The sequence below is a fragment of the Akebia trifoliata genome, chromosome 7, assembly GCF_017979445.1.
Source record: "Akebia trifoliata isolate Shusen 1 chromosome 7, ASM1797944v1, whole genome shotgun sequence".
NCBI lineage: Eukaryota > Viridiplantae > Streptophyta > Magnoliopsida > Ranunculales > Lardizabalaceae > Akebia > Akebia trifoliata.
The window spans coordinates 24,811,432-24,937,547 of record NC_141381.1 but is presented as its reverse complement, the minus strand read 5'-3'; the positions used below and the strand labels follow the sequence as shown (position 1 = coordinate 24,937,547).

At 35.0% G+C, this 126,116-nt stretch overlaps 6 protein-coding genes and 1 long non-coding RNA gene across 7 annotated transcripts; 3 read left to right on the top strand and 4 right to left on the bottom strand.

The window, feature by feature from the left end:
• Window positions 1–5,654: 5,654 nt before the first annotated feature.
• On the top strand, window positions 5,655–13,817 carry KING1 (SNF1-related protein kinase regulatory subunit gamma 1). Its single transcript, XM_086447752.1, has 6 exons — window positions 5,655–5,886; window positions 9,332–9,504; window positions 10,290–10,391; window positions 11,505–11,780; window positions 12,060–12,223; window positions 13,284–13,817. The coding sequence occupies exons 1-6, from the start codon at window positions 5,721–5,723 to the stop codon at window positions 13,579–13,581; spliced, it is 1,179 nt and encodes a 392-aa protein (XP_086303878.1). The 5' UTR covers window positions 5,655–5,720; the 3' UTR covers window positions 13,582–13,817.
• A 1,004-nt stretch (window positions 13,818–14,821) lies between these two features.
• LOC147398519 (Pentatricopeptide repeat (PPR) superfamily protein) lies at window positions 14,822–17,928 on the bottom strand. Its single transcript, XM_086447751.1, has one exon. It carries the CDS (start codon window positions 17,617–17,619, stop codon window positions 15,256–15,258), a length of 2,364 nt encoding a protein of 787 aa, XP_086303877.1. The 5' UTR covers window positions 17,620–17,928; the 3' UTR covers window positions 14,822–15,255.
• A 1,755-nt stretch (window positions 17,929–19,683) lies between these two features.
• Window positions 19,684–27,797, bottom strand: LOC147398518 (putative inactive purple acid phosphatase 27). The gene is given in 13 exon segments (XM_086447748.1): window positions 19,684–20,136; window positions 20,561–20,870; window positions 21,420–21,459; window positions 21,462–21,544; window positions 21,652–21,857; window positions 22,108–22,240; window positions 22,334–22,415; window positions 23,637–23,766; window positions 24,882–24,974; window positions 25,156–25,278; window positions 25,394–25,466; window positions 25,679–25,770; window positions 27,326–27,797. Coding segments are annotated over 13 exon segments (1,869 nt in total). The 5' UTR covers window positions 27,524–27,797; the 3' UTR covers window positions 19,684–19,830.
• Window positions 27,798–38,245: 10,448 nt separating this feature from the next.
• On the bottom strand, window positions 38,246–46,812 carry LOC147398517 (putative inactive purple acid phosphatase 27). Its single transcript, XM_086447750.1, has 12 exons — window positions 46,046–46,812; window positions 44,311–44,402; window positions 44,017–44,089; window positions 43,781–43,903; window positions 43,492–43,584; window positions 42,368–42,497; window positions 41,738–41,819; window positions 41,514–41,646; window positions 40,665–40,870; window positions 40,423–40,548; window positions 39,542–39,851; window positions 38,246–38,750 (listed from the first exon to the last, which is right to left on the bottom strand). The coding sequence occupies exons 1-12, from the start codon at window positions 46,241–46,243 to the stop codon at window positions 38,445–38,447; spliced, it is 1,872 nt and encodes a 623-aa protein (XP_086303876.1). The 5' UTR covers window positions 46,244–46,812; the 3' UTR covers window positions 38,246–38,444.
• Window positions 46,813–63,564: 16,752 nt separating this feature from the next.
• MAP65-8 (microtubule-associated protein 65-8) lies at window positions 63,565–69,011 on the top strand. The gene is made up of 11 exons (XM_086447747.1): window positions 63,565–63,700; window positions 63,803–64,006; window positions 64,839–65,096; window positions 65,198–65,413; window positions 65,635–65,790; window positions 66,587–66,746; window positions 66,833–66,984; window positions 67,061–67,148; window positions 67,591–67,664; window positions 68,518–68,592; window positions 68,691–69,011. The coding sequence occupies exons 1-11, from the start codon at window positions 63,617–63,619 to the stop codon at window positions 69,009–69,011; spliced, it is 1,788 nt and encodes a 595-aa protein (XP_086303873.1). The 5' UTR covers window positions 63,565–63,616.
• On the bottom strand, window positions 64,116–74,905 carry LOC147398515 (uncharacterized). Its single transcript, XR_015179926.1, has 2 exons — window positions 74,282–74,905; window positions 64,116–70,074 (listed from the first exon to the last, which is right to left on the bottom strand). It is a non-coding gene; the product is annotated as an uncharacterized LOC147398515 (long non-coding RNA).
• Window positions 74,906–80,521: 5,616 nt separating this feature from the next.
• On the top strand, window positions 80,522–115,727 carry ARP4 (actin-related protein 4). The gene is made up of 20 exons (XM_086447746.1): window positions 80,522–80,802; window positions 80,891–80,982; window positions 89,451–89,627; window positions 89,737–89,810; window positions 90,302–90,382; window positions 90,567–90,627; window positions 90,789–90,838; window positions 97,710–97,764; window positions 99,834–99,911; window positions 99,999–100,052; window positions 107,439–107,492; window positions 107,580–107,640; window positions 110,440–110,491; window positions 111,195–111,261; window positions 112,429–112,491; window positions 112,605–112,667; window positions 113,691–113,753; window positions 114,201–114,265; window positions 115,155–115,223; window positions 115,430–115,727. The coding sequence occupies exons 1-20, from the start codon at window positions 80,790–80,792 to the stop codon at window positions 115,473–115,475; spliced, it is 1,338 nt and encodes a 445-aa protein (XP_086303872.1). The 5' UTR covers window positions 80,522–80,789; the 3' UTR covers window positions 115,476–115,727.
• Window positions 115,728–126,116: the final 10,389 nt, after the last annotated feature.

Sequence of the window (126,116 nt, the reverse complement as noted above, 5' to 3'; positions counted from 1 at the left end):
CAACTGATAGTCTTATAAATGATTCAAATAATTAGAACTTAGGCTCAGATGAAGATGTTCTAGCTCACGAGTCTCCACAACAATCAGACTCTATTACAGTTATAGACCTAGAAAAGATATTCGAAAACCTATAGGTTTACTGACTTGGTAGCTTATGCACTCCCGATAATTGATGATGATGTTCCACTTACAAAGAAGTTTTGAAAATTTCAGAAAATGCAGAGTGGAAGAAGGGAATGGATGAGGAGATGAAGTTACTTTACAAAAATCAAACTTGGAAGTTAGTGTTGCTTCTAGAAGGAAAGAAAGCAATCGGTTGTAAGTGGGTATATAGCAAGAAGGAAGGTTCTATGAAAAATGATAATGTGATATTCAATGTTAGATTGGTGGCTAAAGACTATGTGCAAAAGGAAGGGATATATTACTATGAAGTCTTTCTCATGCTGTCAAGCACTCTTTTATTCAAATTTTATTAGCTTTGACTATTCAATTTGATCTCGAGTTAGCATAACTCGATGTCAAAATTGCCTTCTTGCATAGTGATTTAGAGGAGAAAATATACATGTCACAACCAGATGGGTATAAGGTTGATGGAAAAAAATTTGAGTTTACAAACTGAGAAAGTCATTGTATGATTTAAAATAGTCTCCAAGGTAGTGGTACAATCGATTTATGATGGGGGAAAAGCACATAAAAAATAATTTTGATCATTGTGTGTATTTTCGTAAGCTTCGTGATGATTCCTTAATATATTTACTCTTATATATAGATGACATGCTCATTGCATCTAAGAGTAAGCTAGAGATTGATAGGTTGAAGACTCGGTTGCAAAATGAATTTGAAATGAAAGATCTTGGGAAAGTTAAGAAGATACTCGGTATGAAAATTAAAAATGATAGAATGAAGGGAACAATTTTGTAGTCATAAGATTTTTGAGTCCAAAGATTACTCCTACTTGGGTTTGGAGTAGTTACCATTTTAATATAAAAAAAATTGTGTGAATGGTCACCCAGAAAGTTAGTTTTGAATTATTTTTTGTTAGTGACTCTCATACGAATAAGGTTCATTGGTCTATCTTAGATCTAGGCAATGAGGTCTATATTAGGGGGCATGGAAGGTGTTAGGCACCCTACTCCTTCCACCATTGGTGGTAACATCATATTTGATATATTTTTAGAAAATGCAAAAAAGTTGAAAAAATCGATTTTGTGCCCTCGAGTATGAGTGACTTTGATTTCGATTTAAATCAAATATGACTTCTTTATTGAGGAAGGGACCCTATTATTATTCATACCTTTAAACAAGTTCGAAGAATGTAGATTCTTCGATTAACACTTTTATAAAAAAGGGGTCCAATGCCTTAGTCCAAAAGGTTTTTGTGGTGTATGTATTAGTGTAGGAATTTTAGAAATACTTTTTTTAAAAAGTTTTTCAACCTCTACTATTTCGATCAAGCCGGAGCCCGACCTACTGGAGGTTGAGGAGGGTTTTTATCCCATCTTAATGTTAAAAGAAAAAAAAAAGAAGTAGAAAAGGGAAATATGAAGGGGAGAGATAGGGGATTATTTCTTTTTTTTTAATCCTTACTCTACATTTCTTGACTTGATTTTCTTCGAGTTTTCCTCTTGATCTTCAAAAATGGACTTCTTGGTCTTAGTCTTGTTGTGTTTGTATAATAGAAATGAGAAAGTTAGGAGTTGGGAGTTGGGAGTTGAGAGTGAAACTTGAAAGATATTTTCAAGACTTGGGGGGGTATTATGTTAAGAATGAAGGGATTTTATAAGATTTTGGGAATAACTTTTAGGGGTAAAATGGGATAAAAATGTGAAAAATGATAGAATGATGTAGGGTTTATGAAAGGGGGTATGTGTGTAAATTGAAGGTAATGAATTGACATTTGTGAAAGGGGTGTAAATAGGTTATTTGTGACCTAAATGAGTTGAATCCTTCAACCCATTTGAATTGAGTGTTAGGCAAATTGAATGGAGTGGGTTTTAATTAGACGAATAGGATATGTAAGAGAGTGATTGTTGATTTTTTGGAAGGATGGATGATATGGTGACATGTGTGCAAAAGGTGTTGGGGTGTGTGTTAGGTGAGTTGATTAGGGAGAAGGGGTGTGGGGGTGGTTTATGATGAGGGATTTGAAGAGATTAGTGGGGTAGGTTGTAACATAGGTATGAGCAAGATGTGGGCAAGTTAACTCTTTAGAGAAATTTGATGGGGTTGGTAGATGAATTAGGGAAGTAGTTGTGATGGTGACATGTGTCCCATTTTGATGGTCATTGGTGATTGGTTGTGATCATTGGATTGAGACTCAGGCTTGGGATAATGATTGGGCTTTAAGTCTAATGGGCTTAGGTGGTAGGTTGAGTATGCATAAAATTGGATTTTAAGTCTAATGGGCTTAAGTGGTGGGTTGAATATGCATTTGGGTTGGGTTTGGGTTGAGTAATGAAGTGGTGATGATTTAGAGGATAGGTAGATCCCTAGCACATGGGTCATGCAAAAAGGGCCCTAAGTTATTTATTGAAAATGTATGTGAATTTTTACGAGTTTGGGCCTTGGGGTCCATTCTAATTTTTTGTGAAATTTTAGGCACTTTGGCCGGAAGGCCCGTCCAAATTTGGGTGTCTACAAGTTTGTTTGACACAAACACAGTATTTAATAAAGTACTATGACAATTTAATATGGGTGACAAAATAAAGTCAGTGAGTATACCTTTGGCTCTTCAGTTCAAGCTTAGTGCATTGTGGTCCCTGTACATAAGTGAGGAACGTGAGCATATGCCTCAGATTCCGTATGCAAATGCAATTGGTGTACTAATGTATGCTATGGTGTGTACCAGGACATACATTTTTTATGCGGTGAACATGTATATGCATAACCTATGTAAATGAAATTAATTGGCAGTTAAATAAATCTTATGATACATTCACGGTACAGTCTATAGTTGTTTCGTCTGCCACTGAGGCATAATATATGGCAGTAACAGAGGTCATTAAGGAAGCCATTTGACTTATGTGGGTTGATTGAGGACTTGAGAATTGCTTAAGAACACGTTAAGGTCTACTACGATAGTCAGAGTGCAATTTGTTTAGCAAAGAACTTGATTCATCGTTATCGAACAAAGCATATCGATGTTCAATTCCATTTTATTCGAGAAGTTGTGAATGAATGTGATTTTTTTCCAGAAGATTGGGACTGCAAATAACCTTGTAGATATGCTTACTAAGGTGATGACCGAGGTCAAGTTCAAGCATTATTTGGACTTGATCAACATTTGTCAGATTTGAGCATCCTCGGGTGCACATCGCCAAGGGCACATTTGGAGGCAATTTTGAGTTATTCATTTTTTTTGTATTTGGATAGTTTGGTCGAATTCAAGCTAAGGGGGAGATTTGTAAGAGAATTGTCATGAATTCAACCAGGATTCTTGATGGTCCGTTAACGACACGAATGACCCGATTAATTTGCACTCCACTAAATTTTTTGACCCATTTGATTTGGGTTTTGATCCGACCTGTTTTATCATCTTTGTAACCCTAAGTATATAAAAGGTATTTTTAGGATTCATTCTTTGTGTGAGAAAAATGATAGCTACAAGAGAGAATATAAAATGGGTGTAACATGGGACTAGGATTTTCTGATGAACTTTGTCGAAATCTCATTATAGATCATAGATTGATTATCATTGCTCGTGGACGTAGGCATCTTGTCGAACCACGTAAATTATGTCTCCTGTTTTTATTTTCTCTATTTCATTTTGCTTTTAATCTCTTGCTCGTAGTTCATTTTGTTTGTTGCACGCTTTTGCACAACATTGTTGAAGCTAGAGAAGTCCTTTTAACATACATTATGAATTGTTCTAAACCAACTTCCTTGGACACTAGGTTCAACACTACACTGATGTAGCAATGTGCAAAGAATTGTAGATTTATGAATTGTGCTAGAGTGATTGCATTTCACACTATGCTAACGTGGATGTGTGTATATAACCATAAACATTTTCCACTCGTATCTTAGGAAAAATCATCTATGGTTTCCTGCACACATCCACATTAGCGCAATGTGAAACACAATCACTTAAGTATTTTCCTAAATTTATTTTCTCGAGATACAAATGAAAAAAATTAGTTCAACTAATTTTACTAAGGGTCCTTGAACTTATCTTGTGGCATCCAAAAACACAATGCTTCAAGGTTGCATAGGATAAAATTCTATGACTTTTGAAAAATAAATAAATAAAAGTTAATTTTCACTAATAAATTTTAATTTTAAGTTTGGGAGTTAAGTGGAAGTTTGGTAACTGTCCATTTTAAAAACCTTAGATCAAACTCAAAAGAAATAATTTTTTGATTTTTTTATAATCTAATTTTTTTGATGAAATCTAGAGGATTGTGGTTAGGGTTGCGACTTGGGCGGGTTGGGCCAAATTCAACTCGATTGTTGGGTGAGCCTGGACTAAGTTATGTAGAAGATAAGTTGAGCCCGAGTTAGAATATCTCAACCCGAATCCAATGCTATATACTAATATATAAATATTTTCATATTAATTATATATATATATATTATTTTTAGAATATTATTATTTTAATTATTTTTTTATATATATTATAGTAACTAAAGAATTTTTTTTTTTTTTGTGACTTTTTTTCTATTTGAATCCATTGTTATTTATGTTACATATAATATGCATAGATTTCTTGAAGATGAATAATCATTTTATTAATGATGATATTGATATTAAATATTAAGGAGTGAAGGGAAGCATTATCGAGATTTTATTTATTTTATTTTTTTATTTTATCTTATTATTATGGATTGTAGACAATTCAATATTATCAATGTGGATGTTGGTATAATTTTATTATTAACTCTCAAATATTTTTTAATGATGAATTTGAAAGTTGTACGTAATTTTATTTATCATTTATGATGATGAGGAAATCCATTTGGGTAAAATCTTATAACGTTAGTAGTGAAAGTCTATCATAAACTCCACGCTGCCACATCAGCGCAAGGATGTCGAGTCAGTATTTTCCATACATGTCTAAGAGTCCGGATCCTATGCACCCGGGATGAAGGAGGACCCATGATGGAGGATTGAAATCCTCCTCCCACACCTCAACACATGCCACGCAGTTACAATCCTAGGGATTGGTGTATAAAATATCTCGTTTTTAAAATTTTTCATGATTGAGACTTACGTGGTATGTGGTGAGGTGTGGGACGAGGGTTACAATTGTCCACGTTGGGTGCATACGATCTGCACTCATTGTCTAAACTTGTACGTGGCCAGAAAAGACAAAAAATGTGCCAAGTCACACTTTTGGATAAAGGCAACTGAGCTTTCAATAAGATCGATGTCTTTAGTGAGAATCGGTCAGAAGTTCACACAGTGCGGTGATCCGATAATGTATACTAGAAACTCGCTGGCCCTTTTATTGTGTTTCACGGGGCTAAATTAGTAATATCAATACAGGACAGATGGCTGCCTATCCTTAAATTCTTAGAGACAAGAGATCCACTTTTAACGGTATAGATTTAAGTCTGAGAGTAAAGGTTCGGATGGGAATGAAAGGTGTATCATCATTGATGTTATAAAAGGTATCAAATTGTAATCTTTTGCTTATTCTAGGTTTGTCAACTCGAAGTGGCTTGAAGAGTTGCAGAAGAGAGAGAGAGAGAGAGAGAGAGAGAGAGAGATCGGGTGATCGATGGAGAGTCCACGAAGTGGTTTGTCGAGCCCAGAAGCGAAATTAGGGATGGAAGTAGAAGATCTATGGGACATACAGGAGCCTCAGCTTAGTCCTTCAGAGAAGCTTAACTCTTGCTTCGAAAGCATCCTTGTTTCTTCCTTCCCTCCCGCCCCTTTATCACAAGGTCTCCTCTTCTAAACCCTAATTCTGTGTGTATGTGTGTGATTTCGATTCCTGTTTTATATATATATATATTGTGTGCCTATTATAACTTATGATCTCTGCTTGCTTTTAATGTTCTAAGATTTGAAATTTCAATATTTAATCCCTAAATTAGTTATCTCAAGTTATGAAATTTTAGTTTAATTTCTCATTAAGTTATAACCAATCTTTATGTTTTAGCTTTTGATGTGGATGGTTGAGATTTTCTTGATTCGATCAGTGGTTAGATATGCGATGTGGGAGTGGGACCAAAGTTACAGAATTTTCGTCTCACCTGAACACAAAACAAAACTGTAAGCCTTGAGTTTACTGGACCCTCTATGTCACACGCTTAATAAAGTAATTTTTTTTCTTTTACTTTTGAAAATTGAAAAGTTTAAAAAAGCTTGATTGGGTTAATTTCAAAAAATTATTTTAAAAAGTAATTTTTTTTTTACTTTTCAAAAAGTAAAGGAAAATTACTTTCTACTATCTAGAAGCTACTTTCTTCCACAATTACTTTCTACTTTGAATCTGAACAAGGCTGTTCGGTGCATATTATCAATAAAAATATAAAAGAACAAAATAAGTGAAACCTTGGCAAGAAAGGGTTGATCCACAGAGACAACGTTAATCCAACATTTTTTGACTTAAAAATAATTACGGTTCTAAATATTAAAGAAAATTGAAATAAAACTTTCTTAAGATAAACAAGAGTATAAATCACAATGTAAAGAATTAGATTAGTCAAATCCACCAAAACAAGTCATTTTATTAATTTATTTGTTTACTTATTATCTCAATCCAATAAACAAAGTTAATGTTATTGGATCGGAAAATGAAATCTGTTAATCCAAATATTGAATCTAAATTCTGTGATGATATTTAATATGACGAAATCAAAAGGTTAACTATCAAATCTCTTACAAAACATAGTTTAACTTGAACTTATTTAAGATTAAACTATCAAAATCATGAGAATAAATATTCTTTCTAATGATCACTACTTAATAAATTGGTATCACAATAGAGTATTGTAGCATGATTAGAAATAAATGGTTATCTAAGATGATCTTGCTTAGGTTTTATCGACCTCTCTAACGGAGGTCTAGCCACAAATCATAGCAAGAATAATAAAAGCAAAATAAAAATAAAAATAAAAAGAGAAGAGATAGGGAAGAAAGTGATGCTCCTTTTATTAAACTTGACCTGAAACTGACAGAGTACTCCTTCTGTTTACAAAGTTTGAATAGAAAGTAAAAAACTAGAAAAGATAGGAGATAATAACAGAAGAGATGATCTCTAAGCTTTTGTCTGGTCTCTTATTTATAGAGGCCAGATTAGGGTTCCTTCACAATTCGGAACACTATCATGTTTTACAAGGACTCTGAAACCTAACTTGCTACGTTACAAATCACGCCGCCTCAACATTTCATGAATCTCAAGTTGAAGTTCGCTGATGTCACCGTGCCGCAGTGTTTGTGGGTCCGTTGACTTTGGTCTTTGGTCTGTGGTTGTGAATCTCGCTACTTTAACCTAATAGAAATAAATAACTATAATTAGTCTGAAAATTTACAATTTATTCAAAAATAATAATAAACATGGACTATCAACATATTATGTCTATTTAGATGATCTTACGTATTATTCAACCTTAAAGTCTCTGTAAATAGGGCCTTATAAACAACTTTCTATGCCATGATCAAGGGCCTTAGTTTGTTGTCTATGAGAGTTACTCTTACATTTTTTTGAATACATTCATTTCTAATTTTATCTTTCCTAATATTTCCATCGATCCATCTAAAGATCCTCATCTTTGATATGCTCAATTTATTAACTTGATACTTCCCGATGACCCAACATGTTGCTCCATAACGCTTAATTGGTCTTATTGTTGTATTATACAAATTTTCTTTTAATTGATTCATATGTTTCATTCTCATATTACTTTAGGAGCACACCTCCACTTTAACCATCCAACTCTAATCCCATGAGCACCATCTTCCTCGATCTTCCCATCCTTATTTATAATAGATCCAAGACAACAGAAATGGTTGCGTTAGGGTATTTCTAAACTATCAATTTTTACAGGACATTTCTATTCCTGGGTGTCGTCTTAAATTTATACTCCAAGTACTCGGTCTTGGTTCTACTTGTTCTAAAGCTCTTTGGATCCAACACTTTTCTTCATAATTCTAGTTTTTTGTCGATTTTCTCTCTAGTCTCATCAACCAATACACCATCATCTGTAAATAACATATACCAAGATACGTGTGATTGAATATGAGCAACTACATCACCTATAATTAGAGCAAAAAAATATTGACTCAAAGCTAATCATTTATGTGAACCAACTAGAGTTTGCCTGTGTGTACAACACAGGCATCCTCTTTGGGGTTAAAGGGGTAAAAGAGGAAAGATAATAATTTAGACGGGTATTATTGAAAAAGGTGGTAAAAGAGGAAAGATTGTAAAATTGGAGGGCTATTATTGAGAAAGAAGAGGGGGGGGGGGGGGGACAATAAAATTGAAGGGGATGAAGAGGAAAGGCAAGAAAATGGGGTAGTGTGGACCAGGCTCCATTGTAGCTGGATTGGGACTCACTGTTGTGTTTTATTATATAGATTGTAATTAGGATTTCATTCATTACCTCTTCATATGCTCTCACACTAGTCACATTCCTCTGACACATTTCCTTAATCATGTCAATATGTCCATTTGATACTCCTTTCTGCTCCAATACTCACCAATTAACGCTCTAGGCAAGTTTTTTCTAATTCATCTGTCTCATCAAATAAAAATAGACCAGCATCGGGTGACTCATGAAAAAAACACGAAATTCAATGGTCAAGATTTATAATTGTCCTAATAATATACATCCCATTGATACATATCTAGAGGATAAATCTTGATCATTGGAGCTATATGTTTTTTCACGAGTCATTTTTCATTAGTCACCTCACCGGATTGTGACCTTATAAAGAGACTGCTTTGAAAAAATATTGTTGAGTCAATAAAGCTTATTTTTCTTTGTTTTCCAGATCTGACACCCCACGCCCATGTCAGATGCCGACACCTATAGATTAGTGGTGGATGAGAACCTATGTTGTTGTTTGCAAGATACCTCGTTTTCCTCTCTTTCTTCATGTATTTGGTTGCATGTATCTAAATATTTATATTATGTCTTGCAAGGCTTCTGCTTTTAACAACCACATATTGGGCAATATCTATCTATCTTATCAACACATAGTTATCCATTACCATCTCAGACGTGCTATTGATTTTGAATTTTGTTGTTCTTCTTCCAAATTTATAGTGCCTCTTTCTAGTTTTCTTGATCTGCCCAAATTTTTGCAAATTCAAAGCTGCTGTTTCAAGGGTGAACGATGACAATAGCGTTCTGTTTTCTTTGCTTAACTTCCATCCAGTAATAGAGATAAGCTCGGATTCCAGTCTTGCTGACGCTGTCCAAATACTTTCCAAGAACAAAATATTGAGTGCACCCGTACGGAGTGTTGACGCACCCGAAGATGCTAGTTGGATTGACAGATACGTTGGCATTGTAGAGTTTGCAGGAATTGTTGTATGGCTTCTTCATCAGGTTTGCATGCTAACCTTCACAATTTACACCAATTACTTCTTTAAAAGATGTGCTCTTCTAGAAATGTCAACCGCATAAACCTCTTTATTTTCTTCTGTACTCTTTTTTCTCCCCTAAACTTGATATCTGTTCTTCACTTATGATACATGGAAGTATTTGGTCATCCACTCCCTAAGTGTTAGCACTCTTTACATGAAACTGACATTTTTTTTTATAGTGCCAATAGGGGGGAAAAATCCTAAATTTTTGGGTTAATTTTTGAAAAGAGAAAAAAAAGGTATTGGCTCTTGATTCTTTTGTTATAGTTGTTTTAAATATTTCTTAGTCATCTATAAAGAATGGAACTGGGGAAATCATAGCAGAGAAGTCGAGACATAACAAAAGAAGTAAACCTGAAGTGTCCCGAATGATTGGGATGGGAAACGAAACGGAATGTACCGGATTTCCAGCTTGGACTCTTCTCACGAATTGGATTTGAACCAATCAAGCTACTTGCCCTTCTAGTAGATCGTGACCGGGTCTGTCGTCCTCCTCATTATCCCAAACATTTTTCCGTCTCTTCCAGAGACTATGTTTTTCACATAATGCCTTTTAGATGAAGTAAACATAGCACCAAAATAACAAAACTTCCTAAAAGAGGTAAAAGTCTCTCGGGGAAAATCAATCCATTCTATTCTGCTTTCTATGTTCAATTCGAAAGTTATTTGGCCAAGTTTTTTACTGGGTTGCTTCTTTTCCCTGCTTGAATACTGAAGAATGAATATATTTTTGTTGATCTTTGGCAGTCCGAAGTTGCACCTCTTGGCATGATGGGTGCATCTGATGCTTCAATGGGTGGAAGTTTTTTCGAGACTCTGACGTCTTCCGACTTCTACAAGAATACAAAGGTGGTTCTTCATTTATGGTAGATAAAATGAGTTTCCATCCAATCTAATTCCTTATATGATGCATTGGTAAGGGTACGGGTGTTGGAATTTGAGGAATACTAAAAATTAGGGTTTGTGGACTCTGCAACATATCTAAAATCATATGAAAATGAGGAACTATCTTATGAATGTGAAATCTTATCAATTGTATTATGTTGTGCTTGTGCCTTGTGTTTTTTTTGTTTTTGTTGATAAGTATAATATATTGATGAAAAGAGGGAAAACACAGTACAAGGAGGCCAAGGAAGCCTCTTAAAAGCAAAAAACAAAGGAAAGCTAAAACATCAATGATTACATAAAGAGTTCCATCTAAAAACAAAGTCAGTCTCCGTGAACTCTATATTCTGTTTCGACCAAAGATACATCAGGCCCAAGATCTCCATAAAACTGACATGAGAGCTTCTCATCTTATTATTGAACACCCTGTTATTTCTTTCGTTCCACACCCCCAAAGCAATAGCCGAGGGAAGAATAGCCCAAAGATATTTTTCTCTTGAAGAAAAATCATTACTAGCCCACCCCTCTAACAACGAGGAGAACTTACGAGGAAAGACCCATTGAATACGGAATAGATCAAGGAAAGTTGACCAAATATTATGAGAGAAGGGGCAATGAATGCCGACCTGTGGGGCGGAGCCCCCAGACCAAAAATTTTAGTGTTACGGAAAGGGCAAATACTTAATGTTTTTCTTAAGGGTACTTACGTAATTTGTTCACACACACACACACATATATATATATATATATATATATACTTACTTTAAATCCCTAATTAGGGTTAGAATGTGTGGCTCAACTTTCTAATCCGTTTTTCACAATTAATAAAGATCTCCAACCGGTGACGTAGGCAATCTTGTTGAACCATGTAAATGTTGTGTTTGTTTTTCTGTTTATTTCTTTGGTAATTGCCATTGTCGTTTTTCAACATATTAAATTTATATACATATGGGCAATAGACTATGCACATATTATGCTATATTTGCCTCATAGTTCAATCCACTTGTCATTTTAATTTATTGTGAACTCTAACCCTTAGAAATTACCTTTTTTTTTTTTTTTTTTTTATTCTCTCAGGTTCAAGACATATCTGGGTCATTCAGGTGGGCTCCGTTTCTTGCTCTGCAGAAATCTGACTCCTTTTTGACTATGCTCTTGCTGCTATCCAAATACAAAATGAAGAGCCTTCCTGTGGTTGATCTGGGTGAAGTAAAGATTGACAACATCATCACGCAGTCTTCTGTTGTTCACATGCTTGCAGAATGTGTTGGACTTCATTGGTTCGAAAACTGGGGCACAAAGAAACTCTCTGAGCTTGGTCTTCCTATTATGAGCCCAAAACGATTGATCAAGGTGCTTCATTGCTTTTTATTTCCTATATTTTTAGTGAAGCTGTTTATTATCTTAGCCTTGTAAGTGCATTTGGTAGGATATTCGTGAGGGCAAGGTTTAAAATGTGGTATTGATTGAATGTTTTGGTTAATGAAAAACCGATACGGTATCAGCCGATACATTCATGAATGTTTCGGAGTCAAATGTTTCGTATTGGCCGCAGCCGATACCGATATTTAAACATGTGCACTTATGAATTAGTAACTACTCTTGAAATACCTTATTATTCTTCTTTTATAGGTGCATGAGGAGGAACCAGTTCTCCAAGCATTTAAACTGATGAGAAAAAGAGGGATTGGCGGTGTCCCAGTAGTTGACAGTGACGGTAGAAAAGCAATTGGCAACATAAGTGTCATAGATGTTCGATTTCTTCTAACTGCACCAGAAATATACAAAGATTACAGGTTGGCTGCTGAACTTCTTTTATTTCAGTATTTTGTTCTTGTTTGTTGTGTGTCAATCAGCAGAAGTTTTGGGAGGAATTTATAATCTGTCCAACAAAACTAATTACGTTATGGATTGGATTTTTTATGTTGTAGTGTTTGACACTGTAATGTACACTCTTAACAACATTGTTTTGGAAAATATCATTCCATGGTTGAGGATAGAACATGTTCGGTGCCTCGCCCTTGTCTCCTTCGCCGGAGACTGCAAATGATGGGAATCCTATCGATGAAGAAGAGGCATAGGCATCGCCTCTCGATCCAATCCGTCTTTCCCTGGCCTCCCCAACACACTCTTGATACGAAAGAAACCTCCCGCCATAGAGAAGGGATCTAAAGTGTAGGTCCCCTCAATCACCCTGGACTTGAACCTGAGCAAGTCGAGCCTGCCCTTTCCGATACGGTAGGCATCGAACCTACTAAACCGTACATCAACCCAATCACTTATCTCATTCATAAGCAAATAACCATTTGGATATTTAAATCTAGAGAACTGCTATTGGCACCCCAACTTTACTTATTACACCCCAATTTCTTAAATTATTTATCACACCCCAATTAAAGATTAAAACACACCATTTAAACATAACAAAGGTTTGGCTCAAATTATTATCTTAACATTGTAAAATATTATAACACATTCAAACAATTTTTGTAGTTTAGAATTATGATTAGGTTCATATAAAATCCTAAACCCAAAAAATAGTTATCTAGCAAAAAAAAAAAAAAGTACAAAAATGAGAACGCTTCTATTGGCTCCCCAACTTTTATTTTTTCTCAACCGCTTACTTATTTTCTTTATTTTTAATTGGGGTGTAGTAAGTAAAAGTTTGGTGCCAAAAGCAGCTCTCTAAATTTATAGGCTTTTCAGGATTATTCCACCAATCTATTGGTATTAGTCTGTATAGCCATGTATATGGAACGTAGCATTGGCATTTGTTGCTTTTATAGGGAAAAAAAAAGGTGAAAATTGGCTTAAAGGAATTCCGGGGAACTCATTTTCATGTGTAAATATATGCAGATCCATCACAGCTAAGAACTTCCTGACTGCAGTTAGAAGCTATCTAACAGAGCATCATGAGCTCTCGCCCATGTTGCTTGGCATTATTACATGTAAAAGAGATGACACAATCAAAGAAGTAATTCTGAAGCTTGATTCCAATAAGATACATCGAATTTATGTTGTGGACGACGACGGCAATCTCGAGGGAGTGATCTCACTTAGAGACATCATCTCCAAATTGGTGCACGAACCCCATGGTTACTTCGGAGATTTCTTTGACGGTGTTGTGCCTCTACCCCGAAACTGCAGGGTTTGAGAGATGTTAAGCTTATCAGTCTCTTTTTCCATTAGCCATGAATGGTGGATGTTCAGTCTCACTGACTGCTTTATATGTTGTGAAAAAGCTTTGTTCTAACCCAAGATAGGCTGTAAAGGAGTGTGTAATCTCAGAATAAGTTTCATGTATGTAAACTCTTAACTCCTGTTTTGGGGTGTTTTCTTTGTTTGCTAAAACTTTTGCTGATAATTATGATTGTTACAGGTGTGTGAGCATCATTTCTTTGTTATTATCTCTGGTCGAGAACCATACATCGAAAAATAATAAAAAGATACACAAGTAATAAGTAAAACCAACTGCAGTATGATGTCGTTACCTAAGACTTGCCCACGCATAATCACTCGGATAATGTCACAACTGTAATCAAATAGTGGCGAGCAAGGTCACAGAAAATAAAAATAAAAAATCCAATTTATAATTTCACACAAAACCGTCTGTAGAGAGCTAAAATTGTAGAAATATTGCAATGCAACCTGATCCAGTAAAGCAGAAAGAGACCTTATATACTTCTCAAAGCTCAGTTTCTCAACACCAAGAGATGATAAACATTCCACCAGAATGTCTTGTAGAACACTACTGTATATCTGACTGCATTCCTTCTCAGCCGACCCCACCCCTGATCATCCATCTTGTTGACAATCTCCTTAAGGCCCACATGGATCGATCAAATCCACACAATCAACCCCAAATTCCCCCCCCCCCCCCCTCCAGTCTCCACATAGAAACTCTCATGCTCGAGCTCTTAAGAGTCCTTGCCCACAGCATTCCGTGAAGATCAATCTGTAATTTGACCCAAAGACGCTGATATGCTCTTCGTATTTTTGAGAAAGATGCAGACTTGGGCATTGAACAAATATATCAAAACTTCTATCCAGCTAGAGCGTCAAGCATAGCTTCCATGGAGTACATAAAGAACAAAAACTGAACGACGGAAACAATTTACACCCAAACTGAATTTAAACATCAAAATTAGACACTAGTAAGTAGTAAACCAACACACCAGGTGTGTTATACAATTAAAATTTACAATTCAAACTCAATTCAAGAACGCTGCAGAAATGAATAAAGAATATATCTCAAATGGAGGCCATTATCAACTTCATTCAAGGCTATAAACAAAGGAAGACCCATCATCCGAAAAAATGAGATAATTGGAACCATTCAAGAATTAAATTTTGAACCATCTCAAATAAAACATGGAGAAAATTACACTTGAAGCTACCCCAAAAAGAGACATTACCATCTAATTGAGATTGGATGGCCAAGAAACTATATAGAATCAAAACCACAACATACCAAAAATCCTAATGTCTCATCCCATATTAGGTTGCAGATTCTCTATGATGAGCAATAGCATGAAAGGCGCTAACATTTGATGATCCTAAAAGAACAATTATTTTAAGTGAATTGACCTCTAAAATGAAAAAGAAAAAAAAAAAAGGGTCTGTAAAAATTAATCCACAGAAAACCTTAATCAATGGGCAAGGTGAAAAACAGGTGTAAGAAACCAATAGGGGTGCATCTAGTTATACAACATTTCTGTGCTAAGTACACTTCCTGATTCAGAAAACAGGAAGCTTGTTTGTGAGGGTGATTAAGCTCTACCAACAACAACTATGCCCGTTGAGTTCCATGGCCATTACGTTGGTGACACTATTTACATCTCTCCCTCTCCTTATGTAACAAAGCCTTCAAAGAATGGTCAAGGTAGATGTCCAAATTATAACCCACAGACTTCATTCGGGTTACAAGATCAAACATGTGTTCCTTTTTATCTTGAGAATAAAGAGATATAATCAACTGATTGCACACCGGTGGCATCAATGTGAAACCTCTCTCTAATGTGTAAAGAAAAATATCTACAGCTACGTCTGCCTTCCCTTCTTGGCAGAGACCGTTGATCAGCATCACACAACTTGCAGGAGTGATGTCAACTTTATATTCTTCAAGGACATAAAAGATCTTTAAAGCTTCTTCCACCCTACCAGCCTGACACAACCCGATGAGCCAAAATGTATAAGGTGAAGGATCAACTATGTTGCACTTCATGTCCATTACAAGAAGGCCATGCACTGCCGCTTTCACGTCCGATCGCTCAAAATTTTCCTCCACTACTTTAATTTTTCCTTCCTCACGATCTGGACAACTCTTCAGATACTCCAACCAAAGACCAAAAGCTGGTGTAACATTACCCTTTCGACATAACCCAAGCGTCAGTGTCGTGTAAACTCTTAAAGTAGGAGTAAACCCATTCTTTACCATCAGATCGAAGATACCAAGGGCATCCTCCTCTCTATTAACCCTTAAAAGCCCATATATAAGTGTCCTATATGTTACGGCATCGGGGGTGCACCCCTTAAGTTGGAGCTCATTGAAGAGCTTGAAAGCTCCATTAATATTCCCTGATTTGCACAAACCGTTGATTAGGATGTTGTAAGTAAAGATGTTAGGTACAACCCCACTATCAACGAGTTGTCTGAGAAGATTATAGGCCTTAAGTATCAACCCGGACTCAACCCATCTCTCCACCAATTTTTGTAGGCTTTCACTATCAAGGACTTGTTCAGCACCTTGAGAGAGCCGAAGAAACAATGATGGATTTCTTCCGATCTCCATTTTGTAGAATAGAATTTGAGCTTCCTCCAACTTCCCGGCCTTAAAAAGTCCATTAATGAGAGCATTGAAGGTCATTACGGTGGGAAGGCATCCAAGCCCCTCCATCTCATTGAATATCTGTTGTGCCTCCTTGAGAAGGCCCTCCTTGCACAAACCGCAAACAAGAATGGTGTACGTGGCAGAGTCAGGGAACCAATCACCCTTCGAGATCTCTAATTTGAGAGATCGTGCACTGTCGATAAGGCCCACGTCACAGAAACCCTTTATCAAAGTATTGTAACAGAAGGTATCCGGGATAATACCCCTCCGAGTCATCTCATTCAACAGCTCCAACGCATCATCAACCTTTCCAGCTTCACAAAACCCCTTAACCATGATTGTGTACAACACACAATCAGGAACAATGTTTTCCTCAATCATCGCTCTATACCACTCACAAGCCTCATCAAACCTCCCAACTCTAAACAACCCATCGATTAAACAGCTATGCCCATTCAATCCGAGAACAAAACCTTCCTTTCTGAGTGACCCAAGAAGGTCGAGAGTTTCATCGATCCTACCCAATTTACAAAACCCATTAAACAAAGCATTGTAAGTAATTGAATCAGGACAACAATTGTTTGATCTCATGGTGTGTATGAGTTTGTATGCATCATCAGTTCTCTCTGCTTGGCAAAGACCAGAAATTATTATTGTATAAATCATTCTGTTGGGAGAAATACCTCTAAGAGACATTTCATCAAACAGTTGGAGTGCATCTTGGATCTTCCCTGCTTTGCACAACCCATCGATGAGGATACCAAAAGTGGATCGATCAAGATAACAATCTGACTTCAACATCTTATTATAAACGGCCAAAGCGAGTATATAAACTTCTTTTTCTACTAATAAATGTAAGATTGTGTTATAAGTAAAGGTGTTTGGTCTGCAATTGAAGTCCACCATTCTACCAAACGATTCAACAGCCTTATCAGCCATGCCCAACTTCGAATAAGCTGTAATTAACACAGTAAAAGCTTGGGGAACGATTGGAATCCCAAAATTCTTGAGCTCTTCGAGCGATTTCCAAGCTAATTCAAACCCATTTTCACCACAAAGCATATCGATCATCAAGTTATGGGATACCCAACTTCGAAATCGCTTCCGTTTCATTGCCCAGATAAAGAATCGGAAACCCAATTGAACATTTTGTTGTTGTTCTCGAAGAATTGAAGTTACTGCATTGGGTGACAACCAAGGGACGAGGGTTTCAAGCGGATCTTCGATTGGTTCGAAGGTGTCAAGAATGGTTTGGATTTGGAATTCGATGTCGGAGCGGAATGTGGAAAATTTGGAGAAGAAAAAACGGGGTTTTGGGTTGAATTGGAAGATGGGTTTCAGAATTGAAGATGTGATTTTCATTCTGGAAAGAAAAAGATTGGATTTTTAAGTGGTTGTGGAGATGGGTTTTGGGTTGAATTGGAAGATGGGTTTCAGAATTGAAGATGTGATTTTCATTCTGGAAAGAAAAAGATTGGATTTTTAAGTGGTTGTGGAGATGGGTTGGCGTCCATCTCATCAACTTAGAAGAGAAGTAGAAACTTTAAGAGAGTGATTCTGTGTTGGAGAGGCGACATCTCTGTGCCAAATGAAGAAAGTTATTAGTTTGTACTTTCTACAGCTGCTTGCTAAGATAATGAAAGCTTAGGGAAGTATTCAGCCATTTGAGTTTTGTAAAAGGTTGGGTTCTACTTGCACCTTCCTTTTATGCTAAATGCACCCACTTACTTTTTCTACCACTTTAAAATTTAGAAATTCTCTTTGTACCCATCATTTTTCAGTTACTCTTCGCAACCATCTTCTTCTTCTCAAAGCATATTTTCTTTTACTTCTACGTATCTATGAAAGTTTCAACGAGGATTTCATAATTTTAATTGTAGAATGATTAATCGAAGTGGGTATAAGAAACAATATCCTTAAAGCATGCACGGCTATAAATGACTATGGAAACTCAACTCTTGGCCTAGAAGTCGTTATGAAATCCCAAAAACTAAAAAATAAAAAACAAAAATCATATGGAGTTTTCATTTGTTAAATCAATACCAAATTCTCCAGTAAAGATTCGATAGGTTCCTATAGAATCTAGTTAGGTAGATTCAATAATATCCTAACGAGTCACAGTGAAAATTTTCAATAGCTTCCTATCGGACAAAAAGTAAGGAGCTGTTTGGATATCAGGAGTAGAACTACTCTTCCAAAGAACAGGAGCTGAAGTATTCTATGGAGGAGCTGGAAAAGTAATTCTGTGCAGAAAGGGCATTTGACAAGCAACTCTGTGAAGTACTGGCAGAAGTACTTTTATGCTGGAAATCTGTTTAGGAACCATACTGACTTCTCATGACTTCTAGAAAAAAGATCAGAATACCCTTATATTATACCAATTACTGTTTTTTATCTTTTAGTGTCATAATATGCCTTCAAACTATACTGTTTTTGACATTTTAACTATAAATATTAATATAATATAATATAATAAATATGAATATAATATAATATTTTAAATATTAAATATTATATAATGTGTTTAACTATAAATATTAATATAATATAATAAATAGAATATTTTAAATATTAAATATTAATATAATGTGTTTAAATCCATTATACTCAAAATTAAAAAAAAAAATTAATATTAATAAATGTTTCTTTCGTTTGATTAAAGGGAAAATGAATTAGGAATATTTTCATAGAAAATTAATAAAGTTAAGGGTATTTTGGTAAAACGAACCGTTAGATTTTAACTCCCCGCAAGATGAGTTTTGAGAAACAGGTTTTCTCGACTTCTTCACAAAGAGTAATTTCTTGCTCTTGCGCGGAGTAACTCTTCAAAGGAGTTGTTCATCCAAACGACTTCTAACTCCCCGCAAGAGTCAGAAGTAGCCAAGGAGTCCTATCCAAACGCCTACTTAACTTTTAAAATAGGTGTGGAGAGTTTTTTGTTAGGATCAATTTCATCATTTCACTATTTTTTAAATTTGCCTACTTAAGGTGGTGCAATGAACTAAATATGGTGGGCACAATGAGAATTTCTCTTCTTAAAGTTTTGAACCACCTTCTTTGTATGACACATGGCCCTACAAAGTTTTAGTGAATATTTGAGATACTCTTAAAATTTAAAACTGATGACATGCGGCTTATCTCGGCCTTCTCTTACGGAGTTATTATGAAAAAATGACCTAATTTTTTCTTCCCAAAATCGGTCATCTTCAACGTCTTGGATAATGATGATGACAATAACGATGATCATTTTTCATTAGTCTATAAGAGAAGATAGAGGTCAAGGGGCATGTCATAAATATCTCAAATATTCACCAAAACGTGGAGGGCCACGTAGTAATTTTGAAACCATTTATTCCCATTTTTGTACTTTCCTACATATTGGGAGAAAATGCAAGAATAAACTGAAGTATAGAACCCAGAGAAGAATGGAGATTGAACTTTCTAAATGTTTATTATAAATGATAATATACACTACATAGTTCAAAATGAAATGCATCAACCGAGGACCGTCCATCCATATGGATTGAAGTAAAAAAAAATCTTTTCGTCTTAAACGATTGAGAGAGATTTAAATCAATAAGCCAAGGTTGTTGGTTCACAACCATCTGGTACACAGGCCAATACGTCCTTGTAGTCCCTGTCGATGGTGAAAGAATCATAAACTTTTCCATCACTGCTCTTCTTGTACTCAAACAGCAGAGATGATTGGTTAAATGCAGTCATTTTGATAAACCCATAGTCATAATCTTTGACGAGACTCCAACTGGTCTGTATATCGCCAAACTTCACCAAGTGACTGCCTCCACCACCAACAACAACGTGGATGGTGCCATTCACGATGCCCGAGTAGTGAGATTTTTCAGTGTTCACACATTGGTTCTGCATCACCACCATAATTTAAAAAAAATAAAGCTCCAAATTGCTAAGGTAAAGCGATATCATAAAGAAACATATTGTGTCCTAAAAAATGTGTAACATTCCTCTAAACAAGGGGTCGGCCTAACATCACCACCATAATATATATAGTTAAGCCCTGTGACCTCTTATATTGATAGTTCTCCCCTTCTCCATCAGATTGGTCTTTTGGAGTAGTTGGTTAGTTAACATGGTATCAGAGGGTTAGGTTCGTAAAGGTCACGGATTCAAATCTTTCCACCTTAATGGGTGAGGTGAAGTGTTGAGTGTGTGTAGGCAATGAATATGAAGATATGTGCATGCATGCATAGAGCATGTAATTCATCTTCAATGGGTTGGACACAAACTTAAAAGACCGAAAACATCATAGATTACCATCAATTCATACCTGATAAATGGGGCACGTCCTTTCATAGTTATGGACATGACCATAAAATGCAATATCGACTTTGTACTTCTGCCAAAGCTTCTGCATGCTTTCCCTTCCCATGGGCTCCGAAAATGAGCCCGCCAAGGAGTACCAATAGTCAGATGAGTAGCCAAGGACACGATGAGAGGTAAAGATTAACCAAGGCTGTTTCTTCCTGTCCACTGATGCAAGGCAATGTTCGATGAACTTGTACTGTTCAGAACCCTCTCTCCAATCATGTTCGGTGTCTGCTACACAGAAGTGAAACATACCATAATCTGTTGAATACCTGGGAAAATAAGTAAATGTCATTTTCTGTCGAACACTTACCTATGAAATACATCATGAGTGTCATTGATTGAAAAAATATTGCTAGTACTCATGTAAGTTACCCTTACTAGTTTGCAACATTACAAGCTGCTATTCGCATCCCAACTTTTATTTATTACATCAATTTCTTAAATTATTTATCATACCTCAATTAAAGATTAAAACACACCATTCAAACATTACAAAGGTTTGGCTCAAATTATTGTTTCAACAATTACAAAACATTATAACACTTAGTTCAAAAAATTTCAGTAGTAGTTTACAATTATGATTAGGCACACGTAAAATCTTAAACCCAAAAAATAGAAATCTAGCAAAAAACGAGAGATATCTACTATTGCCCCCCCCCCCCCCCCCAACTTTTACTTATTTTCAAATATTTACTTATTTTCTTTATTTTTAATTGGGGAGTAATAAGTAAAAGTTGGGGTGCCAATATTCAGCTCTATTTTTTCCCCTTAAATTCTTAACCTTGAAACTGCTTAGAGAAGAAAAATTATGTGGTTACCAAAACTTGGCCCTGTTATCAGCAGGAACATAGAACATGTCTCAGCCGGCACACCACATTCTCCACCAGAATCCTCGGAGTCATAGAAGGATCCTGAATCTGGCCAATCACGTTCATGATTACCGCTGCACGGAAATAAAATAAAATAAGTTCAAGGAAGTATCATGAGTAAGATATTTATACCCCATATCACGTTATCTAATTTTTTTCAAAAAAAAAAAAGTCAGCAAACCTTGCGATCATATATGGCACAGTTGATGCAATAGGTTCCACTTGTGAGGTAAACTGATCCCACTGTGAGATATATCCATTTGCATATGTGATATCTCCAATATGAAAAACTATGTCAATGTTGTCCAAATCCTTGATGACTTGATCGGTGGTATTAAGAGAGCCTGGCTGATAATTATTGTACTCATTAGAACCATCACGCTCTGCCTGAAAAAAGTAGGATGGATATCATTCTCTATGTCGATACATTGTGCCCTGAAAAAACATATACTGACTGGAGAAATCTAACTAAAGCCCCCTAATTTTATAAAATAATTTCATAGATTGGATTAGCACATGTGCCATGTGTTACCACTATGTTGTTAGTAGACGGTTCTTACGCCGAATCTAACAGGTACTCAAGTTTCCTCATTGTGAAGACTTTATTGTTTTTTTTACAATTTTTTCTTGATATTACCTTTCCCATGTCACCAAATATGATCACACGCTGCAAAGATTCCTGCCCGGGGAAAGGGGATGATTTGAAAGAATAAGGCTTGCCCCAAATATATGAACCGTTGAACAACCGATGACCAATCGTGTAAGTGTACCTGAATGAACCATCAGCACACCCTCAATAACATAATCTTTAATGCTTCTCAACCTATTTAATGCAAAAAAATATGGATTGTGAAGGTCTATACACTGAATTTGGCCACAAATCTTTTAAGAAGCTTGTATGTATGAAACCAGGATCACGCCAACCAACGGTTCGTGCTGGTGCACCTGCAGAAAGTAATGGAGCTTCATTATGTCATAGGCCCACCAAAGTCATTGAGAAAAATATTGTAGTGTTAGAAATAAAGGTTTTCAGCAGCCAAAGCCAGCATTCTAATCCACAACTCATCTCATGCATGTAGGTGTTGCGTGTATATATTCCTCCACTCTTGGGTGTGTCATACCCCAGTTAATCCCTGTGACCATCTTCTATTCATAGTTCTCCCCCTCTCCTACAGATCGGTCTTTTGAAGTATTTGGTTGGTTAACATGGTATCAGCACTAGGTTCGTATAGGTCACGGATTCTCTTTCCACCCTTATGAGTGAGGAGTGCTGAGTGTATATTTTCCTCCACTCTCGGGTGTGCCATACCCTAGTTAAGTCCCGTGACCCTCTTATATTCATGGTTCTCCCCCTCTCATAACTGATTGGTCTTTTGGAATAGTTGGTTGGTTAACATGGTATCAGAGCACTAAGTTCGTATAGGTCACGGATTCAATTCTTCCACCCTTATGGGTGAGGGGGAGGGTTGAGTGTATATTTTCCTCCACTCTCAGATGTGACATAGCCCAGTTAAGCCCTGTGACCCTCTTATATTTATAGTTCTCCTCCCCCACTCCCACAGATCAGTCTTTTGGAGTATTTGGTTGGTTTACAATAGGAACAAGTCAAACTATTGTGGTTCTTTCATTTAAAGCAGAAGACCATCACACCCTGATTTTAAAGGCATGAACTCCTCACCCACAACTCATCTCACAGTATACTCTCCCAAAATCAACCTAGACAGTTACTCAAGCAGAAAATTGAATCAATCTGGTACCATGTTCTTGAGATATTAGAGTAGGAAAGACTTTTGATTACAATCAATGAAGTAGCTGATTTATGGCTTAAAGAGGTCACCCCAAAGTTGGTATTTGAATTTTGTTGGTACATTTTAAAAATATTTGTAACTTGTACAAAATAGGAAATAAGGAAAATACAAAACTAGATTGAAGATTGTGAATTGCCAGTAGATTCATTTCGAAGATGAGAATGCTCAAGGAAAACACGTCGGGAAATTAACTAAGCTGTGCTTTCCAAAAGAATGATGAATTTTAGTGTTCAAGTCAAAATGAATTTTAGTTTTCAAGTAAAAAATCCTTCATTAATATGCCAAACTTCAATCTAAAATTCTTGAAATGTCTATTAAAATACATAAAAGCACACTAGCAAATTAAAATGGGACATACCACACATGCTCTTTTGATGAAATGTCAATGTTCCAGCTGGTGAGCGCGTTTGAGATTCACCCTTCAGGCCCCACTCAACAAAAGGAACAGCCTCACTTACATCGTAGCCACTTGTCCAGGTTACTGTCATCTACAGAAAAACGAAGGACATGTCTAATAACTTAGGCATTAGGCATGTAGAAAATTTACAACTCCAAAAAACGAGCATGTAAGACAGAAACAATACTTTGATCAGCAATTCTATAATTGTTAATAAAATAGCCATCCTCAGGCATCCAAGGTAGTTCTGAACTTCACTTGGAGAAGCCTTGTCAATAAATGTTGCAGGTGATGGAGTCAGTACATACAATATATGCAATATTAAACTCAAAGAAATCTTTAGTATTATCCTCAGTACGATAAATCCATAAAGGGGGTGTTTGAGTTCAAGAGACAAAGGGATAACATTGATAATTGTGGAATGCAAATATCTTTGACCTTGATCTAAGCCATACACGTCATCTCAAGATATAAGAGGCTAATCTAAATGCTGGACTTATGATGTGGCATCTACTCTAAATGCTCAAAAAGTTGGCAACCCTTGAAGGTGCACTTATTGAGCAAGGCGCACCAGAGCTCAACTTGGAGAAGTCAGATTTGAGAAGTCTGCTGCAATGCATAGAGTTCATTTTGGAAAGGCTATCAAATCCTGTAGCTTAAGGATTGATTGTCTCTGTTTTATCTTAGTAGTTGTCTATAAGCAAGGCCGGCTCAGACCTGGAATGGTGTTGGAGTCCACTAAAACTAAGGAGATAGTGAAATTGGCCCGAAGAAATCAAGATTTCGCTGGAGTTCCATTGAGCCTCTTCAAAAAAAAGTAGGGTATTGTTTTGTCTCTCTTTGTCTTCTCCAACTCATGATTATGAATGTGCTGTGCATCTCAAACCAAGGATAAGAAAAAAAATCAAATACATGTTGGTAGCAGGAAACTAAAAATAAGATACTCCAAACACCAGAGGCATAACAACATGGTTCATGGTTAGCATAATGAGAACATGAGATAGACTTCTAATAGTGAATTTGATGAAGAAAACAAACGAGCTATGTCACCCAGACACAACAGAGACAGTACAACATCCATTTTGAGTGCCGAGGTAAATAACATGGTAGAATGCTTGCTCTCGCTGGCAACATAAACATCCCAATTGTACAAGAATGGATAATAAAGAAACAAAATACGAATAACATCAATTTGAATAAACTTACTTCGTTCCAAGACTTCCCTTGAGCAAGACGTGGATAAACAGGTGCCTTCGGATTTGCAAAAGATATAAAATTTGAAACTGCCACCAGTTTTGGCTGCAGAACCCAAATATAATAAAATTAGTGATAAGTTTATGAATCATCTACATTCCTTTTGGTAAACCATCTTGAGTACAGTAAGGGAGGAATCATGCATAAATTTTAACAAATTCCATTCTCACTCAAAACTATAAAATGTACAGAAGGATGAAAAGAGTCAATAGAGTTGGGAACATACATTTGACAATCCCCCTGAAAATAGAGCAAAGGAGAAGTCCGCCCGCTGATTGATCAATAGAAACTTCAGAGAACCTTTTCCAGTCTTTGTATAATCTGGATTTGAGTAATTTGCATAGTGGTACTGAAAAAATAGATGCCCATGTTGATCTTTTATATTAGAGAAAGTTAAAACCAAAAAAGATGGCTAAAGTTAATTATAGTTCCAATATAGCTAGTAAAATATCAGTACAGCACACCTTTATGGGAGCAGAGCATATATATGGTGCTTTAACAGTCGAATTAACAATTTCTGGGGTACAAATTGAAGAGCTGCAAGATTAAATTGAATATTACTTTTTTATTATAAAACAATAAAAGGAAATTTGGTGCACATATTTGGTGCAACTGGTGTGAAATTTAAGCAAATTACAGGTCAAGAGAATTAGTTCTGGCAAATATTTGGTCAATAACTCATGCTCTACACAATCATAGTTACTTCAAGAATACTAACAAAAAAATTTATTTGTAGAAATTGGCATTACTTGAAGTTTGCAGGAGAAAAGACTCCAACCCAATCATCTCCAGATGGATCAGGAATTTCAAGCTCCACAGTTACCCATTGAGTATCTTCCCCCTGCAAAAATAAACAAAAACATACTCCATTACCTCCATAACTTCCCATCATTCAGAACATAAAATTTGCAAATATGGGTAAAATTCTTGCTCTGTTACATAGATAATTACATGCAAATGCGTCACAGACACAGTGTACGTTGACAGCCACTGAATCATTCATGGTTTAAAGTCCCTTTTTTTTAATCAGTATGGTTTGAAGTTTTGATTTTGAGGTGAGATGAAATAAAGTCGAAACTTCTAGACCAAAGGAGTATGAAATAAACTTCCAATGTCTAATTAGGTCACACTCGAGATTGAGAACACAGGGTAAATCTATTGAAAGACGAAACAAATTCCCAGGCTCTCATTTACTTCCCATAGTACCTAACAGTGATACTAACCATGTTGTACTTGCTTTATTTTGGGTTTTCAATTAGATTAAAGGCAGCAGTCCACAACAAAATTCGTTAGTTGGGTAGGTTACGATCATTTGACATTTTCAACCTTGAGACTATATGGGCCATCATTTGGATGATCCAAATTAATGAAGTATACCTAGTAGACAAATAATAGTTGACTTTTCCATTTGGTAAATAGTATAATATTCTCACTTGATTCATCTGCTTATGTCAACTAATCCATTAATTATTTGCTTCAGAGGAAAATTGCCCCATCAATTATATTTATATTATAAAAAATAAAACTCTAAAACCAATCAACAGGTCAACATAGATGACTTTTTTGAAAAATCGGACGAGTTGAATTGGTTTTTGGTAGAGTCACTGAGGAGGCATATTCACAGTGGAAAAATTGCTCAGAGGCCTCCGAGTCCAATTTCTTAAACCATGAACCGAATCAATTCATCAGGTAGAAAGAAACAATAACAGAAACATCATTCAATTCTTCAAAATCATTTATATTTATACATATAAAAAAAAAAAAACACTAAAACCAATCTGTGGGAGCATGAAATCTTTCCGAATCCGAATCTTATATAAGTCAGAAATACCCTGACAAGGCTAGACTAATCTCTCGTTGTAGACTCGAGAAGTCGTGCACCAGGATCCAGAGCTAAAAATGGCGGCACAAGCTTATATAAGAGGAAAAAATGAAGGCAAAGCTATCAAATTATATTAATAAAAAGCCACGTTACTTTGCAAAATTTCTACTGACTTAATTGTCGAAGTGTAATTGCAGGTACAACAGAACTGAAATTAGGAGCATGGATGATTTCAGGAATGAGAACAACAGAATTGAGTAAAGTTTTGCACCCACACAATCCACAGTTCAATACAGCCGAGCTTTTAAAAAAAAAAAATCGACCCGCTCGAATTTGCTTTCGGATGAGTCGTTAAGTTGGCATATTCACATTGGAACAATCACTCAGATTTCTCATGATCTGAATCAATCCACCAAGCAGAAAGAAACAATAATAACAGCAACAAAAAATTGTTAAAAAAAATAAAAATGCACAATCAAATAAGTGATAATTCGAAGTTCAATCACTTGAAATCCACAAAAACAATCATCCAAAACTATGAACTCCAATTAATCAAACCAAAACCAACTGTTACCTTCAATCCAAGAACAACTGGAGATGCTTTAACAGATGCCGAATCACGAAGCGCAAAAACGGCTTTATGGATCATGATCTTCGAAAGAGGCTGATCACCTAAATTCAGATGAGCAGCTGAAGAACTCAACCTTAAAGAATCCAAAACCAACAATATCAACGGAAACAACAAAATCTTCAGAGACGAAAACCTCTCCATCTCTGAAAATTCTTCCCGAATTTCTTTAACCAAATCTCTAGAATTTAAAACAAAAAGGTACTAAATGTTGAATCAAACAAATAAACCCTAACTCCCTAACACGAGAAGATGGAGAGTTTCGCCAATTGGCACAAAATTGGTTATAGAGACAAGACGGCCAAAGCCGGCTTTATATACGAAGTCTTATTGTAGATTTCGAAGAAAAAAAATTAAAATTATTAGTTGTTCTTCTTCATCATGCTTTATCGTTAGAAGTCATGATTCTCCGTGTCAAGCACTGTCCAATGTGGCTTTCCCATTAAGCAATTTAATAACGCGGGAAAGACACTATCGACGTCGCTATTGAATTTACAAGAATACCTTTGTTGTTAAGTGTTCGATATAATTACAAACACTTGAGTAATTTACAAGAATACCCTTGTATTAAGCCGTGTGTTTCATGTCTTAATCATGGAATTCTTGGTGGAAAAAAAAATAATCAAAAAGTGTTCATCGAACAGTTGAGTTAGGACTTAGGAAGGAAAATGGATCCTTCTTGTAGACATTTTTAAGTCAAACATCCTCGAAATTTATAATTGATGGTGATCTTTTGATCAACTTTTTAGTTGCTTCGTCGTCTGACTTCCCCGCATGCCATACTCAATCGACTCCCTGACGTGACATTTGCTTGACTTGTAGATATGTACTCCTTAGGATACACAACTTCACATCTCAATGGGGGAGTAGATTTGCATGGTGTCTCAACATTCACATCATCTCGCAAGATAAATTAGATATCTCAGACGACAATTGGGATTCTGTAGATTTTGATTAAAATAATTTAAAAAAATTATATTTTAAATATTTATTATATAAATAAATATATTATTTTATGATTAAATATTTGATAATATATGTTATTTTATTATAAAATTATAATTATTTTAATTTAAATATATGTAAATTAATCAAGGTAAACCGAGTTTAATGAATTGTCTCGTCCGAGATGTATGAATAATCAAAATACTACATCACTTGGGATCTTTTGTGTTTTACTTGTTTTATAATAGAGTAGGGTTAATTAAATGTGTTTTTAGCACTTGAACTTCACCTTTTAAACATTTGTTAAAACGATTGGGTCTTGTATTATTTAAAGAGATGAGTGTATTAAATTTCTCATTCATTGTGACAACTGTCCATGATTTCCTTTCAACAGAAACAAGATTCACGCAAGAAAAGAAGAATCATATAATATAAAGAAGAATTTTATTAATGCATGTCCTTAAAGTGCATTAAATATTCGCTGGGATTTGATTTTTGAATCAAAATTGTTCTCAATTATTATTATTTTTTATCAAAAATGTCCCTAAATGCTTGTTCCCGAGGTGTATTAATGCATTTTAACGTGCCCTATAGAGTTTGCCTCGAGCTTATTATGGGTAGGGGTGTAACTTGATCAGGTGTAAATCGAGAACTGAACCAAATCGATGGCTTTGGGTAAGTTTGGTTTAGTTCAGCTCGATTCGATTTGGAACAAGTTGCAGTTTGATTCAAGATTAAGCAAATGGAGAATTGATTAATTCATTTTGGTTCTCAATTGAAAGTTTGTAAAGAACCAAAGCCTTAAAATAATAAATAAATATATATTAAATTATTTTATTATTTAAGGAATTGGGACATAAACTAATGACTTTTTTATGGAATAAATTAATAACTTTTTTTTAATGGATTAATGATTTCTAATATGAATTTTCATGATTATTATTTATGTGGTTTGTTTTATTAAAAATATGGTGTTCCAAATAGATTTATAGAATATTAGCAACCCATATAATCGAACCAAACAAACCTTACTTTGGTTTGGCTTGCTTCGGCTCGGTTCTATTGGCATTTTGATTCAGTTTTGCTATTTTTTAGTATTATCAACCTATGTTGGCTCTGTTCCAATTTGGTCCTAAACTGATCTAAGTGCCACAATGTGAAAAAGCTCATATTCCACTATCTAAGGCGTCAAATTTTTCATTGTGTTTTTTTTGTTTTTGTTTTGTTGTTCTGACATGTTTTGTTCCCGGATGTTGCATAGAATGAACATGAACCAAGTACATTCCTCAATAATAAAGACAAGACTTTCTGCTTTGGCACTTGAAAGTGCTACGATGGATTACTTTTTAGCTCTCCACAAAATGCAATTTCTAGAGATATACATGGTACCAACTTGTAGATTGGGCATCCATCGCAATTGGCATTGAAAAAGTCATAAAGGACCATGAAGTTGTGGTGGTAGTGGGGTAGAGGCGGCTGCCATGATCAATAGTTCCATTGATATATTGCAATATGTGTTTAATAAGTTGAAAGTGAAAGTTGGCGGGGACCTGCATTTGTTGGCATTGTGTTACTGAGTTCGCTCATATAGTACCTAACCATGAACAAATTGAATCAATTCGAGGCTTGGTTAATAGTGTGTTCGTAAAAGACAACGAACTTGACGAAACCTCTTGTTGTGGTGAATTTTAGAGATGCCCCTAAGATCTAGTCAATACTAGAGATACCCTATTTTGGAAAATCCTAAGATTTAATCACTATGAAAGACACCCATATGTTTTCAAACTAATGATAGGCCCCCTCCTTTGATATGAGTCTTCTTCAATGAGATTAATATATGACTTAAATATCCTCTACAAACTAGATTTTCTCAAGAGTGACGAACAACAACTGTGAATCCAAATTCAAACAGAACAAACGATCGAACCAACGAACCGGGTAACATAGTGTTGGCAAAAAAAATTAATATAATAAGAGATGTCATACCGAGAGTCAAAATACATTTATTTATTTGTATTTGTCTATTAGTATTCAAACAGTGACGAACAACAACTGTGAATCCAAATTCAAACAGAACAAACGATCGAACCAACGAACCGGGTAACATTAGTGTTGGCAAACAAAATTAATATTATAAGAGATGTCATACCGAGAGTCAAAATACATTTATTTATTTGTATTTATCTATTAGTATTCAAACAGTGACGAACAACAACTTTGAATCCAAATTCAAACAGAACAAACGATCGAACCAACGAACCGGGTAACATTAGTGTTGGCAAACGAAATTAATATTATAAGAGATGTCATACCGAGAGTCAAAATACATTTATTTATTTGTATTTATCTATTAGTATTCGTCTTCATGAAATAATTTTCACCAACGAACCGGGTAACATAGTGTTGGCAAACAAAATTAATATTATAAGAGATGTCATACCGAGAGTCAAAATACATTTATTTATTTGTATTTATCTATTAGTATTCGTCTTCATGAAATAATTTTCTTTCAGAGATGGATATTAGATTGATATAGTCTTAAAATGGTGGAAAAGTTAACATCTATAATTCCACACCTACAACATTAATATCCCTAGATCTGTTTAGATTTCAGCCTCTCGTTTTGACACTATTTGCCCACGGTTTAGCTCCTGAGATATCTATATATGTGTGGACTTTGGGGATTATCTTTGTGATTGACTCTGGGTGTCGGTCAACGTGTCAAAGGGACAGGACACAACTTGTTTGTTTTATTAGGTGAGGATTGAAGAATGAAGGTAGCCATAAATTTCTGGAAACTTTAGAGAGTGGAAATTTGGGGTTTCCTTCACAATTTCCTTTCCTTTATTTAAAATCGCTGGATTTGTTTACTCTTGAAAAACGATTCGTATAAAATCATGCAAAATACGGAAGACCCAGAATCCAATGTGGTGTCCCTTCTTATAAAATAGATTAGGTGTCTACAAGGGACACTTTAATTTAATTGGTGTTTAAAACACCTTGGGCTCCTAATCAAGTTGTTCACACAATCAATGTGTTTATTTTCTAATCAAATTGTATCACGTAGACAACTTCCTATCCATAGAAACCAACACTGTATGGGATCTCAATCATGGTTTTTAAGCTTGTCCGAGATCGAGACGTATCGTTCGAGTTAACTCGGTATCGGAGTTGAATGAGATCAACTCACAAAGTCATTTTTTGATCAAGATTTATGATTCACGTTCATTTTTTTTTATTTGGCTCACGAAACGTCTCAAACGTATCAGAAAACTCGTTCGAGACGACTCGATATCGGGCCTGGACGAGAAGCGACGCGACGTGACGTGAAACTGAGTTTAAAAACCATGATCTCAACTCAATACTAAATCCATTAATCCAATTAATTCAATCTACAAAACACATTTTGTTTCCCTTGCTATAATATATCTCATGGTGTAAGATACACTATCCAAGCATTCGGTGTTTGCTTCTCACGTAATAAATATTTAATTAATTTAGCGCATCCCACTCATGGAGAGCATAGCCAAGAAAATCTAGTTAGTGAAATCCCATCAAAAGGTTGGGACTCAGGACTCCTCTATCCCACGTCTCCCATTTTCTCGTTAAGTCTGGAAAACACTTTCCTTACTAACTTAGTAAGATCTGAAATCTTACTTAAGGTCGTTGGGCCCACATTTGCTTACTACATTGGCAATCTAGCACCATAGCCTCATAGATTTCATAGAAAAATTCAGATTCAAAATAATAATAATAATAATAAGAAGAAGAAGAAGAAGAATAATAAAATCTATTTTGAGCATCATCAATGGTGTTGAAAATTGAAAGGCTAACGATCTTTCAAATTTAAAAATAAAATTCAACTATGATATATTTTTTTTCAAACTTCTTAAAATTTCTTCCTCTACATCGTAGTGGCATCTGATCATGTTTTTGGATGCCACGATATGAGCTCATGATCCTTAAGAAGATTAAAATCTTACTAGTTGAAAAAATTGTTCTCACCCTACTTCCTCCAAATTTAAAGAATCGAATGTATACAAATTCTTTAACAACATATATCTCCTACTCAACAAAGATCGAATATGAATAATGAAGGTATAAATCAATTTTTAAGGATAATAATTATTTTTAAAATTATAAAAAATATTTATTATGAAATATAATATAAGATTGAAAAATTATGACAATGAGATATTTATTATTTTTAAGTAGTATTTAAGATTTTGTATTACGATTGCATTTTGTAATGCATATTGAAAAGAGTCGTGATAAAATGACACGCTAAAAAGTATGTCGTCTATACGCGAGTGACATGACAAGGGCACAAAACCATAGATCTTTTTCTTCGGGATACATAAGGAAAAAGATCTACAACATGTCCTTGTCACGTCAATCATGTACAGACTACATATATTTTAGTGCGTCATTTTATCATTAGTCTATTGAAAAACTTGTAGACTAACCCCATTTTTGGAAGTTAATTTGACTAAGGGTTTCCACCACAAGATCAAGGAAAATTCAATTCAAGATATGTAAAATAATTTTTATTGCGGCCAAATAAGTCCTTTAGGAGTAACTTTTCAAGTTTTCATTGAGTCCATAGATCCAACCCAAATTAAAACCCGCTCTCAGTCCTCATGATCTCTCCCTCGAGTTTCTCTTGATTTCTTTGAAATCCTCATAAATTTTCATTTTCCCTGAATTTCCCTACTCTATTTTTCTCTCCCACTCTTCTATTTGAAACTATTTTGTTTTAATTTGGGACCGACTACTCTCATATCACAAGTCACAAGGCACAAATGAATCTTATTTATTAATTTTTTTTTTTAAATCATTAACTTTGAAACAAACTTTAACAATTCTATTTATTGTTGCATACAAGGTGAAGAAAGGTAGTGTTTAATTAGAGCATAAAATGGTTAGATTTTATCCAAAATCCAAGTGATCCAAAAATTGAATTTAGTAGGTTTGGATTCTTGGAGTAGATCCAAATAAAAAAGGGTCAAATATGATTTAATACCTCTTGACTGAACTCGAATCCATGTGGACTTTCCTCCATTGATGCATTTCTTTTTCAACTATGTAGTGTATATTCTTATTTTTGTACTTTCCTTTCTCTAACATTCAGAGGAAATGCAAAAAATAAACACAAGTATAGAACTCAGAGAAGCAGGGAGATGGAATTTTCAAAATGTTCCTCATAAATAATAGAATAATGTTGAAGTAACCTCAAGATTGCACCTAGTTAGAGTTTTTATTTAATATTGTCTAGGCCCAATACTTCAGCCCGCACAATCAACCACATGTTTTTAATATAAAAGAGAGGTCAAATCTTATTGGGGATGACTGACTCATTCTCTTCTCTATTTCCATTCTTCTTTCCTTAACCCTAATCTTCTAATATGGTATCAAAGCATTTCTACCATTAGATCTTCTTGATTTCTCTTTTTTTTTCTTCATTTTCTTTAATCCCTTTCTTTTCCCTCTTAGGTGTTTGAGATTTGTTTGTTTGCACTTAGATATTTATTTAGGACTTCGTTTGTGTTTGTTTAAGATGCTTATGAATGATTGGGGAATTGGTAGATAGTTTTGAAGTCATAAAATTCAATTTCAAAAATAATCTATGAATAGTGTCATGTGAACAATGCCATGTGAATAGTACTCGTGAATAATGTTTTCTATGTGAATAGTACTCGTGAACAATATTTTCTACATGAATAGTATTTTATGCATGAACAATGTTTTTTTTACAAAAAATCGACTTTTCAACTTCTCGATCAATAATTTGAAATTTTGCCCAGATCTTAATTTTTTTCAGTTTTTTTTTTGTTTCGCAATTTTATTTCGATCGTTGTTTTGTTGGCCTCTCAATCCTAACCCCATGTCATAAAATATCCCAAGGGATAATCTATTTTTTGATATTTTTTTTAATCTCTGTGCGGGTTTTCAATTCACTTCTCCTTGGATAACAAATTTGGAGATTTATGATGGTGTTGGTAGGGAAATTCGTGGTGACCATGGTAGTCACGGTGGTGATTGTGGTCGTGATCTGAAGTGTACCTATTGTGGCTATATTGGTTGCATTGTGCAATTTTGTTAGGATAAATGGGATAAACCTACTTGGGTTAATCAGGCTCAAGAGGACCTTCCTCAAAGTTTCATTGATTCCACTTTTCAAAATACATCTAGAGATGTATTTTCCGATCTTACTATGCAGATGGGAGAGATTCTTTAAAAGTTGACTACATGACCTACTCTGCCCACAAGTACTTTAGGTAATCCCACATTTATGGTTGTTAAGATTTTTTTCATCTTGGGTCATCAATTCAAGGACTAGTACCTACATGTCCGGTATATCTCGTCTCTTTTCTAATTTTTATTTTCTTGATTCTAGCATTATACTAACTAATGGGTCCACTCATAATGTATTTGGGAAATGTGATTTTTTTTTCAAACTCATATCTTCTCTTATCTTCTACTCTTTTGGTCCCTGATTTTTCTTTTAATCTACTTTCTATTAGTCAACTCACAAAATCATTGCAGTGTTATGTAACCTTCTTCCCTTTTTATTATGTCTTTCAGGATCTCAGAACAAGAAAAATGATTGATTTGGAGCATGAAAAAGATGGATTATATTATTTAATGCATCTGCTTCTGCCTTGAGTGCTTCAGTTTCACCCTTTCAGTGACATTATCGGTTGGATCATATGTCTTTTTCTAATTTATGCCGTGTTATTCCTAAGTTGAGTTCAGTGTCAATTTTAAAATGTGGGACTTGCCAATCGGGCAAGCATCATCGTACTTCTTTTCCAAATCATACTGAAAATCGTTAATTTAGTTTTTTTGAACTTATTCATGCAAATATTTGGAGTCCATCAAGTATAAAAAATTTATCTGATTTTCATTACTTTGTGGTATTTGTGGATGATTGTTCTCATATGACATAACTCTTCTTAATGAAATATTGCATTGAATAACCTTATGTTTTACAAACTTTTTATATAAAAAAATTCAGTCCAATTTAACAAACTTGTGAAAATTAGTCGTTTTTATTATGCCTTAAAATACATGCAATCTTCTATCAAGTCTTTCTGTTCAGATAATGGTATTATTCATCAGATCAGTTGTGTTAATACTTTTCAACATAATGGTGTTGTTGAGCGAAAACATCATCATTTACTTGATGTTGCTCATATTATTATGTTTCATATGCATGTACCTAAGCCTTATCAGGGTGATATTATCCTCACAGCTTTTCATCTTATTAATCTCATGCCATTGTCAATTTTAAATGATCAATCACCTTTATCTTTGGTTTATCCTCAAGTTCATCATTTTGTTATTACTCTTAGAGTCTTTAGTTGTTTTTGCTTTGTTCATTCATTTGAGCTTGAGTTGGATAAACTTTTCCAAGATCCATCAAATGTGTCTTTCTGAGTTACTCTCGTACACAAAAAGGGTATATGTGTTATTGTTTTGTCACTCAATACTAATATGTAAGTGTTAATGTGACATTCTTTGAGTCTACACCATATTTTTCTTCTATTGGTGTCTCATTTGACTTGGATCTTATGTCTTCTCACCAAAGGGAGTTGTCTGTTACAATTTCCTCCTCTCTCATGCTTCCAATTCTTCCTATAGGTGGCCTTACTGTGCTTCTTCAAATATATCAATGCACTCATTTTCGAACACCTTCATCTTCTCTGCCAGTCCCAGATCCTTCATCAGCTTCATTTGAGGTTCCTCCACATCCACTAGCATTTACTTCTACCTCTAGTGATTTTTCTATTGCTTTAAGAAAATGTATTAGAACTTGTACTAAGCTCCTAATTGTTGATTTTGTGTCTTTTCATCAAAGGTCACATTCATTTCACTAGTATCTTTCGTCTATTATTTTTATTCCCACTTCCTATGCACAAGCATTATCATCCTCTGGGTGGAAATTAGCTATGGATGAGGAGATTGCAGTCCTTCATCATAATCATACTTGGGACTTATCTCCGTTTCTACATGGGAAACAAATTGTGGGTTGTAGATGGGTGTCTATAATCAGGTATCTTCATGATGGATCTATTAAGAAGTTGAAGACTCCCTTTGTAACCAAGGTTACACACAGACTTATGGGATTGATTATAGTGAGACTTTTTCTCCAATGGCTCGCCTAAATTCTATTAGATTCTTATTCATGTTGTAGTATGTTATTTTTGACCACTGTATCAATTGGATATTAAAAATACCTTTCTATATGGAGACTTGCAGGAGGAGGTATACATAAAACAACCACCTAGATATGTTGACTCTAGTAAGACTGGACTAGTGTGTCACTTACGAAAGGCAATCTATAGATTGAAACAGTCATCTAGAACATGGTTTGATACTTTTAGCTCAGTTATTCTTGCATGTGAATTTGCTAGGTCTACTTCTAATCATTCAGTGTTTGTGAGGCACTCTTCTGGTAGAATTATTGTATTGATAGTTTATGTAGATGATATTATCATTACTGGAAGTGACCCTACTGGTATATCAGATTTGAAAACTCATCTAGCCTAACAGTTTCATACGAAAGACTTGGTCTTCTTCGCTACTTCTTGGGTATTTTAGTAGCTCTCTCCAAAGAAGGTATTAGTTTGTTTCAGAGGAAGTATGTTATAGATTTGTTATTCGAGACTGTTATTTTGGGTTTTAAACCAGTTGATACTCTAGATCACACTACTAAACTTGATGATGAACATGGGGAGATTTATCTTGATGCAGGTTATTACCATAGGTTAGTTGGCAAACTAATCTACCTGAATGTCACTCGTCAAACTATTACTTTTATTGTGGGAGTAGTTAGTCAATTTATGTATGCTCTACAACAGACTCATTGGGATGTTGTGTTTAGGATACTAAGGTATCAAAAGGGATCATTAGGAAAAGAATTATTATACAAATCTTTACCTCTTATATTCATTATTGTCTTCTCCGATGCAGATTGGCGGGGAGCATAACTGATTGTAGATCTACTTTTGGGTATTATGCATTTGTGGGAGGTAATTTCATGACTTGATGTAATAAAAATAGCACATTGTAGCTCGTTCTAATGTTAAAGCAAAATACGGGATGATGGAACATACTGCATGTGAGATACTTTGGGTTCTAAATCTTCTAAAGGAGATGGGATTGAAGTTCCTACTCTATGCCTATGTATTATAATAACCAGGCTGCTAGCTTTGTAATTAGTAAAGCAATATTCCACGAGAGAATCAAGCACATTGAGATTGATTGTTACTTTATTCGTGATATGGTGATGGCTAAGAAGATATCTACTCCTTATATCAAATTAGAAAATCAGTTAGGAGATGTTCTCATAAAATCATTGTCGAGGAGTTCCTATATACTTTTTATACCAAGCTCAGCATGTCAGATTTGTATACTCTAATTTGACGAGAAGTGTTAAAGTTCTTATTTAATGTCGTGTGGGCCCAATACTTAAGCCTACACGACCAACTACATGTTTTTAATATAAAAGAGAGGCCAACCCCTATTGGGGGTGACCAACTCATTTTCCATTTTATTTTCCACATTCTCTCCTTAATCTTAATCTTCTAACATCATATCGCACATCTTGACGTGAAAGTGTGTAGGAACCATAGATGCTTTTCATCAAGATACAAGTCAAAAAACATATATGGTTCCTACACACTTTCACATCAGGATATGTAATATGAGGTACAATCTTGAGGTCACTCCAGCACAACTCTAAATATTAATATGCATTACATATTTGAAAAGGAAATGGAACAATGGAGGAATGTCTGTCCCTATGGATTGAAGTAAAAAAATATTTTCCTCTTAAATGATTAAAGTAAAAAAAAATTATTTTCATCTTGACGTGAAAGTGTGTAGGAACCACAGATGTTTTTGATCAAGACACGAGTCAAAAAACATATATGTTTCCTACACTTTCACGTCAGGATGTGCGATATGAGGTACAATATTGAGGTCAGTCCAATACAACTCTAATAATAATATACATTACATATCTGAAAAAGAAATGCATCAATGGAGGAACGTCCATCCATATGGATTGAAGTAAAAAAATATTTTTCTCTTAAATGATTGAGAGAGATTTAAATCAATAAGCCAAGGTCGTTGGTTCACAACCGTCTGGTACACATGCCAATACGTCCTTGTAGTCCCTATCGATGGTAAAGGAATCATAAACCTTTCCGTCACTGCTCTTCTTGTACTCAAACAACAGAGATGATTGATTGAATGCAGTCATCTTGACAAACCCATAGTCATAATCTTTGAAAAGACTCCAACTGGTCTGTGTATCGCCGAACTTCACCAACTGCCTGCCTCCACCACCAGCAACAATGTGGATAGTGCCATTGACAATGCCCGAGTAGTGAGATCTTTCAGTGTTCACACATTGGTTCTGCATCACCACCATAATTTTAAAAAATAAAGCTCCAAATTGTCAAGGTACTGCGGTCTTAACCAGATGATATTAATACAATTGAGATCTTGTAGAAATGGGTTATATGTCCTTAAAAATGTGTAAAGTTACCCTAAATGAGGGGTCGATCTAACATCACCACCATAATATATATTAGTTGGGTTCCTATGACTCAAAAATGACACAAGATCTTGACTATATAAACACAAAAGCTAACAGTTGAAAATTATCTTAAAGATAAGTATCATCGGGATATGTATTATTGAGATACACATAAAATCTCAATAGTTAGATTTTGTGTTTACATGATTAAGATCTTGTGTCATATCTTGAGTCAACCATGGATCCCACCCCCCCCCCCCCCAACTACAGTTTGTGTGTTGTGGGGAGGGGAATAAACATCCCACTCCGGCTACAGTGGAGTGGGGTCCACTTTATTGCCTTTCTTTTCCTCTTCACCCCCTTTGACTTAATTGTCTTTCCTCCCCCCTCCCTTCTCAATAATGTCCCTCTAATTTTACTATCTTTCCTCCTTTACCCTTTTAACCCCAAAGATTTTTTAATAATACCCCTCCAATTTCATTATTTTTCCTCTCTTAACCCCAAAGAGGATGCCCATGTACGTGGCAAACTCTTGTGTGTGTGTGTGTGTATATAGATATTGAACATGAAGATACGTGCATGCATGCATAGAGCATGTAATTCATCTTCCATGGGTTGGATACAAACTTAAAAGACTGAAAACATCATAAATTACCATCAATTCATACCTGATAAACAGGGCACGTCCTTTCGTAGTTATGGACATGACCAGAAATTGCAATATCGACTTTGTACTTCTGCCAAAGCTTCTGCATGCTTTCCCTTCCCATGGGCTCCGAAAATGAGCCCGCCAAGGAGTACCAATAGTCAGATGAGTAGCCAAGGACACGATGAGAGGTAAAGATTAACCAAGGCTGTTTCTTCCTGTCCACTGATGCAAGGCAATGTTCAATGAACTTGTATTGTTCAGAACCCTCTCTCCAATCATGTTCAGTGTCTGCTACACAGAAGCGAAACATACCATAGTCTGTTGAATACCTGTAAAAAGAAGTAAATGTCATTTTCTATCAAACACTTACCCACAAAAGAAAGAGAGTTGCCACTGGCACTCCAACCTTTACTTATTACTCCCCAATTTCTTAAATTATTTATGACATCCAACTTAAAGATTAAGACGCCACCCTTCAAACGTTACAAAGGTTTGGCTCAAATTAAAATCTCAACATTACAAAGATGGAGGTTCAAACAATTTCAGTAGTTGTTTACAATTATGATTAGGCTCATATTAAATCCTAAACCCAAAAAATAGAAATCTAGCACACAAAAAAATGAGAGAGACTCTATTGGCAACCCAACTTTTACTTATTCTCAACCATTCACTTATTTTCTTTATTTTTAATTGGGGTGTACTAAATAAAAGTTGGGGTGCCAATAGCAGCTCTCAAAAGAAAACATGTGTGTTGTTGCTTGCAAAAATATTGCTAGTATTCCTCATGTAAGTTACCCTTACTAGTGCAACCCTACAATTGAGTTTGGCCCAACATCTTATGTTTTTTTTCCTTAAATTCTTGTCCTTGAAACTGATAGAGAAGAAACATTATGTGGTTACCAAAACTTAGCCCTGTTCTCAGCAGGAACATAGAACATGGTCTCAGCTAGCACACCACATTCTCCACCAGAATCCTTGGAGTCATAGAAGGATCCTGAATTTGGCCAGGTACGTTCATGATTACCGCTGCACGAAAATAAAATAAAAAAAGTTCAAGGAAGTATCATGAGTAAGATATTTATAACCCGTATCACATTATCTAACTTTTTTTAAAAAACAAAAAAATGACTAAGTCCACAAACCTTGCGATCATATATGGTACAGTTGATGCAATGGGTTCCACTTGTGAGGTAAACTGATCCCATTGTGACAGATATCCATCTGCATATGTGAGATCTCCAATATGAAACACTATGTCAATGTTGTCCAAATCCTTGATGAGTTGATCGGTCGTATTAAGAGATCCTGGCTGCTTATTATTGTACTCATTAGAACCATCACGCTCTGCCTGGAAAATGTAGGATGGATATCATTCTCGTTCTCCATATAATGTGCCAAGAGGGCGGAAAAAAGAAACCAAACCAAAACAAAAAGCTATATTGATTGGAGAAATCTAACTAGAACCCCTAATTTTATAAAATAATTAGAGTTCGCCCGTGCGTACGGCATGGGCATTCTCTTTCAGGTTAAGGGGCTAAAAATGAAAAAATAATAACGTTGGAGAGGTATTATCAAGAAAGGGGAGAAGAGGAAAGACAATAAAATGGGTTAAAGAGTAAAGATAGTAAAGTTAGACGGGTATTATTGAAAAGGGGGAAAAAGAAGAAATATAGTAAAATTTGAGGGATATTACTGAAAAAATGGATGGGGAGGAGAGGAAAGACAATAAAGTTGAGGGGGGTGAAGAGGAAAGGTAATAAAGTGATTAATGTGCTCCCCACATGAAGGTTAGATGGGACATTTATCCCCCATAACTGTAGCAAAGGTGCGACCTACAGTCATCTTTTATTATATAGATTTCATAGAAGACTGGATTAGCACATGTCTTTTCACTATGTTGTTAGTAGATGGTTCTTACGCCGTATCTAACAAGTATTGAAGTTTCCTCATTGTGAAACAATTTCTTTTTTACAATTTTTTCTTGATATTACCTTTCCCATGTCACCAAATATGATCACACGCTGCAAGGATTCCTGCCCGGGATAAGGGGATGATTTGAAAGAATAAGGCTTGCCCCAAATATATGAACCATTGAACAACCGATGACCAATCATGTAAGTGTACCTGAATGAAGCATCAGGAAACCGTTAATAACATAATCTTTAAAGCTTCTCAACCTTTCTAATGCAAAAATATGGATTCTCAAGATCCATACACAGAGTTTGGCCACAAGTCTTTCAAGAAGCTCGTATGTATGTAACCAGGATCGCGCCAGCCAACGGTTCGTGCTGGTGCACCTGCAGGCCCATTGAGAGAAATATTGTAGTGTTAAGAAATAAAGGTTTTCAGCAGCCAAAGCCAGTATTCAAATTCACAACTCATCTCATGCAATGAAGGAACGAGTCAATCTATTGTGGTTCTTTCATTTAAAGCAGAAGACCATCACACCCAGATTTTAAAGGCATAACTCCTAACCCACAATTTATCTCACTGTAAAGTCTCTCAAAATCAACCTAGATGGTAACTCAAGCAGAAAATGAGTCAATCTGGCAACCATTGGCCTTGAGATATTAGATTAGGAAAGGCTTTTGAGAATAATCAATGAAGTAGCTGATTTATGTCTTAAAGAGGTTATCCCAAAGTTGGTGACTATTTAAATTTTGTTAGTACATTTTAAAAATATTTGTAACTTGTACAAAATAGGAAATAAGGAAAATGTTAAAATAGACTAAAGATAGTGTTCAAGTAAAAATTCCTTCCTTAATACCCCAAATTTCAATCTAACATTCTTGAATCGTCTATTTAAAATAAATAAAGGACACTAGCGAATTAAAATGAGACATACCACACATGCTGTTTTGATGAAATGTCAATGTTCCAGCTGGTGAGCGTGTTTGAGATTCACCCTTCAGGCCCCACTCTACTAAAGGAACGGCCTCACTTACAGCGTAGCCACTTGTCCAGGTTACTGTCATCTACAAAAAACAAAACAAAAAAATGAGCATGTAAGACAGAAACACTACTTCAACCAAATGATCAGCTACTCTATAATTGTTACTAAAATAAATCCTCAGGCATTAAAAGAAGTTCTAAACTTCACTTGGAGCCTCATCAATAAATGGTTGCAGGTGATGGAGTCAGTACATACTACATACAATATATGCAATATTATACTCAAAGAAATCTTTAGTACCATCCTCAGTACCATTGTTATGCGGGCTTTCCCTTTCCTTCTAAGATAAAGACATAAATGGGGTGTTTGAGTTACAAAGGGATAACATTGGTAATTGTGGGTACAAATATCTTTGACCTGGATCCAAGCCAGATATGTTGCCTCAAGATATGAGCAGCTAATCTAAATGCTGGACTTCTAATGTGCAGCTACTCTAAATGCTCAAAAAGTTGGCAACCCTTGAGGTTGGATTTCTTGGGCAAGGTGCACCAGAAGTCAGACTTGAGAAGTCTGCTGTGATGCATTCAGATTTCAGACAAGCATTTCCGGTGCCAATCCTTGATGAATACCACACAAGGCAAGAGAATAAAGAAAGGATTTAAAACCAAACCCAACTCTATCAGTTGAGATGTGTTGTGCATCTCAAATCAAGGATGAGAAAAAAAATCCAAATATATGTTGGTAGCAGGAAACTGAGGATAAGATACTCTAAACACCTAACAACATGGTTCATGGTTAGCATAATGAGAACATGAGATAGATTTCTAACAGTGAATTTGATGAAGAAAACAAACGAGCTATGTCACCAAGGTACAACAGAGAGAGTATCCTGATTCCTCAAGGACGCAACCTCTACTTAAAAGAAACGAAATGTCCAACAGGAGACATCCATTTTGAGTACCCAAGTAAATAACATGGTAGAAAGACAATTCTCGCTGGCAACATAAACATCCCAATTGTAAAAGAATGTAAAACAGAGAAACAAATACGAATAACATCAATTTGAATAAACTTACTTCATTCCAAGACTTCCCTTGAGCAAGACGTGGATAAACAGGTGCCTTTGGATTTGCAAAAGATATATAATTCGAAACTGCCACCAGTTTTGGCTGCAGACCCCAAATATAAAATTAGTGATAAGCATGGAATCATCCACATTCCTGGTAAACCATCTCCGAGTACAATAAGGGAGGAATCATGCAAAAGGTCTAATGTGAGAAAATAAAATTTCAACTAATTTCATTCTCACGAAAAACTAGAAAACGTACAAAAGCATGAAAAGAGCCAATAGAGTTGGGAACATACATTTGACAACCCCCCTGAAAATAGAGCAAAGGAGAAGTCCGCCCGCTGATTGATCAATACAAACTTCAGAGAACCTTTTCCAGTCTTTGTATAATCTGGATTTGAGTAATTCGCATAGTGGTACTGAAAAAATAGATGCCCATGTTGATCTTATATAGTCGATAAAGTTAAACCAAAAAGACGGCTCAAGTTAATTCTAATTCCAATATAGCAAGTAGCATTACAGTAAAACACACCTTTATGGGAGCAGAGCATATATATGGTGCTTTTACAGTCGAATTAACAACTTCTGGGGTACAAATTGAAGAGCTGCAAGATTAAATTGAATTACTTTTTATTATCAAAACAATAAAATGAAACTATTGTAATATGCAGCCACAAGATATTAGGTGTACACATTTGGTGCAAATATTGTGGAATTTAAGCAAATTACAGGTCAAAATATTTGGTCAATAACTTGCGCTCTACACAATCATAGTTCAACTTCAAGAAAACTAACTGAAGAAATTATTTGTAGAAATTGGCCTTACTTTAAGTTTGCAGGAGAAAAGACTCCGACCCAATCATCTCCAGATGGATCAGGGATTTCAAGATCTACAGTTACCCATTGAGTATCTTCTCCCTGCAAAAGTAAACAAAAACATACAGCATTACCTCCATAACTTCCCATCATTCGGACATTAATTTTGCAAATATGGGTAAAATTCTTGCTCTCTTACATACATAATTACATGTAAACATGTCACAGGCATGGTGTAGGTTGACCGCCACTGAATCACTTATGGTCTAAAGTCCCTTTTTTTTATCAGTATGGTTTGAAGTTTGATCTTAAGGTGAGATGAAATAAAATCGAACCTTCTAGACCAAGACAGTTTGAAACAAACTTCCAATGTCTTATTAGGTCACACTCGAAATTGAGAACTTAGGTTCAGTCTATTGAAAGATGAAACAAATGCCCAAGCTCTAATTGATTGCCCATAGCCGATGAACCACACCTAACAATGACACTAACTATCTTGTACTTACTTTATTTTGGGTTTTCAATGAGATTAAAGGTAACAGTTCGCAGCAAAATTCGTTAGTTGGGTGATTATGATCATTTGACATTTTCAACCTTGAGACTATACGGGCCATCATTTGGATGATCTGAATTAATTAAGTATGCCTAGTAGACAGATAATAGCCAACTTTTCCATTTAGTAAATATTATATTATTCTCACCTGATTCATCTGCTTATGTCAACCAATGGATTTGATACACACATACACATATATAATTACTGGTTTTTCTGTTATAAACTGGACTAGTAGATACTATAATCGCAGAATCTCATTTTACATTGACTACAAACTTTTAATTCTTAAAATCAATTATATTTATATGAAAAAAAAAATACTAAAACCAATCAACAGGTCAACACAGCTAAGTTTTTTGAAAAGCCGGCCGAATTGAATTGGCTTTTGGTAGTCATTGAGGTATTCACAGTGGAAAGATCACTTAGAGACCTCCAAGTCCAAATTCTAAAACCAGGATCCGAATCAATTGTCAGGTAGAAAGAAACTATAACAGAAACATCAATTAATTCTTCAAAACCATTTATATATATATATATATATACACTAAAACCAATCAATGGAAACATAAAATCTTCCTGAATCCTAATAATATATACATCAGAAACACCTTGACAACAGCATCATCATCATCACCAACAACAAACTTTTAAAGACTTAAAATTCAAAACCACAACAACACTTCACATAGGGGTGGAGCCAGGATTTTCTTGTAGTGGAGGCAAATTATGGTTAGCTGTATAGTTGAGGAACCTGAAAATGAATGGTTTTAGGGAGAAATTCAGAGGTTTTTGGTTTAAGGTTGAAGAAAAGGATATTTAGGCCATTTCCAATTAATATATGAGAAGGCCCGGTAAAGAGGCAATGTCATCAACAAAAAATTGAAGGGAGGGGGCAAAAATTGGAGGGAGGTGAGGGTGTGGGGGAAAATGGGGAGAGAGGTGAAGGAGTGGGAACAAATGGGGCATGTAATTAGTTGAAAATATAGGGGTGTCTCAAAGTTCTGTGGGGGCAATTGCCCCCACCAGCTCCGCCTCTGCTTCACAGATAAAAATCAAAACTTTATTGAAACTAAATTAAAAATGCACAATCAAACAAGTGATAATTCGAAGTTCAACGACTCGAAATCCACATAAACAATCCAATCCAAAACTATAAACTCCAATTAATCAAACCAAAACCAACTGTTACCTTCAATCCAAGAACAACTGGAGATGCTTTAACAGATGCCGAATCACGAAGCGCAAAAACTGCTTTATGGATCATGATCTTCGACAGAGGCTGATCACTTAAATTCAGATGAACAGCTGAAGAACTAAAACTTAAAGAATCCAAAACCAACAATAGCAACGGAAACAACAAAATCTTCAGAGACGAAAACCTCTCCATCTCTCAAATTGTTTTCCCGAATTTCCGTAACTAAATCTCAAGAATTTAAAAACAAAAAGGCACTAAATGTTGAATCAAACAAACCCAAAGAGAGGAAGAAGGTACAGAGTTTCGCCAATTGGCACAAAAATGGTTAGTGAGACAAAACGGCCAAAGCCGGCTTTATAAACGCAGTCTTATTGTAGATTTTGAAGAAAAATAAATATTAATTATAAAATTCAAATTATTAGTTGTTCTTCTTCTTCTTCTTCATCCTTCATCGTGAGAAGTCAAAGTTGTCTGTGTCAGGCTCTGTCAAATGTGGTTTTCCCATTTAAGGCTCAAGGAAAGTAAAAACGCGGGAAAGACGTTAGCGACGTGGATGTTGAATTTACAAGAATGCCCTTGTGTTAAGACGTGTGTTTATGTCTTAATCATGGACAATCTTGGTGAACAAAAAAATTCAAAAAAAACGAGTAGGACAAACGGTTAAGAGTTAGGAAGGAAAATGGATCCTTCATGTGGAAATTTTTAAGTCAAACATCTTCGAAATTTACAATTGATGGTGATCTTTTGATCAAACTTCTAGTTGCTTCTTCATCTATATGGAGATGCCGATGTGATGTCTGATAAATAAATTTTCACAAGAGTCGTGACAAACGTACGCGGTTTGTACGTGGTTGACATGACAAAGGCATAGAACCATGATCTTTTTTCTTCTAGATACACAAGAAGAAAGATGTACAGCTTTATGCCCTTGCCATGTCAATCACGTATAGACTGCGTGTGTTTTAGCTCGTCGTTTTATCATTAATCTTTCAACAATCAAATCAAGTTAGTTGAATTTGCAAAAAGTCAAAAAAATATATATACTAATTTAAAGAGATCATATATTGTTGTGAAATCCTTCTTATATTATACAATTGGTATTTTTATCTGTCCAAAATAATGGGTGTCATGCTTTGAGATTGATGACATATGATTTTGTATGGATTTAAGTAATATAAATCATAAAGTGTGCTCTAACGTAGGAATGTTCTTAGTTTGATTGTTGGTAAGGGTGTATTAATTATAACAAAAAAAAACCTTCATATGTTGATATATATATATATATATATATATATATGGGGGGCGTTCAAGGGCCAACTTTTTAGCAAACTTTTTGGCAAAACATTTTTCAAAACATGAGTTAGAGGTTTTGGAATGGGCTGATTTTTAGTGATGATGATCTTTACGGTGAGTAGATCATCCTCACCAAAAATCAGACCATTCCAAAACTTCAAACCCATGTTTACAAGCTGAAAAATTGTGGACCGTCCATTTTTTGTAAACTGCTTTTGATGGGGTTAGAAGTTTTGGAATGAGCTGATTTTTGGTGATGATGATCTCCTCACCGTAGAGATCATCCTCACCAAAAATCAGCCCATTCCAAAACCTCTAACTCATGTTTTGAAAAATGTTTTGCCAAAAAGTTTGCTAAAAAGTTTGCCATTGATCGCTACCCTATATATATATATATATATATGGGTCCCGTTCAACAACAAACATTTTGGCAAAACATGGGTTAGAGGTTTTGGAATGGGCTGATTTTTGGTGAGGATGATCTCTGCGGTGAGAAGATCATCCTCAACAAAAATCAGCCCATTCCAAAACTTCTAGCCCCAGTTTACAAGTTGAAAAATCATGGACCGTCAATTTTTTGTATACCATTTTTGATGGGGTTAGAAGTTTTGGAATGGGCTGATTTTTGGTGATGATGATCTCCTCACCGTAGAGATCATCCTCACCAAAAATCAGCCCATTCCAAAACCTCTAACCCATGTTTTGAAAAATGTTTTGCCAAAATGTTAGTCAAAATGTTTGTTGCTGAACATTTCCCTACGGTGAATTGAAACGATTCGGTCTTCTACTATTTAAAGAGATGAGTGTATCAAATTTCCCATTCATTGTGACAACTGCCCATGATTTGTGTAGACACCCCAATTTGTCCAAATCGAATCCAAGAGTTCTCGAAATCCAACAAGGTAAAGCCTAATTTAATTTTTCATTTCATCAAGTGGGCCCACTTCAATGGAGCCCAACTCTCCTAGGAACATTTTTCAAAGGTTAAAATCAGGCTAGGCCATGGGGTAACCACGGCCTAAAGGAATCTTCCTCAAGGCCTTGAGTCACCCATGACTCTAACTATCTCTCATCAAGACCTTGGGTAGGTCATCATCATGGTCAAATTTGCACAGTAACACACCCACCCAAGGCCTATTCAATTGAGATTGTTAGCGCACATGATTGTCTAAGATTTGCTTAACGAAAGGACTCTCTAATCCTTCTCTTAATGACTTATTTAGGAAAAAAATCTCATTTTTTTTCTTTTATGCCTTTGCATTAAACCTCTCATAGTTTGCCTATATAGACTTTTTAGTCTGTCTCCATTTTCTTTTAATCTTGACTCATTGTCAAGTTTTGGTCTCCACATGAGTAGAATTACCTTCTTAACTTCATCTTATTAAGACTCAATTAAAGTGATTTACTCTTGTATCCTTTAATCTTGCCCACAAATCAAGAGGTCTTCATGCAATTCTTTGTAAATTAACCACATTCTAGGGACCATGACTCTTTTGCCCATTCCTTAGAACCCTTTAGAATCCCTAAGCTTTTTACACTTTTATCCTTAGGTTGTTAGAAGCCTAACGAGCGGTAATGACATAAAAGTTCAAAATCACAACCCCAAATTACATGCCATTAGAATTGATTCTCTAGAGATTGACCCAAAGTCAAAGGACTTGGACAACTTTATCCCTTCCCTATAATTCTTTAGAACCTTATAATTTTTACAGTCCTACCCATTGATCATCATGATTGTTAAGAATCATGAAAAAGTAAAAGACCATAAAAAACAAGATGTTGGAGGACAATTGAGGTCATTCATTGAAATTTATTTGAAAATATTAAGAACTTAAGGAAATTGAACATGTTTATCCCCAAGGTCTCCCTAGAGCCTATAAATAGAGACCTAATCCAAGGTTTTTTTTTTTTTTTTAAATCCAAACTCTATCAATTTTGTTTCTAAATTCCTTTCTAAGCCTCAAAATTTTGTCTAAGTAATCACCTTCACCCTTCTTAGAAGCTTTTTGAACAAGAAGAACAAAGAAAAAGAAAAAAGAGAAGAAAACTAAGGTGGGAAAAAATATATTTATGTTTTGCTATACTTTTACAGCCCAAATCCCTTTTCTATCTCTCCCATTTTTTAATTTTTAGCTCATTTAAATTCTAACTATGTAATCTCTATGGCTTGGGTGGTAGAGAGTAACCTCTCCATGTGAGGTAATCTCCCCTATAAGTCCATAATAAGCTCATAACGAGCATTTAATTTCAAATATAGTTGTTTCAATTTCATTTAAATTTCAAGTACTTTTATTTTCCTAGTTTAACATTCTTTTCTTTTTATGGTTAATGAGGAAGAGATCAATTCCTCTTTATGAGGTGATCTTCCCTTTTATAAGCTTGGGAACAATCCATGCATGGACAATGAGCGTACACCACCTTTTTTATATTTCAAAAGGATTAAGAATCAAAGGTTGAGGTCTTCCTAGATGTACATCTAACTCTTTAAGCCAACAAAAACAGTCTAATATGGATACATCTTCATCCATAAGGTTTTAAGTTTCACCAAGGATATATCAATTTGTGAATATGTCCCTAGAACTAAACCAACAAAAAATAACTCTAAAGTGAAGTACATGAACTTATGGTAATGCTTAATGATACAACAAAGTGAAATTCAAATGAATTTGCATTCAAATCCCAAGCCCACCAAAAAAATCCAGCAAGTACCACTTTTTCATTTCTAACTTGTTCGTCATCTCTCTTTTGAGTAATTGTAAGTTGAATTATAGTCTGTTTAGTTCTTAACTTCTCTCAACTCCTTTAACTTCAAAAACTATAACAGCAAAAAAAAAAAAAAATCCAATTTTCTATTTCACTCATGGCCATTCTTTAGTAATTATCACTTGATGACACCTTCCTTATCCCTCAATCAAACTTCTTTACCTAGTTCTTAGGTAGACTTTTTCCCTTTCCATTGTTATGAGTCAGTACAAGCCAAAAAACAAATTTCTAAAACTTATTTTTATGGTGTCCATTTACATCTTAAACATTGAATGGTAACAACTCTTAAACCCACGTAAATGAGATTAAAACCATTTGAACCTCACGTATCCATTATTTACTTACAACATAATCAAGAATCACGCAAACAAAAAAGAATCACATAATATAAAGATTGCCTTATTATGAGTAGTGGTACAACTTGGTCAATTCAAATTGAGAACTTAACCAAATTGACAGCTTTGGATTTGTTTGGTTCAATTTGGAAAAAGTTGTGGTTTGTTTCCATGTTAAGAGAACGGAAAATTGACAAATTTGGTTCGTTCTCACTTGAAGACTTGTATAAAATCAAATCAAACTAAGAAGTGAACCTTTATATAATAAATAAATATATATAGGGTCGGAATCTAAATACGCATAAACCCACTCTCATCCGCACAGATGATCTCAGCTGTTAGATCGCATTCGATCTAACGACTCAAATCTGTTTTGAGTTTAAATGATAAATTTTAATGTTTTTACTCCACCCTCCTTTAACTTTTATCTGTTTAGTTACATCCTCCTCAACCACTTAAAATCTAAAACACTATTACAGAATATAGAGTTCTTTCTCTTGCTCAAACAAACAAACAACAAAAAGGAAAAGGTTTTTTCTTGCGATTTTGGCCTCTCTCCTCTTCTCTTCTATGACTTCAAATGGAACCCTAACTAGTTTCGTGTTCTTCTCCACTCACCGACGATTTGCGACAGTAATGACAATCTGACTTTCGTCTCCACTTTCCTTCCTCTGCAAGTTCTAACATGATCTACATTCTCAAATATGGGTCTCCAAAAAAAGATTGTAATGGAAGGTTGGGACCTCATGAAATAGATCCAATTTGAGATTATTAATAAGGCTAAGAAGATTAAGCATGAACAATGGAACCACAAAAATGGGAGAGTGATAGGAGAGATCATACCTAGTTTTGGAGGAGAGATCAGTAAGCCAGCAAAGGTCGAATTTGTTCAAGCATAAGTGAGGTTGAGAAATCAGTGATCTTCGTTTGAGAACGAGAGAGTGCTTCGTCTTGAAAGATCAATAAGCTTCGTTTGAAATTGAAAGAGGTCAAGAGGTCAAAGAGTGAGTTCAGAGAGGAGGAGAGGAGAGTCTACAAGAATGAAGAGAGGTGTGAGGAATAGATCGTACCTCTATTTTTGTGTTTTAGGTTTAAAATTGCCAAGGGAGTAGCACTAATTAAAGACAAGTTCATAGATGGCGCTGTAATAAACGAGATGTTATTCACTTAAACGAAAAAATAGATTTGGGATGTTAGATTGTGTTGTCATTTGTGCATATGTGAGTTTGTTTGTGCATCTCTGGATCCCGACCCATATATATTAAAGTATGGAATTATTTTAAGAGTTAGGACATAAACTAATGACTTTTTTATGGATAAATTAATAACTTTTTTCTAGATGGATTAATAATGACTTATAATATGAAATTTCATGTTTATTATTTATTTGATTTTTTTTAATTTTAAATATGTTGTTTCCAAGCAGATTTATAAGATATTAGCAACCCATAAAACCAAACCAAACCAAATTGACCTTACTTTGGTTTAGTTCGATTTGATTCGGTTTTATTGACATTTTGATTCGATTATGATTCTTATGTAGTGGAACCGACCTATATCGGTTTGGTTCCATTTTGGTCCCAAAAGAACCAAGTGCAGCTCTAATTATGTGGGATCTCTTGAGCAAGCAATTGAATTTGCGAGTTATGATATTGTGGATGCCTCCCGTGTAGCATTGGCTTGGTGTGAAATTGGCATGTGGCGACTTGTAAACATATGCACGTTTGTTTAGTGAAGATGTTGGCAACTTGGTTTTACAAGGTGACAAATCATGTTATTAGCAGCCCAAGAACTACTTTCTCAGTCTATCTTGACATGTTTTGTTTTGTCATGAAACATGGGATTGATTGTCATGTGAAGAGCAAGCATAGGGTATAGGTGTGTAGAGATGAAGACCGATGTTGCATAGAATAAACATGAACCAAGTAAGTTCCGCAATAGTAGAGACAAGACTCAAGAGCATAATATTCCCTTTTGGCACTTGAAAGTAGTACGGTGGATTGCTTTTTAGCCCTTTACGAAACGCAATCGCCAGAGATATGCATTGTACCACTTTGTAGATCATCACTTGATAGGGCATCCATCCCAATTGGCATCTAAAAATTCGTAAACGACCATGAGGTTGTAGGGGAGAAGATAGATGCCATGATTAATAGTCCCATTGATATACCCAAGTATGCATTTAACCAGTCGAAAGTGAAAATTGGTGGGGACTTGTACATGTTGGCATTGTGTTACCGAGTTTACTAACACAGTACTGAACTAGTACGAGGTTTGGTTCGTAGTGGGTTCATCAAAACATCGAACCTAACGAAAACCCTTGTTTTGGTGAAGTTTAGAGATGCCCTTACGGTTTGATCAATACTAGAGATAACTTTTATTTTGAAAATCCCAAAATTCGATCAATATTAAAGATACCCCTTTATTTTCAAACTATTGATATGCCCCTTGACATGGGTCTTCTTCCGTGAGAATAACATATATGATTTAAATATCCTCTACGAACTGGGTTAATTCAAGAGTATCGAATCACAAATTGTAAATCCAAATTTGAACCAAGCGAACCAACGAAGTAGAAATATCAAATCGAGAGTCAACATGTGTACCTTTGCCAATAAGTATTAGTCTTAAAGTGGTGGAAAAGTTAGGATCTATAATTCCACACCTAGGAAATTAATATCACTAGATCTGTTTAGATTTCAGCCGCTCGTTTTGACACGCTCTGCCCGCGTTTTAGCTTTTGAGATTTCTTTGTGTGGACTTTAGGGCTTATATCTGTTGTTGACTATAGCTGTCGGTCAACGTATCAAAGGGACAGCACACAAGTTGTCTGTTTCATCATTATCATTAGGTGAGGGTTGAAGTTTCAAATGTCAACTATGAATTTCTAGAAACGTTAAAAAGTCGAAAATTGGGATTTTTTTTGGGGGGTGGGGGATTTGATTCACAATTTTCTTTCCTTTATTTAAAAACATTTGGATTCGTTGACTTGTGAAAAACGATTCTTATTATGCAAAATATGAAATTCATTAATCCAATTAATTTATTAAGACAATTGATTGTATAATACTCTTTATTGAGAATATGTATCAAATAATTCCCTAATAAATAATATAAACCTTTTAAATCTCATTTAATAAAATATAAATCTATTAAAGATCTTTTAAAGATATTTTGAAAAATATTTTTTTATTAATTTTACAAAGTGATTGACGTAAAAGACTTTCTCAAAACGTGTACCCTTAGGGCAAATAGGGTCTTGTTAACGTGTGCCTTAGGGCACATGTTAAAGTACAATAAATACACTTTGAAAATTGAATTTTGTACCGAAAATGACCTTGAGATTTTTAATTTTTTTGTCAAAATACCCTCAAATTTATTTTGTCATTTCTTTCCATACTATAGATGATTTAAGGTTTTTTTTTATTTCAAAATAAATAAATCTTATATAAAATTCTTCAAGTTTTCATATAAATTATCGATTGAATTTTAAAATGAACAACTCTTCTAAAAATTTATTACTTTTAATAAAGATAATTTTTTATTTTTAAAAATAATCATTAATTTGTATCTTTAGTATAACAAATTATAACTAAATTAATAATTTTGTTGATAATATATTAATCTTTTTAAATGAATTTTTTTTTATAATGATTTGAAATACTCCTTTTTCATTCGATTCTTAAGAATCGAAACCGATGGGTACCTGTGATTTTTTAAGGTTTCGGTTATGGTTCCATTTATTTTGGAATCAGACCTGAAACCAACAAAAACCAGAACCAAACTAAATATCAAGGTTATGGTTCCAAGTTCTTTATAAATCAAATCGGAACCGACCCATTGACACCTCTAAGCCACAATAAGCAATATATATATATATATATATATAAGAATTTAAATCAAGTTGATGCAATCAACAAATGTTCTTTGATATGAATGATAACTTCACGGGACCTAGTCCAATTAAGAAATTTTCCACCATGTGAATAAAGTGGTTATAAATTATTTTTCTAATCAAAGTTAGATGATATCGACATCAAGAGAGAATAATTCTTAGAACATTATAATATATCTTAATAAAATAAGTGGATTTCAATCAACAATAAAACTAATGTTCTCTTATTCAAAAGAGGATTGCAAAATACTTCTAAAAATCATCTTTTGGGATGCTAACCAACATTTAAAATATATGAATTTAATCGACAAACACACCAAAAGTCAAATCGTGATTCTTGGACTCAAAAATTTTCACTCGGTCTATATGCGGACTGACATGGCAAGGGTACAGAACTATAGATCTTTTCCTTCAAGATACACAAGGAAAAGATCAACGGTTCTGCACTCTTGCCACATCAACCGAGTGAAATTTTCAAGTCCGAAAATCAGTAGCAAAAGTCAAAATGATTTAAAAAATATAAATTCTAAAATGACTTCCAAAGATAAATGCCGCCTTCTTTTCTCTTGGGTGTAGTTGTAGAGAGAAAAGTCAAAATACTTCTCACAAATGTGCATAAGAGGCCAAGGAAAAAAAAACTAAACATTGAAGTTGCTTAGGCTACAATAATTCATGACCCAACCAACACTCATTTTCAATTAAATATGTTGAGAGAGAGAGAGAGCATGAACCTACCTCATAATGAGGGAAAACCCAACACTTGTGGCACACAAAGTGGACAGCCCAACTCAAGAATTTGGGCCAATAGATTTCTATTACTTTATATAATACAAAGATGTAGTAGTGGTGGATATACTTCATACTTGCACCCATAATGTTATGAGAAGTCAAACTTCTACGTTTCAGCTGCTCTCAATTGCCTTTGACTAGACTCTGTACGATTATACAAATAAATAGCAATTAAATTTACAAGAATACCCTCTTGTTAAGTCAAACATTCATTTTCCAGCATCATCATTATGAACGAAAAAAATAAGGGCATATTTAATTGCACATGGGAAATATGGTGAAAAATCAATTTGCATGGAAAATGATATTTTTCAAGTGTTTGATTGCACATGGAAATGAAAATTCATTTTTCACCCCAATCAAAAAGTCCACAAAAACATGGATTTCACTTTTCTACCCATATGGGTGGGAAAGTGATATCCACCCATATTTTTCATCCACATTTTTTTCCCACTAATATATGCTTCTTCCCTACCCCCACTATCACCATTATACTAACCTCGTCATCGTTGTCGTCGTCACCATGGTCGTTACCGTCGCCATCGTCGTCTCCGTCTCCGTCTTCGTCTCCGTCATCAGCATCTTTGGCAACCTTCTTTCTCTCTCTTACCTCATCTGCCACCACCACCACCACGTTCTCCCTTCATCTTCCTCATCATATTCTTCCTTACTTACCTCCACCACCACTATCGTCGCCACCATCACCACCACGTTCTCCCTTCTTCTTCCTGACTTACCTCCACCGTCGTCGTCGTCGCCTCCGCTGCCACCATCTCCGTCGCCGCTACCCTCGCCGTCGACACTGTCTCCGCCACCACATCCTCCCCCCTCCCTCTTCCTCCTCATCTTCTTCCTCTCCCCCTCCTCCTCTTCTTTTTTTTTCATATTTTTTCCATGATTTTATCCAAGTAAAATCAAACAATGGAATTTAATTTTCCAACCCTACCTATTTTCCACAACTATTTTTTCATGGATTTCAAATTCCATGGAAAATCACTTTCTATGCAATCAAACATACCCTAAATAAATTCTGCAATGTACCTCAAGATATATAATATGATTTTGATTTCTTCTCGATTTTGTGTTGTCTGTGCATCAAGGGTATACCTGCAAAAATACTCTTAACACCCAAATCACACTTGGTCACATAGTAATAAAAACAATGTTTTTTTTTTTTTTCAGAAAAAAATCTTTTAAAACTCATCTTGCATCTCTGATGATTAAAAAACACGACATTTACATTTATAACACACAAAAAAAAAAAAAAAAAAAATCATTTTTTCACGGGATAAAATATTAAATATTTTCTCTCTTTTTTTTTAATGTGGAATTTGATACATAATAGAATGTGGTGATTCATGAATGTAAAAATATGGGATTTGATGATAATAACTTGATTTTATAAATTTTCATTATGGGAACGGTTCGGCAGCCCTAAAGTTTGCCAAACATTTTTTGTAAATCACTTTTGATGGGGTTAGAAGTTTTGAAATAGGCTGGTTTTTTGTGCGAAGAGATCATCCTCACCAAAAATCAGCTCATTTTAAAACTTCTAGCCCTAATTTACAAATTGAAAAATCATGGACCGTCCAATTTTTGTAAAGCACCTTTGATGGGGTTAGAAGTTTTGGAATAGGCTGATTTTTGGTGAGGATGATCTCCTCATCATAGAGATCATCCTCACAAAAAATCAGCTCATTCCAAAGCTTCTTACCCATGTTTTAAAAAAATGTTTGGCAAACTTTAGGGCTGCTAAACCGCTCCCTTTCATTATATTATATATATATATATATATATATATATATATATTATATATATATATATATGGGTCGGGTTCCGTAGACCCCCATTACGACCCCCTTTGCGACACACCATTTTGTCTTATATGGGCAAAAATGTTTGGAATGGGCTGATTTTTTGTGAGGATGATCTCTATGGTGAGGAGATCATCCTTGCCAAAAATCAGCTCATTATGAAATTTCTAGCCCCATGTTTACAAATTGAAAAATTTTAGACCGTCCAATTTTTGTAAATCAATTTTGATGGGGTTAGAAGTTTTGGAATGGGATGATTTTTTGCCAGGATGATCCCCTCATCACAGAGATCATCCTCACAAAAAATCAGCTCATTCCAAAGCTTCTTACCCATGTTTTAAAAAAATGTTTGGCAAACTTTAGGGCTGCTAAACCGCTCCCTTTCATTATATATATATATATATATATATATTATATATATATATATTATATATATATATATGGGTCGGGTTCCGTAGACCCCCATTACGACCCCCTTTGCGACACACCATTTTGTCTTATATGGGCAAAAATGTTTGGAATGGGCTGATTTTTTGTGAGGATGATCTCTATGGTGAGGAGATCATCCTTGCCAAAAATCAGCTCATTATGAAATTTCTAGCCCCATGTTTACAAGTTGAAAAATTTTAGACCGTCCAATTTTTGTAAATCAATTTTGATGGGGTTAGAAGTTTTGGAATGGGATGATTTTTTGCCAGGATGATCCCCTCATCACAGAGATCATCCTCACAAAAAATCAGCCCATTCCAAACATTTTTGCCCATATAAGACAAACGGTGAGTCGTAATAACGCCATCCTATATATATATATATATATGGGGACGGTTCAGCAGCCCTAAAGTTTGCCAAGTTTGGTGCCAAACATTTTTCAAAATATGGGTTAGAAGCTTTGGAATGAGCTGATTTTTTGTGAGGATGATCTCTATGATGAGGAGATCATCCTCACCAAGAATCAGCCTATTCCAAAACTTCTAACCCCATCAAAAGTGATTTACAAAAATTGGATGGTCCACGATTATTCAACTTGTAAACTAGGGTTAGAAGTTTCAAAATGAGCTGATTTTTTGTGAGGATGATCTCTTTACCGTAGAGATCATCCTCACAAAGAATCAGCATATTCCAAAACTTCTAACCCCATCAAAAGTGATTTACAAAAAATGTTTGGCACCAAACTTGACAAACTTTAGGGCTGCCGAACCGTTCCCAAAAAATTAGTTCATTTTGAAACTTCTAACCCTAGTTTACAAGTTGAAGAATAGTGGACCGTCCAATTTTTGTAAATCACTTTTGATGGGGTTAGAAGTTTTGGAATAGGCTGATTCTTAGTGAGGATGATCTCCTCATCATAGAGATCATCCTCACAAAAAATCAGCTCATTCCAAAGCTTTTAACTCATGTTTTGAAAAATGTTTGGCACCAAACTTGGCAAACTTTAGGGTTGTTGAACCGTCCCCTATATATATATATATGGGAAATGTTCAGCAACAAACATTTTGACAAACATTTTGGCAAAACATTTTTGAAAATATGGGTTACAGGTTTTGGAATGGGCTGATTTTTGGTGAGGATGATCTCTACAGGGAATAGATCATCATCACCAAAAATCAGCCCATTCCAAAACTTCTAACCCATCAAAAATGGTTTACAAAAAATGGACGGTTCACAATTTTTCAACCTGTTAACATGGGGCTAGAAGTTTTGGAATGGGCTGATTTTTGATGAGGATGATCTCCTCACCGCAGAGATCATCCTCACCAAAAATCAGCCCATTCCAAAACCTATAACCCATGTTTTGATAAATGTTTTGCCAAAATGTTTGTCAAAATGTTTGTTGCTGAAAGGGACCCTATATATATATATATTATATATATATAATATATATATATATATATATATATATATATATAATATATATATATATATATGGGAAATGTTCAGCACCCTAAGTTTTACCACACACTTTAACAAACGTTTTTTGTCCTACATGGGTTAGAAGTTTTGGAATGGGCTGATTTTTGGTGAGGATGATCTCTATGATTAGAAGATCATCCTCCCCAAAAATCAGCCCATTCCGAAATGTTTAGCCCCATGTTTACACGTTGAAAAATCATGGACCGTCTATTTTTTGTAAACCATTTTTGATGGGGTTAGAAGTTTTGGAATGAGCTGATTTTTGGTGAGGATGATCTCCTCACCATAGAGATCATCCTCACCAAAAATCAGCCCATTTCAAAACTTCTAACCCATGTAAGACAAAACACGTTTGTGAAAGTGTGTGGTAAAGCTTAGGGTGCTGAACGGGACCATATATATATATATATATATATATAAGTCAGCAACAAACATTTTGGCAAAACATTTTTCAAAACATGGGTTAGAGGTTTTGGAATGGGCTGATTTTTGGTGAGGATGATCTCTACGGTGAGGAGATCATCATCACCAAAAATCAGCCCATTCCAAAACTTCTAACCCATCAAAAATGGTTTACAAAAAATGGACGGTCCACGATTTTTCAACTTGTAAACATGGGGTTAGAAGTTTTGGAATGGGCTGATTTTTGGTATATATAGGATCCCGTTCAGCAACAAACATTTTGGCAAAACATTTTTCAAAACATGGGTTAGAGGTCTTGGAATGGGCTGATTTTTTGTGAAGATGATCTCTACGGTGAGGAGATCATCCTCACCAAAAATCAGCCCATTCCAAAACTTCTAACCCCATGTTTACAAATAGAAAAATAGTGGACCGTCCATTTTTTGTAAACCATTTTTGATGGGTAAGAAGTTTTGGAATGGGCTGATTTTTGGTGATGATGATCTCATCACTGTAGAGATCATCCTCACCAAAAATCAGCCCATTCCAAAATCTCTAACCCATATTTTCAAAAATGTTTTGCCAAAATGTTTGTTGCTGAACATTTCCCATATATATATATGGGTCCCGTTCGCCACCCTTAGTTTTACCACACACTTTAACAAACGCGTTTTGTCTTACATGGGTTAGAAGTTTCGGAATGAGCTGATTTTTGGTGAGGATGATCTCTATGGTGAGGAGATCATCCTCACCAAAAATCAGCTCATTCCAAAACTTCTAACCCCGTCAAAATTGATTTACAAAAAATGAACGGTCCACAATTTTTCAACGTGTAAACATGGGGCTAAACATTTCGGAATGGGCTGATTTTTGGGGAGGATGATCTTCTAATCATAGAGATCATCCTCACCAAAAATCAACTCATTCCAAAACTTCTAACCCATGTAGGACAAAAAACGTTTGTTAAAGTGTGTGGTAAAACTTAGGGTGCTGAACATTTCCCTATATATATATATAGGGTCCCGTTCAGCACCAGACATTTTGGGCAACATTTTAGCCAACTATTTTTGTCTTACATGGGTTAGAAGTTTTGGAATGGGCTGATTTTTTGTGAGGATGATCTCTACGGTAAGGAGATCATCCTCACCAAAAATCAGCCCATTCCAAAATTTCTAGCCCCATGTTTACAAATTGAAAAATGTGGACCGTCCATTTTTTGTAAATCATTTTTGATGGGGTTAGAAGTTTTGGAATGGACTGATTTTTGGTGATGATGATCTCATCAAGTGATGAGATCATCATCACCAAAAATCAGTCCATTCCAAAACTTCTAACCCCATGTTTTGAAAAATGTTTTGCCAAAATGTTTGGTGCTGAACATTTCCCATATATATATATATATTATATATATATATATATATATATATATATATATTTCATAACTTTTAATATATAATTTTTTATCTTTTATTATCATCATTTTTCCCCCTTTTCAATGTTTTTTTCCAAAGTTTTCTCTTGCCGTTTTAAACCAATACTCCAACTATGTGGCTATGCTTAGTGGTATAATAGGAATTTTGGGTTACCCCTTCTCCAATTTTTGTCTCAATTTATAACTGTTCCCTTTCAATAGATTTAGTAACCATTTTCCTTAATATTAGCGACGACTCACAGACAACAGTCACCTATATATGCTTTGGTAACTATCGCACGAGTAGTGGTAATACAGTCTGCAATGGTCAGAACCATCCAATATTTCCTCTTTAGGCTTTTAGTGTTCTGAGTTCGACGTTGTGGGCCCACTTTCGAGATGCCAATTAGGCGATCGTATTTTAAGACTCAATCCACTTATATTCCCTCTTCTGAAGATGATTCCAACCTTCCAGGATACCAACTTAGTATCTCGAGAAAATACAAGCCACCTTGCAGTGTGATGAATTATTCTCCCCAAATCATCATCAATAGAAAAGACATATAGGACTTGCTTAGGTACAAGGAAGGGGTATCTGGAGTAGGCTTGCAATGGGCCGGGCCTTAAGGGCCACAAAACCTAGCCCAAACTAGATTGTCTAAGCCCGATCCGATACTTAAACAGGCCTTCATAACATGCTTACTTTCGATTGTGAGACCTTACTTTTAAAATTCCCATCCTACTTAGGGTATGTTTGTTACAGGATACTGTACCTAAGAGACGTAGAAGGGAAGTTGAGTCCAGGAGAATCTTGTTTGTTATAAAAGCTGACAAAAAACCTAATAGAAATAGTAGAGATAAGTCGAATTGATTCTATTGTTCAATCGACAAGTTAAGAAGAATGAGGGGTTAAAGCGTCATTTCACCCCATACATTTTTCAGTGTTGGCTTCTCATAGTGGCTTGTGCGCAAAAGCAGTCATTATTAACAAACATGCTTCTCCTGCTTTTTCAGCTCAAAGCCAGAAAAGTTGCTGAAAAAACCCGTAACAAGCCCTTAGCTTTTATTATTATTATTTTTTTGATAGATAGCCCTTAGCTTTTATCATGGCTGTTTAACTTCTTTTAGGACTTGTTTGGATTGTGGAGCCATGATTCCTGAAAATTGACAATGAGATCATTTTTTTTTTTTACAGAGTTCCGGACCGTAGGCCTGACAATGGTTGATTGCCTACGATAATTCGCCTTGAAGTTGTAAAATTCCAACTCCGGTCGTTTATCAATTCTGAAGAATTGAGAGTTGCAATTTTCTAAAGTTGGAAGCTCCAAACAGGAGCTGATATTGTGATTTTTGTGAAAAGCCTTTGCTACATACTACAGTGACTCAAAATAAGACTCAGAAGCAGCAGTAGAGTGTGCAAAGAATCATCGATTATCCTCGAGTATAAACTCTCATATCTCGAGATAACACATCAATGTTTTCTACTCAATTGTGCAACTTCAAGTGTTATTGCTTCCAAACATGTGCTTAGTCATGTTTTGGTCCTTAACACTCCAAGAATCTCCCCCCTATGCTTCCTTTTTCATTTCTTTTTTCAGTCGTACTACATTGACTTCCTACAACACTCAGTTTACAGAGAACCATTGATTTTCTTCGAGTGTACAACACTTGCATCTCAAGGAAAAGGCTCTATGATTGTATGCAACCATCTTCAACATTGTGTTTACAAAGAACCATCGATTTTTCTTCGTGTACAATATTTGTATCTCAAGGAAAAGGCTCTATGATTCTGTGCAACCATGACGTGGATAATGTTGCAAGCAATGTTGTAGGAAGTCAATTTAGCATTTTTCTTCTTCTTTTCCTTCTAATATATTTTTTGGGCACACATTGTTGAAGCCCTAAAAAAAAAAATCCCAAAATGGAAATTTCTGAAAACAATAAAGAAAAAAAAATTTATAAGCTTCCCTACCAAACTTAATAGGAATCTTTATTCAATTCTTTGGGTGGTCTTAGTCAAACTTAAACACATTCCAATGGAGAAAAATATGGATTGCTTCAAATAAAACAGTAATCTAAAAGCTTGCTCGTCACAAAAAAAGTAGTAAATCCCAAGGTGAATAAGGTGGTATGTTGCATTTAAGATTGCGACTGTTATTATAGAATTGGAAGCATATATCAAATGGCCATAAGTCTATAAATCACCAATCAAGCTGATTTTTGTTGTAAATCAACAAATCGATAGGCCAAAATATCTAATGGGTTATATATTTGGCATGAGACCAACACATTCCTAGAACCAACATCTGAGATTTCATCTAGAGATAATACCTTTCAACCTGAAATTACAAAACTACCCTACCATATGTAGCAATCTCAATTATTCAGAGATGTGGTTATGGGGTCTCTCTATAAAAAGAATGGCAGAAAAGGATACCTCGGTGACAATAGGTACACCTTCTGGACCCTATGGCAGGGACCCCCCCTCACATTTACATCATCATCTTCAAATGTGGGAAAATCCTTGCAATCTAAGTATCATCTTTGAAGCTTTCAACAGAGAAAAAGATTGATGTTATGTTTCCTCTCGTTTTGATAAATAATTTCAGAACTCAGAATAATACAAGAGAGAAAGGAGGGAGAGCATTAGAACTAGGCAAATCCTTGAACCCAAAGCTTTCAACATTAATTTTAGAACTAAGAATAATAAGAGAAAGGTAAGAAAGCAGTAGTAGTGGGCACATACTTGAGCCCAAAGCTTTGGCAGTCTTATCTTTTAAGCAAAAATCACATTCAACTCCACCATCCTCCCTTCTCTTCTACTAATCTCTTCCCAATTTCTCTCAACTTCTCTCTAGTTTTGTTTATCGACAAGAATGCTCTTTCTAAAATACTAAGCCTCCATATCTTCTTATCTTCTTTAGTTTCAGAAATTTTCGTAAAATTTATTTGATGGGTTCATTTCCAGCACCGGTGAAATTGTGGAGCTCTGCCATGCTTGAGACCTCTTGTGGATATCTACTTAAAGAATTGAAGGTGAATGGGTTCTGGTTTATGGTTTCGGATACTGGTTTTTAATGGAAGTATAGTAAATGAATGCTTAGATTTTCTTCTTTCGTTCTCTTTTTTTCAAAACAGCTAATCTGGGATGAAGTGGGGCAAGATCAGCTTGAAAGGGAGAAGGTTCTCCTAGAACTGGAACAAGAATGTCTAGAAGTTTATAGGAGAAAAGTTGATACTGCAAATCTCTCAAGAACTCGTCTGCATCAGTTGTTAGCGGAGTCTGAGGCTGAATTCACCCATCTACTAGTGTCCCTTGGAGAGCGATCTCTCCCTGGACGGGTATGCTCATTCATCACTTTTCTTCTCGCCTTTTTTCTACTATCATAGATGTAAATGAATAAATGTGTTTTGGTACATAAGTTTGATATACATCCTTAAATTTTGAAAGTAGAATGGGATCCCAACATCATTAATCCATGTTAACAGTGATACATATCGATCCCAAAAAGTTATTGTAACAATGTTATAAAACATATGAAATATAATGTAAGTGTGTGTAGAAACAAATGTAGCAATATATGAACATGCATGTCAAGGAATTGAGCTTTGCCAAAAAAAAAAAAAAAACAGACGTTCCTATAGAATAGGATCGGTGTCTACGTGGCACATTTTAATTGGAGATTAAACACATCAGGCTGCAGGCCATGTATAAAACAGCTTGTTAGGAGCCCGGTGTGTTTTAAACTCCAATTAAAATGTGCCACGTAGACACCATATGTTACAATAGGAACAGGACAGTGTTTTGGATCGCGACTCTAAAAATGCACGTAGAGGAATAGTCAAGGTCAAGGATGGTAGGGAGTGAAGATGTCATCATACCTGCTTCTGCCAAACAAGAGTAGACGGTGGCCTTGAGTCCAACTAAGGTGATCTTCTAAGCCAAAGTTGACCTGATCAGATCATCCAATGAAATTTTCTGGATCCTCGATCTGATATATCATATAGTTTGGACCACTTGATCATGTTTGATTCTGTCTAGGCAGATTTCCTAGGTGGGACAAGGATGAGTCCATTTGTGTCCCATATGTCCTCCATCTTGACACCATTGATCTTCAGTCAATGAAGACTTTGAGCCATGGAGATGTGGATTCTAAGTAATTCTCTATGACAGCCAGATAAAATGGTGGGAACGCTGAAGGAGCAACTCGATTCAATTACCCCAGCTCTGCGGGAGATGCAGATGAGGAAAGAAGAGAGGGTGAACCAGTTTCGTGATGTCCAAATGCAAATACAGAAAATTTCTGCAGCAATAGCAGGCCAACCAGAGCTCAATATTTCCCCATCGGATGTCACAGTGAATGAGAATGATCTTTCACTGAAGAAACTCGAGGAGTACCGCGTCGAGCTACAAAGTCTCCACAAAGAAAAGGTACTTAAACAAAGATCCTAGAGTAGTGTGGCCATGTGTGCGATATGCAAGAGTACTAATGGGTTTGTGTATGTGTTTGCTTCTTCTTTTGGATTTCAAAGAGCGACAGACTCCTAAAAGTGGAAGGATACGTAAGTGCTGTTCAGAGCCTTTCTGCAACTTTGGGGACGGATTCCTCCGAGATCATCACAAAGGTTCACCCAAGCTTGGATGGATCGTGTGGTCAACAATCAAAAAACATAAGTGATGCTATTTTGGCAAGACTCAAGAGCACTGTGGAATCTCTTGAAAGAGAAAAGGAAACAAGGCTTGAGAAGGTAATTCTTACCTGTGCTTTCCCTTAGTTACTCAGGCCATCTAAACATGCAGGTTTGAGGCACATTTAATTAATGAAAATAAGATGGTAGTGAAAACAGAGGTTATCAGATAATCTAGTCATATTAAACCTCTCAAGTCTTTCAAGAAAGCTCACTGACTGCAGCAGCATTCAACAGAAATTGTAACCATCTTCTTCATGAATTTTTTTGCATCTCTGCAGCTTCAGAAACTCGGGAAAGCATTGACAAACTTGTGGAGTCTCATGGATACATCGTACGCAGACCGTAGATTGTTTTCCCATGTGACCAATTGTATATCAGTTTCAGATGCTCAAATGTCAACTCCTGGAAGCCTTTCCCTTGATATAATCCAACAGGTAAATATCAACATATGCATATACATACATACATATATATATAGGGGAGCGCTAACGCCGAAGACCTCAGGAGGACGTTACCATTCACCACCACATTCACTTTCCAATAATACCCCTAGCCATTTTTGTCTTTTAGTGAAAAAGACGGGTATGTTGGTCTCTAGCATAATAAATGCATTTATTATGCTGACATTGATTGCCAAAACATTTACTATAAACGAAGTGTTTAAATTTAAAGACTAAAATGCCATTAGCATTTATTATGTAAAAGACCAACATACCCTTATTTTTTTCACTAGAAGCCGAAATGGGGTAGGAGTATGATTAGAAAGTGAATGTGGCAAAGAATGCTAACATCCGCATGAGATCTTGCAAAGTGAATGGACACGTTAGCATTATCCACCACATTCACTTTCCAATAACACCCCTGCCTATTTTGTCTTTTAGGGAAAAAGTCAAAGGTATATTGGTCTTTTACATAATAAATGCTAAGGGCACTTTAGTCTTTGATTTAAATGCATTGTTTGCAATAAATGCTTTGGCAATCAATATCAACATAATAAATGCATATATTATGCAAAAGAACAACATACCCTCGGCTTTTTCACTAAAAGAAAAAATAGACAGGGATATTCTTGAAAAGTGAATGTGGTGGAGAATGCTACCGTCTCCATGAGGTCTTACGTTAGCATTCCCCATGTATATAAACAGCAGCAGTACATATTTATGTTTAACAGAACCAAAGGCACTGGAAATCAGAATTAGTATTGACTTCGTACTTTCGAAATGTTTCTAGGCTGAAGCTGAAGTTGAGAGATTGGATCAGCTAAAAGCAAGCAAGATGAAAGAGCTTTTCCTAAATAAACAAACAGAACTTGAGGAGATATGCAAGAGAACCCACATGGAGATACCCTCACAATCAGAGATGGGCAATATATTGAACCTCATAAACTCGGGTAAGATTGAGAAATTTGTCTGTGTTAAGTTGTAAAGTTCATAGTAATGTAAATTTAATAGGCCCATGCACTGACACAAACTAAAGGGGAGATTGACCATGCCAATCTCCTCACCAGCATGGATGAACAAATATCTAGGGCAAAAGAAGAAGCTTCCAGCAGGAAATCTATAATGGAAAAAGTGGAAAAATGGATGCTATCACGTGATGAGGAGCGATGGTTGGAAGATTATAGTAGGGTTAGTTTATTCTGACCCATTATTATTATTGGTTATATTGCTTCTTGTGTTATATCTTTTATCTGCATCCATGTAGGATGAGAATCGGTACTCAGTAAGCAGGGGTGCCCACAAGAACCTGAAACGAGCGGAACTTGCTCGGATAGCAGTCAACAAGATCCCTGGTAAGATAAAAGAGGAATCGTTAACGATGCAATGCAAAATCAGCTAGTTTAATAAATAAAAATAAATTTATATGTAAGTAGAGCTTGAAAACTTGTGCTCCTAAGCCAAGTTCTAATTCACCCTTTGGATGGGACTACTCCCACAGTCAATGCACTGCCCTCTCAGAAAATCCTATGTTAAACAGGTTGAGTCAAGGGTCAACATGACCCTAGAGGGTAGCCCCAAGAAATTCATAGCTTCATGGGGTTCCGAACACATGACCTACCTCAAGTGCTTGTCAAGTGCACGGCATGCCACTAGATCGACCCCTTGGGGTTAGCCAAGTTCTAACTCAACACTGTTCGTCTCCAATCAAAAGCATTATGATGCTACCTCTAAACTAACTTACGATCACAGACTTATTGATGGTATATTTTCTACATACACATGGTATGGCTACAGCTATGGTGAATTCGCTGATAACAAAGACAAAGAGATGGGAAGAAGAAAGGAGGAAAGTGTTTTTGTATGACGAGGTGAGATGTTCTAGCGCTCAGAAGAGGAATTGTTATATTGTTATTTCAATAATATCATTTTTGTGTAGTATAAGTAGATAATGATCTAATCCAATGTTTCGCGTTCAAATATGTTCATCATCATCACCGATGAAGTCTTACCCCAAAGAATTGGGGTCAGCAATAATGTTCAAATATGTTGCAGGCTTTTTTTTTTCATCAATAATAACAAGAACATTTCCAAGAAAGCATGGGAATTAGAAGAATGAGATAGAACTTCAAGAAAATAATCAAAGCTGAATAAATAAGGGAGCAAGGAGAAGTTTTTAATTTCAATCAAAATCATCCACCTTTATATCTCGAAATTACTTCGACTAGGACACCAGGCTATCAAGAAAACACGTAATTGCCCTGCAAAACTTCTGGTAAATGCCCACTGAAATCTTCAGAATATGACCATTACAGTCCTTCAAGAAACCCAAACACAGAAAATAGAACACCCTGAACCCATTGCTTTGCTATCCTTATCCTTGTCATAAATCAATGTAAAGCTGTAATAATCATAATCTCCTAGAAACTATTGCTTTGTTATCAATCTCGTCATCATAAATCAAAATAATGCTTCTATAAGTATAGCTTTTATGTTTGTTGGATCAAGTTCTGTCATACATGAATCAAAAACTAGGCTATAAGAAGATTACTCAATAAACCTTAGACGCCGATAGGTCGAGTTAGTTCATGCATTTCAATTTGGAGGTTTTAAGACTCTGAACCATGTCTTTATTCTCCTGACTTTGCCTTTAATTCATGCACTATTGCTCTGCTAAATCAAATTTATGTCGTACTGTTGGAATCAATCCATCATTTGCTCTAGGTACCTCTATTGGCAATTTTGGAAGAATACAATTCGCTACGGCAGGAAAAAGAAGATGACAAGCAAAGAGACAGGGTAAGTATAAATTGACACTGAAATAATAGATTCTTTTTCTTTGTAAAAATACTTGTTAGCATGCTATTTTATTCATGATGAGTTGGTTTGTCATATAGGAAAAGAAGAGGATGCAAGTTCAATTGGTAATTGAACAAGAGAATTTGTTTGCATCTAGGCCATCAACAAGCAATCGTCGCCTTTCAAACAGAAGCATAAATGGAGGTTTTGGCACGGCTACCCCTTTAAACAGGAGGCTTTCTATGGGGATTCAGCAACTAGGATCAAACAGCATTAACTCTGTAACTCAAGGCATATCCTTCATAAAGGAGAGTAAGAAGGTAGAGGGACAAAAAACATTGGCTCAGAAATCTTCTCATCTTAGAGAATATACAGCTTCGGTGGTCTCAGCAACAAATTCGTGCTCATTCTCTCCGTGATTTTTCAGTTATGGGAGACAAAAAGAACAGAAGAACCCTTATCTATGTTTCAATTTATAATAAGAAAAGGTTGTTATGTAGGATAGAAAGTTTTCTGTATGGAAGTATCTAATTGAGTTTGTAAAGGAATAAGTTCACCTTTCCGTTCTGTCAGTTTGAATGACAATAACTATTTCTCTTGGAATGATGATTATCTGTGCTTGATAGGGTATGTGGACCAAATCATTTGCAGTTTGAAAGTAGATATTTACCATATACCATATATACTCAAACTATCTATGTGAATAGATGTGTAAGCCTCTGTTTCAACCTGTTCTGCCTCTCAAGCTGTGGTATAGAACTAGTCAACTCAACTTTGTACCTGGTGACCAAGGCCTACTGCTTTGCATTTATTCTTTGATTTGATTTGCTACTTTGTTTAGTTTATTGATTGGTATCAAATAGAAACTAAGTCGGCAGTTTGGGTAACCACTATGATCATCCATTATGAGGATCTAAAAAATGTGATGGGCCCCATAATGGGATAAACATGTTGAAAAAAAATCATCAATTTACAGTCCTGGGATACGAAATCAATTGAAGAGAATGAACAAGAAAACAGTAACCAAGAAATCAACCACAACACATGGATTTTGTGAAAAAACCCTAAATCATGGAAAAATTATGGAGCCAAACTCATTTCACTATGCTCAAAGGCCAAAAAATAAAATTACATGTTTGTCCCCTAGAAAACTACTATAAATGCCCCTAACGAATTAGGGTTAACAACCTACTTACATACAAGTACGGTTCATGTCGAGCAGCAAAACGCATGGATTGATTAATAGCAATTCCTTGTTAACCAATATCCCATCGGGCTCCATAAACCATAACAAAACATTGGGGCTTGTTGGACAACTGCAATGGACTCTAGAATGAGTTGAAAAAAAGTTGGATCATGAGTTTAAGCATTTTCAATGGGAGATGGGCCTGATTGTGAGGTTAAAAAAATAAATAAATAAAATTTAATTTTCAACATCAAATCCGTGCGCACTATGGGTATTGAACGCATGTGTATATTATCCTGCAGGTAACATATCCCTAAGTTGGTCTATTTCTTTGGAAGCAAGAAATAAATAACTAAAGAATTCTGGAAGTGTGGCGTGAAAAGGTAATTTTTATGGCACCTGTGTGAAGCATCCTTCATCTTGAAGAAGAACAAAAATAGGGGCTGTTTGTTAAGGCGTTTGAGAAGCTCCAATCCACAACAGAAACTTGTGATAATGTTGTTCCTCTTTCTTTGTTGTAAACCACCATTCTTAAGGTAAAGATTGGATCTTCTAGTTGAGCTAAAGAAGAAACATCGTTGTATTCCCATTTTTTATGGTGGAGATTTTCGGAGATTGTCTTGGGGTTTTTCCCTTCACAACAAATTTCTACGTTAAATTTTGTGTTCCCTGTTTCTTTTTTGTGTTTGGTTATTCCCTTCCCAACTATACGTCCAATGATGAATGCAAGAAGCCAGATCGGAAGCAAACTAAGAAAAAGCTTGTATGAGTTGAAGCAAGCTACAAGATAATGGTACAGGAAATTTGATTCATTTATGACGAGTCACGAGTACAAGAGTATAGCTTCATATCAGTGTGTATTCACCAAGAAGTTTTCTGATGGTGGATTTATTATTTTACTGCTCTATGTTGATACCATGTTAGTTATTAGACAAGACGCAAACAAGGAATAACCAAGCACAAAAGAGAAACAACGCACAAGAAATTCAACGTGAAAAACCCATCGTTGTGAAGGGAAAAACATGGGACAATCTACGAAAATCCCCATTCTAAAATAATAGGAATATAATGATATTTCTTCTTCTCTAACTCAACTAGATGATACAATCTTCATCTAAGGAATGTTGGTTTACAACCAAGGCCATTTAGGGGCCGCCTAAGGCCCCGCAAAGATAGAAAGCCCCCCAATTTTCTTTTAATAATAGAAACATTTTTTTTTACCTATATATCGTGTATACATTGGAATATATGGGGTAGATTTTCAAAAAAATAAAAATTGTTAACATCATTAATACCTTACACGTTGAAAATAGATGTTTCCAAATAAAAATAACCAAAAAAGGAGATAACATCTCCTAAAAAAATTAATAACAAAATTTTTAACCTATTATAATAGGACATACGTTGCAATATTAGGGGGATATTTCTAAAAAAAATGTTGACTTTGTTAATGCCTTGCACGTTGGAAATAGGTGTTTCCAAATAAAAAATAACCAAATATATATATATATGATCCCCCAAATCTCCTAGTTTCCTAGATTTCTTAATTAGTTTTTCAAAAATAATTAACTACCTAAATATCTTCTCTCTCTTGCACGTTCTAGTTTTTTTCAATTAAAGTTTAAACAAAAATAATAACAATAATAAATGAAACCCAACCATATAGGACACTTCTCAAAAAAATAGTTAGTTTCCAAAATATTTAAAACAACCCTACCTCCAATAGTTTCCAAAATATTTAATCTTTCTTGGGACATGGTTGATTGTAAGTAAGATTTTATCAATTTCAATTTGGAAAAGCTTCTTTCTGCAAAAACAACCGTTACATGTATTGTTAATAATACTCGTAGCAATAATATCATAAGATTCATTAGAATTTTCAGTTTCTTTTCTTGTTTCTTCTAATTTTATTTTATTTTCGTCATTAAGAACTGTCATATTACACATTTGATCATCATTTTGTAATTGTTCATTATCATCTTTTAGTTCATCTAATAAATCTTTATTGAAAATATTTGTTGTATTTATTTTGTTTGTAGTAACAAATTTATTTGTCTCCTTTTTTAGATTGGATTAATTTTTCTACTTTTTCTTTTCTTTTTTAACATTTTCATAACCAGATTCATATTTTTCTAAAAGTCATGTTTCTAATTTACCAATAAAAAAATGTTTATAATTAAAAAAATCCTTACAAATAAACACAATCACTTTAATGGACCACTAAATAAAATAAAAATAAACTAAAATATAAAAGTTAAAGAGCAACAGAACCTGAGACTATGAAAATGAGAGAATCGGTGAATCTCTATAAATTTTGAATGTCAATAAATCAATCAATAATCAACGCTAGCCACCGTTCACCACTAGTTCACCAATGATCTTTAAAATAAAAGCACAAATCAACGATCCACCAAGGATTTGTTAAGAGAAAAAGAGATGGATGATAAGAGAGAAAAAGCGAGAGATTTGAGAGTCAAAGAGATAGAGTCTTGCAAAGAGGTGTGAGGTGAGAGTGTAATAGGAAGTTTGTAAATGTTATTTTTTTTACCTTTTATTCTTTAAAGGAATTTTGTAAAGGTTTTTTTTAAGTTTTTATTTATTTTAAAATTTTTAATGTTCAAGAGTTGAAAATAATGGGAGATAGGGTTGCTTTAAATATTTTGGAAACTAACCTATTTTTTTGAGAAGTGTCCAACATGGGTGGGTTTCATTTATTATTATTATTTTTGTTTAAACTTTAATTGAAAAAGACTAGAACATGCAAGAGAGAGAAGATATTTAGGTCGTTAATTATTTTTGAAGAAGTACTTAAGAAATTTAGGAAACTAGGAGATTTGAGGGATCTTATCTTTTTTGTTTTTTGTTATTTTTTATTTGAAAACACCTATTTCCAACGTGCAAGACATTAACAAAGTCAACAATTTCTTTTTTGGAAATATCCCACTAATGTTGCAACGTGTACCCTATTTTCATGAGTAAAACTTTTGTTATTAATTTTTTTAGGAGATCTTATCTCATTTTTTTTGTTATTTCTTATTTGGAAACATTTATTTTCAATGTGTAAGGTATTAATGAATTTAACCCAAAAAAAAAAAAAGAAATCTACCCCAAAAATTCCAACGTGTACATGATATATAGGTTCAAAAAAAAAAATTGTTTCTATTATTTAAAAAAAATTGAGACCCTTCTATCTTTACGGGGCCTTAGGCAGCCCCCGTAAATGGCCTTATGCTTGAGCCAACCCTGGCTTTGGGGCAAGAGTTTAGCCATCATATCTGAAGGATCCTCATCAGTATGAACTTTTTCAAGTTTTAGGAGTTGATTTTCCAAAACATCTCTAATTTTTACTCATATGGGCGGCACTTTGATTTTCACGATAGACAACATACTCTTCTTGTCTAAGATCCAGCTCCTGGAGGAACTTCTTCATCCATAACATTTCCTTGCAAGCATTTGTGGCTGCAATATACTCTGCCTATGTAGAAAATTGGGCAATACACGATTGCAGTTTAGATTGCCAAGATACCTCTCCCCTTGCAAAGGTAAATAGGTACCCAAAAGTGGTCTTTCTAAAATCAACATCCCCATACGTGCTTGCATCCGCATCTCGCTAACCCTGGATTGCCTACTCCAAAGTTCAAACATACTTTGGATGACCCTCTAAAATACCTCAAAATCCATATCACCGCTGCCCAATGCTCTTTGCCTGGATTGGCAATGAATCTACTAACAATACCCAAGGGCAGAGCTACATAGGGACTATAGCCCCCACTGAATTTTATTTTTTTTGCCAATAGCCCCTCTATTTTGATTAATATTGGAGATAGCTCATGTTTTTCAAACTGACTGCAGAGCCACATATGCATTGAAAAGTAATTTGTGATTAAGCCCCCTCCCATTTTTGATAAATATTAGAGATACACCCTCAATTTTGATCGATATTGGAGATATCCCTGATTATCAATCGTTGTTAGCACTTAGCCCCCACTAACTAAAAATCCTGGCCCCACCAACAGCATGTAAGATATCTGGCCTCATGCAAACCATGGCATACATCAAACTATCATGTATCCAATTTGATTTTCAACCTAAAATTCATGAGCACACAGCTGTTACATCGAAAGCAGGAGACATCTTACTTCAAATCCAATTTTGTTGCCTTCATCAGTTCTCCATGTATTAATGCAACCAATTCTTAATGTATAATAATGAACGCTTCAACATAACAACTATTCAGGCTCTTTTATTGTTTGTAAGTGAAATAATGTCTGAATTTGCAACTTAATGTGAAAAAATAGCACTCTTAAGTAAGGTAAATCTTGAGATAAACACCAATTGTAGGTTTCAAACATCGAATTAACTTGAAAATTATCACCGACTGAACATGAAAAAGATCGATATGGCTATTTAAATCAAGAACGAATAAACAATCTAATTTGACTTAATCCATCATTGAACAAGCTAAACTAAATTCAGAAATTGAGGAATGAATGTTCGTCGAACCTGATTAGATCGACCTTGTGATTGGAGAGATCCAACTGGTAGGGCTAAGATCGATCAATGATTCGAATTGTTCAGGTAGAAGTACCTTTTTTCAATAGATGCAAGCTTCCATCTCGTTAATCCTCGCGTTTCTTCGATTCAGCAGCGTAGTTTTCTCGTTCTTGAGTCTAAGGATTCGAAGAACTAAGGTTTTCGACTTTTCGTTCTAGGGTTTCGTCGCCTCGCGCATGAGTTTGATAATCGAGAGAAGATTGTAGACGGAAGAGCGTCTTCGAGCTCCCATTGAAAATAAATAAATAAATAAGGAACGCACTATTTGCACCCACTTTTTTTTCTTCGTTTCATATAAACTCTGGTTTTACTGCTTTCATCCCTCTACCTGATGTGAATTGTGATTCGTTCCTCTCTCTGCCTCTCTCCCTTCCCCTCCCTTCCCTTCCCTTCCTTTCCCTTCTTGGAACCTACAAAAGTTTCGATTAGGGTCTCAACAAGCATTTTGTGGTGCAAGAAGTAATAATAGTCTTAGAAATTGCAAATTGAAGGTTGTGACAGGGATTATCATACTTAGAATATATCAATCAGGATATTTTAGAATATTTGTTTATATATCAATCATGTTGTGATGGAATGAGTGATGGACGTCACAAATCCATCATCAATTTTTTGCGAGATCAAGAAAAATTATTTAATTAAACCAATTGTATACTCTTTCTTCAAAAGATCATGTACTTGCGAGATGGTGTAAGAAAATATAATGCATCATATTATAATACATGAGATACATTGTGTAGACAATCCAATTTCGCCTGAGCCCATTCGAAAAAGTCTCAAAAATATATTTTAATCTAAAAAATTATCAAATGATCAAAATAATTGAAAATTAGGTTGAAATTTTTTAAAAATTACTATTTTATTTAAAATAAAATGACTAAGGGCTATTAAATAGCCCATAGGTCCATAATAAATGTTAAATGGCAAGTTCCTTCATGCAACCAATCCAGTTCTTAGCCCAACCCAATTTTGTACCTGATACAATTATTAGTCCAATCATAAAATGGCCTAATTCAAAATCCAAATCCAAACTCATACCCAAGATCCAAAATCCAAATCATATGTCTCCATAAGAAATAATTCAATTTTCATTATTTCATGTCTTCTCTTTTAAATATTCTTTATTGTTTTTACATGCTACCACTCCAATAATTTAACTTTTTATCATTTCATACCTCTTATTTCAAATCTCATCATATCATGTCTCAATTTGATCAAAAATCCACGTATCACTCATATATTCACCCTCCCAAAAATCATAGTAAAATTCAATCTCTATCCTCATACAATTAAAATTTAAAAATAAAAAATAAAACAAAATTCACGTCATTTCCATTTATTTTTAGAGTTGGACCATTTTACCCTCAAAAATAATTTACAAACTCTATATAAATTCTATCATTATTCAAATTCAACTCATGGTCTCGACCCCCCCCCCCTCAAAAATCCTAAGTTCTAGCCATTCAAAACCTTCCCCTTAAAAAATCTTAAACTCTATTTATTTTTTAAACTCATCCCATCTCCCATCTCTTTCTCTTATTTTAAAAAGAATTAATCTAAACACTCTATCAAAGACTTAAGAAGAAGAAGAAAAACATGGTTAAGCTTCAAAGGTAGGAATAGAGTAGGAATTTTAATTGTGTTTCTCTGTCTTTCTCTTCTCCATTGCCCTCTTTTATCTTCTTCGTACCTCTTCAATTTTAGTTTAGAATGTCTTCGGATGTAATGAACACCATCTCCTACTCCCAGAAGATTGGACTTTGGTTTGATTTAAGGTTCAGGAGTTGAAGACATTCTCCAAATATTTTTTTATTTAATTTCCACTACATAGAGTATATCTCACATCAATGAGATTATGTTCTTAAAAATAATAGATAAAGATAAAACGGTGGACCAACTTAAGAAGATGGTTCTCCTTCCTCATCAAATCTTTTGAGTCGATTCCAATTGGAGATGAACTATTTGGAAGTTAGCTTTTTACCCACCAAATATCAAATTCAAATATATATTATTTTAAGAGATACGACTCGGAGAACACACATGTATTTGTGCCGACGACAACTTAGAAATTGTGACGCCCCGCCAAACGCTAACACAAATCCCAATGCCAAATCCCAAGGTACTAGGTGGCACCTCGAAATTTCGGCATGGTCTCCTCTGTTTATGTTAACGTTTCACGGAACTCAAACCTGATAAACCAATTATAATACAACCTGTATATAAAGCTGTAAATACAGGAAATGAACAGCGGAAGGACTAAATTACATCTAACATGTAAGTAGATCAGAGTGCGGAAGATTTATCAATATACAGGCTTACCAAAATACTCTCACTCTAACATAGGCCTAAACTCTCAATCCAAAAAACATACATCCTGGATGAAACTGGCAATTCTAACGGATGTAGCCCTAGTGCTCACCAGGCAATAAAATCTGATCGTCGATCTGATCGACCAGATACTCCTCAATTACTGCCTCTACGCCTGCCTCGACAGCTGCAAGTGCTGAAACTAAAAAAATAGGAAGGAAAGGGTGAGTAACAATGGTTACCCAGTAAGTCCACAGCCAATTCCTACTAATAACCCTTCCTAAGCATGATCGAATAAAGCATACTGAACATTTTAACACATGCAATGTTTTACAAGGTAAAATACGATCAACTGGTACATATAGCCAGGGATGAGCAACTAAACAGTTTTAAAAATTACACATAGCATCAATCATCCATACTCATCATACATTTTTCATTTTATGCAAATAAGATTGTCAACATTGAAATAATAGACATGTTTCTCATTTATAATTCGAAATATAACAACAGATACATAATACAAATGGTGGAGTATTGGAATTAAAGAGTTGGGATTCACGACTGGATCGCTCCCAGTCAGGACATGATATTACAACATAAATCTGGCTTTTAGTTCCTGATTTTGTGGCCGGTCGCTGCGCTTACCACACTGGTGACCATTTATCCGGCTCAGGCTGGCCGTTTGACGTGACCGTAAACAATGGGTCTCTTTTCGATGTGTCAGAACGTTCGACTACTACTAGATTGTTAGTGATCACTGACTAATCATCTTCGTCTATGCCTATCAGGCGTGCATGTGATTCCCAAAAGACACTCCACTCGTATACGACCACCTTTACAAAACACGTTCACTGGTAAAGATAAGAAAGGAATGGACCCGGATTCCAGTTGTGACTCCACTCTCATACGCGTCCCATACCACGTATGAGTTTGGTGGTCCCTACCGTACATCCCAGGATAGTGCACCCCTCCGGATGATGTGACACACTATCCCTTCAGGCATTCACAAACCCTTTAACAGCTCACAAAATAGCTACGTACATATATGATTTTTCATTTAAAACAAAAGAGAAATTAACAGACAGGGTTGAGAACGGATATCCAGTTCTACCATGCAACCGTGGCCAATCGGCCTAAAATAAATAATAGTACTCAGCGCAAGCGCTAACATAATCGGAAATAAACATGCAACCCTTTCATTAATAACCTGGATATCCTTTCACCAACCTACACACAACATACAATGTAAAATGTAGACATCACCCCGCGGGTGTGATTCTGACATTTTACCGTTCATTCCCTTTTCCCATTCTCTCGACATTCTCACTTTTCATCCTTTCACATCGACCATCCATTTTCAATATTTCAATTCGTTCTTTTGGTCTTTTCATTGAAAACCACCAAAGTTTATTCAAAAACAAGATCCCAGCGATGTTCGGGATCGAAGCTGTTAAAAATAGAGAAAGCTGGTGAAAATTTTGGCTAAGTGTTGGAAACTCAATTTTTCAAAGTTCTCGAAATTGAAAACGGGTTTTTCGAAATGAAAGTCTCAATCATGAGATTCGACACCATATAGTTTTTGTAATCTAATTCAAAGTTACGCGAAAGTTATTACATTTTGAAAACTTGCCGAAAACGTCGAAAATTACGTTTTGTCTTGAAACCAAAATTCGGATTTTGATCCTTTGAGATTTGGATCTTAAAACCATTCCCATTGTTCCGAAATGGGGGGTAAAACCTTAATTTCATTAAGAACTTAAAGTAAATGGAAAGTAAAGATTAAAGAGGACATTTACTTTAATGTTTTTAATGAAATAAAGGGTGGAAAATAGTGTATAAGGGTGAGGAAGTCAAGCCAAGAGTCAGAGTCTGTTTTTGACTCAGAACAGTGCTGTCGGCAATAGAACCTTGTTCTGTCGGTGGCTGTCGGTGGAACCGACAGAATATACATCGGCAGATGTCGGTGGGACCGACGGTCCTGCCGACAGTGTAAAATTTCTCGCGCTGTTTAACTTCGTCGGTGGCAGAAGCTTCATTCTGTCGGTGGGACCGACAGAATGCCTTCGGTAGGTGCCGGTGGCACCGACCCTACCCGCCTACAGCCTGAACCTCACTCGAACTTTCGAGTTTTTGATCCCCTTTTTCGATTTCTTCTCCCATTCTTCTCACCATTCGACCCATCCACGAATTCTTAGTTAAAACTTGATAAAACATCATCAAAGCATCTACTTCTACCATGATTTTGAAATCAAAGAACAACTTTTTACGATTTAAATGCAAACAATAAGTTTTGTTTCAAAACCCTAAATGCACATTTTAGAAATCTAAAGCTACCAATAAGAATTGGAAGTCCCTTACTTGGTTGTGGACGCCAAGGGTACAAGCTAGCACTACAACTCAAGGTTGGATGGCTCAAGAGTCGAGGTTGGGCTGACTTGGATGCGAAACGAGCGAGGGTTTGCAAGCTATCCGACAATGACGTTCTCCTTCGCTTCTACAATGAAGTATAGACCTAGCTCCTAACTCGATGAAGCCCTCGGACGGAAGGTGTGGAGGTTTACTCGAGCTACCCGACTGGTTTTTGATGGAGGATGGGGAAAACGAACAAGAATGGGTAAGTAAAGATGGTGAAGTTGTAGCTCTCGACGTGGCCGACAACTTTGTCTTCTTCGTCGAGGTTCAACTCGGCTTCGTTCGGGCTAGAACTTGAGGGGAATGGGTTGAAACCCTTGGGTTGAGAAGTGGCTACCGTTTGTTTTCCTTGGAAAAGAAGAGAAATGAAATGAATAAAAGAAATAAGATTTCTTTTATAATAAAGCTGATGGCATACTTGTAATTTTCCCATCATTTCTAACTTCGTTCGTAACTTAACCATTCGGACGGAAATTGACAAGTGAATATACCATTTCGAATAATTTTTCGCTACGGACCTAATGGTATCCATCAATCTTTCCGATTCTCGCTCTAACGAAATTCCACTGTTTTGGGTCCCACTTAATGCGAAATTCGAGGATTTTATAACTTTTTCCTCCGAACTCGAATTCAAAAACTTGCTTACAGGCTAATGTATATTTCGATCCTTTTGAATTTAATGGCGAAGTCGATTTTCCTCAAAATTAATCATAGCAATATTCGAGTATTTTACTCTAAGTCTCTCATTCGATATTTCCCTCCGAATCTCACCATTTACTTTCCTCGAGATATGAGTTGAAAATCCGGGGTGTTACAGAAATTGTAACTTTCCAAGGCTATATCTCATAAATCACAACTCAACAAGGATTAACCTTTTTATATAAAATAATCCCCTTGAAATCTAGTATATCCTAGTAAAACGGATTTTTAATTAGATTTAATTTGATATGATTTTGATAGTTATTTCTATATGTGTGTGAAAAATTTAGCTTGTTGGAATTTTCTCATCTTTAACTTCACCATATGTGAGATCTTTTGGTATTTTGAATTAGGAGAACATACTCCCATGCATTTTGATAGTCCTAATAGGTATAGGAAAATTACTGAGTAGTTAGAGATTTGATATATTTTGAGGTCTAAAAAGATGAATCCCACTCTTGATAAGGGATGATTCTTTGAATTTTTAATTTAGAATATGCTATTTCTTCATATGATTGATATGATTCAAATTGATCGATATGATCATCGGGATGAATTTATTTATTTTGGTTATAATATTAACTGTTGGGATGAACTATAGATCATCATTAATTTGAATTGATTATTTTAAATTTTAATTATTTTAATTAAAAAATAATAAATTTACATATTTTAATATAATTATTTTATTTTTAAGGTGATTTTATTTTTGAAGAACATTCATTACTTAAACAGTAAGGAGATTCTAATCATTTTATCATGATACAACAGAATCCAAGGCAAAATAGCGCAACACTTTTACCCGCACCTAACGTTCAAAACAGCAAATCCCGGTTCCTCCCTCGCTTGTGCATTTCTTTCGCTCTTTTGAGCGCTCAGACGCCCTAGCCTCTTCTCTCGTCTCTGCCTTTCTCTTCACTCCTTGCACTCTCATAAACCCTAGACCCTAAACGCTCCATCTCTCTCTCTCTCTCCTTCACACTTTCAAAAACCCTAAACCCCCCTTTCCCACTCTAGCTTTTTCAAACCCGTAACCATGTATGGAGGAGGTGAGTATAATATGCTTTCTATTACCCTTAAATCCATTTATTTGCAATAATTATTCACATAATATATGATATTTGTTTTGTTGTGTAGATGAAGTATCGGCTATCGTTATCGACCTTGGTTCTCACACCTGCAAAGCTGGTTATGCTGGAGAAGATGCTCCCAAGGCAGTTTTTCCATCAGTGAGTTGTTCTGCTCTCCCCCACTATATAAACTTCACATTCTTTTGTATTTTAATTCCTATGCAATTGCCTTCGAATTTTTAAAGGTGCCAGCTTGCTAAGTTTGTTAAAGTTTGTGAGTGTTGATACCATATGACCTGGATTCAAAACCCACCTTCACCTACTTATTATTAACGACTAATCTCTCTTGCCCAGCAAAAAAAAAAATTGATATTTCATTCATGTCTTTGTTTGTTTTTTTGTCGTCAACATGTAAAATACCGTGGGCACTTATGATTTTAGGATTTCTTTTTTGAAGAATTAGGACATTATGCTATGGTTATGTAAGAAGTAGTTGAAAAATCCAAGAAACTGAATTGGGAGAATTTTCTGGATAACTAGGCCAAATCATGATTCCTTTAGAGTTATTTTGGTGGCTATTGGAAAAGAACATGAATCCCAAATGGTTGTCTTGATATAATTATTCACATGTATGAGGGAGCTGTGACATGTGTGAGCATCATAGCTTAAATTTCATGGTTGAGGTATTGGAATGGATTTTCGAGTTTGTTTCTCACTTTCTGGCACTCAAAATTTCTTTTAGCACCTAAAAGAATGGTTAGTAATAGACTTGAAGATCACCTCCTGCAGAAGTTTGAAGCTGAAAAATGGGCAGAAATGAGAAGTGGCTCAGACATACTTCCCTTGGAAAGCATATTCTCTGTCGAACATACATCAAAATTCCTTGTCTTCCTTTTTTATTTTACAAAAATACCTAAATTACCATCTAGAATCCACAATTGTTGTCATATCTCTCTTCCTTTTTTTGCCCTTGTTTATATGAAAATGGCACCTTTCTATCTCTTCAGTCTCATTTCATAGTTACATGCATACATATATGCATGTACATAGACAGCAACATTGTCTCTTTCTCTCTTCTGAGATAACACCATTGTCTCTTTCTAGCGATGGAAACATCTTTCTTAAGGAGCATTAATGGCATTCATATACAATATGTTGCACGGAAGCTGGTTTTTACCAAATGATCAATTGTGTTTGTAGAACTCCAGAAACACTTATTGGGCATGGTTACCAAACAACCAATTGTGCAACTGCGATTCTAATGGAAGTGTTCTGTATAAGCACTTCTGTTGGATCTATTGGTGCTCCAAACAAGGCCGTATATTCTTTGAATTGTTTGCAAGACATCTCAATTTTGGCCTAGAGTGGCTTGAAGCATTGATCATGAAATACTTAGTTTCTTGTATTGTTTTGGTCAAGTCAATCTTTTTTTTTTTTTTCTTTTGACTGAGACAATGCCTTGATAATAGATTTTAACCTTGGTGATTCTTGAGAGAAAATAGTAAGAAAACACATGAGTTGTTGATTACAATTAGTTTACATTAGGGTTCGACTATGAATTTATATTTGTTTACTCTAGTCTTCAATGAATCAACTGCTCATATTCAAGAAAGGGTCCCTTGGTATATGTTATTTGTAAGTGTAATATTAGTTGATGACACTAAGGAGGGAATTAACTCAAACCTTGAATAGCTTCTTTGGATCCCAGGGGCTTCAAATAAGTAAGACAAACAAAATTTATGGGGTGAACTTCAATAAGGACACACACAGAAAGGAAGGTTCATTAAAAAATGATGGTTTGATCCCAAAGCAATCATTTTCATTATCTTAATTCTATTATCCATAGGAATGGAGAGATGCTCCCCCATAAAATCATGGTTGGTTAAAGTCGAGATTGCTTCTAGAATGCTTCATGTGTGGTGCGTTCAAATCATATTTAAGGTAACATTTTATAAGGAGGTAGTAAGCTCGACTATGCTTTTATGAAGCTGAATGTTTGACGATCAAGAAACATTTTCACATATGAAACACTATAGAGACGAGGATGTTGAGATGGGTTAGTAGAAAAAATTATCAAATTTAAGGGCGAGTCGATTGAGATGGTTTATCCGCTGCAACAAAGATCGATTGCAACACTAGATAGAAGGAATGTCCAAGTTGATTTAGCATAAGACCAAAAAGAACATGCATTGAAATGATGAATATATGTGTTTCTTTTTTGGCTGATTAACTAGACTTAAACCCACATCCTCATAGTTGGATTGTAGCATGTCAACTAAGTATTGAATTACAATTGTGATAACACGTTTGAAGACTCTTGATTTAACAAATTTAAGGAATTTAGATATATTTGATTGGAGGAATTGGACTCATTTGGCCCACCTTGGATTTTCAAGACAGTGCTTTGATGATAGTGATGGAAGGTTGAAAATTGTCAAATGTTTTGGATTTGGGTTTGGGTTCTTGCTTGTTAGGTGACATATTGTATGAATTGAACTATTAGGCCTTGGAGTTTGGAAAACATTTTGAAGCACATTGAGGAATCTAGGAATGGTTTGAACATTTTTCTCTACCATATCCTTGGAAGTGCTAATGGTATTGATGACTGCTTGGCTTGTAGGGGTTCCACTCGTCATGTTTATCTTTTTAAGATTTTCTCTTTCATTAGTTTAAGGTAGTAAGAACGTTAACATACAATTAAAAAAGGACACCATGAAGGCCAAGTGGAAAGTACTTGGTTGAACAATGTTGTCTTTGATGTCGGTGGTGTCGGCATTGAATCGTTCAATCCACATTGGTTTTGGATTTGATCAAGTGACTCATTCTAAGCTGGTGTTCGACAAATTGTCTCATAAAGCAATTGTTTACTTTTTGATTGGTAAGGAGTCTTGTAGTGTTACCTTGAAGATGGAAGTAAGTGGTTGAGATGTGAGAGACATTAAATGTGTCAAGGGATATTCTTACCCAAATTTAAGTAGGTTTTGTAGACCTAGAAAGCATTTTCAAATTCCCATGTAAGTTGAACGCATTGAATTTTCCTCAAGTTCTTGAACCAATATCTCACTTGATGCTTTGTATCAGAGATGTTGTGTCGTTAACTACTCTTTTCTCCTACCTGGTTTGAGCACACATGCACCTTGGTCTTGTTTAATGTAGTTGGTGGCTCTCGCAGGCATGACTGCTTTCGTCATACATTCTAAGTTCCCCTACTAAAATAGGGATACTAGACCAATTTGCGTATCTAGATCCAGTATAGACTGGATCCAAGGTTCCTTAAAAAGTTTCACTATGTTTTACGCTTCGTTGAATAAATTCCTAACAATCGACAAGCCCATTTCTCGTAGAAATGCCACTGTAAACTTTGGCTATATGTGCAAAGCAAGTGTGAAATATGTGAATCATATCTTTTATTATAACTTAGCGTTTTTAATGTTGGCCCACTTTTTTGCTCTGTCCAACAGTTGATGAACCCTTCTTTGGTGGTTGAGCTATTTTCTAGTTGGGAGTCCCATGCATTGGATGCTAGAGGAAGTGTCCCAGGAGTAAGCATCGTTTTCGCTATGTTGGTGTATTTGGAAGAAACAAAAAAAAAAAAAAGTCTTTGAAGGCATGTAGGATCCTTGCAAGATATCCTTATGGCAGTGAAAGAAAATCTCTTTCCTTGGGGTAAGCTGCATGAAGAATTTGAAGGGGTGTTTTTGAATGAGTTTGTGTCTAAGTGGGTTTTTCCATCTTTGGGGAGATGTTGGGGTGGGAGTTGGGGATCCTCGCTCCTAGGGTTTGTATTTGAAGTAATCATGCTTCAAATCATCTTATGGAATATACTAGCTAGTCCTATCTCCTTCAAGGTTTTTGTTGTTTTCCAACTTGTTTTTTAATTGGTTTTCATGGTCAATATGGGGTTTTTTTGGTGGAAAATATTTCCAGTTACAATTAATATTACCCAGTTAATTACTTTCTTCTTGGTTGTGGGGGATCATTGTTTGCTACTTAATATTCTCACGATTCGGTAGACAATATAAGAACAACAATGTCTCCCTTTAATTGTCGTTTGTTTTTTCTTCACAATCACTTGAGTTTTTCTCCTTCATGGGAGTGATTTTGGGTTTCCTACATTTGTTGTTATATCTTTGACCATTTCATGTTCCCTCTGTGATGTAGGGTAGAACACACAAACCTAGAGTTTATGTTAAAAATCAGATTTTAGAGGTGCAATCCCAAGAACTACAAGTAATGAAGAATCTCAATGTCGAGCAAAACAGACTAAAAACTTCAATCTAGGTTTGATATTATTGGAAATCAATACCAAACACTAATTTATTATTATTATTTTTTTGATAAATATAAATTTTATTGAAAAAGAGGAGGAAGTACAAAGGCCGGTCGAGATGACCAACCAAAACTAACTACTGTACAACGAGTCCCATCTAAAAATGAAGTCATTAAATAACACCCCTTTAAAATCAGGGTTTACTTTGCTTTTAAAAAACAACCCAAGGATACTGATCACAAGCTCATGAAAATGCGCCTTTTCACCTTTGAAGACTCCTATTTCTTTCTAGCCAAAGACCCCAAGAAATTGCAAAAGGTAATAACTTTCACTAGGTTTTCATTCTCTCCGATAGAAAACTAGAGTCCCAACCTTGAGACAAAGACAAAATTGAGATTGGAGTGATCCAACAAACTCTAAAAAGGCCAAAGAAATGGTTCCAAATAGCGGAAGAAAGATTGCAATGTAAGATCATATGATCCACAAAATTCCTCAGACGATTTGCAAAGAAAACAAAAGTTTGGAGATACAAAACCCCCACGAATCAAAAGATCAAGTGTGAGAAGTTTATTTAGCACAATTAACCAAGTAAAAAAGCGCACCTTGGAAGGGATCTTGGAGCTCCAAATGCAGTCAACCAAAAAAGGGACAACTGAACTACTATGGTTCACCAACTCCGAGACGAAAGATTTGACCGAAAAGATCTTCCTTTTATTGAGAGTCCATTCCCTCTTGTTGTCCTAATCAAGTTAAGTCGTAAGGTCTATTAGATCCTGAAACTCTCAATCATTGAAAGATCTCCTGAAACCCAAATCCCACACAGGTTCGTTCCCCTCAAGGTTCAAGAATGCAACACAAGGCAACCTTTTTTTGAAGAGAGATTGTAAAGGCGAGGGAATTGTTGAGAAAGAACTAAGTCTCCACACCACCAATCTTCCTAGAATTTGATCCTATCACCCTTACCCACTGTAAACTTCACCTAATTTCTGAACTTGGGCCCCACTTTCATGATACCTCTTCACACACTACACCCATACCAAAACTTAACTTCCTTGCTCTCCCACCCCCCTCCTTTTACCTTGTACTTAGCTCTGATGACCCACTTCCACATACTCGACTGCTCAATACCATACCTCCACAACCATTTGCCTAACAAAGCCTTATTTGCAACCCTAAAACCTCTGATCCCAAGACCCTCATTTTTCTTTGGCTTACAAGTTATCTTCCAACTCACTAAGTGTATCTTCTTTTCCCCTACCATTCTACAAGAAGTCCCTAATAATTTTGTTATATTTTTCGTCCACACTCCTCGGGATTGAAAACAGAGATAGATGATAGACTGAGATGCTAGAAAGTGTGCTCATGATCAATGGAAGCTTACCGCCCTTGGATAAATACTTACCTTTCCATGAGCTCAACCGTTTCTCCATTCGCTCAATCACCGAATCCCAAATCAACTTATTCCTATAATCAACACCTATAGGCAATCCCAAGCACATCTACGGTGGGGTCTCCTGTTAACAATCAAAAAGACCAGCCCATCTAGACACACCCTCAACCCCTCCTACCTCGAACATCTTACTCTTCCTGAAATTAATTCTTAACCCCAAAATCACCTCAAAGTAACACAACACACCCCTCAACTTCACTTGCGAATCTTCTGCATTTAAAAATTCTAAGGTATCATCAACAAAATAGAGGAATGACACATTAGAATCATCCTCCCCAATCCAAAAACCTAAAATCATCCAAGACTAGTAACTTTTTTAAGAAAACAACCTAAAACTTCCACAAACAACAACGGAGAAAGGGGATCTCTTTGTCTTAGACCTCAAGAGCTTCTAAAAAAATCAACTGGACTCCCATTCACCAGAATCGAGAAGGAAGACACATTTCATCACCTAATCAATTCACTTAACCCCAAAGCCTATGTGATGCATTAAGTATCTCAAAAAGTTCCAATTCACATGATCATAAGCTTTATGCATGTCAAGTTTACATCTAGACCCCGTTTTCCCGAACGCCTCCTAGAATTGATGCATTCATTTGCCATAAGAACTCGTCTAGGATTTATGTTCTTTTAACAAACGCCCCTTGCTCTGGGCCAATCAATCCCTCAATTACTTCCTTTAAACGGTTCGCCAACACCTTCGCAATTAGCTTATAAGCTGAACCCAAGAGGCTAATAGGTCTAAAATCCTCAATATCCTCAACACCTGGCTTTTTGGAAATCAAGGCGATAAAGGAATTATTAAGACCATAATCCAAATATTTCATTTTTTGAAGATCCTTAATCACCATCATGAAAAATCTTCTTTTATCGTTCCCCAACACCTTTTGTAGAAAGCCATAGTGAAACCTTTTGGTTTGGGTGCCTTTTCCCCACTCGTAGGGGCTAAGGCCATAGACACCTCCTCCTCAATGATCCTTTCTAACCAAATCTTCTGCTCGTGAGTGATGTAGTCAAATTCCAGTAACTCTGGCAATGGCCAAAAACGTTCATCCTTAGAAAGCTTCCTAAAAAATCCACAATCCCCTCTTTTATGTTTTCCTCCACCTTTAAATGCTCCCCGTCAATTGTTATATTACAAATGTGATTCATGCTACTCTGGGCATTAGTAATTTTATGGAAGAACTTCGTATTATTGTCCCCTTCCTTCAACCATTTAACCCTTGATTTCTGTTTCCAACTCACTTCTTCCATTAATGCCAGTTTTTGAAATTCCGTCTTAAGATTATTTTTGTCGCAATTTCATTGCTTGTAAGACCCTACCTTTCTTCCTTTTAATCCAAAAGCCTTATGTCTTCCAAAATTGATTTCTTCAAACCCTTTACTCTCCCAAAAACTTCCACATTCCAAATTTTGATCATCTCTTTCAAGGCCTTAAGCTTTCTTTTGAAGATAAAACTCGGGTTCCCACTAAATTGAAACTCTTTTCACCATCGTCTACCTTTTGACAAAAGTTATCATGACAAAAGTTTTCAAAAAGAAATGGGCATGGTCTTGAAAGAGACAAACCAACTTGAAGGATTAAAGGGCAATGGTTTGATATCGGGTTTGGAAGAGCAAATTGAGATAGCCCTAAGTAATGATCTGCCCAATTCCCCGAAACCAAAAATCTATCCAATCTAGACATCTTTGTTGATTCTTGATTGTTAGATCAAGTAAATGATCTACCCTCCAGATGAGGGTCTTCTAAGGCGAATTAATTGATAAAGACCTCAAAATCTCTCATACTTTTAGAAATGCCTCTTGTGCCAAACTTCTCACTCATAAAACGAATAGTGTTAAAGTTGCACTCAATACTCCATGGTTTACCCTAATAACCCGCCACATCTTACAATTCTTCCCAAAAATGTTTTCTTTCGAACCCTCTGTTTGGGCCATAGACCCCTGTGAAAACCCAGTTAAAATCATCTTCCAAATCCTTGCACAAAACTAAAATTAAGAACCAATATCAGGTTCTTATGCTAAAAAAATAAAGAAGGGGAAGAAAAGTCTCTTCTTTTTTCTTTTATTAATCAATCTTAAAAAAAACTAACTGCTGAAGTTGTTTATTGAACCCCTCCTTATATAGATAACCCCCTAATTACAACTTATAAATCTTCTAAAATACTAACCTTATACCTATAAAAAATAATAATAATAACACTAAAAAGGAACTTTCTAATCTATCTATAACATATTACTAACCTTCTAATCTATTAGAACTCAATTTGGACACCTAAAAGAACTTCTACTTATAACTTAAAGAATAAAAACGAATTTAGAAATAATAGAAACATAAAACAAATTAGAAAATTTCTAAAGTTGAAATAGAGACTAAGTAGGAAAAAAAACTTTCTAAAATTGAAATAGAAACTAACTAGAACTACTTAAACAACTTAAAAAATAGTAACTCAATAAAAGAAAGAGTCCTAAGAGAAGTTGAACCAGGTCTTGTGGACCAGTCAAAGATTGGATCGAGTTGACTCAGTTGGTCAAATTGATTTCTTGATTTTGAATAATTTGACTAGGTCAATGTTGCTGATTTCTTTCTTCAACGCATCTTAACTCGATCATAGGCATTGAGATAGTGTCGGCAAGCTCATCTACGTCACTCTGTAATTATTAATACCATCGTTTCTATGTTGCTTTGATAGCATAGTTTCGCAAATTGCTATAGTGACAAGGATGTTTCACTAGCAATCTGCGGTCATGAGGTAATTATTTTCCCAATTGGAATGTAACCGTTGTTTAGGGTGTTTGTCTTTGTACTATAACATGTTACTTGCATCCAGATGGGAATGCTTTCCCTCTCTCTCCCTTAATGCTTGTAATCTTAATTTGGTAATATATGTGACTTTATTTTTTAAGGTTGTTGGCTCGATTGATCAATTAGAAGTTGGTGACACAGTCAAATCGGAAAGGGACTCCGATTCTAGTTTGGATTCTAAAAATGGTGTGAAGCCTTTTGAATCTGATAAAGCCAAGGCAAAGCGGAAGTTATATGTGGGATCTCAAGCCTTGGGATACCGTAGGGATCATATGGAGGTCAGATAATACATGTTTGTTCTTCTATAGAAATTGATAGAAAGTTTTATGGATGATCTCAATTTTTTTTCTTCAAAAGATATTGTTAATTTTTTGATTTTTTGTTCAGGTGCTTTCACCTATAAAGGATGGAGTTGTTGTTGACTGGGATATTGTTGACAGCATATGGGACCATGCTTTCAGGTAACGGCTAGATCTGCATTTTTCTGCAGTTTATAATACTTGTCAAAAAAATGTTTTGCAATTTATGGAATATGGGCCATGGATCAAACTAGTCTTCTTGTTCTTTTAGGCCATTTCGTTTTCTGTTGGAGTTATCATTGCTTTCTGGAGAACCATAGCATGCACAACATATAGCTGAACAAGATGATAATCCAGCTGTACATTGCATGTAAAAGTTCTCTTGAACTCCTTTATGCCAAAGTTGTGACTTACATGATCTAGTGGTCATTCTCTCATTTTGTTGCCTCTATGATCCTCAATAAGTTGCAATTGATGAATTTTGTGTGTTGGTTGTCAATATGTGAATTTTTCCTTAATTATTTTCTACACTCTATCTTCCCCCCCGGCACCCACCCACACACACCAAAAAAAAAAAAAAAAAATCAACCAAAAAATAAAATAAAAATTAGGCATAAATTTTGTGTATTATTACTGATCCTTGTCATTTTTAGGGAATGCTTGCTGATAGATCCTAAGGAGCATCCAATGCTACTTGCAGAACCATCTTCTAATACTGCCCAACAGAGAGAAAGGTGATCTAGTACCCGACTATACTTTTATCTGATTTCGTGGTAGATTTAAAAATAAATAAAATATGAGTCATTATTACTATTAATTTCTTTCATATGCTTGTAATGTATTGGAATTGACTTCTTCTTTTAGTTAATGGTTTTTGCTATTCAGTAGCTGAAATTAACTTACAAACAATGTTGACAGGACGGCAGAGCTCATGTTTGAAAAATACAAAGTTCCTGCATTATTTTTGGCCAAGAATGCTGTATGGTCTTAGTCCTTTGCCTAAATACCTGTTTTCATCATTTATATTTTTTTTCAGTACCATTCTGAATCCCTTTTGGTTCCACTAATTCTATGGTTACTCACCAGACCATGATTATATGTTGCTTGTTTTGGGTTGACTCTTTTATTCATCATCTCCAGGTTCTCACATCTTTCGCATCTGGTCGTGCTACCTCTTTGGTGGTTGATAGGTAATGGTTTGGTTATATTCTGGTTTTGTTTTTTTTGGATTAGCATTTTCTTTTGTTGGTTAGACTATATGGTGTTTCTTATATTACTCATGCATCCTTTGTAGATTCTGTTAGGCTAATATAGGTTATGAATATCAACGGACTGGCATATTCAGGTCCAATACGTTGTTGTATTCCTGCGGACAATTCTCTTTCTAACCACATAATCACTAGAGCCCTTAGTGTGATCCCTGATATAGGAGTCAAAATAGGGACAAGCAGCTATATGAGTCCATAGACGGTTTTAAGGATGGGAGATCTTTAGATAAAGAATTGGTAAGTTGACTTCTGTTGTATCAATCATTTTGTTTTGCAATTGTTTCTTATGTTTGGCTATCAGCTCTTGTGGGTGTTTTCATTTCCTAGTTGTTCTAGCTATGCCCTATAAGGTATAATTCGTGGAGAATACAATGGTTTAGTGTTCTTCTGTTTTTATTTTACACTTTGCAGTGTTCTCCAACAATTTTTTTTTGTTGTTATGTAAATATTTATTGAAAGAACTAAAAATGAAGAAGGGATGCACACAATAGGGGTGAGAAAGGCTCTTACACCTTTACAGTGTCCCTATCTAAACCGAGATGCTCAAATCAACCTTTACACCTAGGTAATAAGAGCAGCCTAATAGGAAATAAGAGTTAAGGTCACAATGAAGACCACTTCCACGTTCTCCTCCTTACCCTTGAAAGTTCTGTTATCTCTTATTCCAAATAGCCTTACAGACATGATGGGGATTAATCTCCAAAAGTTCTCCCCCTGCGTTTGAATCTCCTAATCCTCCTATCACACGTAGCATCCCAGTGAGATATGTAACATAAAATTCCGTGACTGCTACTTGATTTGGCTTCACTGCTCTTGAAAGGAAAAAACTTTGAAGCGACCAGCCCACTTCAAAGTTTTGGTAGGGCCCTCCCCATGATTAGACATGTTGCACTTTTACGTTTCCGTGAATATTTGAGATAATTCCAATGTTTTCAAATTAATGACGTACCCCTTGACTTGGGTATTCTCTTAGCAACTAATGAAAGCTGACTTAAATAGCTTAAAAGTCTTTGCCTTTTCTTCCCACAACCAGTCATCTTGAACATCTTGAATATGATGATGATGATGATGGTAGTGGAGATGAGATGATGATGGTGATAATGATGGTTATAATGATGGTGATGGTTATGATGATGATGATGACAGGATTGAGGTCATTCTCTATTAGTCTATAAAATAAGGCCAAGGCCAAGGGGGTAGTTAATCAGTTTGAAAACAATAAGGATATGTTACGAATATTCGTGAAAACCTGGGGGGCATGTCATCATTTGGGAAACATAAGAGAGCCACATGTTATCTGAAAGAGAGAGTTCCTCCAAAATTTTGAAGCGGCCTGGCTGCTTCAAAGTCGGATTCCTCTTGAAAGATATGCAATTCACAAAAAAAGTTGCCGAATCGGGTGCTGAGAAAATTCAAAGTGATGCATACATTTTATCCAGTTAGTATGCTTTTGACATATTGATCTTATGAGCAATGCTTCCCCTTCTAGCCTTTCTGTTGAAATCCCCAATAAGCTTGTGGGCTAGCACGATATTGTCGTAAATATTACAACCTTTAATGAATGCACCTTATCTTAGAAATAATGGAAGCAATTTTTGCACCATGAACCCGAGCAACATGAAAAATAAGTTAGTTGTTCCCACACCCTTCTTTAATCTACTTGATTCATGACTTTGCTTCCATAATTATTCCTTATACTTCAAGATGTTATTCTATCCCAACTTCTCTTTTTGGCATTCCAAGTTAAATGCATGGGACCAACCATCCTCTGCCATTTCGTGTTTCCAACTCTGAACTTCGTTGTCTGCTAATTTGCTAGATTTATTGTTTTATTAAGTCTTCTTAATATCATCTGTTTGTCATTTTTGAGACGTTTCAACATTGCAAAAGCCATGTAAAGAAGTGTTTCTTCAATACAATTTTTCATGAATAGCCAACTACTAACGGAAATCAGATAGCTTTGTCCAAAAGTGATGGAATGATATTGCCTAGTTTTGCCATTTTCATCTAAAGAGGTAACAGTCGATGATCTGAAGAAAATCTTACAAAATGAGTGATCAAAGGCATACTGATGTTGGACTATGAAATTAACTAATGTTTGGTTTTGAGATTATGATGGAATTACCCAGGGCAATGAATATCATAAACTATTAGATTCGACCACAGAAAATAGGAGATATTTAATAAATAACTAACAAATAATTCTAAGAAATGTTGTAGTCCCACCAGGTGAAATATTAAATTGAGATATCTTATGGAAGATAGAACTTTCAATTAGCCTAAGGTATTAAACTAAAAATATTTGAGAAGATGTAGAAAATTAGTATGTCTAAGGTTAAATTTAGGTTTGAAATATGGTTAAATTAATTTAAAAAATTAGGGTTTGGCTTGTTTAGACTTGATGTAAATAATTGGACAAGTAGGGATGATTTTGGGGGTGGTTTAGACTAGGTTTTTGGGACGGCTGTATGATTTGGGTATGTTCAATTAGGTGTAGGGACTTTAAGGAATATTGGTTGAAACTGATTTAGTGTTTACAAATAGAAAAATTGAAGAAACCAATAGAAGAAGAAGAAGAAGATGTGTACCTGTAAAGAAGAAAAAAATGGAGATGCATGTATCTTGTTCACCAAGTTGAATTCCCCGACATTCAAGCACAGAAACCAGAAAGATCTATAAATTTGATTGAAAAGCCCATCGAAAATAAAATACAAATGTCTTTAAATACTAAGACAAAATCCTAAAGAGCAAAATTCTTAAGTTACCTTTAACTTAAAGACTCTAATTTTCATAACTTTATCTCTCCTAGATTTTTAACCCTTATAAACTTAATAAAAAGACATACGAAATAAAGTTACTGAAGTACCCTGAACATCTATACTAAGAACATGGGCTAATATTAGGGGTGCAACTTGGTTCGGTTAAAAATGGGAACCGAACCAAACCGTGAGCTTTGGGTTGGTTGGGTTGACTATCGGTTTGGTTCCAGGTTAAAAAAATGAAGAACCGACAGATTCAATTCGGTTCTTGGTTCAGGCATGGTAAAAAACCGAATGAAACCGAGAATTGAACATACAAATCATATTATAAATATAATATCATATATTTGTAATTTATATTACTTTATTATAATTATAATACATTAATATCTCTACTTTACTATCTGACAAGACGTTACTTTAATATTAATATAATATATTAACATCTCTTCTTTACTCTCTCACATAACATTACTTAGATAGAAATATAATATATTCTCTCATTTACTCTCTCACATCTGTCTCGTCTCTCTCCCTCCTCTCTACTCTCTCATTCTCTCTTGTCTCTGTGCATGCAAGGTTGCAAGTGCAAGCTCCCGTGGCTGCCCCTCAACTCCGGCGAGTTCATCAATTCCAACACATTCTTCAAGTCATCTCTCTCTCTCTCTCTCTCTATATATATATATATATATATATATATATAATATATATATATATATATATATATATATTTATCAAGTGTCCTTATTTTTCTTGTGAAACCCTTTCTCAATGGATCTCTTTCTTTGATTTCCTTCGTAAGATGAAACCCATTTTGATTCTCTTGTGAAACCCTTTCAAGAAGAGGTTTTGTGACGTCCAAGAACATGATCTGATCTTTTATTGAAAATATTTGTTTCAACATTCAAGAAGGTTTTTGGCAACCCATATAACTGAACCGAATTAAGATCTGGTTGGGTTGGTTCAGTTCTATTGCAATTTGGTTTGGTTCTTGTTCCACATTATGGAAATGAACTAGATCAGTTCGGTTCTGATTTGACTCCAAACCGAATCAAAATTAATCAAGTTGCATCCCTTGCTAATATAACAAGAACATAAATATAAACCCAGAAATAAAAATAAGTCCAAAAGAAAAGCCCAAAACATAAAATTAATAGTTCCTAAGCATTCTAAAATTATGGCCATGTGTTGGTCATTCTAATTCATCCAGCAAGTCCTCCTTCATCCAAACGTAGGCCACATGCACTCTCCAATGTGGAGTTTTCAAAAGATTTTGCACATGTGGTCTTCAAGTCTTTCTGTAGCTATTGTTTCTTCCTCCTATGGTAGTATTTAGAGGGTGATAATCTGATTTCCCATCACATAGTGGGCATATCCACCCAAAAAGCAGAAAATAAAGCCTAATCTGGATGAGACTATATTCTTCTGCGTCCCTATCTATTGTTACACCAAGTAAATTTATTCCCATTGAGTCCTATGTCCAACAAACCCAGCGACTGAATAGTGTCCCGAAATTCCGCTATTGAAGATATAGATTGGTGGAACCTTTTTTTCCCTTACTTTTGGGGAAAGCACCACACAAAAATCACCTACTGTCAACAATGTCTTGAGGATTTGCATGTAAAGGAAATGCTTCCAATAGAATTCTCCTATTAGTAGTTGAAGTTTACATGGACCAAATCCACAATATTCACTTTTGCATTGAGAAGTAATTTACTCAAGTTGAAATTTGAAAGAGGAATTGTTTTTTGGGTATCCAAATTGAAGAAAAAACAGACCTGAGTTCCTTGGCTTGGAAATGTAAAGAAATGAGTTGCATCGAGTAATTTAAGCATTCTACAACAACCATAACTAGTTTTGACATAGGTTCTATGAACAATATTTAGCAGGATGTTCTTTCTTCAGATTTTTTATTCTTTTTTGCAAGGAAGCGGCCACCAATGAAATGAAAATTCTTGATCTTGTTGTCGAGGGTGGGCTCAAATACGAAAAACGATAACAACAACATTTAGGGTCGGCTAAACGAATCCTACCACTCTATCCTGAGCCAATCTTCTGTTAGGGTGGACCTAAGCCTTTTGACTTCACGTACAGAGATTGAAGCCGCCTCAGTTGGCTCAATGAGATTGAGATCATAGGAGCTATTGCTGTTCCTACTAAAATTGTAGGTTGAACCTTTGTCATGGGAAGCTTATTCACATCGTGCACTTGAGATTGGTGCACTTTATTCAAGGCATCTACATGTGGTTCGGTTATTTGAACTTTCAACACAGCCACAAATGTCCAAGATTCCTGATCTGCGATGGGGTTCTGAAGCAACCACCTATTTTAAATGAAAGTGTTGCTGATTTTTTAATTTCAAAATTTGAAACTGGATGAGTTTTTGTTGTGCAAGGAACAAGCTCCGCAATTGACTTCAGTGATGCAATTTATGCAGTTCTGATCAATGTTTTCAAATTATGAGGCCAATGACAATGAGCTAGGTCGTCTAGCACCTTGGGGCATATGATCTGAGGCATAAGATGTAAGCTTCACACATGGCATTTTTAATAAATAACATAATATTGAAAAATAGAAAAGTAGGATAGCCACCACATAATTGAAAATTTCAGGTTTCAAAGCCACAAGCAAATTCCAAGTTTTGTTTATGCTTCAACTTCAACAAAAATGCAACATGTTATATTTGAATAATTGAAAATTCTTCAGAAATTGACTTCAATATTTATTTCAAAATGCAACTAAATATTATTTTATTCAATAACTTCATTTGCATAATATTAAATACTACAGAAAAGTTGACTCATGAATCAAATCAATTCAACAAGGTTCTTTGCTTATATTGCTATTTGTTATTTCTGCCCTATTATTATGTTGCATGTTGGCACAAACAAAGAAATAGCAAAAACAAAGAAAGAATAATAAGAAGAGAGGAAGAAATATGTGATTTAAAAAAAACAGGGAAAAGACAAAATTTGATGTGAGGCGTATGCCTCTGCTGACCTGTGCCTCAGTCACGCCTCACACCACATTGTATGCCTTTTGAGTATACTCTTCAACTGTTTTAACATTTCATCCTTACACCTAAGGGCGTTTTAATAAGCATCATCCCAAGTTCTTCAAACTTCTTGGGATGTTTATTGAGACTGAATATCTACAATTGAACTGCCTGTCAAGCTATTAAATCAATTTGGTCCACATGGTCCTCTCCTCTCACATGTTTTTTTTATAAACATGATTGGTTTGCAAACATGTTTCTTATTCTTTGTTTATCATCCTTTTCAAAATAAAGCATGTCAAACCGATGTTCTACCTTGGTGCTTATAAATATAATTATGTTGGTACATAGATTGCAAAGTCATCTTTACGAATACGTATTCTCTCATTGTGCTTGGCCATCATAAGAGGCTAACATTGCAGCAATTTGGTGTTGTTTCTATGTTAGGAGTATGCATCATATAAAGTCCTATATTTGTACTCCACAATTAACTGCTTGTGGATTATGTTTTTTCCCTATTTATTCTTCATATCATTCTTTTGATGTTGAAGAGATTATTTTTTTGATGGGTAAACTGGACTTGAACCCACCCACGACCTCAAAGTTGCTTTGCAATGTGTCAAACCAACTGAGCTATGAGTCTGAGCCCTTGATCTTGAAGAGTGTATAAGATATTTTATGGGTCTTATTTGTGAATACTATGGACAGCCGAGTTAAATCTTTATTGTCTGAAAATGGACTTGAGTAGCTTAGTATTTCTTTCTACTGGCAATTATAGTGATTGCCCATTTTAAATTATCTCTACCTCTCCCTTTCTCACGTGTAAGCTGGACTTGAACTCATGAGTCATGACCTCAAAGTTGAAATTGCAATATGTCAACCAACTGAGCTATGAGTCTAAGCTCTCCCCACCCCCTTTTTTTTTTTCCATTCTCTTACTTAATGATTATTATTTTTACCTGAATCTGTCTTGCTACTTCAGTTTTCTGATTTATAGTTACAAAGGGCACTAACGATAGGCCTTCTCCATATGTATCAGTGGCGGTGGATCTACAACGGTTGCTCCTGTACATGACGGTTATGTTCTTCAAAAGGTAATCCCACATGCACATACAAAAAACAATAAAGTAAAATAAAAAAAGATTCAGAAGAAAAATAAAGGAAAGACCTATACAATGTGAGTGGGTTGTAGGTGGTTCATTTACATTCACTTAATGCATACATTTTGAAGGTTGCTTTAATGCTCTTCATAACTTCATTTTTAACAAATGTGAGCATTCCAACCTCAATTGTCAGTAAGAAGGAAGGACCACTTAGCTAAGTGGTAAGACCTTGGGAGGATGTTCTCAAGGTCTTAGGTTCAAACCCCTGAACCCCTTATACTAAAAAACAAAAAATAGCTTGCTTAGCAAAAAAAAAAAAAAACACCTCAGTTGTCAATAAGGTATTAAACTTTTGTTCTAGAGTCAATTTTGGCCAGTCTGTAAATGTAAATATTTTGATTAGTGTGGAATAATATTTTTTTAATGGAAATAATGAATATATTAAGGGTATGCCTTGGTGTGGGGTTCAGGCACTAGGAACCAATTTTCCGTCTTGAATCATGTTTTGTGACCATGCAAAGTTCGACGTTCAGACAACATTGTGGCCCATTTCCCATCCTCAACACCATCATTTTGTTTTCTTTCGTTTTTAAAAGTACATGTTTCAACATACTCTTGGGTTGGTGGAAATCAATTTGGGATTTTTAGTGATTCGGGCTCCTAACTTTCGCAAGTTAAGGCTTCAGGCCCCAACTCTTTTAAATTGGCCTTTACCTTACACTTTATAACAAGTTTGAAATACCCCTCAACCTTGTCAGTTTTGTCTTGGGAGTTGTTGCCTAGACTGAAATCTAGTACATAGTAGATGGTATTGGCAATTTTACACAAAAATTCTCATTGAAGCTTATTTCGTCAGTTTTACACTTATCTTCTTTTTTTATGAAACTTTGGTTGTTGGTATTTTACTCCCTCCTTCATTTTACACCTTTAAGCTATTGGTGTATTGGTTGTCCCTTCATTTTTTACATGATTAGCAGCAACGAAGCTCCATTATTAAGTAAAGAGGCTCCATTTTTATGTAACGAAGCTTCTGGTATTAGCTCTAACCTCCATACTGTACATCTATTTGTCCCATCTTCCTCAAGTAAAAAAATGTAAAAAATAAAATAAAAATAAATAAGGTTACAGTACACATGACACCTCAGCATGGCATGGCGATATACACATGACATTACGCAACGGTACGAAGTTAATACACTTCATTATAAAGGTGCTTTCCCATTTTTCAATTACATCTTTTTCTTTGAAATCTTCTTCGTATCTGTGTTTTCAATTTTCTTCTGAAATCTTCTTCTTCTCTATCTAAAATCTTTTTTAACTATTCCGGTTGAAGCTTCAGCGAAAATGGCCGTGGGGTGAGACAAATAAATTATATTATGAAAAAGTGTAATAATTACACCTACAAAGGAAGTTATTTCACATCTGAAAAGATTTGTGACAACTCAGCATGGCACGACGATATACACATGATGCCTTTATAAAGTTTGAGATCATTTGATAATGTGTTGTATTGCAAATAAATTATGCTACGGTATATAGGTAATACACTTCGTTACAAATGTGCTTTCCCATTGTTCAATTACTTCTTCTCTGTTTGAAATCTTCTTCTTCGTATCTATGTTTTCAATCTTCTTCTAAAACATCTTCGTCTGAAATGTTCTTCATTTTCAACTATTCTGATGAAAGCTTTAGCGAAAATGGCAGAGAGGTGAGAGAAATGTATTCAAAGGACAACAGTAATGGGCATGAAAATATACTTTTTACTGATGTGGCAACTTTTGAGGGTAAACTCCCAATTCAAAAGAGATGAGGCCTGAACTCCTAACTTGTGAAAATTAAGAGCCCGAATCACTAAAAACCCCAATCAATTTTAGTTTCTTGTTTTGGATGCAATAAGGTTTGAATACCTTAACAAGCAATAAGTTTGTTTGTGGGACAATAAATACATTGTTCAAGTTATTATTCATGTTGTCAACCTGTCACATGTTCTCTAAATCATGGCTCAGTGCAGATAAGCTGGTGCATTAATTTTTCTGAAATTTAGTTGTATGTAATGATAGGCAGTGGCAACATCTTCCATTGGAGGCGAATTCCTTACTGAATGCATGATGAAAAGCTTGGAAAGCAAAGGCATCACGGTTAGTTTAATTGGATTTCCATGATGTTAGCTGATTTGTGCATGCTGAACAACTAGTTTTACTTTTAAATCTTTTTCTGATTGGCAGATTAAACCAAGATATTCCTTCAAGAGAAAGGAAATGCGGCCAGGAGAATTTCAGGTATGTTCATAAATTATAACATGTAATTTCTTGGCAAACCCACACCCACACAATGAGACAACTTTAGGAGTTGGTATGACTTCGTTCAAATGACAGTTCCAAAGAGAATTCCTATCTTTTTCTTTTTAAGTTTCAATAATAAAATTTGTAGTCACTATTTCTTCGCTTAGTATATCCATGCATTTTATGTGGATGGCTAAAATAGGACATATCTATACTCGTACTAGAATTCAATGAATTTTGATAACTCTTTTCTCAAAGTTAGAAGCCTTGTTGATTTCGTTTTAGGAGACAATATACACAATGACCTTTGTTGAGTTTCATGGAATTCTAGCAAAAGATCTTGGTTCTCTGATTCAAGGAGGTAGGGCATAAAATGGGTCAGATTTTATCCGAAATCCGAATTTAGCGGGTTTGGGTCGTGGAAGTAGATCCGAATAAAAAAGGGTTGAATATGGTTTGATGTCCCGTGATTCGGGTTGGATATGGATCTATTCATATATCCGCCTAGTTCCGAATTATATATTGCTTTGAAAATTTTATTTTTAGGTTTTTCAAAATATCCTTTTCTACTACTTTAATATAACATCAATTCTTATAAAATTAAATGATTATAATGGTCAAATAGAATGGTATAGTAATTAACAAACAAGTATAGAAGAAAAAATGTTTAACTATTCGGATTTATTCGACCCTGGTCTGGATTAAGTGAAATCAAAATGATTCGGATCTGTTTTATCTAGTAGGATCCGAATCGGATTCGGATACCGATTAGGATCTAGATAAATAAAGTTGGATCTGAATATGTATGTACTAAAATATAAGCCGTACCCTACAAGGAGGTGATGGGCTGTTTGGAGGCCTTGAATGGGCTTTTATGAAAGGAATATGTATGAAATGGTGTTAGTGGGTGAGAGTGTCTCCATAAATTTGTATTTGAACTTGTAGACCTCATTTTTCCTACCAATTTGAATCTTTTCATAAATGCTAACATGGATACTCGGTGGCTGCGTTCAAGATTTGCAGATGAAACATGACCCTAATTAAAAAACACTGTCAAATTAACATTTTGAATACATTTGATTTTTGTATATAAAAATTCCATCTCCATTCATCAGATTTAAATGTTATAATATACTGACCTAAGAAAATAAAAAAAATAATTTTTTGGTTTGACCGAGTCAAGCAGAGTGACTGAGTCAACCCGTGTTGACCGAGTCAATCCATTTTTGACTCAGGTCAAGGAGGCGTAAGATATGAGTGAAATTAGATTTTTCTCCAAAATATCTAGATTTTTTTACTTCTATATCATTAGAGGTAAAATTTGATGTATGTTATACATAAAATTTTTTGGGTATCAAAGTTAAACCTTTAATGATTTTAAAACTTATAAAAAGACAGCCTTTCATGTTCATCGTCATCAGAAAATGTGAGACCAAATCCTTCACATTCAACAAAAATAAAAAAATAAAAAAAGAAACTTGCAACTTGGATTTAAGAATATTAGAGAGTTTGTTGAGAGTTGAGATTAGAGATGATGGTGACCAACTCTTCAAGATCTACAAGAGAAAGTCGTTAATTTCGAAGAATTGAAGGGCTAGGCCCTTACATTTCTTTATAATAGTTTAGACTTTTCTTCATGATCTTTTAAATTGAAGTAGTGAATTGATTGATTAAAATATACATATGTATTTTGCTGATTTTTTTTAATGTCTTAGAATTAGAAGTTGCTGATTTTTTTCCATATGTATTACATATGTACTTTTAACTTTTTATTTATTAAAGGTTGCTATTTTTGTATATGTTTTTACCTATATTTTAATATTTCAAAAGGCATATATAGAATTTATTAAAGCTTATTGTTTTTCTATACTCCACGCATTTTTCTACATTCTTTTTACGTGTTTCATACATATTTTGTACACACTAAAAAGAAAATTCATCAACTATACAAGTTGTTTTTACATGCAACTTACATATTTTGTACATACTTTATGTGTTCTAGTAGCTCTAAGTAGGGGTGCAACTTGGTTCGGTTTGGAGCAAAATTAGAACTGAACCGACCAAGGTCGGTTCCATTAGATGGGAACCAGAACCGAACAGATTTGGTCTAGACCCGAACCCACCCTAACTGACCTTAATTCGGTTTGGTTTGGTTCAGTTCCATGGGTTGCAAAAAAAAGTTTTTCTTACACAAATTTATCAATAAAATCATGTAAACACATGAATTATGAAAAATTAAAAACCCAAAAAGAAGATTATGAGATCACATAAAAATTAGATTAATTAAAAAAAAAAAATTGGGTTTCTAAAAATTATCGAAAAAATTAAATTTTCTCCAAAACTACAAAACCCATCCCAAAACAAAATGGGTTTTCATGAGGTAACCTGCAGCTGCATGCCGAGAGAGAGAGAGAGAGAAGGAAGACCCTCCGGCCACTGGAGTTGAGAGGTAACTTGCAGCCGCACACCGAGAGAGAGAGAGACCCCAACCGCCAGAGTTGAGAGGCAGTGTGCAACCGTACCTCACCTGCAAGAGATGATAGAGAGAGAGAGAGTAGAGGAGGGAAAGATGAAAGAAGGAAAAATAGTTTAGGGTTTTTAAAAGAAAAAAAAAACATTTTATTTAAAAATAATTGTTGGTTCGGTTTTTGGTTTGGTTTGATTTTTATCAAGTCTGAACCGAGAACCAAACTGAATCCATCGGTTTTTCATTTTTTAAACCCGAACCGAACCGTTACTTAGTCTAAACCGAACCAAACCAATCCAAAATACATGGTTTGGTTCCGTTCTCGGTTTGAACCAAATTAACTTGCATCCCTAGCTCTAAGTACGTGTATAGAGTGTGTTTTCATTTGTTTATAAACTTGCTGTTTTTTTTTTTTTATATTTGACATATATTCTAATATTTCTAATATATATATATATATATAGGGGGGCGTTCAATGGCCAACTTTTTAGCAAACTTTTTGGCAAAACATTTTTCAAAACATGGGTTAGAGGTTTTGGAATGAGCTGATTTTTGGTGAGGATGATCTCTATGGTGAGGAGATCATCATCACCAAAAATCAGCCCATTCCAAAACTTCTAACCCATTCAAAAACAGTTTACAAAAAATGGACGGTCCACGATTTTTCAACTGGTAAACAAGGGTTAGAAGTTTTGGAATGGGCTGATTTTTGGTGAGGATGATCTACTCACCGTAGAGATCATCCTCACCAAAAATCAGCTCATTCCAAAACCTCTAACCCATGTTTTGAAAAATGTTTTGCCAAAAAGTTTGCTAAAAAGTTTGCCCTTGAACACTACCCATATATATATATATATATATATATATATATAGAATTTTATTTACAAATTAAAGTTTGCTGTATTTTTATATATTTTACATTTATTTAATATTTCAAATGCACATATAGAATTTTATTTACAAATTAAAGCTTGTTGTATTTTTCCATGTTTTAGATGTATTTTAATATTTCGAAGTCATGCATAGAATTTATTTTCAAATAAAGTTTGCTTTTTTTTTAAGGCTTTGCATATGTTAAAATGAGTGGACAGAAATGTTCTCTGTTGCCGACAAAACTCTATTTTTGGTCCTTTTCTTCAAAATAATTTTGATAAAAATGATTTTTGGTATTTAAAATTATCGAAAACTTTACTATTATTTATTTCAAAGAGTGTACAAGATTTGATCAAAACAAAGAATCAAAGTGGTTTGAAGTTTAAAACTTTGAGGGGTCGCATTGTAGGTGCGATGTCTTTAATTTTAGAAAATGAGAGTGAATATTGTGTGTGTGTGGTGGCAAGTGGATATCCGGGGTTAACATTTACTTCATGTTATCGCAAGGCAGTGTGTACTGTTATTTATTTTTGCCTGAAGGGATAGTTGCATGGTAGGAAATCAAATATCCATTCTTGTATGTTATGTTTCCATTTCATTTTAAAAAAGAAACAAAATGAAGTTTATATATATATGTATGTATGTATGTATGTATGTATTATTTTAGTAATCTATTAAAGAGATTGTGAAAGCCTATAAAAATAACGTATAGTGTCATTTCCGAAATAATACGTTATTATAGGATAACAATTGTGTTGTATGAGTTCTTATGTAGTATGAGATGCATAAGAACACGTCTCAACAGGAATCCAAAAATTTGCTTTCTATTTTTAATAGAGAATAAGATGTAAAAAATAGTTGTATAAATGATAGAGTTTCATTGAAGATCACATGTACTTCAAAATGACATAGACAGAGTTGGCTAGTTAATGATCATTAATAGTCTAGAGTAGTTGAACGAATTTGACTCACGTTATGGAGGTATGTTTCACTATTGCCCTTGTCAAACGATCAATCTGAGCCGGATAAACAACTGACCGCTAGTGGTTTGCACTGTTGACCACAAAATCAGGAACTAACGGTGGGGTTCCACACACACTGGTGAAGTATTAGAATAATCATATTTTGACTGAGATGTTCACATCGGCCGTGACCCTCCAACTCTCTGTTGTGGTACTCTATAATTGGATGTGATATTATGACTTGTTGTTTTTCAGATATTTAAATGTGTTTCAATTATTTACTTAGTTTTACGATATAAGTGTTCAAATGTTTTCAATTATATTCTGATTATCAAGTTGCATGATTTACAAATTCCTAGAATGATTAAACTGCATAAAGGATGCTATTATTTGAAATTATGAGAATCTCCTATTGGGTAACTTTCTTGTTACTCACCCTTACGAAACACCAATTTTAGGTATATCTGTTTTAGATGATCTTTCCGAGGAAACTCAATTCCAAGGCCAAATAGATGATGAGTCCATAAACTTCCACGAGTGAAGTATAAGTGTGATTATTGAGTCTAAAAAGTAGAGTTAGGTGTAAGTTTCGTTGTTGTCTTTGTATATATGGACACGGTATGTGTCGCTACTCTTTTCTTATATGTATGCATTTAGTTCAGTGAATGTTCTTGAGACACTGGAACATGGGGTTGTTATACTAACTCTGATAAATCAAATATTACAATATATGTGTTTGTTTAGTGTTACTTCCTCTATTATATTGTTAAAATTGTCCAAATTGTGTCTATATATTAATTATAATGATACGGGTTAAATATCATGCCTCTAAATTCAACTTGGGAATCATGGGGATTTAGGTTGAATTTTTGAGGCGTGACAATAGTCGCTATGTCTTATCATACATTTATCTCGTAAAATGTCGCGAACTTGTTCGATCTTTACAATCTTTCAACCTTACACTATACTTCCTCTAAATATCAATTCTTCTTTCAAAAAAGAAAGGGAGAAGGAAAAAAATACAATCACCCTTGAAATGACCTCAATCCGATTTTAAGTCATCCACATTTCTTGTTTGCAGTTCGTATTTTGTTAGAAACAACTTTTGATAATAATTATATATATATATGGGGAGCATTCAAGGGACATATGTAAAAACAATCATTTTTCAAAATGTGGGTTAGAAGTTTTGGATTGAACTGATTTTTTGTGAGGAGATCATCTCTATGATGAGAAGATCACCCTCACAAAAAACCAGCCCAATCTGAACCTTCTAACCCCATCAAAAGTGATTTAGAATGTGGACTGCCGATTTTTTATCAATAATTTGTAAATCACTTTTGATGGATTTAGAAGTTTCAGATTAGGCTGATGTTTTGTGAGGATGATCTTCTCATCATAAGATCATCCTCACAAAAAATTAGCTCAATCCGAAACTTCTGACCCATATTTTGAAAAATGATTGTTTTTACATGTGTTTTTACTTATGTCCCATGAACTGGCCCCTATATATATATATATATATATAAATTCAAATTTCAATAGAGGAAAACATGAGAGGAGGTCAAGATGACCATCCCAATACAAGTTAGGAAAAAAAAAACATAAAAAAAAAATAGAAGGGAAAACAAAGAAAGATAAATAGGTAAAGGGAAAACCAACCCCCAAGGAGCACTCAAGCAACCAAAATTAAAACACTACAAGTCGCTAATATTACAGACCCAATCCCATTTAATAAAAAAATCTGAAAACATTCCCTTAAATTCTTTAGAAACTTTGCATCAAAAGAAGAAGAAACCCAATAGAAATGATTCTCTCTTAAATTGATTGCTCATGTCCTTCAAAGATACAGAGATTCCTCTCCTTTTAGACACCCCAACAGATATCATCAAGAGTTATATCCCATACTACCCTTTTTGACATGAAGACGGAAAAAAAACCAAGACGATGCTAACCGCCAAAGAGTGAAGAAACAATACTAGTAAAACACAGGGAAATGGAGAAAAAATGAGACCGAATTCTTTAAAATTGCAAACAATGGAGATGTTGATTGATTCCTCATCGACCTTGGAAAGGGAATAAAAATTGGTTGAAATAGATACTAAGAATGAGATTATCCATCGTGAAAAGTTTATTTACAATAGCCCAAAAATGAAAAAAAGATCTTATACGACACCTTTGGAATAGCTTTGATTGGTGATAAAGGGAAAGTAAATTGGCATTGTATGTGCATGCATAGCCAAGACCAATACAACACCATTGAGGAGTGTTTTGGTGCAAGTTGAGGTTTCTAGAAGAGCAAGAGAGATTGCAGTGGTAAGGAAAGGTATGAAGGTGCTTGCCATGACAAAAGATTGCTGTAGAAGAGTTGAATGGCAAAATGGGATTCATGTTGCTGACAATCCCAAGTTGTTTGGATATCATGTAGCTGATGATTATTCCTACTCATGAAGATTGTACTCAATAATAATGTACAATTTTTTCTAGTACCTAATAAGATCATACTAGGGATCTATTTTTACCTTTTTTCCCAATTATTTCCAACACTCATCGTCGCAATTTGGGTTTAAAATCACCAAATGTAAATAAATTTGAACTGATGGAATATTTGAAGAAAATGAGTTATAGCTTTGCATGAATGCATCAAGTAAAACCCTATAAATTCGATTATTGAAGTTTTTCTCTGGAAATTAGCTTTGTTAATCCAATTTCTATCTTCACTAATTGTTAGCAGGATGCCATATACTTCCATTTTTTTTTTTTTTTTTTAACTTGTTGCAAGTTTGCATTTTGGACACAACTTCGAGGCATATTTTTTCTTGGAATGCTCTCTCATTTCTTTCTTTTTTCTTCTTTTGTACTTTCTTGGGATTATAATTCTTTATATGCATGTAGTCTCTCTCTCTCTCTCTCTCTCTCTATCTATATATATATATATGTGTGTGTGTGTGTGTGTGTGTGCGTGCACGCACGCACGTGTGATGCTATTTACTTGTTCTTCCTATTCCTTATTGATTATTCACATTGTGTTATTTCCCTATGTTTTTTTTTTCCCTCATTTTATTCCTTTGAATATCGTAGACAGTAGATCTTGATTTTCCAAATACAACAGAAAGTTACAAGCTCTATTCTCAGGTTTGATCATTGAACAAAATAGTCCTCTTTTATGAACTGTGATGAAATGCTCTTTGTGCTCTGCTAACTTCTATTCTCTTATGACAGAGGGTAGTTGCTGGTGATATCAAGGAATGTGTGTGTCGTGCCCCAGATACTCCATTCGATGGTTTGTGTTCCTCGCATATTAAATATTGTTACTTTCTCTTGAATGCATTGACCTCATTCACAACACCTCCTCTCCTTACTGTTTGTTCTGAACCTGGATAGCTTTTTTTGTTGATGAGTTTTCTTTTTCGACATATATAGTCATGGTTGTCAAGTGGGTGTGTAGTAACTCTAGGAAAAATAATATTACTTATGTATATTTGAAGGGATTTATGGTAATAAGTGAAGCTATATGAAAGTTGATTGAGATGGTTTAGGCATGTATAAAAAAATTCAATAACTACTTCTATTAGAGGGAAACATAGGTGCAACTTTAGAGCTCTGAAAGGGCAAGAAGAAGGCCTAAAATGATTTGGATGAAGGTAGTAAAAAAAGAAATGGAGATTCTTGCCTCGATTGAAGTTATGGCTCAAGATATTGAATACCGAAATTGGATTCATTTTCCCGATCCCAATATTTGAGCAAACCTAGTGGTGAATCTGTTGATCATCTTTTAATCCATTGTAACATAGCATGGATTTTACCCATTGGATTTCACCCCAACAAATGAGCTTCTGTTATTTTACTGTTGGAAATCATCGGCCTTTGCTCATGGTTGCATAGTCACAAAAACTCCATTTTTTTATTGAAAAAATCTTGTTTAAAATGTATTTTGAAACCCCAGCGATTAACACAATAAACAAACTCACCTGTTTCAAAAAATAAATAAAATGTATTCTTATGTTTAAACATGTTTTTTTTAAGGTTTAAAAAAATCTTTTTTTTATATAAAAATAATACAACCCCCATTTTTGTAGGTCTATGATTTATTTCTATAGCCTTAAGGTGGTTTGGGATTTGATTCATAAATGTTGTTTAATATGGGATTTGATGATAATATCTTGATGTTATAATTTTTTTAATTTTTTAAATAGTGTCTTATTTTGCTAAAGATTCATTGATGGTTAAACTTTTTTAGCATCATAGAATGTATGATTACGTGTGGAAACATGTTATCATGCATCGATATTCAATAATGTTTTTTTCCCTAAAAAATATATTGTAAACTTAGAATAAATGTCTAATGTATTATATATACTATATTTTTTTAATAATTTCAATTTTTTTATTTTATAATTTTATAATTTATTGTTTTTTTCTTTTTTTTTTCTTTTTCTGTTTTGTTCTCATTTCTTTCCCGTTTTTCTAAAGTTTTCCCTTGCCGTTTTGACCCTTATTCTGACTTGGTGACTATGCATGAAGGTAATACCTTTGGTTGTATCTTGGGTCTTTGGAAAGACTGAAAAAAGTGAGTTTTTTTAAGAAGAGAGTTTGGTACAGGAGATTATCATGAACATCAAAGTGCTTGATTTCCTTTTGTCAAAGCTCTTCGAGGAATTTTGGAGATTATTTTATGAGGTCTCTGTTTATGGTGGGGTAGTTTACTACTTGATGGAAGATAGACCCTCGACCTTTATGAGGTGCTAGCTTAGTAAATTATGACTTGTGAAGCCATAAATAATTGGCTACGTTGTTAATATTTCTTGGGTCTGGTTGTATTGGCTGTGGGAAGTCCCATCCTAGGTGCAGCTTCCGCTTTGGTATCTCGCTTCTACTCCCAGTCCCCTTTCCATTCCTTTTACCTAAAGTAGAACAATTTATTTATAACGCTTACTTCGAAGCTGTTGCACCCAAGGCTCACACTCTCAGTCCCACTTCATGCAAATACAATTTCTCAAAATGTTGAAATTTTCTAAGGTGCCAACTTGGTCAGTTGGTAAAGGGTGAGTGGTACACCACAGAGTAACAACAACAACTCCTTATCCCGATCTGTCTAAAGCCAATTCTTTTGTTATTGAAAGTATGTTCATTTATGTTTTCACCATCTCCATTTTTTGGTCTTTCTCTCGCTCTTTTAGGACCTTCAGGACCTTCAACTTGAGTATTTCTCCTAACTGGGGTTGTGATCCCACAGACCTGGGATCTAAACCCTGCCTTCACTTGCTTATTAAAAAAAAAGAAAAAAAAAAGAATTGAGTGTTGGAAGTTTCACCAGCTCAAGGAACCTAGCCAACCCCCACGATTCTTCCTTGTTATTACAGGATCTATCTTGTACATTCCTTCGGCTTTAGCCTCACTTTAATGAAAAGGGTGGCGCCCTTAACAGCCCCTGCTTACTTATAAAATAGAAGAAGAAGATTAGGATAGCCACCTTCTGCCATAAATGGACCCAAATGTTTTCGTTAATGCTTTTGAGTATCTCATTCTTGTTGTGCCATTTCTACAATTTACAATCCCCCACCCTCTTTTTTTTCTTGCTTTAAATGTATTGTGAGCTCCATCAGTTTCCTACTATTTTTTTATAAGTATATTGCAGTAACTATTGTATATGCCTTCTTGGTCTATAGGGTTATTATACAAATCATAAGACGTTGTTAATGTCTCATTGTATAATTTATTCTGATCTTTCTTTTTGTATTTGTTCTAATCTTTCATTTCGTAAAGAAAAAGATCTTTTAATATTATTTTAAATATATTGCTGACCCCGTTAATCTTACTTGTCAAAGAATTTCCAGTCCATACCCATCTCAGATTCTAATGGTTGTACCTGTTTCAGTGCAACACACCTTTTTGAGACAAAATCGTCCATAAAGTACAGCAAAAATAATTTCATCAAGAGCTTTATTAGTTGGTTTTCTTCTCAAATTTCTATTTGCTACAATTTAAATTGAACTTTTATTATATTTCTCTGGAACACATGGGATATGTCTGTATTTTATTACAAAGACCACTCTGATTTTATGAAACTTGTGGTTTACAGAAAGTGCATACGCCAACATTCCAATGACTCCGTATGAGCTTCCAGATGGACAGTAAGCTTCATTCCATTTATATACAAGGAAACTGAGGTGTTGGTCACAAATGCATGCACCTGTTTGGTCAGGTCAAGTATTGACAGATGGATCACTCTTCAACCCCACAGATCCCATTGATTAGCACATCCTTTGAAGTACCTAATCGTCCAAAGTCAACTTAACACGTTATTTCTAGCCATCAAATTAGATCACTGTGTTGACAACCATTTACCCCAAAAGACCGATCTGATGGGGAAGGCACAACTATGAATATAAGAGTGTCACGGGTCAAACTTGGGCACGATACGTGAACACGTGACACCCTCGAGCAGAGGCAGATAACACAACACTCCACACACTTTTCATCAAGGAAATGAACTACTTTCCTGCATATGGTTCTGGTTCATGATGAAAAAAGCTCAGAACCAATGAATGGCTAGAAATAGTCAATCAGACTGAATTTAGTGTGATGGTCCACAAAGGTGTTGGCCTAAAACTGAGGCATTCAGCTAGCAGAAAGAATATGCCATGTGGCAATGCTTGAATGACCATATGTGGGATAGGTATTTGTGGCCAACTTCTTAGGTTTCCTCAGTATATTATGTTGAGTTTGTATGTGGTTATCAGAATAAATTTGAATACAATGATTACAATCTACTCCATTATTTGGTCTTAGATTAAGTATGCATAATATACATTACTTTTCATTTCTTATGGACAGGACTATAGAAATTGGAGCAGATAGATTCAAGATCCCTGATATTCTTTTTAATCCATCCATAGTTCAGGTGGGTGGCTCATAAATTTTGCCATAGCTAGCTTCCGCATGTCTGAAAATGCTTGAAAATTGTTTGGATAGAGTTCGGCATGCATTTGCTTTACCGTTGAAGTTTTCATGCTGAAATTTTGTTTGAGTTGCCTCTTTCTGAATTTTATAATGCCTTTTTTTTTTCCTTTATTTTTTTAAATGCTTTGGATTAAAAAAATATATATATAATTATTAATCGTATTATAATTTAATTATATTTGCTTTGGATTGGTTAAAGGTGAGCTATGGGGACCTCCTTATTTAGGTGGGAGTCTGTTTGCCAGACCTGGATTGAACTGTAGTGAAGATTGTGACCCTTCTTATTCTTTCTCCTTTTCTCCTTTAGGTTGTCTTTTTTTTTCCCCCCCTTTATTAGAAGGGCTGCTCAACCTATTGCCTTCTCTTTTCGTCTTCTGATTGATCTAATCTTGTCAAGAAAAAAATGGTTCTTGGCCTTGGTACCTGAAAACTGAATGAAAAGCTTTACAATTTCAAATGTTTACTGTCTAGTATCTTCATTTGTGAAATGACAGAGGAAATCAAATGGAAAAGCTGATTTCTGCTAAAATAATTACAGTAATTAGCCAGAACAACAGACACTCATTTAGCTTCTGTGTGTGTGCTATTAAATTATGATCATAATGAGAAAGTAGGATTAATGTAATCACTTACTAAGGACCCTGTTTGACTGAGATGCCCATAAGTTTGTTCTTCTATCTTTTAATTTTTACTGTAAGATTTTCTAGGATAATGTGCAAGGCGAAAGGTTCTCCCCTATCATATTTTGTTGGTAGAATTTTGACACATCGTGATGGAAGACTTATTTTTAAAAGAGGAAAGAAGTAATTGGAAGTTTGTTATTTTTGGTGATCTTGTTGGTAGCTACTCCAACGGCTAATTGATGGCATTTTACTTTTCCTTTTTGTTATGGGGAATCCCCCCTTCCCTTATTTTTAAGTTTATTTTATAATACAATATGATTCCATTAATGCATGAGAAAATCATCCTATTTAATGAAATTTCTCAACTTTTTGTATATGATTTGATATGTTAGATGGTCCATATAGTTTCATTGGTACATGAAGTTTTACTTACCCAATTAAAGTGGTTGTTAACGGATATTCTTGTTGTGGATCTGAATCATTAGACCATTCCTGGTATGGAGAGTTTTGCTGATTCTTCTCCTTCAATCCGTGGTCTTCCACAAATGGTAATCTTTTTTCTTTCAGTTATGCTTGCCTGGCTTACTTCATCTTGTATTCATTTTATTTTATTTTTATTGTCCATGCTTTGACCTATTTTGTTATTTTCCTGTATGCTCAGGTTCTTGAGAGCATAAATAAGTGTGATGTGGATATTCGAAGAGAGCTGTTCAGCAGTATATTGGTAATTTGATTGCAAATTTTATGATTTGTGTATGGCCTCAATTTTTAATAGTTTTGGCCAATGGACTAGAATTCTTTGATGCAGCGAATGATTTGTCATAAAAATCTTGGACACCTTGGAATGCAACTGTATTAAATTCTAGGGGGCAAAACTATTGAACATGGTTAACATTTTTAATTTAAATCTATCTATTAGATATTTCTAATTTCTGACTTTAGCACCTTTGTATTTTGTCTCATTCATGTGGAAGGGAAGATTGACTTATCAGGAATGTTGCAGTGTTAGAAAGTTTTTTCTTAAAAAGGAACTCAAAACCTTATCAGAAATTTTCTATTACAACCTTTTTACTGATTGATTTCTTACTTGTACCCATTGAACAATGGCATGGCACTTTTAGGTAGAGTTCCTTTTTAAGAAATACTCGAGTTCTGTCATGTTGAAATACTAGAGTTCGCCTGTGCCTATGGCACGGGCATCCTCTTTGGGGTTTGGGGGTGAAAGAGGATAAGCAATAAATTTGGATGGGTATTATTGTAAAACTAAGGAGTGGGGTCCACTTTGGGGAAGTGTAAAAGACGAACAAAAGTAAAGTTAGAGGGGGTATTATTGAAAAGGGGTAAAAGAGAAAATATAGTAAAATTGGAGGGATATTATTGAAAAGGAGGGGGAGGGGGGGGGGGTGGGGAGAGGGGAAAGATACCATTGTAGCTGAGGAGACATTTATCCCTTACAAGTGGGCTCCACCGTTGTATTTTATTATATAGACATTGACATTGGTCCAACATTCACCCTTTGTTGTAACAACCTTTTATGTAGAATGATTCCTAAGGAGGGCTGACATTTTCCACCCTTGATACACTATGTAGGAAAAAAAACAATCATATATCCCCAATCTTTGAGATAAGTCTATGTTGCTCATGTATCACCTGTAATCGAATAATTTCTCCAAAAAAGGTCTTCTCAGTCATATTTTGTAGGACTATTTAGATCTAATTTTTTCCAATTGTTTTCTGCTTGAAACAGCTTGCTGGTGGTACAGCATCAATGCAACAGTTGAAAGAACGTCTTGAGAAAGACTTGCTGGAGGTAAGAGTTTCTGACAGAAGTCTATACTGTCACGTTTCATTCAAATGTTTGTTGAATCTCATACTTCACACTTGATTCAGCCAATCTGTGTTGGGTTGATTACCCTTACTCAGTATTGATTTGGCCTGACTTGCCTTTGACTCAGTATCGAACTTGTTTCGAGGCTTGACTCATAATTGACATTTTGTTATGCATCTAAATCAGACTTTGTATTGCATGGAATCGGTTTTGATCTTCTGGTTCGACTGATTTGATTCGGGGTCAATATTAAATGCCGGATCACATGGTTTCAATGTGTTCGAGTTGTTTGTCTATGATCTTGTCTATTAGCAGCTAGATCTTTTACTGGCTACATTATATTTGTTTTTGAGTACAGGGAACTGAAGATAAGGAGATCAATTTTTTGACTCTTAAATTTTAAATGATTTTGTTCGTTATTGGTATTAGGAGTCTCCTCAAGCTGCTAGAGTTAAAGTACTTGCTAGTGGGAATGCAATGGAAAGGCGATTCAGGTTTAGTTTTACTCTCTTAAACTGTCATTTGTTTTTCGTAGTTGGAATTATGCATGCATATGTGTGTTTAGGCACGAGTATACTTGATAATGTCGCCTTACTGATGGAATTTTTTTGTGCCAGAATTATTTAATGATTTGTTAGTTGTAAACATTATGGTAGCTTCTTTTATTAACCATCCAAGGGTCAATGAGATTACTTGGGTACTCTAAGTGGCCCGGACACAAAAAAAAAAAAAAACTTATTTTATGCAGTTGTTCGAAGATACGACCTGTAAAATGCCATTGATAGCACTTCTGTAATGGCTTCAGCGTACGACAACAACTCAAGACTTATTCTAACTGAACTTCCCTAAGTAAACAGTAATTGAATTTGTACATGAAGGAAATTTATTTATTTGTTTTTGTTTTTTCAGATCTAAACTTTACCTGACAAGTTTGTAAATAATGGAGCATTTTTATAGTCTGGTTTTAGCTTTTTATTTTTATTTTTTCTTTGGCGGGCCACACGTACCACCACCCTGTACTGTGCAGGCATTTAAACTCTGGTTTTAGATCATAGTTCACATGAAATACCCTAAAAACAAAAATCGAGGGACCTCTAATGTTGTACTTTTTTTTCCCCTGAAAGGTTAGGAATAGGATTTTTCATTCTACTTTATTTTTAGATAATATGTATCATATGTGATCTGTAATTAAAAGACCATCATTTTTAATGTTTTAGTTGGAGTTTACATAATGTAATCCTCAGATGTTTCGTACCAACTATTTCTGGAATAGAGTATAGTTTCCATGGAACATATTGTTGAAAACCAATTGTTTTTTCATATTGTTTCCAAGAATAATTAATAGGAATTATGATCTCTGTCATAATGTGAATGGCTTTGCAGTGTCTGGATAGGAGGGAGTATTCTCGCGTCTCTTGGTTCCTTCCAGCAAATGTGGTTCTCCAAAGCAGAGTGAGTTCATAATTGATGGAATCCTCTACCTTTGCTCTTTCAATCTCAACGTAAAATAACGTTAAGATTTTACCCTCTTCTGTATTTTGAAGGGTTTTCTTAATGAGAATCTGGCCAACAAAGTCACTAACTCTTTGAGACTGGATCGTTTTGAACATATTTCTTTTTTGATTCTACTTTTCATTTAGTTGAGTTTTATTTGGCAGGTACGAAGAGCATGGTACCTCATATATTCAAAGAAAATGCCCGTAATGGCTTTTGTTGCTAAAAATTGTAGAAACAAGTGGATATCTTGTATTTATTAACTTCCCAGGTAATTGAATGTTTAGTCGGTGACCCCTCAAACCTATTAGAACTCATTGGCAGGGGCAGCCGGTCAAACTCTCATTAGGTGCTCTCCAAGGAAATTTATAGGAACTTGTGGATCTCCAATTTGCTGACAGTGTTGGTGAATTGTTATTGTGAATTTTATTTATTTAAAAAAAAAAAAGACTTTATGATTCAGTTGCATACTCTTTTTTTTTTTTTTTGGGATTATGGAACTAAAAAAAAGACTATTTAGTATAATGTTGCTTTGTTATAAAATTCAAAACTGAACATCCCTCGTATGCATGGTAAAAAACGTAGAATTTAAATTCTAAACAAAAATTTCTTCATCTAGATTGTGTGGGCTACACTATTTCTCTCCACGATGCAGCTTAAGCCTTACTAATAGGCAAAATAACAAGTACTAACCCTATAACCATTCACACAGTTTCTCTTTTGTTGGTGTCTTTCTTTGCGAAGTCTTTGACGTCTGTCGTTTCTTTCATGCTCTTCACCATTGCCCTGTTCATGTTTGTTGGGTTTGATGACATAAAATCACCATTCTTTTGTTTCTAAGGGTTAATGGGCTTGATGATATAAAATCACCCTTCTTTTGTTTCTAAGGGTTAATCACCATTCTGTTGTCATTGACTTATGAGAAATAAAAAGGGATTTCTCTAAAAGAGGGTTTTCTCTTTTGTTAGAGAGAGAAAGAATTGAATCTCTGTGTAGGTATTCTTTTTCTCTTGTAAAATCTAGATGTTCAAGGTTCTTGAGAGTGATCTTCACATTGTAGTCATGGGCTTGTGACATGGGAGTGATTAATTTCTTATTTATGTTGTTATTAGAGTTGGGTGTAGAGATTTGGTGGGTTTCACTATACTTGTAATTTCTTCTTTGAGTGGTGGATTTCTACTTGTTGGCTTGTCCATGGATGTAATTCCATTGTGGGTGAATCACGCATATTTTGTGTCGTGGTTGTGTTAATTTTTCTACTTTCTTTACTATTACTTGCATTTGTTTTGTAACACATTCTTGGGGTTTGATTGTTGGAATCGATTACACTAATGTTAGAAGAGATTAATATCAATAATTGATTTCTGTGTGTGGCTTGGGATCTAGCTACAACAATGCTCACAAGTAATGTTTGCACCAAACAATCTAAAGTTACTAGTTACGATTATTGGAGGAGGTCAGCAACGATCCATCCCGAAGTGTTTTTTCTCTAGATGTTGGCCCAGTTTATTAACTCGAGCTACATGTTTGTATCTCAATCCATGGTCCCAGACAAATGCCTTCCACCCTCTTGTTAACACATAGCTTTGGCTTTTTGTCCAGAAGACGAACTTCATTTCCCATGATTTGTTGTCTTTATGAACTTGAGTATCTCATTCTTATTCTAACCTCAAGAGGGGGAAAGTACTAATTTTTAGCAGTTGCAACTCAACATCAACAAATATAATGTATTGCTACTATTTTATTTGACTTGTTGAAAGCAATTTATTCTTATACGTTTTCTACCCGTTGGTTTGCCGGCTTAACATTCTCTATATAATTGTGGACAAATTGGAAAATACATAAGCAATCGATGACTATCGACAACAAATTTCACAATCTACCTTAAGATGCGTAAAACAAGATTATAAATAGATTTTTATTGATTTAATGAACATATGGTACAAATCTCAATACACTAGTGCAACATAATGTTCTCCTCTAATTAACAGTCAAGTACAAAATGATGAGTGTGTGTAGCTTTCTTCTCTTTAGGCTTCACGTTTTATTGATTGAGAATATGATTTTCGATGCGTAAAACAAGATTATAGATAGATTTTTATTGATTTAATGAACATATGGTACAAATCTCAATACACTAGTGCAACAGAATGTTCTCCTCTAATTAACAGTCAAGTACAAAATGATGAGTGTGTGTAGCTTTCTTCTCTTTAGGCTTCACGTTTTATTGATTGAGAATATGATTTTTGATCTGTAGATAGTTGTTTGTAATGCTTGATCTTTTGTAAAGGTTTTGTATGGATTTTCTTCTTTACGAGGTTGAGTTTCATCTACTAAGAAAGATTCTTTGGTTTTTGGAAAAGGACTTTCAGGCTTGATCTTCTCTGGAGGTTTGTTGAAAATTTTCTTCTCTTTGAACTTCATACTTGATAGATTGAGAATAATTTCTTGATTTTTGGAGAAGAGCTTTAGACTTGATCTATTTTTTAATTGGAGTCCAAGTCTCTCTTAAAGAACCTTATTTCGTCTTTAAAGGAAGGTTTGAGAGTTTTTTATTCTCTAGAGAGAGAGTTTTTGTTTTCTAAGAGAAAATGATTCAAGGATCCTCTCAAATGAGAAAGGTTTTGGTATTTATAGATTTAGGGTAAATTAACTCTTCCAACTATGTCCTAACTTAATAAGCTTTGATTAGTTGGTCTAACAGTTAATTTAGTCCAGTTAATTTTTTAGGAGTACGAAAAGGGCAATCGTGTAATATTTTTCAATGGATTTTCTATTTTGGGCCCGGGGGTTTCTTATTTGGAGAGATTTACATGTTTTGGTAACTCCCAATTTATAAATAGAGATCTCTAGAACTATAAAATTGAAGAGAAAATAGAGATTTTTCTTGATCTAATTTGTGGACATAGAAATATTGTCGAACCATGTAAATCCTTGTGTTTTGTGTTACTTTTGTTATCTTTGCTATTTTGTTCTTTCAAACGAAGCACATAAATTTTGTATGTTTTCTTTTTTTCTATGATTCTTTGTTTTCTTCATCCATAACTGAAATCACTAATCAAATTGATGAATTAACACTAATCGTTTGTCCATGAACACAACAAACAAAAAAAAATAGTAGTAATAGTAGTTCATGAGACCTCAAATCTCATTGAAAGTGAGACAGATCGATAAAACCATGCTTGACCAATTTTAGTGATTGAACGGCCGAAAACTACCTTCAACTTATCTTCTTTTAATGTCTTTGGGATAGCAGATTCACAACCAAGCATCCCTCATATGGAAAGAAACAAAAAAAAGTAAAATTTAAATTCCACACAAAAATTTCCTCACCCAACATGTGTGGGGTGGTTGTACATAAACTCTCTCAATTAAATAGAAGGAAGCCTTACTAATAACAAATAATAACCCTACAACAATTAACACAGTTTTCTCTTTTGTTGGTGTCTTTCTTTGCGAAGTCTTCTACGCCCACCATTGCTCCTTCTATTGCCATTAGTGGCTTCATCCTCTTCAACCATTACCACACATTCGTGCTCACAAGTAATGTTTGCACCAAACAATCTAAAGTTACAAGTCACAACTACTGGAGGAGGTCCGTAATGATCCATCCCAAAGTGTTTTTCGTCGGGATGTTGGCCAAGTTTATAAATTCAAGCTACAACTTTGTTTCTCAACCCGTGAAGCAAGACGAATGCCTTCCACCCTCTTGTTAACACATAGCTTTGGCTTTCTTGCCAAAAGACGAACTTCATTTCCCATGACTTGTCGTCTTTATCAAAGAACGTGAGTATCTCTATCTTATTCTTACCTCCATTTACCTCTAGAGGAGGGAAGTAGGCTTCTGCGCATCCCCGAGGGATGAGAAGCCTGTTGTAATCACCTACATCACTTGAGGACAATATTTTCTCAAAGAGTAATGTCTTTCGACTTGTTTCCATGTTATTGGTTGTTGATGCCACAAGTATTGAACTATTACTTCCAATGGCATTGTTCAATCTTGAAGACTGTTCTTCAGGAATTGATGTTGAGTTGGTAGGATTAACTACTTCTAATGTCGATCTAGAGCCCTCCTTACATTCTGTTTTCATCTTCTTTTGCTCCTCTTTTATCGGTTCCTTGTGATGAAAAGTGTATATAGGTTATAATTTCCTTTTGAGGTTTAAGATCATCAAGAGAATAAAATTCCAAGGGAAATCTAACAAAAACTATTGCAATTCAGCGTAAAAAATAATATAGGAAAAGTATGATCATAATACAATGTCATTAATAGAAGATTTGTGCAAAAATAAGAAAAAAATTTCTTATTTGTTCATGGATTTTGTCAAACTTTTAATAGATCACATTTGAAAACTATTTAATTTTCCAATAATTGACAAAAGGGTGTGGAAATTGTGTGATTTCTCGAGAAATCTGTTTTATCATGCAGTCCTACAAACACTAATTCTTTAACTATATCGTAGCTGGGGTTTCAATTAGATCAATTTTTTTGAAATGATTCTATTTTATCATCGATCCAATCTGCTCGTATTTTTTTTCCTTTTTCTCATAAATGAATAGGAATAATTGTTCTTATTTGCAGTTAATGGCATGGAGAAGTTAGCCCAAGCCCTACGGAACCAGACCATAGATCAGGCCTAGGTCTGCTATACCGCCCGGCTAATTGTTATGGGCTTGAGTCCTAATGAAGGTATAAACAAGTATCCATTTAGAGTCGTGATAATCTGACTACCCTGACCTGACAAGTTCGGCAACCGTAGATCTGCACTCCTCGGAATACACGGCTGCACTTCCCCATAAAAATGTGTATCTCAAGGGAACCGTGTATCCTAGGGAGTGTAGATCTACGGTTTCTGAACTTGTCACGTTAGGTAGGCAATTGATTATGCCACGTGGGGTAGTCAGATTATCATGACTCTCATGGATAACAACCTCACCCAGCAAAAATAAATAAATTAAAAAATAAAATAAAATGACGTGATAAGTTTGGAACTGTGGATCTGTGCTTCTCGGGATACACTTTTTTTATGGGGGGAAGTGTGGTTGTGTATCTCAAGGAACACAGATCCAGTCGATTGAGTATGCCACATGGGGTAGTTAGATTATCATGAATTCATGATTCACACATTTAACAGGGTTCTAGATTCTTTTTTATTGGAACCTAATCGAATGTGATCTTTTGGATCCAAACCAACTTGAGAACCAGAACCTATAGGCTAAAAAGAGAAAAAATAATTTACAATTCCAATTTTGGTTCAATTAAATTTTAAGTCGTGATAATCTGACCATCACACGTGGCATACTCAATTGACTATTTGACGTGACAAGTTTTGGAACCGTAGATCTACACTCCTAGGGATATACTATTCCCTCGAGATACATTTTTATGTGGAAGTGCAGTCGTGTATCCCAAGGGGGTACACGGTTCCTGCGAGACATCTGACTTTCCGCCTCTCTCTTCTCTCCTTCTTCAAGGAAAAAAAAACCCTAACTTATTTGTTTTTGCCTCAACTATAAGTCTTTTTGCCTTGTGGAAGGGCTCTCGCGCAACGGATCAAAAGTACGCGGAGATGATAAGGTAAATGTTTAAAGTATTAGTTTAAAGAAAGAAACTCCTACTTAACAACAACCTAAATCAAGATTGCCACGTCAGTGAGTTTTAAAGTTGAGTTTCATTGTATCCCAAAAAAAAAAAAAAAACCAATAGTTATGTGCATAGGCCAAATCAACAATTTTCGATTGAGTTGTACTTAAAATAAAAAATTCTCTAATACAAGTTGAGAGAAATATATATATATATATATATATATATATAATTAGTTAAAACTTTAAACCATAATGGAGGGTAAGCAGGCGAAAGTTGCAGTATCTTTAGTAAAATAAATCTGGAAAACTAGAATCTGTATCTTGCAGTAGGTCTTAACAAGCAAATTATTAATGCTTAAAAGAAAGAAAACATACCTTTGGGATTTCGAATCTCCAACTATTTGAATAACACTTAATTTGTTGGAAAAAATCTGCAGTTTTTCTAGATTTTTGTGACCAAGTGGGCCTATTTGAACTACGATTTAAGTGGGTCTCATACTTTATTTGAGGCGGGATCACTTGGGATCTTATTCTTCTTATTAAAGAGAATAATTTTATTTATTTAGTTGACAAAAATTCATTTTTGATGAATGAGAAATCGACTCCAAACAACCCCTTCTAGTCATAATTTGTTATATGTAGTTTGTAGATCTATTGAGTTTATTAGTGAAACGTTTTAATCCCATATCGAATGGAAATAAGAAATTTGTCTAGTTCTTATATAAAATTTCTCATATTACTTAAGTGAATATGAGAGACAGACTTGGATAAGTCCACGCACACGCACAAGGGGCCCATGGGCTCAAAAAGGATTTAATACATTCAACAATTTTCATAAGGGGGTGCAAATTTCGACAATTTGACTTCATGTAGGTGCGCACGACGGGTCCTTTTGCTGATGTATGTGTTAGGTGCCAATTAAGACTTAGAACCTGCTTTTTCAAGAGACACCACGTCTTTTAATATTCTCTTCTATGTTGTTTTAAATTACTTGCATTCTGATTTCTTGTCTACATTCTTTGAAAGTACAAACCTAACATTCGGTTCCCTAGACGTGTAGATTGAAGTGTTGCCTCTGCACGTGTGATCATTATATCCTGGGAGACAATTGTTCATTGATCTGTAGGCACCAAGTTGTAGGAACAAAATTGTCTTAAGGACATTGTGTTCAACACAAATCTCGGTCAATCTTTATTTTGTTCAATTCTCGGGTATCTACTAGATAACATAATTTTCTCTTTCTCGATTCTTTATCTTCTTTTACTAATTATCTCTGTCAACCCAAATTATTATTTTTTTTATTATTACTTCTTCTTTTTGCCTTAAAACCTTTATTTTTGATGATTCAAGATTTGATGATGAAATAGGATGACTTGAGATCGTAGGATTCCCAACAAAGTCTTTGATAACTTGCTGTGACCAATTTCAAAGTTTCTGTTAAATTTCCAAACTTTCAAAGTGTGAAAGTAGACGGAATCATCGTCATCTCCAGAAAGAGAGAAGAGAGAGAGAGAGTAAAAAATCAAGAGTTTTGAAGTTAATTTATAACAATAATTAAAGAGCTAATTATTCTTTAATTATAATTTTCCTCTAATTTTAACAAGTTGTAGGGTTTCCCGAATAGGAAACCTTCTTTAAATTGGAATCTTTAGAAGTAGGCTTCAATCTCAGTCATTGGTTTTAGAAGTAATCATCAATCTCAATTGGTGGTTTGATGGAAAGTTTCCACTATTGATTGTTTGAGTCAAGAGTAATTTCTTGCGTCATGGGCTTTTAAGCCTTCTCATGAAGAAAATCCAATGGTCTAGATTTGTCCTCTGGATTAGTATTTATGAGATATGTGCTATTGCATTGCCAATAAATCCTGACTGTCAATTTTAAACGTACCCTCCAAGTTTTGGTGAATATTTTAGATAGTCCTGAATTTTCAAATTGATTAGATACCCCCTCGATAACCTAGACATTATGTTCCACTAACTCATGAAAAACAAAATTGCATTAATCACGACCATTGAGGGTAGGTAGGGCTGGCAAACGCTAATCCTTCTATCTCCTCCATTCGAGTTCGAGATTGAATCAAGCTGACCAGCTTCATTCATATCTATCTGTGTGAGGGATGGTCGATTTTCTAGCAAGAGCTCTTTCCTTAAAATGAGTTCTAGCAAACGACTGGAAAAAAAAAAAAAGGTCTCAATACCCTGAATGACAGGTTTTTCAATGCGAGATGGAACTGGTAGGATGGGTTGGACGGTGCACCCTCCTTCGACTCTATGAGAGATGGTAGAAGAACGAGCTCAACACATGTACCATTTAATTTTTAAGATAAATTCATGAGGGTGGCCTATAAGGTGAGATTAAGCCACAAGGGTGGTCCTCAAGACCTCTGCTTCTTGAAGCGTGGTCTTTACCATCTCATCAACCCTAATTTGTATTTTCGTTTATAGATTTCATGTTTACACAATTGAGTTTTTTCATGATTCATCCAAAATCAACCTATAAAAAATACCCATCAAATGCCTTTTTCTTCAATTTCTAATAAAAAAACACTTGATTTTATACTCAATCTTTAAAGTAGGATTTTTCTAGGAGTAAAGATGTAATATTTTGGGTATAAAAAATTAGAATTCTCTACAAATGGTTAAGATAAAGTTGAAAATTGTATATTGAGATATAAATAAATTATAAATAATTTATCATAAATGTCAAAAAACTTGAAGGTGTAATCGATTTTTGGTAAAAAAATCAATAAGTTTGGAGAGTGAAGATGAGGGCATTGGTTGGCTTCTTTTTAGTCCATGCATTAGAGAACACTCTAGTTAAGAAAATAGTGGGGGTGTATGTAAGAAAGAGATTAAATAAGAAAATAAAAAAAGCTGATATGGAGTAGGGGAACATTAATCAACTCCTAAAGTAGAGAATTAGTGCTTCTAATTGGAGCATCAAATATTTTTCTGTTCATGTCACACGTCTCTCCATCGTACCACCTTACCTCAACTACCTAAATTTCTTCAAAAAAAATCATACAATCCATGATAATTACAAAAATTTAGACGTTACTCTCTACGCTTTGCCTAAGAGTCATGATAAAATGACTCGTCAGATGGCATACTCGATAGATTCACTGAGGTGACAAGTTTGGAATCGTAGATCTGTATGTCTCAATATACACGATTGCACTTTCCCATAAAAAAGTGTCTCTCGAAAGAGTTGTGTATTCCCAGGCAAAAAGATCTATGATTTTCAAACCGGTCCATGTCAGTGAGTCGATTGAGTATGTCACCTGGTGAGTTATTTTATCAGGACTCTTTGCCAAACATTTGAGATACTACCTATGTTTCCAAACAAGATGGCATACCCCTTGACCCCTATCATCTTGAATAGACTAATGAGAAATTACCTAGATGCTTTACTCTTCAATTTTGATCAATTTTTTTTTTTGTGTGGATGAATTACTATTTTGTGAGTTGAATTTGCCAAATTTAGGATTCGGGCTCAATATTCATTTTAATTACCAAAACATGAACGGTAATGAATTCGAAGGTCTTAGAGTGAATATTTCACAGGTTTAAAGTGATTATCCTGCTAAAAATAGTGAAACTTGCGAGATGGTCAGTTTAACCCTCCGAAAAATTCGCTTTAATTTAAAAACTCCGAATTCATTAATGTTTAAGTTTTGGTAATTAAAATAAAACAGTGAGTCAAAATTGTATATTCATCAAAAGTTGATCACGTTTTCATAAATATCTTTTTTGTTTTAGTGAAACAAAGAAATTTCTTTTTCTAACTATTTTAGAGATAATGTCATGCTCATGAAATTATCTCATTGTCATTATTAATGTATCTTATATTAGATGATGGTTTCTTAAGTAGGTGTTAACACCTACTCACTAAGTAACTGATCATCATCAAAGTCACATTGCACATATTTAGGTTTGATTAAACAAATTTTGTTCCTCCAATCAATTCATTCTACTAACGCACTCATAACCATGTGGTTGTAGGAGTCAAAAGTACTTAGAACATAAGTAATGTCAGAAGTATTGCTTGAAGTATTGTTTGAAGTAGCTAGATAAGGTTGTGTATTTGGATGCCAATTTTGAGAAGTATTGCCAGAAGTACTTCTAACAAAGTTATATGTTTGGAAACTACTCTGGATTCTGATAAAATAATCAGAATGCCCTTAGATGTATCAATTATTATTTTTACCATTAAAACTCAACTTATTATGACCTAAAAAGTAATATTTATTGTTTTTATCCATGAAAAAAAGTTATCTTATCATTTTAAACTTAAAAATATACTAATTTTTTACATATGGTTCTAATAAATATTTCAAAGAGAAGAAAAATGTCAAATTACAATAAATGATAAATTAGGAGAAAGTAATAAATTAAATCAATATGGTCATATTCAACAAACATCAATTAAAGTTCCAATTAGAAGAAATACTCAATTTTGAGGTCCTATAACAGTGATTGAAGAAAATAAAGAGGCCCATTTGAATATTCTTTTAATACCCACAAGGGATTAGTTGAGATGGTAGGTTTTCTCCCCAAGACACACCTTTGAGTCTATATACACCCTTCCACATAAAGTAATATATTTAACTGTTATCACGTGCAGGTCGATGGTACGTGCGGCCCACCAAACCTAAAAAAGAAAAAAGAATACTCTTTTAATGATGTAAAGTGTGTCTTTAAATAAAGTAGAATGAAGGAACATAGTCCATTTAATTTACATCAAATCTTTGGAATAAAGTTTTTGTGATGTGGATGATGACGTTTCTTATGAAAATGATAGATCAACAAAATTTGTGGAAGCACGAACAACCCACACAATTTCATGCATTAGGGTTAGAGAGAAATGAAGAGGAAGGAATTTGTTGGGGACATTCCGTGTAATTTTTGAAATTGAAGAAGAGTATATTTGTCCTAAAGCCGTTAAATTGATTGTGATTTTGTGCCCCGTGCGGGAGTAAATTTGAGAAGCACCAATTTAGGTATTCCAAAGAGAAGTACATAGTTTGCTTTTTAAAAGAATACTTTTTAATGGAGCAGTGATTTCTAAACAACCATGAAGTGCTTATGACTCCACGCAAGAGTCAGAAGCACTTAGAAAGTCAATCCACATAAGCCCTAGCAACCTTGTAATTGGAGCTTTCAATTACTTCTTTCAGTCTTAAAATCTCGACTTCTGGCAATTTGAAGTACAAATTATCGATAACTTACTGTGATAAATTTAAAATAGAATTCTTGGACGACATAA

Coding starts and splice junctions, on each gene's coding strand:
- LOC147398517 (XM_086447750.1), bottom strand. CDS start 46,243: ATGGAGAGGTTTTCGTCTCTGAAGATTTTGTTGTTTCCGTTGCTATTG. Junction 40,871..41,513: donor TATTTGGTGACATGGGAAAG/GTAATATCAAGA, acceptor TACATTTTCCAG/GCAGAGCGTGATGGTTCTAA. Junction 38,751..39,541: donor GGACGTGCCCTGTTTATCAG/GTATGAATTGAT, acceptor GTGGTGATGCAG/AACCAATGTGTGAACACTGA.
- KING1 (XM_086447752.1), top strand. CDS start 5,721: ATGGAGAGTCCACGAAGTGGTTTGTCGAGCCCAGAAGCGAAATTAGGG. Junction 5,887..9,331: donor TCCCGCCCCTTTATCACAAG/GTCTCCTCTTCT, acceptor ACTTCCATCCAG/TAATAGAGATAAGCTCGGAT. Junction 10,392..11,504: donor ACTTCTACAAGAATACAAAG/GTGGTTCTTCAT, acceptor TTATTCTCTCAG/GTTCAAGACATATCTGGGTC.
- ARP4 (XM_086447746.1), top strand. Junction 90,383..90,566: donor ACTGCCCAACAGAGAGAAAG/GTGATCTAGTAC, acceptor CAATGTTGACAG/GACGGCAGAGCTCATGTTTG. Junction 111,262..112,428: donor TTAATCCATCCATAGTTCAG/GTGGGTGGCTCA, acceptor CTGAATCATTAG/ACCATTCCTGGTATGGAGAG.
- LOC147398519 (XM_086447751.1), bottom strand. CDS start 17,619: ATGAAAATCACATCTTCAATTCTGAAACCCATCTTCCAATTCAACCCA.
- MAP65-8 (XM_086447747.1), top strand. CDS start 63,617: ATGGGTTCATTTCCAGCACCGGTGAAATTGTGGAGCTCTGCCATGCTT. Junction 63,701..63,802: donor ATCTACTTAAAGAATTGAAG/GTGAATGGGTTC, acceptor TTTTCAAAACAG/CTAATCTGGGATGAAGTGGG. Junction 67,149..67,590: donor AGCAGTCAACAAGATCCCTG/GTAAGATAAAAG, acceptor GTATGGCTACAG/CTATGGTGAATTCGCTGATA.